The 140949-nt window shown below is 33.5% G+C and overlaps 8 protein-coding genes, 1 long non-coding RNA gene and 1 pseudogene across 14 annotated transcripts; all 10 read right to left on the bottom strand.

Annotated features, from left to right (window-relative positions):
- Positions 1-10565: 10565 nt before the first annotated feature.
- LOC142612517 (uncharacterized) lies at positions 10566-11912 on the bottom strand (annotated as a pseudogene).
- Positions 11913-17133: 5221 nt separating this feature from the next.
- Positions 17134-33009, bottom strand: LOC142613696 (putative protein phosphatase 2C 51). 3 transcript variants are annotated; one of them, XM_075786152.1, is made up of 21 exons: positions 32544-33000; positions 31696-31933; positions 30898-31003; positions 30656-30797; positions 30074-30338; positions 29427-29794; positions 27441-27514; positions 26506-26659; positions 25965-26151; positions 25269-25485; positions 24644-25123; positions 24101-24158; positions 23548-23635; positions 21741-21815; positions 21557-21640; positions 21258-21401; positions 19838-19910; positions 18811-18893; positions 18637-18691; positions 17797-17911; positions 17134-17705 (listed from the first exon to the last, which is right to left on the bottom strand). In XM_075786152.1, the coding sequence occupies exons 1-20, from the start codon at positions 32842-32844 to the stop codon at positions 17846-17848; spliced, it is 3258 nt and encodes a 1085-aa protein (XP_075642267.1). In that variant the 5' UTR covers positions 32845-33000; the 3' UTR covers positions 17134-17705; positions 17797-17845. The 3 variants fall into 3 exon arrangements, 2 of the variants coding, with proteins under 2 accessions (XP_075642267.1, XP_075642268.1); XR_012840306.1 differs by lacking the exon at positions 23548-23635 and having other exon boundaries at positions 32544-33006; XM_075786153.1 differs by lacking the exons at positions 17134-17705; positions 17797-17911; positions 18637-18691; ... (6 more) ...; positions 24101-24158; positions 25269-25485 and having other exon boundaries at positions 24948-25123; positions 32544-33009.
- Positions 33010-39029: 6020 nt separating this feature from the next.
- On the bottom strand, positions 39030-46869 carry LOC142614177 (uncharacterized). 2 transcript variants are annotated; one of them, XM_075786724.1, is made up of 8 exons: positions 46242-46869; positions 44831-44980; positions 44544-44714; positions 43887-43976; positions 43471-43593; positions 42939-43190; positions 40432-40952; positions 39030-39692 (listed from the first exon to the last, which is right to left on the bottom strand). In XM_075786724.1, exons 1-8 carry the CDS (start codon positions 46828-46830, stop codon positions 39081-39083), a joined length of 2508 nt encoding a protein of 835 aa, XP_075642839.1. In that variant the 5' UTR covers positions 46831-46869; the 3' UTR covers positions 39030-39080. The 2 variants fall into 2 exon arrangements, with proteins under 2 accessions (XP_075642839.1, XP_075642838.1); XM_075786723.1 differs by having other exon boundaries at positions 40432-40955.
- A 4804-nt stretch (positions 46870-51673) lies between these two features.
- On the bottom strand, positions 51674-58598 carry LOC142614067 (uncharacterized). 2 transcript variants are annotated; one of them, XM_075786608.1, is made up of 8 exons: positions 57853-58598; positions 55981-56130; positions 55663-55830; positions 54597-54713; positions 54223-54333; positions 53794-54060; positions 53197-53642; positions 51674-52492 (listed from the first exon to the last, which is right to left on the bottom strand). In XM_075786608.1, exons 1-8 carry the CDS (start codon positions 58406-58408, stop codon positions 51881-51883), a joined length of 2427 nt encoding a protein of 808 aa, XP_075642723.1. In that variant the 5' UTR covers positions 58409-58598; the 3' UTR covers positions 51674-51880. The 2 variants fall into 2 exon arrangements, with proteins under 2 accessions (XP_075642723.1, XP_075642722.1); XM_075786607.1 differs by having other exon boundaries at positions 53197-53645.
- A 4839-nt stretch (positions 58599-63437) lies between these two features.
- Positions 63438-64137, bottom strand: LOC142612631 (uncharacterized). The gene is made up of 2 exons (XR_012840155.1): positions 63783-64137; positions 63438-63620 (listed from the first exon to the last, which is right to left on the bottom strand). It is a non-coding gene; the product is annotated as an uncharacterized LOC142612631 (long non-coding RNA).
- Positions 64138-70194: 6057 nt separating this feature from the next.
- Positions 70195-82400, bottom strand: LOC142614092 (uncharacterized). 2 transcript variants are annotated; one of them, XM_075786637.1, is made up of 9 exons: positions 81738-82400; positions 79477-79626; positions 79202-79369; positions 78687-78782; positions 75615-75671; positions 73958-74074; positions 73417-73671; positions 72264-72787; positions 70195-70826 (listed from the first exon to the last, which is right to left on the bottom strand). In XM_075786637.1, the coding sequence occupies exons 1-9, from the start codon at positions 82282-82284 to the stop codon at positions 70215-70217; spliced, it is 2526 nt and encodes an 841-aa protein (XP_075642752.1). In that variant the 5' UTR covers positions 82285-82400; the 3' UTR covers positions 70195-70214. The 2 variants fall into 2 exon arrangements, with proteins under 2 accessions (XP_075642752.1, XP_075642751.1); XM_075786636.1 differs by having other exon boundaries at positions 72264-72790.
- Positions 82401-102871: 20471 nt separating this feature from the next.
- LOC142612518 (uncharacterized) lies at positions 102872-108755 on the bottom strand. The gene is made up of 5 exons (XM_075784601.1): positions 108624-108755; positions 105925-106053; positions 105459-105626; positions 104195-104700; positions 102872-103483 (listed from the first exon to the last, which is right to left on the bottom strand). Exons 3-5 carry the CDS (start codon positions 105577-105579, stop codon positions 102872-102874), a joined length of 1239 nt encoding a protein of 412 aa, XP_075640716.1. The 5' UTR covers positions 105580-105626; positions 105925-106053; positions 108624-108755.
- Positions 108756-109422: 667 nt separating this feature from the next.
- LOC142612519 (uncharacterized) lies at positions 109423-110969 on the bottom strand. Its single transcript, XM_075784602.1, has 4 exons — positions 110370-110969; positions 110120-110269; positions 109814-109972; positions 109423-109436 (listed from the first exon to the last, which is right to left on the bottom strand). The coding sequence occupies exons 1-4, from the start codon at positions 110926-110928 to the stop codon at positions 109423-109425; spliced, it is 882 nt and encodes a 293-aa protein (XP_075640717.1). The 5' UTR covers positions 110929-110969.
- An 8988-nt stretch (positions 110970-119957) lies between these two features.
- On the bottom strand, positions 119958-126107 carry LOC142613055 (uncharacterized). Its single transcript, XM_075785239.1, has 8 exons — positions 125461-126107; positions 125211-125360; positions 124903-125061; positions 123709-123786; positions 122422-122544; positions 122019-122228; positions 121421-121926; positions 119958-120780 (listed from the first exon to the last, which is right to left on the bottom strand). Exons 1-8 carry the CDS (start codon positions 126017-126019, stop codon positions 120169-120171), a joined length of 2397 nt encoding a protein of 798 aa, XP_075641354.1. The 5' UTR covers positions 126020-126107; the 3' UTR covers positions 119958-120168.
- Positions 126108-133451: 7344 nt separating this feature from the next.
- On the bottom strand, positions 133452-134072 carry LOC142612520 (uncharacterized). Its single transcript, XM_075784604.1, has one exon. The coding sequence runs from the start codon at positions 134070-134072 to the stop codon at positions 133452-133454; it is 621 nt and encodes a 206-aa protein (XP_075640719.1).
- Positions 134073-140949: the final 6877 nt, after the last annotated feature.

A 140949-nucleotide genomic window follows, 5' to 3' on the forward strand; every position in this document is an offset into this window, starting at 1 on the left:
GTGGGCTGTAAGGGCTGGTGGAAAGATAGATTACATTTGTGGTGGCTCTTCCCCGAAATCCTTGGGCTTTCTAAGATTTGGGTCCCCAATTTATTTGTATTCTTGAAATATGGGAGACCCGTAGAGTGATTTAAGCTATGATGGATCACATCTTGATTTTGGTTTTTATAGGACTGCCTCGAAGTAGGCCTAGCTGAGAAGGCCTTGCTACAGCCAAGTTCCCTATTTGAGGTTCGAGCAAGACCTCAAAGATCCCCATATTGTATTCTCGCTTTCTCTCATATATCTCTCTCTCTAATTTTGTTCCAACTCCTTATCTTTTCCCCTCCTCCTCAGTTTATACCCTTGTTTTAGAGGGAAATTCATGATTAGGGAATATTCGGTTTGATGGTGGGTCCCTCCACCCATGAGGTCTAGGTGGTTTCTTAATTCTTGTCCACTGTTCCACCATGTCATGTCACATATTAAAGAGGGGATCCACTTTTTGCCGTCGAGGTGGCACTCTAGTAACTTGTGCCCGATGCCGATTCCTGTGTCTGGCTAGCGGATTCCCCCAAGACATTACCTTATGTCTTCAGCTCATATGAGCTTTTGTTGGAAAGTTTTGCCAAGGTGGGGTCCCTTTCCTAGGATGCTTCCTTATACTCCTAGCTAGCATGGACCCTTCTAAGGCCGAGACAGTCCTAAAATGGGCCAAAATTGTTTTGGGAATGGGCTCACTCTTTTCGGTCCACCCACAATATTCATATTTTGCTTGTGGGAAATACTTTGAAGAAGTAGTAAGTAGAAGAGTAGCACCAAATATTTTTCTCCTAATTGTTCATCTTAAAATAACAGTTTTTTTAGCAATTTAAGAGGCTTATGTGCTAGTATTTGGTCAATTTAATCTATTTGTATCTCTCAAATGTCAATAACTTTGGTCAGTATTTCTTTAACTAGTCACTATATCATTTATGTGCAATATGTTTACAACCTCTACTTGCCAAAACTTTGCTCATGTATTAAAATGCCAACTAAACATATCACATGAGTCTTAAGAAATCTATATTTAGAATCACATTTTGCATGACTCTGTAACTGATAGACTGAGAAGCTAGGATGCCATGTTCTCATGATTATAGGGTGCCAAAAAATGAACTTTTAAAGATGGAGTTAGTTTGACTTTTCAAGAGTTTAAAGTGTTTATTAGTATGAATTTTGGTATTTCTTTTTTCTCAGGAGTTAATTTCTATTGTCCACTTCATGATGTAAGGTTTTTCAGTACTCTGGTTAGGAATTTTTGTTGTTGCGATTCCATCTTCATATGGAGTATCTGTGTCCTGTATGATGGCATTTGACAAAGGTGGCATTTCTATTGTGTTGGAGTCTCCTGAATGTTCTGAGTGGGTTCTCTTCTCTAAATCTCTTCAAAATAAGACTGAACTGCCAGGCTGCCACGCTTCAGGGACAAAGAGAATACCAAGAAGAATGTATCTTATGTCATCTTGATATGAAAATACCACATCTTGGTACTTTAATTTTATTTGTATTTTTTGGATTTATAAATTTCAGATGTAACATGTGAAACTGTATTTAGGATCTACTAGTGTTGGATGGAAAAAGGAGACACTTACATTTTAAAGCCTTTAGTTTAGGAGTAGAACAATTTAAACCCTATAGTTTTTGAAAGTTAAAAAAAAAAAAAACAATAAAAAAAATTAAACCTTATAGTTTCAAAGAACCCAGATGTTTCAAAAAGTAGTAAATTAAAGATTCAGCCATTTTAAATTTCAAACACAATGCTAATGTTTAGGGCTCATTTGGTAAATGTGTTTAAAAACTGAAAATTGTTATATGAAAGCATTTGTAAAAATACGTGTGAGTGAAAATACATATAATATTATTTTAAAACTAAAAATGATAATTTGAAAACATAAACCAGACACCTCTTAATTTATTATTTTTAAAATTTTTAGGATTGCCCTTAAAAAATAAAAAAGGAAAAAAAAAGAAAAAAGAAAAAGAAAGAGAGTAAAACGATGTGTATATTGAATGCAATAATGGGCACCCAAATCGATTTCCTTTCTCATTTGACAAACTAAGGTTTCATATGTTGAAGTCTTGAAGAAACACTGCTTTAGGAGCATCGCTTTTCAATTTGACAAAAACTTTTGATATTTTTAGATTTTGATGTGGACAACTTATTATTTGAAGCGAGCCTTGGATGCAGGAAAAAGTGGTCTTGAGGGGGGGGGGGGGGGGCGTAAAGTTAGTGTTATGGCAGTATTTGTTGGTCATGGTGGTAAGGAAGCTAGTGACAAACTACTGACACATGCATGCTTTGTTCAACTCGTACAAGCTATTGACACAGTACAAGTAAAATCACTTCAGATCAGGTTTTAAACCTTTGCTTATTACCGTTCTATTTAAATACAGTTAAAAATTAAAAATTAAAAATATTATAATAAAATAATTTTTAAATGCGTGTTTAAATACAGTTAAAAATTAAAAATATTATAATAAAATAATTTTTAAATATGTAAATAGTATTGTAGAATTTAATTTTAAAGAAAAAAAATCATTAAATGAAAATATTTGTAGATTTCGTGAACAATGTACGAGACTCCCAGAAAAAAAATTTTACTGTGCAAAACGTACTTTTCAAAGGAAGGCTAACTAGTGAAGTTGTAGATTAAGCATTCACTATGGGTGAGTGAGAGGCTTGTTAAACAAATATCAATTGTCAACCTCTCTCTCTCTCTCTCTCTCTCTTATATATATACCAATGGCAGATTCATACTGTAAGGACCAAAAAATCATAAACCAGCCTAGAATACCACTGTTAGTTCCCTGACTAAAGATCCGAATACAATATATTTGGTAGAGAGGGTCCAACAACAAAAAGTCCCCCCTCTGTATCTTCCGGTTCCTATTTATATCCTTGGCTCCTATCATCTCAGCCCTACACCTTGCAATCTATTACGCTTCTTCCCCCGACACATGTCCGTCGGTAATGGAGCAAGGCTCTAACTTTGCGTTCCGTACTGTTCAGGTCACGTCTACATTAATGCAACGGATAAAGTCGGTACTTTCTAATTAATGCGGCCAGAAAGGTTGGTGCCGGACATTTAATGCACCCTTCTAAGTTATCCTGCCACATTCAGCTAGTCGCAATATGTCCCCTATGTCATCAACGCCCGTGCCACTTCATTTTCGGGCATCCTCGGGTAAGTTTCTTTATTCCTTTATTCTCCCTTGCTTACTATGTCCCGAGCTTCCCTTCCTCGGGTCCTCGGGTTCTTGGGTCTTCGGCACCTCACAATAGCCCCTTTAACACTTGAGTTATTAACCATAAATTAATAACCAAGTTTTAACTTCACATACACGCTTCTTACATGTTCCTTTGTTTTCACACGTACAGACGTCTTTTCACTACCCCATGACCCGCGTCTGGCGCCTTGTATCCCACAATGGAGCATTTATGGAGTCTGGCGTCTCTTTTCCTGCGCATGTTCTACGGCTGGATGAACATTATACTGCTCAGATTTCGATCTTACTTATGAGCGGGAAAGTTACTGCCCTTACCTCAATATTTCTACTTTCCCACCCCTATAAAAGCAAACCTTCAGGCTGGATGAAGCTCATTTTGGCGTTTTGAAGGATTAAAAGAAGAGAGAGCTCCCGAGGACAAGTTTTAAGCATTCTCCAGAGGTGTGTTCATTTTCCTTTTGTTTCTTTCTACTTGTTTGTTTTCCTCCTCTTGTCGTGGGGATTAATGGGTAGGTACGCTAAGTTAGTTAACACAGATGAGGCGAAGGCTGCCTTTAAAAACCGATATAGGATCCCCGATGATGTAGACATTCAGTACTGTGAGGAAGAGGAAATTCCACTCATATCACGGCCACCTGAGTCCATTCTGATTCCAATGATTGCGTTTATCGAGGGGGGAATGGAAATTCCTATGGGTAGAGTGATTAGGAATTTTCTGATAAACGATAGGCTTACCCCATCACAATGTTCCCCAAATGTCCTTAGAATTTTAGGATGCGTAGACGCCCTTAACCGAAGGATGGGGACCAATTTGACTTGGCAAGATGTAAACTGGGTGTACAACTGCCAAAAAGGGGACAGGACTAAATATTTTATGAAATGTAGAATCCCCTCCGTTAGGCTGATCTCTTGCTTACCCGATTCAAGTAAAGGGATGGATGAAGATTACCTTGTCATTTCGGGAAATTGGCATGACGGCTTACACTGCCCTACCCGAGAAGGGGTGCCAAGTAGGGTTCCCGAGGACCGACCTAGTATTTAGGACTAACCATTTTTCGTTTATGTGATTTGTATTGCTTAATTTACTCACTCTAACGGTTTTATTCCTTATTGCAGACGATTACCATACTGCTCCAAACTTGTCTGCTGTGAACCGTGAAGATCTAAACAGGATTCTTCGGTCAGAAATATTTTTACATAGGGACGGACAGCTCCGAGCAGCCCACATCATCCTCGGCTACACCCCATCCACCAAACGTTTCCAAAGCCTGAAGAACGTAATCAGAGCAAGGGATCTTCGACTAGCTCTGATTGACGTTGCGGTTCTTGGATTCCTACTACCTACACCTCCGCCCTCAGGAACTCAAGACGCACAACTTCCAGCCCCACTTGCCGCCCGATTACTTTATCCCTCGGAACAAGTTGCCAATCTTGTAACCGAAGAAAGAGCTACCACTCCTGAGCCCATTCAACCCGAGGTGACGGAGAAGGACTTTGAAGTGCTTTACCGCAAAGACGCTCCTTGCAGTTCCAATCCCTCAACCAGCACAATGAGTTTTCAAGAGAAAGAGCCCGACCTGTTGGCCTTGCTTCAAGCGCATGCGGGCAATTCTTCACCGGCAATGCCGGTCCCTCCTCGTCCAGTTACCCCGGCTGTGACACCTGTACCTTCTTCGAAAGTTGTGGACAAAAAACGAAAGAGAGGCTAAAGTAATAAAAATATAATAGAAATCAAAGAAGGGGAGAGTCTCGACCCTTCTTCTAAAGATACCAGGGCTGGAAAAGCCCTTTCCAAAAAGTCTGCTCCTACTGGTTCGTCCAATGACCCCAGCAGTGAGCCTACAAGGAAGGCATCAGCCTGGCGACCCAACTTCACCCTCAGTTCGGGTAATCCCATTCTGGATGACGCCAACCTGAGGGACTCGAAGAAGGGAAGCTTGAGCCTGGTGGCCAAGTGTTTAGAGAAGGCTCTATGCCTTCCCGAAGATATGGCTGAATTGCGGTCATTCCGCAAGAGGGAAGTCTTCCTGTCCTTGAAACAGAATTTAGCTAAGGTATTTCCCAAGTCTTTGCACATTTCATCTACTAGCCTAATTCTTTAGTATTTCTAACTTTGTTAATTCGAAATGCATTATAGGCGGTCCAGGTTTCCTTTATGGCTGAGGAATGGGTAGATCATTCACTTGACCTTGCCCAGAAAGCTGAGCACAATGCTGAGGCTACTGTGAGGGCCAAAAAAGAAGCAGAGCTAAACTTAAAAGAGACCCTCACTCACTTATCCGAAGTAGAAAAAGCTCACAAGAATGCTGAGGCTGCCTTGCAAAGCTACGAGACGCAGGCGAATCTTGCTCTTGAGGCTCAAAAACAAGCTCAAAACAGACTCGCCCTCACAGTCGTTGAGCTTAAGCAAGTGCAAAAAATGCTAGCCACCAAAGAGCAGGAGCAGGCCGCTGCTGAGCAAGCAGCGTATGACGCTGGGATGAAGAAGGCAGCTGATAGCTTGACCGCCTAACTCAAAGGGGTTGCGAGAGCATTTTGTTTGGAGGTATGGGGTCGGGCTTTGGATGCTACCGGAATAGCCAATGACTCTGAACTCCGCGCTCCAGACAGCGTTTACTATCCTCCGGCATTACACTTAGCTCCCGCTCCCCCCATGCCAACAAGTGAATCAGCTATGCCCGTCCCTTCTCTTGACTCATCTGATGCGCCAACAACAAAAAACCCTTCTCCTACAGCCCAGCCTGTGGAAGAAGTAATTGAGAGTGACTTGGCTGAAGGAGAGCCGACAAAAAAGAAGAAAAAAGATAAAGAATCAGAAAAGAGAAAAGACAAGCAGCCTGTTGCTTAGTCGTTTTATGGTTGTTGTTTTGTTTGTTTTTTTTTTTAAATTTTTTATGTAAGGATGTAAGTGGCGACCTAACTGCCACGTTTTTGTACGGAATATTTTACAAGAGACTGATCGGCCTTTCTGTTATGCATTTATTGTATGTATTGCCGTTCAATTATTTCTTTTTACGCATCTAGACAAAGGCTTAAGCAAACCAAAAACCATGATATAACTTAAAGAGTGTTCATTATTATACTTTGAGAATCATAACTCATTTGTTTAACTTTTAACAACGTTCGAGAGACGAGGCATGAAGCAAATTATCTTAGCGCATTTAAAGATTGCTTACGCTCATACTTTTGTTTGAGATACGCTAGCACTTACCCTGTTTCTTTTGAAAAATTACTGCGTTGGACTTATGATTCCATGTTGTATCTGACTTGTTCTTTTAGTTGCTAGGTTTTCCTTGACTTACGGTCCGAGGAACCGGATAAGAACTAAAATCAGTTTAACACTTGTGTTTTTACAAGTGGATAATTTTTCTTAGACTTGTGGCCCGAGGATCCGAACAAGAACTAAGGTCAGTTTAACACTTGTGTTATTACAAGTAGTTAATTTCTCTTAGACTTGTGGCCCGAGGAGCCGAACAAGAGCTAAGGTCAGTTTAACACTTGTGTTTTTACAAGTAGTTAATTTCTCGTAGACTTGTGGCCCGAGGAGCCAAACAAAAGCTAAGGTCAGTTTAACACTTGTGTTTTTACAAGTAATTAATTTCTCTTAGACTTGTGGCCCGAGGAGCCGAACAAGAGCTAAGGTCAGTTTAACACTTGTTCTTTGATAATTGCGAGATTGATACAAATGAAAACAAAGCAAACTTTAGTACAAAAGGAAACTTTTTTCTTAATAATAATAACGTCGTAAGTTATTTACATTCCAAGGGCGAGGAATCACTCTCCCATCTAGATCTTCCAAACGATAAGCCCCTATACCTGCTAACGAGGTAATTTTATACGGCTCCTCCCAATTAGGTCCCAACTTTCCCCAAGTAGGATTTCTTGCTGTCCCTACTACTTTTCTAAGCACCAAATCACCTGGTACTAAGGGCCTGGACCTGACTCCCTTATCGTATGTCTGTTTGAGTTTCTGCTGATAGCTACCCATCTTCACACTGACTACTTCTCTTCTTTCCTCAATGGTATTCAAACAATCATGCATCCTGTCACGGTTACTCATATCGTCATACTGGTCAGATTTCAGGGTAGGAAAACCCGATTCTAAGGGTATTATAGCTTCCATACCATACGTCATTCAAAAGGGTGTCTCGCCTGTTGATCTTCGGGGCGTAGTGCGATAGGTCCATAATACATGAGGCAATTCCTCTACCCAGCATCCTTTAGCTTCGTCCAAATGCTTCTTCAACCCGGCCAAGATGACCTTATTTGTTGCTTCGGCTTGACCATTTCCTTGAGGATAGGCCGGTGTTGAATACCCATTCCTTATTCCCATCCCCTCACAGTACCGTCGGAAAGCCTTGCTATCAAATTGAAGCCCGTTATCAGAAATCAAGGTGTGAGGGATTCCAAAGCGAGTTATGATATTCTTCCAAATGAATTTCTTTGCATCCACGTCCCTGATATTAGCTAATGGTTCGGCTTCCACCCACTTCGTGAAATAGTCCGTGCCGACAATGAGCCATCTCTTATTACCAACTACCCGAGGAAAAGGTCCCACGATATCTAAGCCCCACTTAGCAAAGGGCCATAGGCTGGACAATGGATTTAAAGTACCTCCTGGTTGATGAATGTTTGGCGTATATCTTTGACACTAATCACATTTCTTGGCATACTCTTGAGCGGTTTTCTGCATGTTCGGCCACCAATACCCTTGAGTCATGGCTCTATGAGCTAATGATCTTCCTCCGGTATGGCTCCCACATACCCCTTCATGTAATTCTTCCAACAAGGGTTCCTCAGCCTCAGGATGTACGCAGAGCAGATACGGTCCAGCGTAGGAACGCCTATAGAGCTTCTGCTCCTCTGATAGCCAGTAACGGGGAGCACTTCTTCGTACCTTCTCGGCCGCTGTCCCATCCTCAGGTAGTATTCCTTGCTGCAAGAAAGCTATGATTGGGTCCATCCAGCTTGGGCCCACACAAATGTTGTGAACCCTTACCGCCGAGATGTTGGTCAGGCTAGAGGTCAGTAAATCCTCCACCATGACCATCCGTGGTAATTTCGAGCCCAGTGATGTGGCTAACATTGCTAATGAATCGGCGTGGGCATTCTGTCCTCTTGGGACTTGTTGTACTTGGAAACTTTCAAACAAACTTAACACCCCTTTGACTCGTTCAAGATAACTGTTCATTCTTCCATCTCTTGCCTCAAACTCTCCATTAACTTGTCCTACCACTAGTCTGGAATCACAATACAACTTCGCTATCTTCCCTCCCAAGTGTTTGACCATTTGGGCGCCCACCAAGAGAGCTTCATATTCAGCCTCATTATTAGTGGCTGAGAATCCCAGCCTCAATGATTTTTTGATAACTAATTTTTCGGGTGTAATTAACACAATTCCAACCCCGGCTCCCTTTCGATTTGACGCCCCATCCGTATAGACTTCCCAAGGAGTGTCGTTTCCCATCCCAATGGTCATTATTGTCACCAGGATATCTTCTTGGTTGATCTAACCTTCTGTGAACTCGGCCACGAAATCGACAAGGACTTGCCCTTTGATAGCTGTCCGAGGCATATATTTGACATCATAGGCTCCAAGCTTGGTTCCCCACTTGGCCACACGACCCGTGTAATCTGACTTCCTTATAATAGCCTGTAAGGGCAACTGGGTGAGTACCACTACGGTGTGAGCTTGAAAGTAATGGGGCAATTTCCTAGTTGCATGTACCATGGCCAGAAGAGCTTTTTCTAAAGGTAGGTATCGTTGTTCCGCTTCCTGTAAGGACTTGCTGACATAATATATTGGTTCTGAACCCCCTCATCATTCCGTATCAAGACGAGACTTACAACGTGATTTGTAATGGCTAGATAAGCATATAACACCTCTTCCTTTTCTGGTCTTGATAATACCGGTGGTTTAGTCAAGTATTGCTTTAAGTCCTCAAAAGCCAAGTTACACTCATTAGTCCACCGAAAATCCTTCCACTTGTGCAAAAGACGATAAAATGGGCGACATCTGTCTGCGGATCGGGATATGAACCTATTCAAGGCTGCAACCATGCCAGCTAGCTTCTGCACTTCTTCAGGATTCCGAGGAGGATGCAAGCCTAAGATGGCCTTGATTTGGTCGGGATTAACTTCAATTCCACGATGAGTTATTATGTACCCTAGAAACTTTCCCGAGCCTACCCCAAAAGAGCACTTTGATGCGTTCAAGCGTAACTTGTGCTTCCTTAAAACTGAGAATGTCTCCTGCAAATCCTTCAAATGGTCTCCCGTCTTTTTACTTTTAATTACCATGTCATCGATATAAGCTTCCATATTACGCCCCAACTGCGAATCAAACATTCTGGTCACCATCCGTTGGTAAGTGGACCCTGCGTTCTTAAGGCCAAATGGCATCACTCGGTAATGGTAATTGCCATTAGGGGCACGAAAGGCCGTCTTCTCCTGATCATTCAGTGACAAAGGGATCTGATGATACCCTTGGAATGCATCCAAGAAACTCATTTGGGGATGCCCCACAGTTGCATCCACCAATTGATCGATTCTAGGTATAGGGAAGGGGTCCTTAGGGCATGCCTTATTCAGATTTATAAAGTTAATACAAATATCCACTTACCATTCTTTTTCTTTACCACAACAATGTTGGCCAGCCACTCAGGATAAAAAATCTCCTTGATTGCCCCAGCTTGCTTTAGCTTACTAACCTCCTCTTTAACTGCCTCCGCATGCTCTTGAGACGCACGTTGGGGAGGCTGCTTTCGTGGCGTAGCATGGGGATTAACATTCAAATGGTGGCAAATAACTTCTGGATCAATTCCTGGGACGTCATAGGTCGTCCATGCAAAAACATCAATGTTATCCTGTAAGAATTGAACCAACTCCTCCCTTTCCGGTATCGGTAACTTTGACCCCACTTGAAAATATTTCTCTTTATCTTCCCCTATAAATACTTTGTCTATTTGCTCAGCAGAGCCTCCGTCCTCACCTTCGCCAACTTCCCGAGCAATTTTCTCTAATTGCTATGATGTCTCCAGAACCTCCCCTGCCAATGAACCTTGACTTGATCGGATAGTGGCAAACGTCAGACATTGCCTGGCTACCATCTGGCTACCATGTAGCACTTCCACATTTCCTCGTATAGGATATTTCACCATTACGTGCAAAGTAGATGAAACTGCCTCCATTGCATGGAGCCAAGGTCTGGCTAAAATGGCCGTGTACGGGGAGTATGCCATAACAACTATGAAGTTAACCTATACTTCGGAACCCTCTACCTGCACAGGTAACTTAATCATTCCTTATGGAGTTACCTATTTTCCATCAAAGCCTACCAACGGGGAGTCATATTTTTCCAAATCTTCTTCTCGCAACTGTAAACCATTAAATAGATCAGGGTACATGATCTCTGCTCCACTCCCATCATCCACCAAGACTCGCCTTACATCATACCCCCCGATACGAACCCTTACCACTAAGGCGTCATCGTGGGGTTGATACGTGCCCTCTTTATCTTTATCGAAAAATCCCAATACAGGCGTCGCCGAGAACCTCATTCTCTTAACTACTTGATTGCTTTCCTCCATGACTTCATTTCCAAAACCGTTTTGAACGGTCATAACCCGAGGAGGTTTCCCGAATTCTCTTCTTGGCTGTGCCAGAATGACATTAATAGTGCCTAGAGATGGTTGGGGGGCATGACCCCAATATTTTCGAGTGCCTTGTTGTCCCCCTTTCCCGTCAGGTTTAGCCAATAAATGATTGATCTTCCCAGCTTTAACCAATTGATTCAGACAATCGCGCAGTGTCCGACAATCCTCCGTGGTGTGTCCCTTATCCTAATGATAATGGCAATGAAGGTTTTGATTTCTCATGGATGCATCTCCACTCATTTTATTGGGTGGCCTAAAATATGGTTCATGCCGAATTTTCTCCAGTATGTGATGCACGGGTTCTTTGAATAGCGAATTAATTAGAGGAGTTTCGGCGGTCATCGGGTGGCTTGAAAAGTCTCGTTTAGGCCGACTACCTTGGAACCCCCCTCCCTAAAGGTCTTTCCTCTCCGGATACACTTTCGTTTTTCCTTTGCTTTGCATCTGGTCTTCTTCTACCCGTTTATACTTATCTATCTGGTCCATGAGTTGACGCATATCTACCGCGGCCTCCATTGTCAAGGACTTCCTTAACCCATGCTCCGTGGGAAGTCCCACCTTGAAGGTTCTCACGGCCACATTCTCCACATCTCCATCAATTTCATTATACATTTTCCAATATCGGTCAGAGTAGGTTTTGAGTGTTTCGCCTTCCCTTATAGACATAGACAGTAGGGTATCCAAGGGTTTTGGAATCCTAGTACAAGTTATGAACCTTGCTCCAAATGCCCTAGTTAACTCCTCAAAAGACTTCAGAGAACCCTCTGCCAGAGCATCAAACCACCTCATGGCTACGGGCCCCAAACTGGAGGGAAAAACTCTGCACATCAGCGCCTCATTATTCGAGTAAATGACCATCTTTTGATTAAAATGACTGACGTGTTCTACAGGGTCAGTCCTCCCGTTGTACATAGTAAAAATGGGTTGAGCAAACCTACGAGGTAGCTTTGCCCTATTTATCCTGGTCACAAAAGGGGATTTGGCGATTTGCCTCAGGGCTTTACCCATTGCATCACTTCCATCATCGTGATATATACCATCAGTACCTGGCATCTTCATCTCCTTCTGCTTCTTTGTCCTAACACCCGAAGACGTGCTAACACGGGTCACACTTCGCGTAGGCTCAAATACTGGAGGCTCATTTCCTCCAAGGTTTGCTTCCGAACTGTCACTGGAAGAACAAGCATAACTCTTCCGTCCCCATTTTCTACTATCCAAGCACTTGCGTGAGTAAACTATCTCAGATTGCATTTGCTGCAATACATCATCGCGGGACATCTGCCCCTCAGTTGGTGATCGTCGTTTAGCCCCCTGACCGCTATCATGTACTTGCGCCACCCCTGAGGTATGTCCCTTCCCTATTCCTTGCTGGAGACTTACGGTTACGTCCCTACTTCGTGAACTCACTGATTCCTCTCTTTCTAGATACGCCTCCGCCATATACTTCTAAACGGAATGTACCACGTTGTTGTTCCCACAGACGGCGCCAATTGTAAGGACCAAAAAATCATAAACCAGCCTAGAATACCACTTCTAGTTCCCTGACTAAAGATCCGAATACAATATATTTTGTAGAGAGGGTCCAACAACAAAAAGTCCCCCCTCTGTATCTTCCGGTTCCTACTTATATCCTTGGCTCCTATCATCTTAGCCCTACACCTTGCAATCTATTACGCTTCTTCCCCCGACACCTGTTCGTCGGTAATGGAGCAAGGCCCTAACTTTGCGTTCCGTACTGTTCAGGTCATGTCTACATTAATGCAACGGATAAAGTCGGTACTTTCTAATTAATGCGGCCAGAAAGGTTGGTGCCGGACATTTAATGCACCCTTCTAAGTTATCCTGCCACATTCAGCTAGTCGCAATACGTCCCCTATGTCATCAACGCCCATGCCACTTCATCTTCGGGCATCTTTGGGTAAGTTTCTTTATTCCTTTATTCTCCCTTGCTTACTATGTCCCGAGCTTCCCTTCCTCGGGTCCTCAGGTTCTTGGGTCTTCGGCACCTCACACATACTATGCGTGAAAATAAATAATTTTTTTATTGTAATATAATGTATAATTTTTTTTTCTAAAACTTTTTGAAGATAATTTATTTTTATTAAAAATTATACAATTTCTATTCGGTCCAATTAGGTCTACTTAGGTTCAATTAAACTGATTCTTTTTGTAGGTTTTGTTTTCAAGTTTAGCTCAAAAATTCATATTTTCTTCATTTTTTGGTTAAAAAGTATAAAACTTTATAATATTTGGGCTAAACTCTTTAGTTTTGAGTTAAAAAATACAAAGAAAAATACTAAATTAGACATTAGAAATTAGAAATATGAACTCTAAAAATGCATTAAAAATGATAAATATTCAAAAGTCTTATTCGGAACACGTTGAATGCTGATCATCTCAAGTTATCTAGGAGGAACGTATAAAAACTTATTTATATAAATTGAATGATGATCTACATCTATAATTGAAGAACATCATGACAAATATTGAATGCAACTAAAAATGAATACTACTGGACACCATTATTTTCTACTACATCATGATGGACAATGCTCAAAAGTCGTTGGTCAAAACATCATATGCCATGCCCCAGAGAAAAGCGTAACAAAAGGTTACGATATTGGTCAAGTTTGGCCTTTTCAACACTCAAACATGTCTTCTCTAAGTCGAATTCTCTTTGCTTTTCATCAGCTACAGAGCACAGTTCACGAACCCTCTCGATTTCCTTCTCCAAATAAGATTTTTCGTTCACCAAGTCCTTCAAATACTGATCTCTTTCATTATTTTTGTGCTTGTATTACCGCTTCTCGAGTCTTTCTTTTTCTCTCTTCAATTGTCACATACGGTGCATTCACATTCACACTCTCCATAACGATCGCAACTGACATTACAACAGAAACCTAATATTAGCAAACATACAATAAAAGCAGTGAACTATAAAGAAAGAAAAGAAATAACCAACTATATATGAACAAGAAAATTAATAACTCAATAAGTTAATGAACTCCATAAAATAAATAGAAAGAAAGAAATTGAAAGTTTAACTTAACTGAAAAAAGTTGTGGAATTTAAAAGTTCAATGAATGAAAAAGTTGTGGAATTTAAATGCTCAATGAATAATAAAGAAGCTAGTGAAAAAGTTGTAAAACTTAACGATGATAATAGGTCTTTGTTGTGGTGGTATATATAGAGAGTTGGGATCCATGTTTTTGAATTAAATTAAATATAGCATAAGCAACAGAGAAAATAGAAATCTATGAAAGCAATAAGATATCAACCAAAAAGAACACCAAGAATTATGTAGAGAGCCCTCTAGCATAAAGGGAAAAACCACATGGCTAATCCAATCAATCCACTGTAATAAAATAGAGATTAAAAACCTGAGTTCACAATAAATTAGAAAAATACAATAATACCTCTAGGTAGGGGTGGCAAAATCCGACACACCCCGCGAACTCGACACGATTAATCCGTTTATAAATAGGTCATGGGTTGAGGCTAAACGGGTTCGGGTCAAATTCGGGTTGACACGACTAACCCGTTTATTAAACGGGTTGTATTTGTGTTTAACCTATTGAACCCGTTTAACCCGTTTGACCCGATTAGCTTATAAAGGTAATTTTACAATTTTACCCTTAAAACCCTAGGTATATAAGCTTAGCTATGAACTATGATTTATTCTCCTCCTCAAAACCAGACCCCACGCCTCTCTGCTGAACCTTGTGTCTCTTTGTTTTCATCAAAATTCATTATTGTCTCCTGCGACTCTTCTTCTTCTCCTCAAAACTCCAGCCTCTCCTACAGATACATATTTTACAATCTATACTATAAAATCAAAACCCTAGCTACCTCATGTCTCTCAACACTCTACTCTCTCTTCCCCTCAAATCCCTAGCCAACCCCTCTAATATCTCTTCCCCTAAAAATCGTGGCTGCCCTCTCTGCTCTCTATTCTCCTTCATGACTTCACAGCTTCACCAGTTTTTTTGCTTCAGCTTTCAACCACCAAATCCCTAGGAAGGTATTTATCTTATATATTTTTTCTTTGTTTTGTTTTCTTACTTATGAAATTTTCAATTCAACAATAAAACAGTATCAGCTATTATCTATTGCGTTGGTTGTACAAGACTTCTATTCCTAATTGTATTTGGAGTGTCAGGACTTAGGCCAGCAGAAGCTTTTATATAATGCTTAGTGCAGTTGGTTTCATTGAAAGAGAGAGATTCTGAGAGATTGAAGAGTGAAACACAGTTTTGAAGTCTATTAAAGGAAAAAGAATAGTGCTTGAGAGAGTTGAAGTATTCAAAGTTGAAGATTTTGCTACCGGGTTTTGTGGTGAGGTTGCACTTGTACCTAGAGGCTCTAGGTACAAGTGCAATCTCACCACAAAACTCAATAGGAAGATCAACTCTGAATATTTCAACTCTCTAAAGCACCATTCTTTTTACTTCAATAGGCTTCAAAATTGTGTTTCACTCTTCAATCTCTCAGAATCTCTCTTTCAATGAAACCACATGCACCAAGTATTATATTAAAGCTTCTGCTGCCTGAGTCCTGACACACCAAATACAATTAGGAATAGAAGTCTTGTACAACCAACGCCATAGATAATAGCTTTTTATTGTTGAATGAAATGAAGGTTTCGGTTTCAGTTTCAAAAAAAGAAAAAGAAAAAAAGAAGTCTTGTACACCAAGTTCACCTATTTCATGTTGAAATAGGATTCATTAAAGAGTCCCATGTGGGCTGGACTCCTAAGTGCAGTCGTGCACCCCAACATACATAGAGCATCCTTGTGTTTATCAGTTTATTTAACTCTTGTGTCATTACATTATCATACAAAAACTTCCAAATTAATTAGATTTAGGGATTAGTTGTAAATTCTATCTTAAAATAACCGACACATCACACATCCCAATCATAGTATATATGGGTTTTCCTTTACAAAATCGGATTAGGTTCTCTATAATATAAATAGCAACTGTTTTCTTTTATTGAGAGATCAAAAGCCTCAAATCAAAAGGCTTATTTGTATTAGAATTTCTGTCCGCTCTTCATATTTTTAATGAAGAATACGTCTTTGTTTTCAGTCAATGAAAGCAATTTTAACTTGGCCCCACCAAGTAGTCCTCCGCCAATGATCTTCGTGGAAGAAGATGAAGAAGAGGATGGTTATGATGGTGCTGTTCTTTTTATTGACTATGGTGATGATGATGAAGGTGGTGTTTATTACAACGAATCTCCCGAGGATGTTGTTGATGATGTAAGATTAATTGTAGGCTTGAAAGTGATGAATATTGAAGAAGGGTCATCGTTGCTTTTGGGTGGTGAGTGTGCAGTGTGTTTGGAAGAGTTTCGTGTGGGGTGGCATGCTAAGTTGCCATGCTCACATATCTTTCATCAAAACTGCATTCTTCCATGGCTACGGATGAATGATTTCTGTCCATTCTGTCGCCATAAGATGGCTTAGTTCGATAAATTCTTTGTTTGTTGATCTTAATTTTATCTCAAATTTGTCTTAGAGTTAATTTTTAGCTTGTTCTGATTGAGTGTGTGATTATTTCAAAGCACACTGAACTGAAACTGTGTTAATAAAATTATGTTTTGAAGTTAATTTAATTATTGCAAACTCTTTTTTTTAATCTATTCATACCTTGTAGAAATATCTCCTTCAGTGGTTTCACTTAGCACTTTTGATTAGCACTAAATACTTCTAAAAGGCTGTCAAGAACTATCGAATTTTTTTAAAAAAAAATGTGTAAGCAATACCCTCAAAATTGTGAAAACAAATGTCAAATTTTCTAGTTGCATGAACAAATCCAAGGGTAGGGCTTCATTGTGGACAGAGCACACGACCAATATTTCATGTTCTTAAAGGCTCGATCACCGTGCCTACTTGCTCATATCTCACGTTGTAAAAGACTATTCTCGCTTTCCTTTCCTACTTTTTTCCCTTCAATCTTTTTAAAGGAAGATTTTTTGCCATTAAGTCAAATCTTACATAAGATTGTACATAACATGCTAACATTATTTTTAAATGACCATAACTTCCTTATGTAATTTGAATCGTTCATCTATTAAGCAATATTGTATATTTATATATTATATCAGATTAACTATCAAATGTACATTAAAAAACTGTATACAGTAATCTTCTCCATTTTATAATTTATAAATGATGTGATTTTTTATAGTTACAAGTGACAACACGTGTCAAAGGGAAGGAAAAACTTTACCTCTAAATTGGTTTAGAGAAAAATTCCTTTCAATCTACTAAGTAGCAAATGCTAAAACCATCAACCTGTACTTTTAGTCAAATTACTTAACAAGTCATGGTGAATTGTTTAAATAATACACTTGGAGGGTTTTAAAAATTGTCTTGGGAGAGATTCTTCCAAACCGATTTGAAACTTTGTCCATAGCTTAGGGGTTCGGCTGTTGGGATGTGTAGAGGCAAATTTAGAAAATTGGGCACTGTGAATTGTAATAGCAAGAATATATATATACAACTGTTTCCCTCCGCGTGGATTTGCCGATCTTCTGGAAATACATTAGACGTTGAGGCTTCGGCTTCAATTTCCCTCCCGGACAGTTTTTGATCAAGTGCTTCTATTTGGGGCTCGAACTTACAGTATATATCCTCCAGAAGACCCCAAGCAAGCTAGCAAAACCTCGTGATATTTCTACACTTCTTTATGTATGGAGTATTTTGATCAGTTAATTTTCCGAAAGCTTTTTGCGAGGCTTCCCAATTCTGACTTTCTCAATTCCTGTTCCATGTAATGAGAGGATGGAACCTGGATCTGAATAATAAATTTAAGACCATAAGTGTTGTAAGTGGTAGTAATCCAGTACGTCTCTATATGTCTAATTAGCATAAGTCAAGTATGGTACCTTGTTGGGAAAATTAAGCACCAGAAGAACCCCTGAACTCCCAAAAAAATCATCCTCTGGGAGGAGGTTGGAAATAAGGATGCCTCAAAGCATCATCGACACTCAATCGATCCTCCTAAAATTCGCATGCATTTAAAACCCACATCATATTCAGCTACATATCAAATATACAAGAGTGATACAACGTGTTTAATCACAAAAAATTATCAGACACTATGTTTTTAAGTTCTTGTAAGCAAGTCGTAATACCCTTATTACGTGCCATTGCCCAAGGAGTTGATTTAACAGCCTATAACACCTAACCCTCTTGTCACTGATTATATGGAAAATGTGTCTGCGGTGTGTAATTAGGAGAAGGGAAAGTTTCAATGTGGATATGTTAAAGAGAGAAAAATATTAGTAAACTCCTACTTAAAAAATCATAACAAAAAAATGGTTTGGCCAAGTGTCTATCAATAATATAATAGACATGCAATTTTGAATGAGGGAATAAATGCATTGCATGAATCCAAGGGGTCGCCCACACTTAGGAGCAAAACTTATTTAACTTTAATTAATCATAAATTTCAAAATAAATACTCTTAATCAGAACTGAGGTTCTACATTCACATCTTATAGACTAAACTTGATGTCCAATATAGCAAACAACTTACTACTTATTGCATTTTTATGCATGAATTCATCATTTACAATAAAAATACTCAGGAAAAATCTAGAAATTAAAACCACGTCTCCATTAAGGTATATATGTACTTAAACAATTTAGAAGAATGAAAAAAGAAAGTCTTATTCTATTCTGCCTCAAACCATGCAATGCTTATAATTGCAATGACAACTTACTGGGTCCCAGAGTAATAAATGGCGTACTAGCCGCAGAGCCCAAATATTTGGAAATCTGCAGCCATTATGAAAAAAAACAAAAGATTGATGAGCATAACATTTGTAAAAAGGAGCATACGAGTAACGAAATATGAATACTGATACCAACAAAAGCATAACAAATTATAGACAAACCCTAGCTTAAGAGGATCTCTATTCTTTATCTGATGTGAAAAAAATTCTTCAGAGCATTTCCATGAGGCTGGCGAAACTCCAGCCTGAATCCCAACAGATGAAATTTCATTAATAGGTGACCAGATTATATACTCAGATTGTATGCTTGGAAAAAAGAAGACCATCCTTAATAAAAATACCACATTTCTCAAGGTCCATACCAACTCCTTTCCTAAAGGGACAGCACGTTATATCTGTTTGTAAAATAAATACCTCATGTCCTAAAACATGTCTCATGCACTTTTTCAGGCATGTAAATTCTTATTGTATGAGTCACTCTTATACATAATATCGCAAGGATGTCAATTCTAGTTCTAGAAGGGCACCATAAATAAAATCAGATCTCACACCCTCCCAAAAGATAAAAGAATCAGAAAAGAAGAGAGGGATAACGGATTTCCTAAAAGAAAACTCTGTTGGCAAACAGACACTTAATCAATGAACACAATCCAAGAGAAAGCAATACAGAACAAGCAGCCTCAAGTTTCACACAACTTAAAGAAGCGCCAAATTACATCAGCCAATATATAGCACACATGTAACATCAGGTAAAAAACTTCAAATTTCCGCTAAATTTCCCTTACTCCTAAAAGGAAAATATAACATAGAAAATTAATATATCACTACTTTTGCTCAATTAATATAACACATAGTTGTGCCAGGAGCCATAGATTCCATGAGCATAGATGCCATGACATAGCATATTAGGAATTAAGCATGTCGTTCAACCATGCTGCTCTTAAAATAAAATCCATTTCTGCAATGTCTAATGTCTATGAATCTATCACCAAACTACTTATCCAATAAATAAAAAAGAATCTATCACCAAACTAAAATGTAAAGTCAGGGTAAAAGATGATGGAAAAAGAATGAAAAAGTATACTTAACACACTGACAAACACAGGAGAATATTCAGCACTAAAACACAGTACATTGTAACACTAAAACAATCTAGCCGTCACTTAGCAATAAAAGATGGTACGCTTACTTGGTCCATTGAGTGATGATGTTTTGAAGAACTCCCTGAGATTAAGATACACAATTCCATAAATGATCTAAGCCTGTCATCATAAGAAAAAGTTTCAATCATCAATCTCAGAATTTATCCAAAAAATGGACAGATCCAAAACATTCAATCTCCTTAGACAATGTAGTCTTTCTTTAATGCAAACAAATTTGATGGCTTAAATCTCACCTTATATAATGACAACATTCAACATTTGTATTAAAATTCAGGAACAGAAAGAAAAAAAATCCATTTCTCCACATCATAATGAGAAGCTTTTAACAAATACTTTTCCATTTCATTTATCAAATCTGTCATTCTTAAAGAACACTTAAGATTTAAAATAAGAATTTTAACAAGAATGTTATGTTTGGTGAAGTAGTGGGAATTGATTACAAATCCGTGCTATCTCTTTCTCTTCTAGCCACATGTCACTTACCCGATTTGATTCTAAAATCTCAGAAAGGGGATTGTTTGGTAAGGGGAAGGGAGACATCTGTAAACTGATTCTTAGTCCATTAGCTGGAGTAGGAACATCAAGTATGCAACCCTTTTGTTCTGAAGCCATAGACTTCAAACATGACATTATATAAAATTAGAGATTTGGGCCAGTAAAAATCAAGTTACATATCTAATCCTTTGTCTCACATCTGCTTATCTACAGAGACTGAGAGCTTATTTGAAACAATGTAATTACAGATCAGTTAACTGTATAAGATGAAGCTGTGGGGGGTGGAGATGGTTAATATGAAGGCACTTGGAATGCACAAATAGTCAAAACTTTTGAACAGACGTTAATGTGGAGGAGAGGCAAATGGTTAATTGAAGAAAATTTGGCCATCAAAACCTGCTACACAGGATCCAAATATCATCCTATAGAAGAGATTATATGGCTAAGAATACTTGCTACACAGGATCAAAAAAAATTCCATAAATGTGTGGGAAGATATGTCAGATGATTAAAGTATATGCCTAACACTTTTTTTAAATTGATAAGTTTCACGTGCATCAAGTGGGACCTGAACCTACGATGACCTTACCCTCCAACCCATTGTTGTGCATGAAGAAAGTGCAAGCCAGAGCTCATTGGGTGTCATACCAAACACTTATCATGAAATGAATTAATATTATCATGCCTAAACAATTCTATTTTGTTTTAATATCCTTATTTTTAGCATAGACTATGACACAGGAACAGAGTTATCACATTGATTAGTGCTACATTGCTAGACAGCTTTGCACTTAGATCAGAATGTCATCTTCGGATCAGACACTAGTCCATCAAGACTTATTTTCAAGCGTGTCAATGGTTATTTGTAACAGATGCAATACGATCACTGAGAGCCACTCAAAGTACAAAATAATTAGACAATCTTAAAGTCTCCTTAAAAGCAAAACTCACTTATATGCCAGCTCTTTTAAGTCTTCATTCCAACCCTGAACATGCTGATCTAAAAGAGCACGAGTTAAGGAACTTATTTGAAATATATTTGGTGATCCTAAGATCAACTCTAACATCACAACGCCAACACTCCACATATCATACCTGTCAAGTAAAGGTGATTATTAGTCCTGCAATGCAAATAAAATAAATCCAACATATGAAGATGCATACGCAGCATTGTAAAAAAGTAATATATCCTTAATATATAAACCATGCATGCTAAATTTCATATTGATTTATATCGAAGATTGACATACTTCACAGTTGTGCCTTTTGGCCCATGATACCAACTTGCATTAAGCAAGGCTTCAGGTGGAGTGTACTCATAAGTTTGTTCAGCCCTGAAGCAACCCCAAAAATGAATATGCATCATACCATTAACTGAGACATTAAAACAGAGATATTGCAGAAGTAAAAAGCTTCCAAAGAAAGAAGAGATACCTAGACGGTCCAGTGGAACCATATAAGTGCTTCAGTGTGAACTCATCTATTGCACTACCAAAGTCAATAATGCGCCTAATTTATTGAAGAAAAAGGCATTAAATCCGTAGTGCAACATGCTTAAGCACAAAAAGCATAAAGTTTCGATTATTATACATCAAATAAGCACACAGAACAGTACTAAATTTCAACCATTCATAATTTCTTTGTTTTGTTGATACATATATTCAAGAGTCAACCCAACCATTCATTTCTAGTCAATGACAAAAAGAAGACCAGTACATGTATGTAATGGTGAAAGACCCAACCTCACTATTTGTGTTTAATTGATGTAGGGGGGGACCCTTGCACATACATAATGTCAAATTAGGTGCCAAACAATTATGGATAAATAAAGCACACTACAACTTCAGAGCTTGTAAAGAGTCGCAAAAGAAACATTGCTTTTTAACAGAAATGGGTTAAAAGGTGATCATGGAATGTATCATAAATTGAACAATAAGCATGATATAAAAATTACATTCCCTCTACATATAAATACATACATATAGATAAACACAAATGGGACAATCATTTTGGGCCGGACCAAGAGGAAAAGAAGGGAATGACTTGTGGGGTGGGTTACTAGCAATCAAAAATGTTAACTCATATTAAACAGGCAAAGGAGAACACAAAGATTCCCTTCCCTCCCCTGACCCCTACCACCATATGGGAAAATACACTGTGACACATTCCGCCAGACATTGATCACTACAGCTTACACTTAAATTTGCCTGGAGGAGAATGGAAGCTTCTTCGAACATGAAGTATTTGGATAATCTTTTGACAAATAATGCTGTCTCAATAAATCACGTTTTTGGTGGACAACCAGCCAATTTTGGAAAGTATTCATATGGAAATGACAAACTTTACCCATATATTATTGTCATAATATGTTGCTGGATCAACCCAGACTACTGTTATGAGACAAGGGAGGACCATGAAATTAAATGACAAGTAAACCACTAGCATCTGAAGTTGTTAACTAATTTCATGTAAAAATCACTTGGGACCAAAATCATGGTAACTAAAACATTGCAAAACATGATGGAATAATGCAAACTCAAAGCAGTCCTTTTTTATTTATATTAGAAACCTTTGCACAATCAGACTCCAACCAAAGATTGCAAAGCAATGGGGTTTTTAAAAGGGGAAAGAAAGCCAACCAACAAACTATTGCCCAGTCAATTTGGTTGTGAGAGGTTGTGCAGAAGCTCTAGCATATGTGATAAGCTTCTTTAATGCACTAAATGAAGAGGATAGGTTGTGTGGGGAAGGGGGGATAAAGACTTCTGTTTAATATTTAAGTTTCAAAATTGCCCTTGTAAACTTTCAAGAATTCAAATATGTATTAAATCCATTGATCTGTTGGGAAGTCAGTAAATTAATGACCACTTACTTTTTAAAACAAGACAAGTATTTTGAACAGCCAAAAAAAATGAACACAAGATAGACAAAATAAGGCCAAAAAGCAGGTGAATGCACACACAAGTCCATATATATATATATATATATATATATATATATATATATATATATATATAATTCCTACAGATATGATACAGTCAATCAACTTTTTTTTTTTTTAAAAAAATTTAAAAAGAAAAAGAAAAAAGCTAACCACTAGTCCATCAAATTGTATAGTAGTATGTTTTGACTCTCTCCTAATAGTTGATGAGTAGAAGCTAATGTCATTTAGCAAAAAAATTTTAACAAAGAAGAAAATTTCAGGTGAAATACAATAACAGTTAGATATATTCTACAGTACATTTTGGTGATGAAATTCTTATCTCCACTTGGACTTCCTTTTAGGCATCTCCCTGTCTCCTGATCTTCAAAGCATATGACCATGTTCTCTTCCAAACATAAAAGCATTTACAATTAGCTTTTTCCCAAATAGTACTCCTTCCAATTGAGTCATGCAAAATCACAATATATATGGCAAGAGATCACAAATGAAAACTTTCCAATTGAGCTCTTTATTGCACAAATTGATGATTCTTTTCATAACCAAATAACTGGTTAATGTGGGACAATTATGATATAAATTCGCAGGAGAAAAGAATATGGAGTGATGAGCTTGGATCTACTTTTTAAATAAAAATAAAAAATAGAAAAATGGATTGGTAAGTTACACATGCACCCCAAAGGCTGACCTTATCCTCCATCCCATTATTGTGGGAGGGAGTGCAATTTGAGCCATTGCTCATTGGATCAACAAGTGCAAGAAAATTGATTTCTCACGCGTGTCTGTGTGCATGTGTATGTCGATATCATGTTACTTAATAATCAGCTCTAACATAAGGTACAAATGTCCTCACCAGGTTTTATATCCCTGTGGGTGATATTGCGGTCATGACAGGACTTGATCGCCAACAACTGGGACATGAAAAGGATAGTATGTCAGGTATCTAAATGAATGCAACAGACAAAACCACTGCAAAAAATTTAGACACATGTAGTATACACAATCCAATTTATGATTCTTACTTAAAGACATATGGCAAAAGTCACACAAGTTAGAGATGTAAATAAATTAACTTCAGCCTATTAAAAGTGTGATTCACCAATTTAAGCTGAGTCATATTTATCTCCAAGCCTTGTTTTACATTCATCAATCTTTTGATAGAAACTAGAATATTTAAACAACATGAAATTGTCCTTAATATAAATTTAAGCATGTTTACTTAGCATAGGATTAACATATCTTCCAACGACATATTCACATGCCTAAAGGATGTGCCATCCATCCAAGTCAAGCAACTATTTCTACGAGATATAGCACTATAGAAAATGGGAAATTGACTAGGTTGAAAAAAAAGTTCATGATAGAGAGAAATCTGAAATGTGTTTTGCAGAAATACCAACTGCCATATAAGATTGCGCATTTCCTCTTGTCCTGTTTCTGTGGTCTTCAACCAATGCCACCATTTTGAGGGACGCAAAATCTGAACAAGTTTAACTTGTTCAGCCCCATCTGCATTATCATCTACATCTTCAACAGTATACATAAGCTTTGACAAAGAGATGCCTTCATGACGAAATACAAGCCATATTTCATTAGATCGAGATTCAAATGACTCTACGTATCTTGCAATATGGTTTAGACCTTCTTCAAGGGTAGCTCTTTGCAGTCTATCATTCAGAAATTCATTTTCAAAACTCCAAGTGTTTTCATGAATCATTGGTTCATTTGCTTCTATTAGGTTAGTGAAGCCCACATGTGATTCTTCCACAACAGAATTTGAGAGCAACCCTCCAAGGCTTTTAGAGGCATTTGAAAAAACTTCACCAAAATACTTCTCCCGTAGACCACTCAAGTAAACAGCAGTCCCTCTCTCCACCTATTTATAGGAAGCAAATGGTAATTCATGCTATCATCCTAACAAATGCAACATAGAGGATAAAAGTGTGGTACAAATGAAAAGACATGATATTAGATCCAAATGAAATTCTAAAGATTCAATTTTAAATTGTAAAGATTATTACCATTATACGTTTCAAAATGAAGAAGTTCTCGTCAGCAGGATCAGCATGACAATTATTTGATGAAATATGATTTGAATCAAAATGAAAAGAATTAGATGAGGTATTATTGTTTTTTCCATTATGGTTTGAAGCATTGCTTCCTTCACGGCAATTCCAATGAAAAGCCAACCATACTTCACCATATGATCCACGACCAAATCTCTTCTTTAGTGTGTACCTAACAGAGGAAGTCAATCAAAAAATGCACCATATGTCTTAGGGTCTCTTATCAAAGAACACAGAAGATCACGTGTCACACATGCGATGTTCAAAAAAATTCTGAAACACAAAAGCTTATAAAAAAAAAATAAAAAATAAAAACCTTTTAACACAAAGACACCACTAAGAACAAATTCACAATTTTTTAATACGTATTTGTATGTGATCATCAAATTCCCCTGACGAAGGGCATCTCAGATTGTGAGTACTTCACAAACATTATTATGATGATTACATATTGAGTTAGCACATCATTTCAAAAATTAATCTAACATAATAGAGGTACATTGCATGAAGGTGTGTACATGTATTGAATTTAAGATTTTTTTTCCCCTTTTACAAGTATAGTTGTAAAAGTTGTAATTTTTTTATTTATATTAGCTTCATCAGGCTAACAATCATTAACCAGCAAAATTAAATTAAAGCAAAGCAATGTACCTCAAGTCTGGCATTGCATACTCAAATGATCCATAATTTGGCCCCGTATCATGAAGAGGAATTGATTCAAGCAGACCAAGGAAATTAGCAAAGCCTTCAGGATTTATGCATTGATCTTTAGTTCCATCAACATTCATACCAAGGTACAAGCAAAAATTCTGGTCATTATACAAATATAGAGGTCCACCTAAAATCAAAATTAGAGCTCGTTGTAAATAGATAGTGTATGTTAGTGACAAAAATGAAAGACAAATGTCTATGATTAATAAAATAAAATTCACATTATTCTCCTATGCATTTAGACAATTTGTGAGTGAAACTAAATCTAGCTTATATTTTGATATTGCAGCTAAAAGAGAGGGATTCAAACAGAAGGTTAACACACATTTATTAAAAACTGAATGTAGGGGAACTTAACAGGGTTTCTATCCAAATTACTGAAAGCAATCCCAGAAACACAGGCCTCTTGGCTAGAGGTAATTTATGGCCATAAAAAAAGAAAATACCATGGATTAAAGACCCCAATGACACCTTCACTTACCACACTGTTGATCAAGGGCCTCAGGTAGAGCCTGAGGTGCATAATGCACATGTTCTTCTAGATCATCCGTTTGAGCTTGCAAGGTGTAACCCATGTGTTCGTCAAGGTTCTCAGATAAATGAAAACAGCCAAAATTGCCATGTTTTCTTTCAACCTAGAGCAAGAAATACACCCAATATCATTCATACAAAACCTTTCCCAGTACTAATGGCACAAGTCACTAAATAAATAAATCATGGTCTCATTACATGCACCCAAAATTGTTAGTTTTAACTTTAACAATTACAATGTACCACATAACAAACTTGGATGACCTCGACGAGGTAGACAGTCTTCTTTTTGTAAAATGACTGCTTCAGTCTACCAAAAAAATCTTGGTGGCCCACAAATCATTCTCTCAAAATAACCAAATCTCCACAACCATTCAACCAAAACAATCACTTATCCAAGACATACTTCGTAAATATGTATGAGACTTTTACAACTTACATAGGATAATATAAGTTAATTTGTCAAAACTTGTTATGTTTCGGATGAGCAGAACATCTTCCTTCATGAGAGAATAGAGATGAAATAAAATTTCATTGACAAAAATAAAGTACGGAACAATTGCAAAAGGACCACTGTAAATTGCCAAGATGCATGATAGATGATGTGGACATTAATGAGCATCAATACCAAGGCCATGATTATTAGTTAAAACCACCTTAACCACCTTGCAGTTTGTTATATGAAAGGAACCTGTCCCAGCTCCTTTCCCTTCATTAATCAGCAAAATATATTTATTTGAAAGGTTTAAACGCAATTGCACACAACAGTAGGAAAAAATCATAATTCATTTCCCTATGAGGTAATAAATGACATTAAACTAACTGCCTTGGAAAAGCAAATGGATCAAAACAAGGAAACAAAAAAATCTAAGCTTTCATACTCACCAATAACCTCTCAAACTTGAACATTAATGGATGAGCATGCTTCAAATCCACTAGGCCAGAAGTGACATCATCAGCTGATCAGGGTGAAAAATTAATGATGAGTACAAAAGCAGATAAAAGAATCATCATAATGAGCCTATGTACCAAGATAAAAATGTGATATAGACAACTCAGAAATGATGAAGACAAGGAAGAGCTCAAGGAAAAAGAAGATTAAATATACAAAGATTCAAGAATTGTGGTCTAGTTTTAATGTCGGACCTTCTTAGCACCTTTGATAGGTCATTTTAGTTATTAGTATTAAGTATTTTAGGTTGAGAAGCTGCTGGATCAGTTTTAATTAAGTTTTATTAGAATAAGGGCAATTTGGTAATTTCTAGAAATCTGGAATGGGCTGTTCTTGGCCGTACCAAAGGCCCATGAGTCTTATTTTATGTTTACGCATTATTAAGTCTTTTATTTAATTTTTATTAGTATCCCTATTCATTCTAGGAATAGGTTATTTAGAGTCCAAGTCCTACTAGGAGAAGGGTAACTATAGCCTCTATATAAAAGCTCTTTTGTAGTCATGTTATAGCAGAATATTTTGATTAATAAAATTCAGCAGCTTATTTTAAGCTTTGTTTGTGTGATGCAAACTTCTCCGAGGTGTGATGCCTAGTAATACCTAGGTGTGATTGCCTAGTGTTTTATTTATGTTATTTTCTGTTTATCCCCTGTTTCAGCCCCAAATGGCCGTCAACATCCATTCTTTCTAACCTAAACTCTTAAACATCAATCCTTTCTAACCTAAACTCTTAAACATCAATCCTTATTCAAGGATTCATAAAAAAACCTAGAATAGTGCTGAACTTTCTTAAAGGTCCTGCATCAAGAAATCATTCAATATATTTTTCATCTTAAGTTCTTGACATGGTCTGTGCACTTTTAAACTACCATTAGTGGCCGCCAACACACCACAAGCAGATATTTTGAACAGGCAGGTCCGCATAAATGAACAGTAAAAGAATAACTATGATGGAAAAATCGAAAGGACAGGTGTGCCCAAGTCAAGGGCATGCCAACATGCCTATCACAGACGAGACATCAGCAAACACAAACAAGATGTGATAGAAATGAATTTAAGTTATTAAATAAGGAAAAAGTTGACAAAACAATATATTGGTATTTTTTTTACAAGATAATGTGATTTTTGAAAACCCAAAAGCTACATCACTTGAGGTAAACTACCAGTTTTTGGATAATTTGAAAATTTAGGGTGAGGAGATTTGAACCCTAAATGTCTCTGTTGGAGATACTAAGAGGTGACAACTAATTGAACTACAAGGCTCTTGGCATGACAAACTGCTAGTTTTGACTTCTAATCATTTGGTTTTGGCACAATTGCAATGAAGAAAAAGTTAATACCACTAAAATCATGAGCAAAAGTGATAACTTTTAGACCAACTCTATGTTGGTTATTAATAAATTACCAATTGTCCCAAAAATTTAAATTGTTAGGAAATGGTGAATTTAATCATTTAACCATAGTTCTAACACCCCCAAACATGTGTAGACCCAAACTCCACCTTAATAAGTGAGGCCCAACATGTAAGATTTTTAACATTTAAATGGGAGGTAGAATGGGGATAGAGATAGAGTTTATAATCTACTGCTCTGATGCCACTATAAATTACCAATTGTCCCAAAAAATTAAGCTGTTGGAAACTGGTGAATTTGATCATTTAACCATTATATTAACAGCTATCTCATAAACTATATCGCCGAAATATGTAAACCCAGTTTAATCCACATCTCAAAGTCTACAAAATGATCACAACATTTTTTCTTTTATATAGAGAAAAATTAAACGATAGGATAAATGACCTTTGGAGTTTTCGGTTTTTGATGCCCCAGTGGTTCTAATACAAAGTTACAAACTGAAGTTCTGGTTTCCATACTTATGCAGTCTATAATCTGTTGGAAATTTTAAAAGCAGAGAGTCACCTGAGTTTTCATATCTGAACTTCTGTATTCCACTTGCTGTCAAATCTCTGTCCCCCTCTTCAACACAGCCTTCCTTGAGAAAATCTTCAGAAAAAACCGTAGATCCCAAAGGAACCACAACAGCTGCCATATTATCCAGACTGCCCTTTTCAAAGGCATCGTTCACTATGCAATCAGCTGATGAGTACAAGCATGAAGTAGAAAGTTCTGATTCCAGGGTACCATGACTATTTACTACCCACATCAAATCACAAACATCCTGCAGACTCAACTTCTCAAAAACTCCATCAGATGCAGCCACCAGATAGCTATCATTTGTGGCCAGAGGTTGCCAATCTGTCACCTCTGGTGCAGATATAACACCGTAACTGATAAAAAGATTCAGAGAATACTAAATCAGAATTTCAATTAATATTTCTTTTAGTGACAAGTAAAATAAGGATGTCAGATGATAAAAAGATAAGAAATGTGAGTTTTTAATGCCAAGTCAATTAAGGATTCAAACCTAGGTTCTCCACAAGGAGAGAACTGACTACAAGGCTCTTGGCAGCAGGGAAAGTTAATAGGACTTCCTCACAAGCTCTTTTGGAAGTCACAATTAAGGAAGAATACCAATTCAAATATTTTACACTGTTTGTGAACCTGACCTTTTAAAGGACACATCACCAATTGCTCGAGAAATAGCTAGTTGACCATTTACTCGGGACACACCACCCAATTCAAGAACATAACCACCAGCAGTTTCCACCCGAATCCTTTCATCATCTCTATCTGGATGATGATCTTTGGTCAATTCCTTAACATAAAAATGTGCGAATCCATTGGATGAAGCCACTTTGAAGTTGTCATGATCTCTCACGCGTGAAACAGGGCCATTGCGTCCTTTCTGCCTATATAACCTTATTAAAGTGGCTGCAACGCATAAGCAACATCAATTGAATAGCCTTTACAATGTCTTTGTTAAAATGATAAGTAAACTCAGGCATAATAAATCATACTTTGTGTTTCAATAATCATACAAGAATATCACACCATAGCCAATGAGCTCTAGCTCAATTGGCACCTCCTCCCCTTGTAAGCACTAGGTGGAGGGTGAGGTTGTAGGTTCAAGATCCATTGGGAGCATGTGTAACTTAACAGGTAAAAAACAAATCACACCATAAATAATAACTGCAAAACATCGTCTAACATTCTGAACACATAGCGTATTAGGCCAAGACCATTCTAACCTTTTGCCTCTGCAGGAGGCTGGAATTTTTCAGAGCACAAAAAGGCTTTTGAATCTCCAATGTTGGCAACTAAAATTTGACCATCTGCTATTAGTATGACAGTGGCCGTCGAACCAGAATCAAGATTCCTTCTAGATGCTTCCTTCATTACTTAAGTGAACGAATGTCAACATAAGATCAAAAGGAAGGGAATAACACACAATAATTCTAAAACAAGCCAAGATATATCAAATAGAACTTGCCTTAGAAAATGTTGCATCAATGTCATGGATTGCCCTCAACAACGCTTCCTTTAAAATTTCTAAGTGAAGAGAATCATCGAAATTCACCGGCCAAGAATACTTAAACCTAGGAAAGAATTCACAAATTAGAAGTACATATAAACAATATCCCATCAATTAAAAATCTATGCCTCAACAATGCTTCCTTTAAAATTTCGAAGTGAAGAGAATCATCGAAATAAACCGGCCATGAATACTTTAACCCAGGAATGCATTCCCATTCTTTGGAAGTACATATAAACAATATCATGTCGATTAAAATTACATGGTGAGATAACATTTAGGCAAAACCATTAACAATATAAGAGCACTGTACCAAAAACAGAGGTTTTGTAGACCCAAAAACTAACATCCTGAAAAACAACAACCTTACAAATGCAATTGTATATACATGACCAACACATCCCTCAGTTAATGTTGGAAGCTGTTTTATCATATTAAAATAAATGAAACTTATTTTCTTGGAAACAATCTTACAAATTTTACATACAGAGCAATGGGGAAATTTCTTTATTAAGACACATATAAAACACAACCCCACCACTGTTCATTTGTAAGAACTTCTCATAAATTTTTTTTTTCTTCTTTCGTTTCTTTAGTTTACATATTTGTGTATTTAAAGTGGATGTTATCAACTTTAGCAATACCACAATGGTAGAAGTAGAACACTCCATGGATCAAACGCTACAAATACTGATATCTAACATTAATCATTAATGCGTAGGCAAAAACACCTTCAAAAATCCAAGTAATGCTTACCTGGTTCTTTCATCCAAATTAAGCACTTGAAAAACAAAATCATGTACTCTTCTATCCGGCAATCTTCCGGTGGATTGCTTCGATGATATGACTGAATATGTTGCATCCAGAAGGAAATAAGTATGCAAAATGAAATACTCCAATAAAAGCTTCGAAGCCATGTCACTAGCTTCAGCACCATTATGACCATCAAAAACCGCCACGATTCCAACTGTAACCTCCTTAACCCCCATTTTGCCTGCTCCAACATCAAATTCATTACATTACAAAAGCCAACTTTACAATAAATGAAACAGTAAAACACACCTAAACACAACTTTACAAAATGTGAAAAGTTGTTATTATAAGTAAAAACTTGTCAACTCAACTATTTGTAAAAATTATCGGGTCTGTAGCATTGCTTATCAAGATTACCTACTCTAATACTACGTTTAATTACCAATGGTTCCAAAAAATTAGGATGATAAAAAGAAATAATATATTTAATTACTTTTAACTATTTTCAATATTTCTAATCACAACCCTATATGGTATTTAATTGTTTTAATCAAATAATTCCATTAAACAATTAAAATTTTATAATTTTCTTATATAAATAATGTTTCTTATAAATTCAAAATCTAACTATATCCACAATAAACATAATCTATTTCTTGTAGCTTTAATTAAACTCTCAAAAAATCATTAGCCATTGAAAACTCTCAGCAAGCAACTAAAATTGACCTAAAAGGAAACAAAATGGAAGTACTCAGGGGTGTTTCTGCAATTTATGCTAAATAGAATGGTATTAATGCAATTAACAACAAAAACCCTAAGAGAGAGAGAGAGAGAGAGAGAGAGAGAGAGACCAGGAAAAGGGATGCGAATATCGAGGGCACAGAGAGTGCGATCCTCTTGGGACTTTCGGCGACCTTGAAGTATCGCCGATTGGCAAGGAGCGGTGGTTGTGGTGGTGGTTTTGGTGGTGGAACCGTGATTGGGGAGCGTCCAGCGGGGGCATTTTGGGGATTGAAAGACCGCGGGAGCACCGCCTTCTTTGTAGACCGTCACGCACGTCGATGATTCTCCGTTAGAGCGCGTTGCAAAAAGAATCGCTAATAGGAGGAGGAGGAGGAGGAGAAGGATGTGAAATTTGAATGATTCATTCATTTGTTACCGTTTGGGAAACTGAAAATTCACCATTAGATTGGGTACTGTTATTTATATGAGAAATTTGAAAATTTGCTGGGTAAATAGGTCGGGGGTGAGCTGCAACGGAAACTAAAGGGTTTTTATTTATGTATTTATTTTTTCTTCTAAAAACTCTTTAGCTAAGTTCGTTCATTGGCTGATTAGTTGTTTTTTTTTTTTTTATGTATGGAGTGGAGATACATTAATAGTGAGTTGAAGAATATGCTTATTAGAAGTCAACTTATTATTATTATTATTATTATTATTATTTACCATATATGAGTTTTATGCAAGTCATTTACTCATAAAAACCTATATGAGCGCCAAAAAAGACATGATTTAAGTGGAGAAATATTCTCTCTCTCATAATAAATAGTGGTACAAATTAACCATTCTTATAGAAAACACGGGATACTCTTTAGATCCAAAAAAAATCAAAATGCAAAATTTATTTTCTAAATTTCACTAATTTTCATTTTCGTCCTGTAAGTTTGGATTTTTTTATTTAAGTTCTTTAAGTTTTATTCTTTCTTAATTAAGTCATTTATTAATATGCTATTAATTTATGCAGTTAACTTACTAAAATAGTGTCATTTTATACCTTAATTAATAATTTTTTTATTAATTTTTGAAAAAAAATTATTAAAAAAAAGAAAAGAAATCCAATTAGAGGAACCACGGTTATCCCACCCATTGTTATTGATTCCATTCCGTTTTAGCCAGAACGGACGGAATATTTCGTACCGGCATGAAAACCGGTACCATAATACTCCTCATTCCACCTCGGATCAAATTTCGGCTTATTTCGTGGTGTTCTAGCCATTCCGGCCAATTTCGGCCAAAATACATATTTCGGCCGGTACTAGATTTTGGCTCTAAAAAAAAAAATCTTACCTCCTCCTTCTTCTTCTTTTGGGTTTTAGACCTTTCTTCTTGTTTTCTTTTTTTCTTCTTCTTCTTTTGGTGGGTTTTGAACCCATCTTCTTCCTCTTTTCTTCTGGTGGGTTTCGGTCCTGCCAATCTCCTTTTCATTTTTTATTTGTGTGCTCACTATGCTGTACAAGTAAATGACTAAATGGTAATGTATTTTGACTGTCAATCTCCTTTACTTTTCCTTTAAATGCAATGTCCTTTGCTTGAATTTTTTTGTTTGTTTTGCCAGCCCACGTGATACTGTTGTCACTTGTGACTTGTGTTTTAAAATTGAGCCCCACAAGACTTACAATAAAAATAGAATGTTCAACCTTATTCCACCTACTAATATTAAAATCTGGGTTTTTTTTTCCCCATATTATTACTGTTATTATATTTTATAAATGATTGAACTGATACTTATTATTATTATTATTATTATTATTATTATTATTTAGGCTTAAAGATTACATATTAGTTGAAATATGTATTTATAACTTCTTTAAAACTCTTAATATTTTGTTGTCTTTATTGATGATTAATCTTGCTATAGCTGGATTTTTAATATGAAACATCGTTCTGAATTATTGCAAGTATATTCTAATTTTGCAAAAATGGTTGAAACTCAATTTTCAAAACGTATCAAAATTTTTCAATCTGATAATGCTCTTGAGTACACTCAATATGCTTTCCAAGCTGTTTTGCATTCCTATGGCACTGTTCATCAACTAACTTGTCCAGGTACCTCTCAGCAAAATGGTAGAGCCGAACGAAAACTTCGTCACATTCTTGGCACTGTTCGTGCTCTTCTTCTCTCTGCCAAAGTTCTTGCTTCTTTTTGGGGCGAAGCTGCTCTTAATGCTGTTCATGATATTAATCGCATTCCCAGTCCTGTCATCCAAAATCAAACTCCATATGAGCGCCTTTTTAGGTCACCTCCAAACTATCACCATCTTCGCTCATTCGGCTCTGCGTGTTTCGTTCTTCTTCAGCCACATGAGCATAACAAACTTGAGTCTAGGTCAAGACTTTGTTGTTTTCTTGGCTATGGCGAAACTCAAAAGGGGTATCAGTGTTATGATCCTATTTCTCATCGTCTTCGTATCTCCCGCAATGTTGTCTTTTGGGAACATCGCCTCTTTGTCGAGCTCTCTCACTTTCGTGCTTTTCTATCTTCCTCTTCTGTCTTAGATCTATTTCCAGATGAGACACATATTCCTTCTATAGCTGCTCCTGACTCTCTTATAACTGATCCTGATCCTCCTGTAGCTGCTCCTGATTCTCCTATTGACTTCTCTGTCCAACCACTAGATATCCTTGATCCATTTCCTAGTTCCCCCTTTAATGAACAGGTCGAAGACGAGCTACCCAACCCTAATCTTGGGTCCCCTGCTACTGCTCCGCCTGAAGATCATGCACAAGACATTCCACCTCGTCACTCAACTCAGGTAAGGTCCATTCCTGCACAATTACTTGACTATCATTGTTACACTGCCCTTGCTACACTGCACGAGTCTCACACCTATCATGAGGCTTCCACTGACCCTTTATGTCAAATTGCAATGAAAGAGGAACTTGATGCATTATCTAAAAACCATACTTGGGACTTGGTCACTCTCCCCCCTAGGAAATCTATGGTTGGTTGTAAGTGGATCTACAAGATTAAGACTCGCTTTGATGGGTCTATTGAGTGCTACAAAACTCGTCTTGTTGCAAAAGGTTTTACATAGGAGTATGTGATTGATTATAAAGAAAGTTTTGCTCTAGTTGCTCGTATCTAATCTGTTCGTGCCCTTTTAGCTATTGCTGCTGCCAGTAAATGAGAGATGGATGTCAAAAATGCATTCCTTAATGGGAATTTAAGTGAAGAAGTTTATATGCAACCTCCTCCTGGTCTTTCTATTGAATCAAACAAGGTTTGTCACCTTTGAAGTGCACTTTATAGCCTTAAACAAGCTCCACGAGCTTGGTTTGCCAAATTCAGCTCTATCATCTCTCGCTTGGGTTACATGGCCAGTCATTATGATTCTGCCTTATTTCTTTGTCGTACTGACAAAGGCACTATTTTACTTCTCTTGTATGTGGATGATATGATCATAACTGGTGATGACCTCAGTGGCATTCAAGAACTTAAAGATTTTCTCAGTCAGCAGTTTGAGATGAAAGATCTTGGACATCTCAGCTACTTCTTGGGTCTTGAAATCACTCATTCTACAGATGGACTTTACATTACTCAAGCCAAGTATGCCTCTGAACTCTTGTCTAGAGCTGGACTCACTGATAGCAAGACTGTTGACACTCTAGTTGAGCTTAATGTGCATCTGACTCCCTCAGGGGGGAAACCATTGTCTAATCCCTCTCTTTACAGACGCTTAGTTAACAGCCTAGTTTATCTCACTGTTACTCGTCTAAACATTTCCTATGCTGTTCACCAGGTGAGCCAATATCTGTTTGCTCCACGATCGACTTACTATGCTGCTATTTTGCGCATTCTTCGGTACCTAAAGGGCACTCTCTTCTATGGTCTTTTCTACTCTGCTCAATATCTTCTTGTTCTCCATGCATTTTCTGATGCTGGTTGGGCAAAAGATCCGACTGATCGTAGGTCCACCACTGATTATTGCTTTCTTCTTGATTCTTCTCTGATTTCTTGGCGAAGCAAGAAACAAACTCATGTGGCCTGTTTCAGTATTGAAGCAGAATATCGTGCCCTTGCTGATACCACATTTGAGCTTCTTTGGCTACGATGACTTCTCAAAGACTTAGGTGTGTCTACATCCTTTATTACTCCTCTTTATTGTGACAACAAGAATGCCATTCATATTGCTCACAATGATGTCTTCCATGAATGGACTAAACACATCAAGATCGATTGTCATTTTATCCGTTATCATCTTGTCTATGGTGCTCTCAAGCTAATATCAGTCTCCTCGACAGATCAACTTGCAGATATCTTCACCAAGTCATATCCTACGGGATGCCTTCGTACCTTGGTTGACAACCTTAAGTTGGTCTCACATCCACCTTGAGTTTGAGGGGGGCTGTTAACATGTATAATGTTGTGGGCTTTAGGCCCAACTAGTTTACTTGTATAGCACTCTTACTTGTACTACACTCATATTTACTTGTACTGCACTCATATGCCTCTTATATAAAGGCACTCATGTATATTCTTTCAGTGAGAAATACAATACTATTGAATTTAGTATTTCTAACAATTGGTAGTCCATGAGACTGAGGTCCTTTAACTTTATAATGTCATTTTGGACCAAAGAAAAAAAAATCTAATGGCATTGTTAACATATATATATATATATATATATATATTTCTTTTCCCCTCTTTCTCAGTTTCTTAGATCAATATTGGGTGGGGTGGGGTTTCATCTTTGTTATACAGGTGGGTCATGGGTGGGAAGATGTCGTTCCTCTAATTATATTTCTGTTTTTATTTATTTATGAATTTACGGTTTTTTTTTTCTAAAATTAAGAAATAAATAAGAAAATATTAACTAAGGTCCAAAACAACACTGTTTTGGTAAGTTAACGGCAAAAATTAGCAGTACATTAACGAAGACTTAATTAGGAAGGAATGAAACTTAGAGGACTGAAATGACAAAATCCAAACTTATAAGACTGAAATGACAAATGATGAAACCTAGAGAGTGGATTTTGTATTTTGGCCATTAACAAATTACTAAAAAATCACAAAGGTGAAATATACTCTCTTCTAGGGGTGGCAAAATTTGACACGACCCGCGAACTCGAAACGACTAATCCGTTTATAAACAGGTCATGAGTTGAGGCTAAATGGATTCGGGTTATATTTGGGTTGACACGATTAACTTTTTAATAAACGGGTTGTGTTGGTGTTCAACATGCGAACTCGTCTGACCCATTTGGCTTATAAAATTATTAGTTATTTTGATATTATTGCCTAATTAATAGTTGTTTTTATATGTTTATTATTATATTTATTGTTATAATTGTATTTTAATTTTAGATATATGAAAATTGATAAAAATTATATAAGTTTGGTATGACCTATTAATCAAATAGATTATTAAATGGGTCATTTGTATTGACATTTACATAACTTGTTAACTAAACGAGTTAAACGTGTCAGGTAGGGTTGACCTATTTAATAAACTGGTCATATTCGGGTTGAGGTTTCTTGACACGTTTACTAAACATGTCGAGTTCGGGTCAACCCATATAGCTGAATATTCATGGCTCTACACGACATGAACCCGACCTGCGAACACGAATTGCCACCCCTACTCTCTTGTGGGAACCTATTTCAGTATTTCTATTGTTGATTGCTACGAGGATTTTTTTTAGAGGTTTATTTTAGGTAAAACCAAAACTGTATTGTCAAAATATTAAGTGATTTATTAGTTGTTAAGATAATTTTTGAATGTACAATTCAATTACCTAAGTTTTAAGAAATTTAAATGGGCTTGGGTTATTAAAAGATTAAGTCAAAACCATTGTCTTCAAATAACAATGCTCAAAGGCCTTATAACTCAATTGGTTGACATTTTTTTTAATAAATAGAATAGAATTTCACCTACAATGTTCACTTCACAATGATTGCTCTTATCATTAGATTAAGGTAACGATCAATTTTTGGTGTAGGCAGATTTGATTGGTTGACATCTTTTTTTCTATTTATTATTATATATAAATGGAATATAATTTCACCTATAATATCTACTGCATAATAATTGTTCTTATCATTAGGCTAAAATACCAATCGATTTTTAGTACAAGTAGGGTTCAAATCCTAGATCTCTTATTTAACAACAAGAGACTTTACTAGTTAAGCTAACTAAAATATTTTGGTTGGAATTTCTTGGTATTTTCAACAAATTAAAAATATTCAGAGTTCAAACTTCTCTCCCTTGTTGTAACTATTGAAATTATCAATAACAAAAAATTAGTGAGATTCACTATTATATGAGAGGAATGAGTACCCATCATTAATTCACTATACCTTCAAAATATTGAATAATTGCTTAAGGGGAGAGAGAGAGAGAGAGAGAGAGAGAGAGAGAGAGAGAGAGAGAGATATTCAACATAAAATACTTGAACTATTCAATTAAAAATTTTTTTGAGGAACTAAAACTATTCAATTATTGAACTCATAAGTCATAACCCCAAGAACACAATGCATCCCAAATTATTTTAAAATAGCAAACAATGCATCCCATATTAATTTAAAATAGAAAACAACTTATTTCAATCCTAAAGTACAAATATTCAAAAATAAAAAGTTTCTGTATATAATATTGTAGAAGAAACCCCTAGAGAGAAATAGCCTTACAGCTTGATCGGGGGACCTTCTTGAAAATAGCCCAGACAATATCAACATAGAGCGGTAACTGTTGTATGGCAAAAAAGACTATTGGCAAGCATGTCGCTGCATATACTGGAAAAGCCTTATCTTTCAATTTATGCTTAAGCATAAAGTAATGTCCAGCACAAAAAGAAATCAACATTGATGTAATGGAAACGAGGAGAGAAGTTAAGCCAAGTAGAAGTTTCTTTGGCAAGTCTCTACGAAAATCTTTTTGTTCATATCGAGAAGTGAGGATGGCAAGAAACGAGAACAAAGCAGTGATGGAGAAGCAAAGAGCAATGAGTGATGAGATGGCAAAGATGGTGAGTGTTGATTGGCCTTCAAGATTTGCTGTCCCGTGTTTTATATCAATGTCACCAGGGATAGCGGTTGATGTGGCAAAGGCAACAGTTGCAATGAGTGCAGCCACAACTGAGCATGATTCAGCGGTTTTGTCAAGCCACTCACCTCCTTTTGTGACTAAGTCCTCGTGCGTTTCGTTGAAGATTTCTTTTGGGGTCTTGTTATCCTTATTGACTTGATAGCAGAAGTGTTGCGGCATGTTGTCTTTTACAAACTGCATGCATATTATATATAGTCACTAACTCATGAAATACACAAAAAGATTATTAAAATATTTTTTTCTTAATTTTATTTTTTCTTATATATACAATTTTATATTTATAGTAGTTCTTAATGACCATTAATTTTTTTTATACAAAATTGAAATTCTACTCTATCATAATCTAAGTATATATGTGTGTGAAAAACTTTCTTGGAGACTTGAACCCCAGATCTTGTCCTTCACACCCCACAAGCACTTATACTTGTAGAGTGACCACCGCACCAAGGGCGTGCGATGATATGACCATTAATTTGAATGTGCTTATATATTAAACTATCTATTTTATCATTTAAAGAAAAACATGCATAGCAAAATTCTAATAGAGGGAGTAAATATAAAAAATTTAACACAGAAACCTTATTAAATTTAAATTCAATTAAAATATACACATTAAAATAACTGGTATGGGAAAATGTGGGTTTTCAAAAGTTTATGTGGAAACATCAGAAAGAAATCAACAAACATAAAATGCTTTCGAAATTGAGAGAGAATTAATTGACTATACATTAAAAAATAAAATTTTTGATATATTTTTTCTTTAAAAAAAAAAAATTATGAGAGGAGGGAATTTTTAAAAGGCTTCCCTACCCCTCCTCTGCCACTGCTTTATAGGATGGTGGCATTTGCTACGATCTGCTATATTTATATTGTGTGATAAAAATCGAGGACAAAGCTGGTCTTGAGTTCATACCTCATACCACTTGATTTCCCACTGCATTTGCAATGCTGCACCAGGAATTAGCCAAGGCTTTTGCTTTCCTATTGCAGCTGCCAGATGCAATGCATTGTTTTCATTCATATCCACTTCATGAATTAGTTTACGTTTTACAAACCTTTGCTTGAGTAGTAGCTGTAATACATGTGTTTGCCTGTTCTTTGCGGCCAAAAGAACAATATTTTTACCTTCACTCTTGTCAGCAATGACTACTGGAAACTTTTTGAGTAAGTATTCAACCATTTCCGTGATACCATTTCTAGCTGCAAGCAATATGGGTGTCTCCATCTTTGTCATTTTAGGCATTTCTTTACTCTTGTCATTAATGGCCGTGGGAAACTTTTGAAGTATTTGCTCAACCATCTCTGTGATACCGTTTCTTGCCGCAACCAATATGGGCGTCTCTATCTCTGCCGTTTCAGGCGTTTCCTCTTTACCTGGCAATAAAATAAGTAAGGGCGTCTCTGTCTTTGTAGTTTTAGGCCTTTCCTCCTTTCCTGCTAATTACACAGGGTGCATCTTCAAATGTTAGCCATATATATATATATAACTGATAACAATTTAGTTCATGTGTTTGAATTCAATAAAGATATGGTGTAAAACCATATGTTATACAACCTCCAATAATATGCAGTTATTATATGCTGCTGATTTTCTAAGCTAAGCAATAGACACTTTCACACACAATCCTACTCTCAAAACCAATTTCTTTTTTTCATTTTAAATTTTACAACCCTCTCGATCTCGAATTGCCATGTCCTCTGAGGCTGTAACCACTGCCTACCAACTCCTCAAGTGAAACTGAGTGAAGAAGTCATAGAATAGTCTTAACAAAATTACAGATTTGAGAAATAGATCATTGCTATAAGATGGTCATCAAGACTACTATGAAATGTCATGATACGCATGAGGGCAAGTCTGATTTGTTGGTAGGACGGTAGGGGGAAAATCTTGAGTTCAAGAAGAGCCCAGAACAAATAAAAAGTTTTGAATTTTTTTTTAAATTAGTTTTTTTTTTCTTTATTTTCTTATGTAGTTTTATATATGCTCATAATAACGATGATGTATTTTCTTTTGTAGAATGGAGTCAATGGACCGGTAAAGAAATAGAGATTAGATACTTACCAAAAAAACAAAGCAAAAGTTTATTTATTCGTTTTGACTTTTTTTTTATGGAAATTATTTACTTATTTTTAATTTGGTTTGGAGAATAGGATTTGTGTGTGAGGGTGCCTATTGCTTAACTTAAAAAAATATGATGTGGTGTTTTCTTATCAAATTTGAACCCTTAGAATATACCTAATGTTTCTCTTGAAAAAAGAAAAAAAAAATACATACCTTATTTAACTTCACATTGTTCAAAATCTAAGAGCAATCACACTTAAAAGTCAGCAATGGGCCTAGCCAAGCTGGTCTGCCCTGTTTTTACTCAGCCCATGCCTAGTGGATTGGGCTGAAAGGGAAAATCTCCGCCTATGGGTAATGCCAATTTTTGTATTTAGGCCGAATTGTCTAACCATGAGTTATTTTTAGTAAAATTTCCTTCTTTAAAAAAAGAAAAGAAAAAAGAAAAGAGTCAATTTTTCCTAATAAAATTTTTTATTGAGGTTTTAAATAAATTTTTTTCTTTTTATAAATATCCTTTAATAAATAAAATTTCCAATGCTTATGTTTTTTGATTTTTTTTCTACATATCCTTTAATAAATAAAATTTCCAATGTTTATGTTTTTTGAAAAAAAAAAAAAAATCAAAGATACCAGTTTACTAGAAAATTTTATATTTAGTCAGCATAATTTAATATAATCATTTCAAGTATCCTAATGGTTAGGTGTGCTCTTAAATTATTACTCTTGTGTCTTTAAGTTCAACCCCCACCCCCCCTAAATTATTTTTGTTATATATTAAGGGTTAATGTATTGGGCTAATGAGTTAACCTAGCACATTACTGGGCCAACTTATGGGCCGTAATCTATTTGATGACCCTTATTCTCACGAGCTCATGTAAAATAGTATAAAACCCAAATTATAGCCAATGAAATCTAAAAATCATCCACATTAGATTCCAAACTAGTTATGCAAAACGGAATTTTGTTATAGTGCTTGTGCAAATATACAAGTCACTTTATTATAGCACAAAATCCAAATTATAGCCAATGAAAACCAAAAATCACCCACATCAAGTTATGAGCTAGTTATGCAAACTGAGTTTTTGTTACTAACCTTGTGCAAGTATACAAGTCATTGTCGTTTGTGAAAAATGATTTTTTATTATTTCTTTGAGTTTTCCAAGAATAAAGAAACAAACGATGATTATTATATGTGAAGAAAGAATAATAATTACAAAGATATAAAAAAATGATATTTTAATATGATATAAATATTTTTAAAAATGGTTAACTAAATTAATTTTAACTTTTACTCTAAACTAAATAGTAATATGTAAAATCCATAAAACTACAGTGTATAGAAGAATAGTAATCACCTTTTCCATTATTTTTCTCTGCTTTATCAGTTTCGTTTATCTTGTTTCCATCTTGTTGCTCAGGTTTGGAAGTGGTGGCACTGTCACCGTCTGTTAGTGATGGTTTTCCATCCAAAGTTCCATGCCGGTTGATTGTATGCCCAGGATCCGTCCCACTTGCGAAGTCGCGAGCATCTTTTGTAATTTCCTCAATAAGGATTTCCATGATTTTAGCAGAATGTACGTGCTTCCGTTTTATCTTCCTTATACCCTCTGATTATTTTTTAATAAGTATATATATATATATTACAAAAGGAAAATATATTAATCTTATATTATCAATTATATATAAAAAAAACTAACCAATTGACACGATAATTAATGTGATTGAAATTATATCAATAACATTTAATAAATGATTATGGCTTTTTATTTTTAATTTTAAAATATATATAATAAAAAAAATTTATTTTAAGGTAAAATACTATTTTAGTTTCTAAAGTTTACTAAAAGTTTGTTTCTATCTTTAAACTTTAAAAATAAAGTAGCATACCATATCCAAGGCCAAGAATAATCCGGATGAATATTGTGTATAAAAGATGGAAAAAGTTAAAACAGACTGCATAACGGCTCCGAAAAAAATGATGCTTCTGAACTTTACTCTGGGCTTGGTATCCTATAATAAACAAAATCAATTCATCATGTAATGTGCAAATTAATAACAATGTTTAATTAGTAGAAGTGAAGAACTACTTGATTATAATATATATAAGCAGTACTTTTCATATATTGGGCCTCAACAATAACAATAATAAGCAGTACTTTAAGGCCATTTAAGCACTCCACCCATATATTTTTTAAGAAGATTTCGAGCCAAACTAAGAAACTTTTTTGGATGATCAAATATCAATTGAAGTTTCTTGGCAACTCAAATGCATTTTTTTTTGGTTGATAATATGCATTTCTAACCTTTCTGTGATTGGCCAATAATATCACGTTCGCTGGCACTCTCTTCGTCTGCTTTTCGACCTTTGCAATTCATATATTTGCTTCCAAACGCTAGATAAAAGAAAAGCAACGCGGTTACAGAAATTAAAGGGAAGAAGTGAAATATATAAATAAATCAACACTGTTTTCCGTTGGTTTTAGGGTTGCTGTATATGTTTGAAGTTTTAATCGTTCTGTTTAATGCATTTTCGTTGTAAAGCTAGAAAATCGGAAGTACCCAATTGTCAAAATTAAAAAAAGTTAAAAAGAAAAAAAAATCACATGATTAATAAGACATGCAGTATTAATGAATGGAAAAGCAACTCCATGAATCTGATAAACCGAGAGTCCTAAATGATCCTAAAAAATTTATTCCCTGGAGTAGGTCTAAACATTCTTGAGTTGCCCTAATGGATGTTATGTTAATATGTACTGTCACCAGTTTTGTAATAACTTTAATGATCCATTTGGATTGAAGAGGAGGGAAAATGAGTAGAGGGAGTTAGTTGGAAATTAGCTTAATTTCCGGTTAACTCTAGTCTACTCCCTCTTGTTTCTTCTCTCTCTTCTCTCAATTCAAACCGTCCATAAAAAACGTTATTTTTAATTAAAGTAAAAAAAAAAAAATCTATTCCATACCCGATTGAGCCATATTCTGCAGCATTTGATAGAACTGGATGCATGTTTGGTAGTTCTTTGGGAATTTGTCAGTAATGTTGTCCTTATCGGAAGATTCATGCAATTCTTTAACGACAGAATCAATCAAATCTTTATGAGCAGTTTCGTGCTCCAGCTCTTCAACATGTATACCTTTCATAAACAATAAAAGATAACAAAGGAAAAGTAGGTGTAATATAGGTACAACTTCGATCTACAAAATTATAGTGATTTAGTGATTTGCGGCTAAGCAATTGAGTAATACTTACAATGATAAATGATGCTCTTCCACCATCCGAGGTGGGAACCACTTTTGAAGACCGAAGGCTTACTTGCTAGGAGATGCAAAGGGGTGATTCCTACCTCGTTTACAGAATAAGCAAGATTAGGTTCCTTTGCAAGTATCTCAAATGCCACATCTGCCAACCATAATAAAACTAATCAGTAATGCACAAGAACATTTAATATATATAACTGATTTTTTATTATTATTTTATTTGTATATAAAACTTTATATCTTAGCACTAACTTGTAATCTCATACATATAAATAAGTGCATTTTAAAAAAAGAAAATAAAATTATTGTAAAAAAAAAAAACCATAATTAGATGCATATTAAAATTGCTACCTAAATATTGAATACTATTAGCGGTCATTTTTATATTTTCGTCAACTCTTAAAAAAAATCCTTGTAAAGATAATGTAATAGAATATGTAAATTAATAATTCTTAGTTGACAAAAATACCAATTTTGGTCCTTAGGGTTATTGTCAATTCTGTCTTTACATTAAGTTGAACTCTAAAGTTTTTGATACTCAAATAGTTACAATTTGGATTAATTTTTTTTTTAATTTAATCATTTTATATGCTTAAAAAAAATAAAAAATATTTGTACTTCTCAAAAAAAAAAAAAAACATAAGTTTCACTTGAGGTTCATATAATTACTAAATATAATTGCATGAAAAATATCAAGTCAAATTTGGGATAACAGGGAAAAAAAAAAAATACAACATGACTCATTCATGTAGAAACTCTAACAAATAAATACAATATAATAGAAAAGTTTTTATGGGTTCTATAGCGATAAAATACCACTTTGTATTCACATTAGTGTCATTTTATTATTTAGATTCGTTTTGAGAATTACATTTAATGTGTGCGTTATGCACATGCATAATAATTGTGTATATATGTAGGATTCAGATCCTCTAGAGTTCCTAGGGTACTCTACCAAGTAGAGTTCATTAAATCCTAACCACTCTTTAATGATTTAATGGTCTAGATTTTGCCATGTCGGCATTTCATTAACAATCATCTTAATTGTTTTGTTTACAACATTATTTTATTATTTCAAGAATATTATTAATGAAATGCTGACATGGCAGAATCTAAACCATTTAATCATTAAAGTGGTTATTTAATGCACATCTTAATAGAGGATCTGAATGTATCTATGTATGTTATAACTATACAGAGACATGTACGCTAGTTATAGATTTTATATTTTCTAAAGTCAAATCTTGGTTTCGCTTTTGACCATAGTACTAGAGGGAGATTCTTGCTTTTCCTTGAAAAAGAGAGAAGATAATAATTTTGAACAACAAAGCGGAACTAAGATTTTACTTTAGAAAATATAAAATTTCGGTGTGAAAAAAAGTTAAAAAGCAAAAAATGCTCACCGAAATACTCCCACCTAATGGCACAGTGAAGGGCAGTCTCACCATCATTTCTTCTGTAGGCGGGATTGACTGAATTAAGGTCCTTGTCAGAGGCTTCCAAGAGTAGTGAATGCAGGTAAAGGAAGATCGGTTTGTAACCATGAAAGGCGGCTAAGAAGAGAGGAGTTTCACCGAGCTTGTTACGAAATGGATCTTGATGAACCTCCAAATTTGGAAGGTCCGAAAACACGTCAACTTTAGCAAGAAGGATGCAAATGTTCAATCTTCCAGCTGAGGCTGCCACATGCAGAGGGGTATTCCCTTCGTTGTTTGTTAACCGCAGAGAGGGCTCTGAATGGAGAGTAATTATACGTATGAGTTGTTGGACAATTTCTTCTGGCGCAATGGACACAGCTACATGCAATGCCGTATCACCTGAGGAGTTGATTCTCGCGTAAATGGCTGAGAATTTTTGTTCTTCATACATCTTAACAATATTCCCCCATTCACCTGTCATGGTATTCTTGTACAAATTGAAGGCCAGCACATCATCCTGGCTCATTCCCTCCCTATCTTCTTCCATTTTCTTTGTTTTTGCTATATCTTCCATTTTTTTTCCTTTCTTACAAGATACTAGGAACAATGACGAAAAATATTTATATTAGATATAAGGTTGCCTACATAGCAATACTGGAGATGTGTGTTAGTTTTTAAGCTATTTATATAAGAGGGGAGAGAGAGAGAGAGAGAGAGAGAGAGAGAGAGAGAGAGATTAATCCTAAGCCATGAAGGAGGAATAATTACTATTTATGCTGGGAACTACTTTAAATTTCCAAAGTAGGAGTAATTATTTCATGCGAATAACCAGCAGAAAAAAAAAGACCAATATTTATTGGTACAGAAATGTAATATGCACTACTATAATGTAATAATTATAAGAAATGTCAAGGTAAGACAAGATTTAAGCCTCTTATATTCTCTGTTTGACATTAAGCAGCACAATGAATCTTTGTCACTGCTCTTTCGCAATAGAATTTGACTTTTTTCTTTATCAAACAAGAAGAGTGGGCTGCGGGATTTCAGACGTTTTTGAGCAGGACCAATGAAAATGAAAAGAATATATAATATGCCTTGCCGACATAAGCAAAGTAGAAGTATCTTATCAAAAAAAAAAAATCTTACAGCAGTCTTTTCTTTTTGGTTTGTAATTCTTTTTTTCTCCCTTGTTCCGGAAACTTCACTGTTGTAGAAGTTAGTATTTAGAAAAATAAAAGGTCCAATATCCCAATATAGGATTCATGATTTGATAGAGAGAAAAAAATATAAAAAAGGAAAAGTGTTGTAAAATAAAGGAAGTAGCAGGAAAAGAACAAAAACAAAAAAAACAAAAAATTGAGAATAAATTTATAAATGAAATTCTTCTAGTGATCATCCACCACCACGTAAATAGGTGCACAGCAAGCACAAAACACCCAAAAAAACAATGCATCCCATATTAATTTAAAATAGCAAACTTACTTCAATCCTAAGGATACCATCAATCTTGATTGATAGAAAAAGTACAAACATTCAAAAATAAAAGGTTTAATAATGTAGAAGAAACCCTTAGAGGGAAATGGCCTTATAGCTCGATCGGGGCACATTCTTAAAATTAACCCATACAATATCAACATAGAGCGGCAATTGTTGTATGGCAAAAAAGACTTATGGCAAGCATGTTGCTGCATATACTGGAAAGACCTTGTCTTTCAGTTTATTTTTAAGCATAAAGCAGTGTCCAACACAAAAAAAGAAACCAACATTGATGTAATGGATACAAGGAGAGAATTTAAGCCAAGTTAAAGTTTCTTTGGCAAGTCTCTACGAAATATCGAGAAGTGAGGATGGCAAGAAACGAGAATAAGGTGGTGATGAGAATCACAAGGCAATGAGTGAGGATACAGAAAAGAAGGTGAGCATTGAGTAGCTTTCAAGGTTTGGTTTCCCGTTTTCTTCATTGATGTTGCCTAGAGTAGTGGTCGATGAGGCAAAGGCAACGGTGGCAATGAGTGCAGCCACAACTGAGTAGGATTCAGAGGTTTTGTTTAGCCACTCACCTCCCTATTTGACTAAGTCCTCGTGTGTGTCTCGCTAAAGATTTCTTCTGGGGTCTTGCCCTACTTGTTGACTTGATAGCAGAAGTGTTGCAACATGTTGTCTTTTACAAACTACATGTGTTAATAGTTTAATATATATGTTAACCAATGCAATGCACAAGAAAATTCTATAAAATATAATCTTTTCTGTTATTCAAGGCTTATTCCTACTTCTTCAAGTCAAAGTGGAGATTCTCCTTTGATTTAGTTTGAGATTAAGCCAACGGCCCTCGCATCAAATCAAGATCATTCAACTATTCATTCAACTTAGAGACATCAGAGCACAATTCAAGATCAAGCTTCATACCCCTTTGGATCGTAAAGTTTCTTAGAGATCGAATTAGAGGAGTTCACTATATTCTTTTATTATAAAGATTCATACAGAAGATTGTACTCACATATATACAAATCAATACAAATTGGTTATTTGTTACACTATTTTGTGACCGTGTGATTTATCTTTTACGAAATTGTGTGTACAATAGGGATTAAACCTTAGATTTTTTATTTAACTATCAAAGAGTTTACTAGTTGTGCTAACTGGAACCCACTTCAATGGAGACCTTTAGAGTTTAGGAGAGTAGCTATCATTTGATTGTTCCTCCAAAATATTAAATAATTACAAGAGGAGAACCAAACAATAGCTTTGTTTGGTTTGGCTAAAAATAAGCATGTAATTATAGAATTTGAGAGATTCATTTTTGAAAATTCACTTAGTGCATAAAACACTTGTGAATGTTTAGACTCCCAAATATAAATTTTTCAATACAAGCTTATATTCAAATAATATATGTGCAGAATATGAAATATAAGAAAAACCCAAATTAGCAAACTACACTAAGCTATTAATTAATCACAATCAGTAGAAATTAAAAGTTAAGAGTAAGGGAAGAGAGATGCAAACACAAGATAGTACCGACACATGCTATTAAAGAGAAAATCGAAGAACTCGGTGAAAAACCTCTTCGCCGCTCTCTAAGTGGTAAATGATCTACTAGAAAATCAGTTGAGATACATGAATAGTAGTAGACCCTCTAAGCCTAATCTACCCAATGCACCTAAGCTCTCCAAGCTTCTTGCTCTAACAAGATTACGCCGAACGGTGTCTTCTCTAGCTTTCCAAATCCTGCAAATGGCCCATTGCATCAACCAATATGAATTGGTTTTCCCTTGAACTGCTTCCCAAACTCCAAGAATCTTCTCACACTCTGAATTTGGTGAGGTAAGGATTTGGTTTATGATCCTCTCATGGGTATGACAATGGAGAGGGTGAGAGTAGAGGAATTTAGAGAATTAATTAAGTGTATAAGATTGTAGATGAATCAATCTTGTTTTTCTCTAGGATTTCTTTTTCAAAATTCTTTCTGGAAGCTCTTTACATTTCGTGGGTATAAGTGTATTTATAGTAGAGTATGAGATGGAATGTGAAAAGTCATTTTTCAGCAAAATAGGGTGCATTGACGAGTCACTCATGACTGGGATGAGTCCCAAGTTCCAGTCGCCAGTTGTCAGACTAGGTCAGACTGTATTTTTTGTCTTGTAGTGATTCAGCTGGTTTGACTCTTCATCTTCCTGTATACTTCACATGTGTGCTTCATTTTGGCGAGTCACCACTCGCGAGTCAGCCGCAAGTCTAGTGGCGAGTCACCTTTTTGTTGCACACTTTTGATCAAATCTTTACACTCTCTCATACATAACCCCTACATTATTACCATCTAAATACAAGGTTTTTTAATGTTGAATTACAAGCAAATTTGGCACGGAATAAAACCAACATATAGTTGAATAAATTCAACTTTACAATTTTGTACAAATCATGATTTATGACAATTGAAGGACTATTCCAACATCAATGGTGGATCCTGCCTTAAACTGTTAGGATTAGTGCCCTTAAATCCTATTGTATGATGCTATGTATGTTATTATGTATGACATAATGTATGACTTAATGTTGTGTTTAATAAAGTTGTTTTATTATTATCTAAAAATAATGGTAACATGAATATTGAGACATTATCATATAGTCCATGAGATGTATAGTATGCGATTTATGTGAAAAGTCATAGAAGATATAAATCACAAGTTCTATGTAAATTCATAATTTTAGTTCGTAGACGGTGATGAAATTGAGCATTTCATCTGCGAAGATTATAACATATCAACTAAGATGATTTGTCTTGATCATGGAAATGAAGATTTCTAGTTGGGATGTTGATATGTTTTAAGTATTAAGACATATTGAACTGGACCACAGTGAGATTTATTATTCTCCTAACGACTGTCAAATGAATAATAAACTCACGACTTATATTTGCATGAACTCTTAATCCTGAGAAAATAATGAACTTGATCATAAGATGTAGGTTGCTTTAATATATCACGAGTGAGATTTAAAGTAACGGTCAAAACCTCAGTATGTTGGGCAACCACATTTAGTGTTGATGGAAAATATATTCTCAAGATGGAATTCATAGTCTCTTAACAGAGATACAAAATATTCCATTGAGATAAGTTTAATGGGTTTTTATTCAGAGAGTTAGACCTAACCACTTTGGTAAGAAGTTACTAAAGTATATATTTATGAAATTGAATTTCATAAATATATGATGAATAACTTAAAGGATTAAACCAGGTACTCAATGATAAGATGTAGTAATTTACAAAGTGGCAGTCTACATTCATGACTTTGTGTTACCACGAATATTTTATAAAGGGGTTACATGTACAATAAAGTTTTGGGATATAATTTATGAACAAGGCCTAGAGTGCAACTATATTTATATAGTGGTATTAAATATAGTTAATGGTAACTTTGGATTTGTCAAGAGTTGATAGAAAAGCCTAAGACCCATTGGAGCTAGTGTCTTATTGGTCCCTTTTGGTCCTACTTCAAGCCACACACTTAAGCCCAATTGGAAATGCCTAAAAGGCCAGCCCAATTAGATAATCAGTTAAATACAAATGGAGAAACATACAGAATTTTTTGTAAGATGAATTGTAAGAACACTATTGTGAAGTGTGTGTGTATGTAAGTGTTAGACATTTTGATGTTCTCCATTGGTAAACTGATTAAGAGACCACACATCTTGGGCGTTAGTGGAATTGGAGTGAAGATTAAAAGTGTTCCCAAGTGCTTCTGATCTTCGGTTTTTGAAATTCACTGCTCCAAGGTACACTCTCTTGTTCTCAAATTTTAAAATTTATATAGTATATGTAAACTTTTATGAATGAAGTAAATCTGTTATTTTTCTGCTGCATACATGCATATTTCCATCATAAACTATATTCAATTATTGAACTCATAAGTTAAAAGCCCAATATTTTCAAAAGGTTAAAATCTCTAAGTACAATTGAAGCACAAATAGGCGCACAAAACACACAAAACACTCAAAAAAACAATACATCCCATATTAATTTAAATTAGCAAACAACTTACTTCAATCCTAAAGCATACCATCAATCTCAATTGATAGAAAAAGTACAAATATTCAAAAACAAAAGGTTTCTATAATCTAGAAGAAACCCCTAGAGGGAAACAGCCTTAAAGCTTGATCGGGGAACCTTCTTGTAAATAGCCCATACAATATCAATGTAGAGTGGTAATTGTTGTATGGCAAAGAAGACTATCGGTAGACATGTCGCTGCATATACTGGAAAAGCCTTGTCTTTCAGTTTATTCTTAAGCATAAAGTAATGCCCCGCACAAAAAGAAACCAACATTGATGTAATGGATATAAGGAGAGAAGTTAAGCCAAATAGAAGTTTCTTTGGCATGTCTCTACGAAAATCTTTTTGTTCATATCGAGAAGTGAGGATGGCAAGAAACGAGAATAGGGCAGTGATGGAGAAGCACAAGGCAATGAGTGAGGAGATGGCAAAGATGGTGAGCATTGAGTGGCTTTCAAGGTTTGGTTTCCCATTTTCTTCATTGAGATTACCTGGAATAGTTGTCGACGAGGCAAAGGCAACAGTGGCAATGAGTGCAGCCACAATTGAGAAAGATTCAGAGGTTTTGTTTAGCCACTCGCCTCCTTGTTTAACTAAGTCCTTGTGTGTCTCGGTAAAGATTTCTTCTGGGGTCTTGCCCTCCTTGTTGACTTGATAGCAGAAGTGTTGTGGCATGTTGTCTTTTACAAACTGCATTATTAATAGTTTATATATATATATATATATATATATATATATATATATATATATTAACAAATGCAATGCATAAGAAAATTTTATAAAATATATTTTTTTCTCTTAATTTTAATTTTTTTTATTATAAATATGAAATTTAACAATTATGGTAATTCTTAATAACCATTATTATAAATGTGTTTATATATTAAACTATCAATTCTATCATTTAAATAAAATAAAATATAGCAAGAATCTAATAGAGTTAGAGTGTAAATTAATATAGAAAGTTTAATAAGAAATCCTCATTAAATTAAAATTCAATTAAAAAATATACATATTAGAATAATGGTATTGAAAAATGTGAGCTTTCAAAAGTTTATGTGACAATGTAAAAATAAATTAAAAAATCGAAAGCTCTAGAGAGGGAGAGAGAATTTGTCGATTAACATTAAACGGTGAAAAATAAAATTTAATATACATACTTTCAAAAAAAAAAAAAAAAAAAAATATATATATATTTATATATATATATAATTATATTTATATATATATTTTTATATATATATATATATATATATATATATATATATATATATATATAAAAGATGAGGGAATATTTAAAAGCTGCCCCGTCCCTCCCTCCGCTCTATAATTACATTGTGTGATAAAAATTAAAAAAAAAAAAATCAAGAACAAAGCTGGTTTTGAGTTCATACCTCGTACCACTTGATTTCCCACTGCATTTGCAATGCTGCACCAGGAATTAGCCAAGGCCTTTGCTTTCCTATCTGGGCTGCCAGATGCAATGCATTATTTTCATCCGAATCCACTTCATGAATTAGCTTACGTTTCACAAACTCTTGCTCAAGCAATAGTTGCAATACATGTGTTTGCCTGTTCTTCGCGGCCAAAAGCACAATATTTTTACCTTCACTCTTGTCATCAATGGCCAATGGAAACTTGTTGAGTATGTACTCAACAATTTCTGTGATACCATTTCTTGCTGCAAGCAATATGGTAGTCTCTGTCTTTTCTTTGCTCTTGTCATTAATGGCCATTGGAAGCTTTTGAAGTATTTGCTCGACCATGTTCGTGATACCATTTCTTGTGGCAACCAATATGGGCGCCTCTGTTTTTTTCATTTCAGTCGTTTCCCCTTTTCCTGCTAATAATACAGAGTACATCTTCAAATGTTAATTTGCCATATATATAGTTGATGTACCTTCACAATTCGAGTCCACACACACACACACACACACATATATAAATATATAAATCCATTAAAACTACAATATGGGAGAATAGCTAATCACCTGTTCCATCCTTTTTCTCTTCTAAAGCAGTTCCTTTTTTGATAATCACTTCTAAAGTAAAAGCAGTTTCGTTTATCTTGTTTACATGTTCAGTTGTGTTGTCCAGAAATGGTGGTGGTGGTGGTCCCCAGTCTTGCTGGTTGATTGTTTGGTGAGGGTTCGTCCCACTTGTGAAGTCGGACTTAGCTTCTTTGCTTGTACTTTCCATCAGAATTTTCATGATTTGAACAGAATATACATGCTTCTGTTTTCTGCTCCTTATAGCCTCTTAATGTTATAATAATTATTAAATATAATATACATTACGAAAGGGAAAATATATTAGTAATTAATGTACGTATATAATTACTTAAATAGCTAACAAATTGGCATTATGATAAATGCGAGAAATATATATATATATATATATATATATATATAGTGGCATACCATAGCCAAGGCCCAGAATAACTCGGATGAATATTGTGTACAAAAGATGGAAAATGGTAAAACAGCCCTCGTAATGTCTTCGAAGAAATTGATGAAGTGATTCTGTAGAATCTGTACCAAAACAAAAATACTTGGTTCATTATAATGTACAAATAAGAAGGTTTAATTTTAAAGATTTCATGAATATCATGAGACCTTAGAAACCATTAAATCAACTCCTTGAAATTGTGATAGAAGCAATTGAACTAAAGGCTAGTAAATTTAATAGATGAGCCGGATTAACTACCCATATTGAATCCAAAACCTAATTGATGTGGGATTTTTTTTTTAACAATCTTAACTCAAATGCACTTTTAATATTATGCATTTCTCGCCTTTTTGTACTGATTGGTCAGTAACATTCGATACGTTGGGCTTGGGACTCTCTACATCTGCAGTCTGGACTTTGCATCTTTCTTTTTTTTGAGAAGAAACTTTGCATCTTTCAATCACTAGAAAAGGAAAGCAATTCGGTTAATTAAAATAACAAACCTTAAGGGAAGAAAAGAGGAAAAAAAAAATAAGATTGTTTTCGTGGATTTGTGGATTTTGCTGTATATACTGAAGTGTAAATCATTCTGTTTAATGCATTTTTGAAGTAAAGCCAGAAAATTAAAAGTGTAAATAATTGTTAATTTTTTTTAAATCACATGATTAATCAGATACATCAATATTTGTTGTGATATTCATAGGTATCGTAGGAGATGGTTTGAGGGCAAATGTTCATTAGTGGGTCCCACCAAGTAAAACTAAAAAGACTCCTAAGGTTTTACTAGCAGTGAGTCAAGGTGATTGTGTAATGGTGACTTATGTAGTTGTGTAAAAAAGACTCTCATGTCTGCCCTAAGCATACTTGAGTAAATGACACACTTTAATGCCAGTGATGCATAACAATTAAATTGTCAAGAAAAACACTTTTGTTCAAGAGGAGACTAACCAAAGTGTCACAAGTGATTTGGTAAAAGGCTCGCATGTGAAGAAAGAGATTTGTTGTGATATTTACGTGTAGTTTGGTTGGTTAATTAAGTAGTAATATCTCACATTAGATATTAATGAAAAGAATGAATGGTTATTATAACATAATTATGTTTATGCCAATTTAGCTTAATTAGTCTCTCATAGGTTTTGCAATGATATATAACTTTATGTAACGTTACTTTTAGATGAAGAGTTTGTTTGAAAATAATTTATTTAGTTGAAACTGAATACTTTTTGTTGAAAATACTGGAAATAAAGTTAAAAAGTAGTTGAAATAGTACAGTGAGACTTATGAATAGTATCAAAAAGTACAATGAGACCCATGAATAATAATCAAAATAAGCTAAATAGTAAAAAAGAACTGACTTTTTAAGCCAATGCCAAACGCAACCGAAAGTAAAGAAAAAATATCTATTTCCATACCAGAATGAGCTATACTCCACAGCACTTGATAGAAGTGGATGCATGTTTGGTAGTTCTTTGGGAAATTGTTGTCTGCAGTTTCGGAAGATTTATCTATTTCTTTATTAATGACAGAATCAATCAATTCTTGACGAGTAGTTTCGGGCATCAGGTCTTCAACATATATACCTTTCACATAATAACAAAGGATATAACAAGAGGTGATGTTGGACAATGGACATCAACAAAGGAAAAGTAAAACGTGTAATGTAGGTACAACTCCGATCTCCAATATTAAAGAGAGTGTGATTTGCAGCTAAAAAATTGAGTAATACTTACAGTGATAAATGATGCTCTTCCACCATCCAAGGTGGGAACCACTTTTGAAGACCGAAGGCTTACTTGCTAGGAGATGCAAAGGGGTGATCCCTACCTCGTTCACAGCATATGCAAGACTTGGTTCCTTCAGAAGCATCTCATATGCCACGTCTGCCAACCATAATTATCAAACTGCTAGTTAGTAATACATGGGAAAGTTTGATATAATTGATTTTTTTCTCTTTCATTATTATTATTTTTTGGCTTATATGTGAAACTTGATAATTATGGTAATTATTATTAAGTATTTATTATGATTATGTTTATATATGAAACTATCTAGAGTGTGTTTAACTTTTGCTTATTATTTATAGTAATTTATTTATATAGTATATATCACAAGATATGGTTTTTTGATCATTTTTATATTAAATGTGTTACAAAAAGCTAAAAGCTTGTTTCTCTCATTTTTGTGTGTGTGTCTATTTCTAAAAAAAAAAAAAAAAGTAAAACTAGTTTTTTTTAACTAAAATTTAGATTATTTACAAAAAAAAAAAACAAGACAAAAAAAATTATTATAAGAAAATCCCAAACTCACTCTTAGTATATATTCCCACACTAGTCTGTATCCCATAAATAAACATGAATATATTTAAAAATTAAAAAAAAAATTAGATGCATATTAAAATTGATATCTAAAGTTGAATATTATTGATAATCATTTTTATATTTGTCTCAACTTTTAAAAAATGTCTCCTAAGAATATTATTTGATAGAGATATATGCAAATTGTTCATTCTGATTGTTTTATTTTAGAAAAATATTTTTTTACTTTTAAACTTATTTTTTATTATTATTGTGATGCAATAAATTTATTTCACATTTACATTTGTCAAATAAGATATAAGCAACCAATTTTTTTGAAACAGTCTAAATTTTGTCCCCCCCAACCCCTCCCAAAAATGCCTCCCCCTGCCTATTATTTATTTTTTTCTTCTCTTTTTCATTTTTGATGTTTTCTTTAAAAAAAAAATTATATCAAACTTAATTGAAAAAGATGGGAAATTTTTTTTCCTATTTTATTGGTGTTTTTTAATGTAAAAGATTTACCTAAAAAATATATAAGAAATGTTATGTCCACAACATTTTTATTACAAATTTTAAGTAATAGGTTATTAATTATTAGCCGTTATTGATAGGCAAGAAAATAATTTTAGTGGTGAATTCAAATTAGAACCAGTAAAAATTTAGTACATATGATTTATTGTGATAGTATTGTGAAAATATTAAAAATAAAAAAAGCAATTGCTTTTAATTAAAAAAAAAAAAAACCACAACAACAAACCAAGATCAATTCATCCTGGACAATTGACACACAAGGCTCAAATCAATTCCCAAATCAACACACCAAGATTTAATTCAGCATTTTCACCCAAAGGTGAGTTTAGTTATATTTGATGTAAAAATTTGGTTTCTCAAGTCTGATGCTAGTACTTTACAAGGTTTAGGACCGTAAATTCTTTACATGACAATTTATTATCTTTCATAAAAATGAAAGAATAAGTAATAAAATTCAAACATAACTATATAATAAATTTCATAATCTCTAAAGTTTTAGATGCACAAATGGTTATGATATGACTTAAAATTGTTATAATTTAATCATTTTATATGATTAACAACAATCAACATTAGTTTTACTTCTTTCAAATAAAGAAATAAATAAAAAACATTAGTTGTATATGGAGTATATAAAATAAAAAAAATATTACAGTGAAATTCGATAATGGAAAGAAATTATAACACGACTTATTCATATATAAAAAACTAAAAAAAAAAAAAAAACAATATAATTGATAAGTAATAGCTAGGTGAAGTGAAAAAAATGCTCACCGAAATACTCCCATCTAATTGCACAGTGAAGGGCAGTCTCACCATCATTCCTTCTGTAGGCAGGATCAATTGATTTGATGTCGGTGTCGGAGGCTTTCAAGAGCAGCAAATGCAGGTAAAGGAAGATTGGTTTGTAACCATGAAAAGCGGCTAAGAACAGAGGGCTCTCACCGACATTGTTACGAAATAAATCTTTAATCACCAAATATTCAATATCCGAATCTTGAGGTGCTTTAGCAAGAAGGATGCAGATGTTCAATCTCCCCGTTGAAGCTGCCACATGCAAAGGGGTATTCCCTTTATTGTTTTTTGTCCATAAACCCAACTCCGAAACACCGGTAATTACACGTACAAGTTGTTGAACCTTTTCTTCTGGGGCAATGGAGACAGCTACGTGAAATGCCGTGTCCCCTGACTTGTTGATCCTGGCGTCAATGGCTGATAATTTGTGTTGCTCGTACGTCTCAACAACCTTCTTCCATTCACCAGTCATCGTATTCTTGTACAAATTGAGAGCAAGCTCATCATATTGTATCGGCCAATTTTTTTCTCCCATTTTCTTTCTTACTATACTAGGAACAAAACAACGACCAAAAATATATACTCTTAGGTCTTAAGAATGGGGTTGTGTGCCTCGCAATTGTGTATCAGTTTTTAAGCTATATATAACGAGAGGAGAGAGAGAGAGAGAGAGAGAGACTTAATCCATATAGGAAAATGAAACACTGCCCGTGTTGCACTTTGAACTTTTCTTTATCTAAAACTTGGGGAGAAGGGAAGTTTCTTTAGGGGGAAAAAAAAACGAAATTAATGTGCTATATATACCAACATGAGCAAAGTAAAAGTGTGTTTCCCTTTATCCTAAACTCACAGCAATCATTTATTTTTGGTTATAAGTACTTATCTTTTCCCCTTGTTCCCAAAACTTCACTTTTGTAGGAGTTAGTTCTTAGAAAAATAAAATTCCTATATTCCAATTTCAGATTCGTAATCTGACAGAGAAAAAAAAATGAAAAAGGAAAAATATTGTAAAATAAAGGAAATAGCAGGAATGACAAAAAAGAAAAGAAAAGAGAGAGAGAGAGAGTGAACAATATTATATATGAGCTTCTTCTTGAAGTGATTATCCACCACCAAATAAAAAACAAATTATTATTTTTCATGAAGAGAATTAGACATATGGACACTATATATATATTTTTTTCATTTTAGGAGAAAAAATAGTTGCAAATTTTGTCAAGAGTGTTAGAGATCTTAAGTGTAAAACATTTTTAAGGAGTTTGGTATAATAACATGTAAAATTTTTCAAGCACAATCTATCAAAACCGGTGGCCCATCCACTGGTGACACCAAACTGCCTACACCGACTACTAGACTAGCAGCCCAACCACCAAATTGGGTGGGGGGGGGGGGAGCCACTATATACTTTTGTAAAAAGTTTTACCAAATCTTTAAATGCAAAACGTTTTACAACATTTTTACAAAGAATTTAACAGTCAACAAAAAACATTTTCTAGTTTAACCAAATTACAATAAAACAAGCACGATAAAATGCTATAAATATTTTTAATAAAACATTTAACAATGAAACAAACTAGTTATTGAACTAAACCAACCTAAATGGATTGCGTTGGATAAATTTTATTGTGCCAATGATAGAAGAAAAGGAAGTTAATAAGGTTAATTGAAAGGTTTGGGTATAAAAAATGAAATGGGCTGTGGGGGAGAAGATGGAAATGAGATGTAGATTATGTTTGTTCTTAATTTTTACAAAACCCTAACTTTTAGATAAGTTATTTTATTTTATTTTATTATTATTATTTTTTAAGAGAGACATAAAAAGAGAGCAATAATACATATTAATTTACTCATATTTTTAACTGAGGTTGTTTACGAAGTTCCTAATAGAGGTAATCTTGTAAGTAAAGTGTTAAGTTTTAAATTACATGCAAACAAGGTGAAAATGAGCCCAACCATGGATTGATTTACGGTAATTACTCTATTAAAATTTCTTTGAGAGTTTTTCTACTTTTTGGTTGATTGTATCATCCTCCTTTATAGATTTAAAGATTGAGTCTAGTCATGACGGAATTAATTTAACATTTTCACAATTTTCATTCTACAACTATGGACACTAAAGCTTGTTAATTAGTTACTGATACATTTTGTAGTAGATAACTGGGTATGTAAGTGTGCTTAATTTTCATGTTATCGTTATGTATGATAATACATTTTGATCAAGGCTCCGCACTATACAATGTGAAATTACATGCATCCCATATTACATATGAATTATCCTAGCTAGCAAAATGAAAGATCTTACCCTACCCGGAACGTAATCACAATATAATAGTTATTTTCTTTGGTTAGTGATTTTTTTTTTTTGGTACAATATGGTATAATAACTTCACTTTTATAAATTATGATAACTTAGCATCTGTTTTAGCTCTTTATTCTTTCTACTCTTCAAGTTCAAGTAAAGCACCTCAAAGGAAGTAATTAATTAGGACTGTCATGAATCATCTTGTTAGAATGAAATATAATATTGTCCGCCAAGATTGTGCTCATAAGACTTGAATCTTAACTTGCTGCGTGTTCCACGTTATGTTTCGAAATTCTCATAAAGGTCTCGTCTCAAATTCTTGCAAAAAACAACTAGATATTATTACATGCAATCCATATTATATTATACGAAGATAATGAATCCTTGTCCAATGTATTAAACCTTTCTTTTGACGAACTCAAGGTGAGGTAGAAGTTCTTAGGAAAAAGAAAGTCGGTTATACCCACGTGAACAAAGTGAAAGATCTTATTCTCCCCTTAATCTATAAACTCAAAGAAATTATTTTCTTTGGGTCAGTTTTGTATTTTTTATTCCTAAAAATTCACTTCATATGGAGTAAGCGGCTAACTTAGCATATATATGTTTTACCTCTTTATTCTTCTTGCTCTTCTGGTAAAGAATATCAAAGGAAACAATTCGAATGTCATGAACCTCCTGATGTCTGACTTATAGGACTTGAATTTTAAGTTACTGATGTGTGTTCCATACTTTCGTTTCAAAATTCTCATCAAGGTTTTACACCATAAAGCTTTAGATTTCATGCATAATGTATGGTAAGCAAACCTTGCAACCATGATGGACTTATTAGGAAACAGTACTTGACACTCCATCATTAAAACAATTCAAAAATTGGAGTCTTAGGGTCAATTATTTAGGAAAAAAGAAGAATAATAATGGGATCTCGAGTTTTCCATGAAATAATTTATTCTTCTTCATATATGATATAAATTGGCTTACAACTGCTAATGTGACAAGTTGTTATTTATAATTTAAAAAGCGATATCAATAGTTGGCCAAGATGATAATTAGTAATAAGTTGTCAACTCAACTGTTGTAAAATTTATTGTGTCTGCTGCATTATTTATCAAGATTACAAACTCAAATACTATGTTAAATTACCAATGGTTCCAAAAATTTAAGATGATAAAATATAATATATATAATCACTTAACCGTCACTTCAATAATTTTCAATATTTCTAAACACACCTCTATGTGGTATTTAATTGTTTTAATCAACTACTTTCATTAAACAATTAAAAATTATAATTTTCTTATATAAATAATGTTTCTTAAAATTCAAGATCTAACTATATCCACAATAAACATAATCTATTTCTTGTAGCTTCAATTAACTCTCAAAAAGTCTTTAGGCATTGAAAATTCTGAGCAAGCAACCAAAATTGGCCTAAAAGGAAACAAAATGGAAGTACTTAGTGGTGTTTGCTGCAATTTATGCTAAATACAATGGTATTAATGCAATTAACAACAAAAAATCCAGAGAGAAGCCAGGAAAAGGGATGTGAATATCAAGGGCATAAATAGTGCAATCCTCAATTGGGACTTTCGGCAACCTTGAAGTATCGCCAATTGGCAAGGATTGGTGGTTGTGGTAGTGGTTATGGTGGTGGTGGTGGAAGCGTAATTCGAGAGCTTCTAGTAGGGGCATTTTGGGGATTGAAAGATAGTGGGAGCACCGCCTTCTTTGTAGACCGTCACGAACGTCAATGACTCTCCATTAGAATGAGTTGGCAAAAGAATCGCCAATAGGAGGAGGAGGATGTGAAATTTGAATGATTCATTCATTTGCTATCATTTGGGAAAATGAAAATTCGCCATTAGGTACTGGTATTTATATGAGAAAATTGAATTTTTTTTGAGTAAATAGGTCGGTGGTGAGCTACAATGGAAACTATTATTACTATTTTCTTCTAAAATCTTGTTAGTTTAGTTCGTTCATTAGTTAATTGACTTTTTTTTCCTGTTTTTGTTTACAAAGTAGATTTGGGAAGTACTTATAAGCCAACTTATTATTATTATTTTTTTACTATTCATGAATATCACTTTGGTCATTTACTCATAAAAGCTTATATGGGGGCCTAAAAGGACATGATTTAAGTGGAGAAAAAATCTCTCTCATAATAAATAAATATACAAATTAATCGTTCTTATAGAAATTAAAAAACATTAAATACTTTATAGATCTAATAAATAAATATTGTTAAAAAATCACAAAGGTGAAATATACTCTCTTCATTTTAGGTGACTTGAAATGATGAGGAACCTATTTCAGTATTTCTATTGTTGATTACTATGAGGTTTCTTTTTAATAGGTTCTTTTTAAGATAAAAATAAAACTATATTGTCAAAATAGTAAGTGATTTTTTAGTTGTTAAGATAATTTTTTTAAGTACAATTCAGTTATATAATTTTTAAGACATTTAAATGGGTTTTGATGATTAAAAGATTAAGTCAAACCCATTGTCTTCAAATGACAAGGCTCTATAGCTCAATTGATTGACATCTTTTTTTTTTTTTTTCATATAAATAGAATAGAATTCACCAATCACTACAACAAAATGTACTTTCAGTGACGAAAAAATTCATCACTAAAAGTCCAGTTTTCGGTCACTAAGGACCTTTAGTGAAAAAATCGGACTTTTAGCGATGAAACTCATTTCGTCGTTGAAACCCCGTCACTAAAAGTCCTAGCGACGAAAAATTTCATCACTAAAAGTCCGATTTGTTTTAAAAAGAAAAAACTTTTAGCGATGAAAATGTTTCGTCACTAAATGTTTTCCTCGCTAAAACACTATTCAGTGACGAAAATATTTCATCACTAAAAACACTTTAGTTTATTAAATCATATTTAGTGATGAATAATTTCGTCACTAAAACTATTTTCGGGTACATATAATGACGAAAAAGTTCATCCCTAAAACTATTTTTAAGAAAATCTAGGCACATATAGCGATGCAAATTTTCGTCACTAAAACCATTTCTTACAAAATTGTGCTACATTTAGTGACGAAATATTTCATCACTAAAACAATTTTTTGTTGCTATATTTGTGACGAAAAAATTCATCGCTAAAACTTATTTCTGTTTTTTATTTTTTTCATGACTTTGATATTAACTTGTAACCTGTCATTACATTATTAAAACCTTACATTTGATTAACACATTTATTTCAATAATACATTTATAAAAAAAATGAACCATACATTTCACAAGTAAAAAAATAAAACAAGAATCCAATTCAAACTCCTTCCATACAATAATTGTTTGTAACACATACAATAACTCAAGATGTTTTATAACAATACAAAAAGTGTAGCATAATATAATTAGAACTAACCGAAGATGTCCTCATATATTTTCAACTAATGCCAAAAGTAAATCCCCTAAAGCCACCAATAAGAAATCTGCACCAATATAAAAACAATACTACGTTAAAATCGTAAAGTAAAAACATTAACTATGTTATAAGAAACATTTCTAACAATGCATTAAGAGTAGCCACACCAAGGAATTAAAATCACAACTCCTAATATATAAGTTGTAGAAAACAAATATAAAGTACTAACCAATAAGTGTTTTAACTTAAAGATGAACCACCCCCATAGGTAAGAGCGTCATCATAACCCTTGCTCCTCAAAAAGTTAAGAATATTCTTTTGAATATCTTCTTGCTCCCTAGCTCGCTCCTCTTCGTCCTTAGCTCTTGCCTCTTTGAGCTCAATTATCTCATTTTCTAACCGATGGATATACTCCACCGAGGAACTAGATGAGGCGGTGGTTACTAGAGAAGAGAAAGGTCTCATGCCAAGTCCTTTTACAATACCGGACTTCTTCTTAAAAATCAAGTTTGAGATCTTCTCTTGTGTAAGAGGAATTGCATTAGGATTTTGACAATGATCTTCTTGCACTTTGAGAATAGTTTCTTATCATTTAAAAGAGAAAAAAGCAAGCAATCACAACATTAATACCACATATGTTATAGCTTTACAAACATGAAAGGATGAAATGATTCAACCCACCACAAAACCAATCAAAAACATCATAAGTATAGAATATTTACAAGTATTGAAACCAATTAAAGTACTATTCATCTTATCTAATCAACAAGATCTATTCACATTTGCAAGAAACTAAAAACACTCCCAATATGAATTTAAACCACCTTATAACACCATGCAAGCCACCCGTTTGCTCCAATATAACAACCCACCACAAAACCAATCACAAACATCACAAGTATAGTGTTTACAATTATTGGAATCCATTAAAATACTATTCATCACATCTAATCAACAAGATCCATTCACATTTGCAAGAAACTAAAAACACTTCCAATATGAATTTAAACCATCTTATAACCCCATGCAAGCCACCCGCTTGCTCCAACACAACAACCCACCACAAAACTAATCACAGGCATCACAAGTATAGTGTTTACAAGTATTGGAATCCATTAAAATACTATTCATCACATCTAATCAACAAGATCCATTCACATTTGCAAGAAACTAAAAACACTCCCAATATGAATTTAAACCACCTCATAACACCATGCAAGCTATTCGCTTGCTCCAACACAACAACCCACCATAAAACCAATCACAAACATCACAAGTATAGTGTTTACAAGTATTTGAATCCATTAAAGTACTATTCATCACATCTAATCAACAAGATCCATTCACATTTGCAAGAAATTAAAAACACTCCCAATGTAAATTTAAACCACCTTATAACACCATGCAAGCCACCCGCTTGCTCCAACACAACAAGCCACCCGCTTACTCCAACACAACAACCCACCACAAAACAAATCACAAACATCACAAATATAGAGTTTTATAAGTATTTAAATAGATTTTACTTACTATGATCAAGCTAAGCGTACAAGTCTGATTTGTTGGCTAAGCTTTGGTCTTTGATTTTCACAGATCTAAGCCTCTTTTTATTCCCCCATAGCAACTCAAACAATTACTAACCTTGTAATCACATTCAACCAAAAACCATTAAATTTCTTCTACAGTACATAAATAAAAAAACACAATCTAATTATGGTTTAATTAACACTTGGTTATGAAGCTAGAATTATTAAATATATCATAAAGCTTTCACCCTTTTTGTTCTAGCAAAACATAAATTGGCAACGCAGTACAAATACAGGAAGCAATAAACTAAGTCTTGCAAGCAATTATAATATATACATAAACATTAATTCTAATAAAACATAGAATGTCAGTTTTGAATTATAGAGCATTAATTGAAAAAACACTCTTTAGTGTTCTGAGTGTTTGGCAAATTACAATGAATAGAGCTTGATTTATATATCATGAAAAGTAAAATTAGCCTTAAAGCACCACTTAAGATCTTTTATGTGGGTTTGCAGACACACTATTTATGTTTTGAAAATAGCTTTAGAGCTCTTAAAGCTCTTTTTTTTTTTTTTTTTTTTTTTTGCCTCTAAAACATACAGAGTGAAAAATTTTCTACCAAAACAAATTGACCCTCAGGGAAAAAAAGAAAAAATATTTGACATACTATCACTTAGATAATTACCATCAACAAAATAGACCCATAACTAAAAACCCAGTAGATTTTTTTATTGAAGGAAAATCACAGCCTATTAGTATGAAGTATTAACTATTTTTTTTTTAAAAAAAAAAAAGCAGAATTTCGACCATTACAGCAATAATCCAAAACATAAATAAAACTTAGACCAATTTATCAAAACACAAATTGATAAAACAATAATGATCCTTAAACTTGAATCCTTTGACTTCAGAACCATATGTACAAAGATTACAAAAAAAGAAAAAAGAAAGAAAGAAAGAATCCAAAGAGTTAAAAGAGAAAAATGAACAAATACCCAAACAAGGTGATTAGTAGATCGGCGACGGAATGATGAATAGGCGACGAAATGGGGAAATCGGCGACGAAATGGTGATATTGGCGATGGTTTGGTGCTTATCGACGTATCGGCGACGGTCTGGTGCTTATCAGCGATGGTCCGGTGCTTATCGGCAACGGGTTAGTGCTTATCAGCGATAGATAGGTGAGCTTATTGGCGACGGGTAGGTGAGCTTATTAGCAACGGTTGGTGAGCTTATCGGCGACAGTTGGTCAGCTTAACGGCGACGGTTTGGTGAGTGCCTACGGCGTCGGTTGGGTTTCTTTGTATCGGTCACCTATGGGTTTCTCTGTGTCGGTTGGGTTCTAATATTTGGCAGCTGAAGGTTGAATAAAATAGGGAAAGGAAATATATATATATATATATATATATAGGTAAGGCTTTAGCGACGTATTATTTCTGTCGCTAATGGCAAAATTTTTCGTTGCAAAAGCTATTAGTGTTTAATGTTTTTAGCAACGAACATAACTTTTGTCACTAAAGAACCTAGATGGCATATATATCGGCAGATCTTTAGCGACGAAAGTAAATTTCGTTACTAAAGAACCCAGATTTTTGTTAAGATTTTTTGCGACAAAATTACAATTTCGTCGCTATAGAATACTTTTGATTTTGTTGCTAAAACAATGGAATGAAAAACTATTAATATTTTTAGTTAAGATTATTTTTTGTTGCTAATTCTTCCTTATAGCGACAAAAGAATTTTCGTTGTTAATTCTTCCTTATAGCGATGAAAGAATTTTCGTCACTAATACTATCCACAGAAATACCTACAGTGACGAACTATTTCATCACTAAAAATTTCAACTTTTAGCGACAAAATATTTTGTCGCTATAGATTAATTAAATATGCGCCAAGGTTTCCCCCGCTGCCGCCCATTTTTCATATCACTATAGTGACGAAAATTATTTTTCATTGCTAAATGTTATAACTTTTTTCATTATTAGTGACAAAATTTATATTTCGTCGCTAAACCTGTATTTTTAGCGATGAAAAATATTTCCTCACTAACTTTCGTCGCTAAAGATACATTTTGTTGTAGTGTATAATGTATACCAATCAATTTTTGGTGTAGGCGGAGTTCGATTGGTGGACATTGTTTTAATAAATAGAATATAATTTCATCTATAACGTCTACTACATAATAAATGCTCTTATCAGCAGGCTAAAACACCAATTGGTTTTTGGTATAGATATGGTTCGAATCCAAGATCTCTTATCAATGACAAGAGACTTTACCAGTTGAGCAAACAAGAATATATTGGTTGGCAATTCTTGGCATTTTCAATGAAAACATTTAGAATTCAAACCTCTTTCCCTTGTTGTAACTATTGAAATTATCAATAACAAAAAATTAATAGAATTCACTATTATATGAGAGGAAGGAATACTGATCATTGATTTGTGTGTGTGTGTGTGTGTGTGTAAAGGAATGCATTAAACAAACTAAGAAGAACAAAATAATTCAGGGCAGAGCCTGTTCAAGTACAACCCATTAAAGTTTAAATCTAAAATTTTAACTAAGTCCATAGGCGGACTCACAAAAATAACAAAATCAGTGGCTTGAAGTCCTCCCAGACGAGCAAGGGCATCAGCGCACCTATTGGCTTCGCGATAACAATGCCTAAAGCAAATCTGAGGGATTCGAGACACCCAAAGCCTGCAATCATCCATGAGAGGGGAGACAAATAAATTAGTGTAATTCAAGTTAGAAATGTCGTCTACTATAGCTTTAGCATCTAACTCTACTTCTATTGCAACAAAATTGTGATTAAGACATAGGTTAAGCCCATCACGAAGTTCCCAAAGTTTTGCAAGAAAGCTAGTAGTCTTTCCTATCTTGCGAGCAAAGCCTACAATCCAGTTTCCTTCCTCATCTTGAATAAGACCCCCTCCCTCTTCTAGGCCCAGATTACCAAGTGAGGAGCCATTAGTGTTCAATTTTACCCATCCACTTGCAGGTTTATTCCAACAGACAGGTATACAAATTTACGTGATAGCTCCCTTATGAGGGCCAGCATAGAAGTTATACTCTAAAGCTCTGTGAGAAATATCCTTGGCTAGGCATGGATTTGGCCTTTGCACCTTGAACACTACTTGATTCTTGTGCTTCCAAATAAGCCATATAGCAAATAGAAAAGTTGTACTCCAGGGAATAGCGTAATGGCCAATATTTTGCTGTTTTGTGCCATTCTCCTCCAATCAATCCTGAAGATTGCTGCTGAAGGAGGAACTATTAACCCGATTCTAACCCAGTTGGTCCCAGACATGTTTAACAACTTTACAGTCATGAAGAGCATGAAGAATGGACTCATTGGATGTATGGCAGAGAAGGCATTGAGTGTCAAGAAGCAAGCCCCTTCGATTGAGGCACTCCTTCACCCCAATGCTTTCATGATAACAAAGCCACACAAAAGATTGGATCCTAGGTAGCACCTTAGCATCCAAATCCACTTACCTCGAAAGGAACTAGCATTTCCTTCATAAGTGGCTATCTTATAAGCTGATATGAGATTAAAAATACCATGATCCGACTCCTTCCAAGTCAACTTGTCCTCTCCACGGGATGCCATGGCAAACGGAATGGCTTGAAGTTCCTACTTAACTGAATCAAGAAAATCAAAGGAAGTAATAGACCAATCCCACCCGTTAGTGGACACAACATCTTTTACCTTTAGGTTTGCAAGCTCACTAGAGATGGGGCCTTGAATGATATGCCTTAATGCTCCAAGATTAGACTAGTTATCAAACCAAAAGTTAAGATTACTGTCTCTTCCAGATGTCCACCTTACCCCCTTTTGAAAGATCTCAGTCCCCTTTTTCATTGCTGTCTAAACCCTCGAGCACGGAAGCTTATCCCGATTTCTAGAGCTCAATCTCTGAGTGTTGCAATATTTCCTTTTAGAACTTTTGCCCATAATGACTCCCCTTCTGTTTGGAATCTCCAATTTAACTTTGTTAGAAGGGCCAAATTCCTACCCCTAGCTGATTGGATTCCTAATCCCCCCCTCTTCCTTCGGTTTGGTGACTTTGCCCCATCCAACCCAATGCATTTTCTTCACCCAGTCTGTTGAGCCCCATAGGAAGTTTCTATTGACTCGATCAATGCCTTTTATGATTTTGTTGGGTAGATGAGCACCCTGCATAACATTATTAGGTATGGTGGATGAAACATGCTTAACTAGGACTGATCTACCCGCCAAAGACAAAAGATTCGCCTTTTAACTAGCCAACTTTTGCTTAACTCACTCTAGCACAAAATTGAAGTCTTGCAAAGAGGACCTCGGATGTTTGGTGGGGATACCAAGGTATTTTCCTAGATTAGGCGTGGATTGGAAACCCAATATATCACATAACTCTTCCTTACTATTCCTGTCAACATTCAGGGAGAAATAGACCCTAGACTTGGCGCCACTAACAGATTGTCCCGATATATTACAGAAAAGATCTAACACCTCCCTTATTACAATACAATTCTCATAATCAGCTTTGGCAAAAAGAACCAAGTCATCCGCAAAGAAAAAATGCGAAAAAGCTAGACCACTTCTGGTGCCCTTACCAACTGCCAGCTTTTTGCAGTACATTTTTCTTCAATGAGTTTGCCAAGGAAGTCCATACAGAGGATGAAGATATATAGGGAAAGGGGGTCACATTGTCTAAGGCCCCTCAATGACAAAATCTGATCTAGCGCTCCCCCATTCACCACAATGGAGGTGGATACCGTTGACACACAACTCATCATAGGCTTTATAAGATTATGAGGGAGATTGATTCACTATACCATCAAAATACTAAATAATTGCTTAAGGAGAGAGAGAGAGAGAGAGAGAGAGAGAGAGAGATTCAACATAAAATACTGAAACTATTCAATTAAATTTTTTTTTTTGAGAAACTAAAATTATTCCATTAGTGAACTCATAAGCCCAAAAAAAGAACACACATCGTATCCCAAATTAATTTAAAATAGCAAAACAATGCATTCCATAGTAATTTAAGATACTTATTTCAATCCTTAAGCACACCATCAATCTCGATTGATAGAAGAAGTACAAATATTCAAAAATAACAAGTTTCTATAATGTATAAGAAACCCCTAAAGAGAAACAACCTTATTGCTTGATCGGGGCACCTTCTTGAAAATAGCCCATACAATATCAATGTAGAGCGGTAACTGTTGTATGGCAAAGAAGACTATCGGCAGACATGATGCTGTATATACCGGAAAGGCCTTGTCTTTCAATTTATTCTTAAGCATAAAGTAATGTCCAGCACAAAAAGAAATCAACATTGATGTAATGGATACAAGGAGAGAAGTTAAGCCAAGTAGAAGTTTCTTTGGCAAGTCTCTACGAAAATCCTTCTGTTCATATCGAGAAGTGAGGATGGCAAGAAATGAGAACAAAGCAGTGATGGAGAAGCAAAGAGCAACGAGTGAGGAGATGGCGAAGATGGTGAGCATCAAGTGGCTTTCAAGGTTTGGTGTCCCCTTTTTTTCATCGAAGCTACCTGGGATAGTGGTTGACGAGGCAAAGGCAACGGTTGCAATGAGAGCAGCTACAACTGAGCAGGACTCAGAGGTTTTGTTTAGCCACTCGCCTCCACTTTTTACTAATTCCTTGTGTGTTTCGTTGAAGATTTCTTCTGGGGTTTTGTTCTCTTTATTGACTTGATAGCAGAAGTGTGGAGGCATGTTGTCTTTTACAAACTGCATGCATATATATATATATATATATATATATATTAGTCACCAAGTCATGAAATTAATGCACACAAGAAAATTTTATAAAATATGATGTTCTCTCCTAATTTTATTTTTTCTTAAATATAGAAATTGACAGTTATGGTAGTAAAGGGTGTGCAGCCAACCCATCAACTTGCCAAAACCGACCCAACTCAACCCAACTTGCTGGGTTGGGTCGGCTTTTAGGGGTTGGTAGGTTGGATAGGAATATGAAACTTTTTTTAATAGTGGGTCGGATTAGGTTCAGGTCATAACAATCACAAACCCACCTAACCCGACTCGACCTACCAATATATTTAAAATTTAAATTATATATATTTATAAATATATTATATAATTATTATTTTTTATTTAATTTTTCCCCTATTTAGCTCTTCTTATATAAAACCTAATTATCTCGCAAACCCTAACAATTTTTTTTCTCTCTCTGCCACCACCTCCCACTCCTACTCTCCTACTCCACTCCTATTTGTTTATAATTGACTTAGAATACTAGTTTATGTATGTTTTGTTTATCAACTTAATTGAATATATTTCGTTTATAAGTGAATTGGAATACTAGTTCATGTATATTTTATTTATCAACTCAGGTGGCAGGTGAGATATATATATTTTGGTCAATTTAATAATAATAGTAATAAATAAAAAAAGTCCAACCCATGGGTTCAACCTGATCCATGTGGATTGGGTTGGGTTGAACCCCTATGATGAGTTAGGTTGGGTTGAATATTTTTTAACCCACCTTAGTAGGTTGAGTCAAAAAATCCCCTCAACCCGATCTAATCTGACCTTTGTATACCCCTAATGATTTTTTTTTAGAATACTAAGTATTTTTAACACAAATACGAAGAAAAGAGAAAAGTTATTAATAACTACCCCTAATGGTAGTTATTAAGATCCATTTAATTATATAATTGTGTTTGTATATAAAACTATATGTTCTACCTTTAAAAGAAAATAAGTCATGTCAGGATTCTAATGAATGTGTGTAAAAATAGAAGGTTTAGTAGGGAATTATTATAAATTTAAACTCAATTAAAATTAGATATATGAGAATATTTTTTTGATTTTATATTCAACGGTGAAAGTTTTATATCATAAATGTAGGTAATGGGGGAGTCATAATATATTTTTTAGGGAGACTCAAAGCTAAATATATCATAAATGTGGTACAGTTATTATTTAAGGGAAAAATTTTGAAAAAAAAAATTCTAAGAGGGAGGAGAGAATTTTTAAAAGCCAAGGCCTTCATGTGCCCCTTCCTCTGGCACTGCTGGTAAGATGGTGACATTTGCTACGATGTGCTATAACTACATTGTGTGATTTCGTGCATTTGTGGTCAAAATCTCTTTGCTAATTTGTTCAATAAAATTGGAGGTCAAAATTGGTTTGAGTTCATACCTCATACCACTTGATTTCCCACTGCATTTGCAACGCAGCACCAGGAATTAGCCAAGGCTTTTGCTTTCCCATCTCAGCTGCTAGATGCAACGCATTGTTGTCATTTTTATCCCCTTCATGAATTAATTTACGTTTCACAAAATCTTGCTTGAGCAGTAGCAGTAATACATGTGTTTGCCTGTTCTTCGCGGCCAAAAGTACAATATTTTTACCTTCACTCTGTTCATTAATGGCCACTGGAAACTTTTTGAGTATGTGCTCAACCATTTCTGTGATACCATTTCTTGCTGCAAGCAATATGGTTGACTCTATCTTTGTCATTGTAGACATTTTTTTACTCTTGTCATCAATGGCCATTGGTGGAAACTTTTGAAGTATTTGCTCGACCATTTCTGTGAGACCATTTCTTGCCGCAACCAATATGGGTGTCTCTATCTTTTTTGTTTCAGGCGTTTCCCCTTTTCCAAGCAGTAAAATAAGTAAGGGTGTCTCTGCCTTTGCCATTTTAGTCGTTTCCCCCTCTCCTGCTAATAATAGAGTACATATTCAAATGTTTGCCACATATATATACTTATAAAAAAAGGGATTAATTACAATTGAAATTTCTCATAATCACTTATATAACTCAAATTGGATACATAGCTGATGATGTACCTTCATAATTGAACAAAGTTTCACTCTAAATTAGTTTGAAGAGAAACGCTTCAAACTTCTTATATATCTCTTTTTTAGATATGAATTTTGAAAATCTAACCATTAAATTTCATGTTTCTTATGTTCTTAACATGCATATCAAGTTTCATTCAAATAGGATGTTATTTGCTATTCGATCAATAAACTTATTTTTTATACACAATTGTATATTACAAAAACTTGAAATTTTTATACTTGTTCGAAAGCATAGCAATTGATTTTTGATCTTCTTAAAAATTTACAAGCATGGAGGATGTAATAAGAATATGCAATTTAACGGTTAGATTTTCAAAATTTATACCCAATATAAAAATATATAAAAAGTTTGAGGAATTTCTCTCTAAACTAGTTTGGAGAAAAAATTTGTTCTTCATAATCCAAGTCCATATATATATATATATATATATATATATATATATATAAATCCATAAATCTACCATATGGGAGAATAGTGAATCACCTCTTTCATTCGTTTTCTCTTCTTGAGCAGTTTCGTTTATCTTATTTCCATCTTGTGGTTCAGTTTTGCCACCTGTGGCTGTGGTATTGTCACTGTCTGTTGGTGATGGTGGTACCTCCCTAATATCATGTGTTTTCCCAGGGTTCGCCCCACTTGTTAAGCTAAACTTATTAGCATCGTTGTGTGTATGTTTGATCAGAATTTTCATGATTTGAACCGAATATACATGCTTTCGTTTTATACTTCGTATACCCTCTGGATTGTCATAATCAATATAAGATAATTACAAAAAAGAAAATATATTAATTAATGCACCGATAAGTACTTAAAAAGCTAACAAATTTACATGATAATGAACGAGGTTGAAACCACGTTGATAAGATAAATAAATAATTATGGCTTCTTAAATAAGTATTTAAAAAAAATTCTATTTTATATTAGAAAGTTCAAAATTTGTAAATGTTAACATATTATGCGCGCGTGTTAGCATGAGGGGTGGGGGTGTTAAAAAGTTGGGTGAAAGTCTAATATAGAGGCAAACCATATCCAAAGCCCAGAATAATCCTGATGAATATTGTGTACAAAAGACGGAAAATGTTATAACAGTCTTCATAATGTCTCCGAAGAAATCGATGAACTTCCCTCCCAGCATTAAATTCTGTACCAAACAAAAATAATATATTATAATGTGCAAATAAAAAGGTTTAATTAGGTAAACTACTTTCATTGGGCTTCAACAATGACAATAATCGGTAGTACTGTAAGGCCATTATAGCCTTCGACTATTAGAACCTAGTTTTTTTGTAACGGGGGATGGATGAGAAGTATAGAAAAATTAACTTAATTTGATATACTCATCCTATGTAGAGAAATACACTAAACAATCAATTGGTTTGTAAAATATGATTATAAATAGGTATTTATAGAATTATAAAACTATTCTATTGGCTCACATGACCTTATCTTAATGGTTTTATTACTTCCCATATGCATTAATAATTCCAACATATATTAAATGTGATTAACATACTTAAAATTTTAACTAACTAAATGCAATATTACGACAATTATTATTTATATACATAGGGTTCCTAACATTGACCTAAAGTTTCAGTAGATGTACATGAGCAACTTAGAGCACTCACAATAGTATAGGGGGGTAAATTTTTCACATCCAATTCCAAAAATTACTCACATCAATCTACCTAAGAGCACTCACATTAGTGCTTATATAGTTTCTCAAAAAAAAAAAAAAAAACATTAGTGCTTATATAATATAAAAAAAATGACTATGCTTTAGCCAATCAAACCCAAAATCCGCTTACCTCTGATCATGCAAAGATGTGTAAAAATACATGAATGCTACAATAATTATGTAAATTTATAGACACTATTTATTTTGCATTTAGTTTTTTATTATTTCTTTATGTATCTCAAAATTGAAGGAAAATAGTGAATAATGATTGTTGTATATGAAAAAAGATAATAAATTTTTTTAAAAAAAATCAGAAAAATTAATATTTTAATGAAATGTAGTATAAAATAATAATCTTATATCGGGTTTATTGAAAAGGGAGTATGTAAAATAAAAAAGTAGGTTCTTATATATACTAAAACAGTCAGGATGTATTAGCTGATGTGAATGCTTTAAACTTGTGTAAATTTAGATTGTTGCTACAATTATCAGTAAAAAAAAAAGACAATTAGTATTCACATGCAAATTTATTTTCAATATTTCTTTACTCATTAACTCAAAGAGAGATGATTTGAGAGAGTAATATAAATTGATAAAAAATAATATTTTAACGAAATATAATGTAAAATAGATAATCAGATATGAATAATTATTAGAATTAGTTGTGTAAAAAAAAAAAGGTTCTTATGCTAAAATATACAAATTTTTTTGCAAGAGCTAATACAAATGCTAAATAAAACCATACTAAATCTCAAACCCAACTTATCTGAGATTTTTTTTTATAACAAATTTAACTCATGCATAAAAACCATTGTAGACTTGTAGCTCAAATGTTATCTATTATTTGTTTCCTTTTTTTTTTTTTTTCTTTTTTTTGAGAAAGCATCTATTATTTGTTTCCAATTGAAACATCCAATATTTAAATCACTCATTCTGCATTGTAACTATAGAATTTTTTTATAAAAATAAAATCAACTCACTTTTTACTATATGCATTTCTTACCTTCCTTTGTCGATTGGCCAGTAGTGTCCGTTTCACTGGGATTCTCTTCATTTGCATCTAGAAAAGAAAAGTAACTCCGTTATAGAAGTGGTCCAGCAGGATAATTTGGGGGTGGATACTGGGTACTCAATTTATTTATTTATTTATTTTTTATTTTTTGAGAAACAAACACACACACACACATAAGGGAGAGGGAAATAAGTTCTAACATAAAGGCACACCACAAGTCCACTTAAAAGCCACGGTAACTTTTAAGAGAGGGTGCGGCAAGTTATATTACACACAACACACAACACATTCTCTTAATCAATTTATTGTATTTTTAATTGCTTATTTCTGTTTTTAAAATAAAAAATAATAACAAAAAAATGTTTCCAGTGATTTTATGGTAGAAAAAAAAATCTTAAAGAACAAAATTACGTAATTTTGGATCACTCTAACAGTTCATATTAATGGATACTAATGAGATTGGCATGATTGAATTGAATGAATTTGAAACTTAAAAGGATTAAATTGAATGAAAGTGAAGTTGGAGACTAGAATTGAATTTTTGGCAAAATTAGAGGATGTAATTTCTAATTTAGCATTTTTTATTGTATGAGAATTTTGACAAATTCACTATTATATTACATTTTTTTTCTTATACACTCTATACTTGTAAAATTTCAAAATGATCAGAAACTATTAATCTCATCATTTATCATCTCATTTATAAAAAAATACAATTTCAAGTTTTGTATTTTAAATTATGCATAAAAGATGAGCTCACATATGAAATGGTAAATAACATTATATTAGCACAAAATTTTAATTGAGAGAGAGAGAGAGAGAGAGGCATACCATGTTCCGGAGTATCAGTTGGAGCTTGGGAATTTGTACAAAACAAAATTAATTAATTTTAATGCGCAAATAACAAGGTTTATTTAGTAGAACCACTTTTCATTGACATTTAATAATGACAATAATTTATGTATATATTACAAGTCAAAACTCAAATAAAATTCAATTAAATTGTCAATTTTACGCCACATGTTTTATCTAATTTTTAATTTTTGTGTCAAGTAAATTACTGAGTGTAAAAATCGAATAATCCAAATCCAATTAGATTCTAAATTGGGCTACATGTCCATATAATTGTTTAATATATTGTAATAAGTGAATTATTGATACAAAATCCGAAGAGTCTAAATCTAATTAAATTCTAAATATATAAATATATATATATATATAATGAGAAACTATTACATATTTAAGAAGTGTATGATTTAAAAATATGTAAGTTAATACCATGTTTAATTTAAATCTCTTCTCAAAAAAATGTGTAATTTGAACCATGTAATTATGATTGCTTTTAATTGTACCCATGTATATGTATAAGATTACACACTAATTTGTGTGTGTGTGTGTGTGTGTTTGTGTGTGTATTAATAGGCAAAATTGAAAGAAAATTCAATTAGATTTCAAATTGGAATTCAATTAGAGTCTAATTTTACCCCACATGTTCCATCTAATATAAGTTTTTAAATTTTTGTGTCAAGTGAGTTAATTCAATGTGAAAATTGGATTTCAATAAAAGTCTAATTTTGCATCAAGTGTCCCATCTAATTTAAGTTTTTAAATTTTTGTGCCACATAAATTAATTTAGTGTAGAAAATAAGGAATCCAATATAAATAACCATAAAAAACTTAATCATATATTAAACTCTATATATAAAATTAGAGGAAGAGAGAGTTTGAATGATTTTATATTTAAGAACTTTTTTTTGTATAACTAAAAACAATTCAAATTTATGAGTCATTTAAGTAATATACCATGATTATGTACGGTTTATTATTAATTAGGTAATATATATAAACCAAAGTTTAGAGAAAATTCAATTAGAATCGAAATTGAATTTTTCTTTTCTTAGCTTTCCATACAAATTAAATTGTCTAGATTTTTGCTGCTATTTTTTTTTGAACTAATGAGCATATTTTTTATACTATTTCTAATAAGATATTTTGTATGTGAAGACGTTAAACGTAACAAACTCTAATTGAGCTAAACGATCTCATATATCTATACCTATTTAATTTATGAGATACTATTTAGCCAATTTATTATTTTATTTTATATTATATTTAGTAGAATTTCACAAACAATAATTGTAAATTGATATCGTATATGTAGTATCCAATAGTAATTTTCAAAATTATATACGTAATAATGATGTAATGAGAAATTTAGCGTAACTAATATCATTAAAATTGCAAGGAAAAATTATTTTAGTACCTCCAAATGTCCTGGTCAAACTATGCCCTATATGTTTAATAACTCAAACTAACGTCAATAGCACCATTATAATTTATCATTCCCATGCGTAAGCATGAGTTACATACTAGTTAAGGATAATGACAAATATAAGTTTTAGCAATATTTAATAGATTAGCATTAACAGTATTTGAAGGCTAGTAATGTTAGAGTTATGGTTAAATAATTAAGTTTATTATTTCCTAATAACTTAAGTTTTAGGACAATTGACAATTTATTTCAATATCATAGCAAGAGATTCTGAGTTTAATTATTATTTTTAAGCTACCTCCCATTTAAAAAAAAAAAAAAATCCCACATATGAGATCCACTTATTAAGGAGAAGTTTAGGCCTACACGTGAAGGAGAATGTTGGAATTATAGTTAAATGATAAAATTCATAATTTTCTAACAGTTTAAAATTTTAAGATAATTTTTTTTTTTGGAGAAAGAAAATTTTAAGATAATTGATAATTTATTGAGTAAACCATTCAACTCAAAACTTTAATAGATGGCTGGACCAACTAACCATATTAAATCCAAAACCTAATTGGTGTGGGATTATTCTAATATTTTCAACTCAAATGAACTTTTAATACTAAGCATTTCTGCTAATTCTTCAAAAATATAATACATAAAAAATTATGTATTTTTGCTAAGAATTTTGTAACTTAATTAATATTTTTTAGTATTTCTAAATAAAAACGTTCAAAGTTCAAATTCCTATAACCTATCGTTACTATCGAATTATTAAAAAAAAAAAAAAACTATGCATTTCTCACCTCTTTGTTTTGATTGGCCAGTAACGTGCGGTTGGTTGGGACTCTCCACATCAGCATTTCGGCATTTGCAATGCCTAATATTTGTTCCTCCAATCACTAGAAAAGGAAAGCAAAATTACAGACCTTAAAGGAAAGAAGAGAAATAAATAAATAAATCAACACTGTTTTTCGTTGGTTTTTGGGTTCTGCCGTATATGTTGAAGTTCTAATCATTCTGTTAATGCATTTTTTAGTTATTATTATTATTTTTTTAGAAAGTTAATGCATTTTTTTATTAAAGCTAGAAAATCAAAAGTAATTTTTGAAATAAATTTTTTTTTTACATGATTAATGAGAGACCTCAAAATCAATGAAAGGAAAAAACAACTGCATGAATCTGGAAAACCTTATGATTCCTAAATGATCCTAGAAAAATTCATGTTTCCCCTAGCTTGAGTTGCCCTGATTTTCATGTTCTGTCACAGGTTTTGCAATAACTTTAATTAATGCAAAGAAAAAAGATCCACTTTATATACCGAATTGAGCCAAAGTCTGCAGCACTTGATAAAACTGGATGCATATGTGGTAATTCTTTGGGAATTTGTGAGTAATATCGTCTATGGAAGATTCATCCAATTCTTTAAAGGCAGAATCAATCAATCTTTTATCAACAGTTTCGTGCTCCAGCTCTTCAACAAATATACCTTTCACACAACAACAAAGGATGTTGTAGCTACAACACAACGTACTCTGATCTCCAAAATGTAAGAGAGATGATATGCAGTTAGCTAGAAGGTTGAGTCATACTTACAATGATAAATGATGTTCTTCCACCATCCGATGTGGGAACCACTTTTGAAGACCGAAGGCTTACTTGCTAGGAGATGCAAAGGGGTGATTCCTACCTCGTTCACAGCATATGCAAGATTGGGTTCCTTCAAAAGTATTTCATATGCCACATCTGTCAACCATAATTAATAATTAAACTTAGTGAGTAATGCAGTTTTAATGTAATTGATTTTTTCTTTTTTTGGAAAATTCTTAAGTATTTTCAGATTATATAAATATGATGATTTCTCTTCTTACATTCACAATGAACCATTTTATGAATTTAATGATTGGACCTTACCATGATCGGTCTTACATATTTTATTTTTTCTCTATTTCATTTTTCGAAGTTTTCTATATAAAAAAAAAATTATGTGTCAATTTTAATTGAAAAAATATGGAAAATTTTTGTTTTGTTTTTAATGTAAAAAATTTACAAAAGAAAAATAAGGATTATTTTTTTTGAGGAAGTTCTTTTTATTTAACGATTAATAAATATGTGTATATATATTAAGAGATCGATACACTGTGCTCAAATAATTTCACAAATCAACAATCCAAGCTTCAACTCTTCATTTTCGACCATTTTTATTTCTCTATTTGTAAATGTTCTGCAACATTACTACAATTTAACTAACACACAATCACAACAACTACAAGGTGGGCGAGAGGGGCTTGGACTTGAGAGAGATCAAGAATCACAGAGAGACAGATCGAGGCGATTTGGATGGAGATAGAGTGTTGGTTTGATGGAGCCCTTGGTGCGCTCAAAGCTTGTGGCGAAGAGGTGTGGAGCAAGGCTTCTTTGGCGAGGCCGACGATGACGTTCTCGTTCTCTGTTGCAATGACTAAGATTGGTGGGAGAAGTAGTGGCAGAGACAATGACACACACACAGAGAGAGAGAGAGAGAGAGAGAGAGAGAGAGAGAGAGAGAGAGAGAGAGAGAGAGAGAGAGAGAGAGAGAGAGAGAGAGAGAGAGAGAGAGAGAGAGAGAGAGAGGAATATAAATATAATTAATTTCTTTTGGTCCTACGAAGAACAGTAACTCATTGACTCATTGTTCTTAATTGATAACTTATGTATTATTATCACCGCGCACCCTTAGTGCAGTGGTCACTCTATAAGTATAAATGCTTATGGGACGTGGGGGACAAGAGCCGGGGTTCAAATCTCCAGAAGAGAGCTTTACACACATATACATTTTAGATTAGGTTAGAGTAAAAATTTTATCTTGTATAAAAAAATAAAAATAAAAAACCTTATGTATTATTAATTCAAGTATAAGTTTTTTTAGTATCACATAACCTTGTATGTAGCAAAAAGTATCCTTCCTTAATAGTAGTGGCGGCTCCACATATATTTTAGGGTAGTCACAAGACCACCTTAACTTGCTAAAAATTTATATATACTTGAAATTAAAAAAATTATATACTAAAGTAACCTATTTTAACCACTCTAATAATAATAATATTAAACACATTGACTTGAGAATCATAAGAATTTGGTTTCAACAAAAAAAAAGTAATGTTTGCATCCACAATATTTTCACAATAATTTCATTGCAAATTGGAGCTTCTAACTTGAGAGATGATATTGTGGTAAGATGTTATTAATTCTAATTTGATATTTATACTAACATCAATTTTCTACCCATCAATATATAACAGCTGGTTACTTAAGATTTGTTATGAAAATGTTATGAGCGTAGCATTACTTCATAAATAATTCTGGCCCCCCAAGTATAATCCTTAACCTCTTTAAAAAACCAAAAATTAAAATTAAAATTAAATAACAACAATAAAAATTAAACCAACAAAAATAAGAGTAATGTTACATCAACAACAAAAATGCATTTCACAACAAAAATAAGAATAATGCTATAGCCATAACATTATTTTTCTTAGTAGAAAGAAATGGTAGTGACATATGTCCAAATTATTTTTTTATTAGATTTTGTATAATTTAATTTTTTATAAGTGATTACTCTAAAAAAAATTCCTACAACCTCCACTGTTACCTAATAACAATACAAGCATATAATATGTTAATAATAAAAATAGTTTAGTATAAGTAGTAGTTCTCGTAGCAATTTCTTTTTTAACTTTATGTCATGAAAATTCGATTCCTTCAACTAATTTTACATTATCGGAATACATTATAAATTTCTACTATATAAAGTAGAACATTAATTCATGTTTTATTCAATAGGTGAAGCGAGAAAAAGTTAAGCAGAAAATGCTCACCGAAATACTCCCACTTGATGGCACAGTGAAGGGCAGTCTCACCATCATTTCTTCTATAGCCAGGATCGACTGACTTAAGGTCGGTGTCGGTGGCTTCCAGGAGTGCCATATGCAGGTAAAGGAAGATTGGTTTGTAACCATGAAAAGCAGCTAAGAAGAGAGGAGTCTCACCGACTTTGTTACGAAATAAATCTTTATGCTCCAAATCTCGAATCTCTGAAAACCCACTAGCTAGGGTAGCAAGAAGGATGCATATCTTCAATCTCCCCGTTGATGCGGCCACGTGCAAAGGGGTATTCCCTTCATCGTTTTTTATCAGTAAAACGGGCCCCGAAATGTGGGAAATTACACGTATGAGTTCTATAACAATATTTTCTGGTGCAATTGAGACAGCTACATGCAATGCCGTGTCCCTTGACGAGTTGATCCTGGCCGAAATGGCTGCGAATGTGTGTAGCTTATACATCTCAACAATGCTCTCCCAATTACCCGTCATGGTATTCCTGTACAAATTAAGGGCAAGCTCCTCATCCAGTTCCTCCTGCATATCTTCCTTTTTTTGGTTACCACTAGGAACAGTTTTTTCGGCTTCAATTTCTTTGTTACTACTTAGACCAATCACGAAAAATATTAGATATGAAAATCAAGAAAACAATAGGATTGTGTACCTCGCAATACTGTAAATGTGTATATTTTGTCAAGCTATATATAAAAAGATAAGGGACGAGAGAGAAAGAGAATCCTAATCCATATTTAAGGAGTAGTGGTTATTTAATGTTGAGAATAACCAGGGACTTTAATAAATCTCCAAAGTAAAGGAGGACTATTTACTCTTTCTTTTTTTTTTTTTCTTTTTTTCTTTTTTTAATGTTGAGGACTATTTACTTTTTGTGATTGACCAGAAAAAAAAATGGCCAAGTTCTCTAGAGAACTTGGCAATTTTTTTTTTCCAACAAGAAAAGACAAATAACACACCTAAAATTGATAGAAACACAAAGAAAGAGAAAATATTAGGACCACGACTTTGTTACAACTTGCTTATATGGTAAGTTGTGAGTAGTGGATCCATGTGAGTCCAAAGAAAAGCCAAAAACAAAACAAACAAAAGGTACACCATTGTGATTTTCACATCACATCTGTATACAAAGCGATAAATGGTACACCATTGTTCTTCTCATAAAGGTTTTGCACCATAGAATAGAAGTACTTTAGAGTCACAATTGCTTCACTTTATGTATGACAAGGAATCCTTGAATTATTTGTTATTGATGTTTATTGCAATGAAAATGCTAAGATCATATAATTGTACACAACTTTGGTCATAACTCATCAAGTGGTTAAAACTGGTAAAGAGTATAGAATTTTCCTTAAAGATGTCTACTAGGTCATGGTTGGACTTTTCACTTTCCAGCCTAACATACTTTTATTAAAGCTTCAAGGGTTTTTATTTATTTATTTCACAACCCCCCCCCCCCCCCCTCCCAAAAAAAAAGCATATGCTTTGTAAATCCAGATTAATATAAAAATGAGGGGAAAAAAAAAAATCAACCTCCACTCCAATGCAAGTTGACAAGTCGGTAAATCATAGAGGGCTTGCGAAAGCTAAGTTCATCAAACATTCATTGTCTGAATCTACTCTGCTCTCTTTCCGTTCAAACTTCAAACTGACCATTAATTAAATAACATGTAATCCACTTCACATTTAATGGTGAATCTGTCTCAAATATTTACATTAAATGTTTAGATAGGTACGTGCTTTTCAACTTAATTAAGTATCGATCATTGTTCCTCACCCTACAATTTTAAGCTACATGCATGCATTCCACGTTACATCTGAATTAGAAAAAAGAATTCCTTCCCGTGTTGCACATGGAACTTTTCTTTATCTAAATTAGGGGAGTGGGGAAGTTTCTTTAGAAAAAGAAAGACGAAAGTAATCTGCTATGCCTATACCGACATGAGCAAAGTAGAGGTATATATCCTTCCCTTTATCTTGAACTCACAGCAGTCATTATCTTTTAGTAGTGTTCACTCTTTCTTTGGTTCTTTTCTTCCGTGTTCCGAAAACTTCACTTTTGGAGAAGTTTGTTCTTAGAGAAAAAAATAAAATAAGAAGAAAACTACTGTAAAATAAAGGAAATAGCAAGACAATACAATACAATATATATATATATATATATATATATATATATATATATATATATATATATATATTATATATGAACTTCTTCAAGTGATCATCCACCACCACATAAAACATAATTGCTATTTTTTATTTGGAGAATTTGAGATATGGACACTATGTTTTTATTTTTATATTTTAATTCACTTTAGGAGAAATAACAATTGATTTTGACCAAAATTGATTCTTGAAAGAAACTTTTATATTTCATTCTAGCAAGATGGTTTGCTTTACTAGAAGAGCTAAAATAGATGCTGAGTTACTATATTCATAGGTGGAGCTAGGGGGGTGCCAAGGGGGGCCATGCCCCCCAGCTTTTGAAATTTTCCATTAACATTCTTTTACTTTTTGTAATATATCTAAGAATTACACAAAAATGTATTCACCAACTCCTCCTAAAAAAATTTCCTAACTTTGCCACTGGTCCGTACTTCTAATAAAGTGAAATTCTCATAAAAAAACTGTAAGGTTGAATTTATTCAACTATGTGTTGGCTTTATTTCGTGCCAAATTTGCTTGTAATTCAGCAATTAGATACCCTGTGTTTATGTGGGAATTATGTAAGGGTTGTGTGTGAGAGAGTGTGAAGAAATTCAAGTATGTGTGCATTGGAGGATTCTCACGATTGGATCTCACGAGTGACTCGCGATTGGCAACTCGCCAAAATGCCACACGTGTGAAGCATGTAAGAAGCTGAAGGGTCATGACAGCTAGAGCACTACGAGACAAAAATTGATAGTCTGGCCTGGCAGTTAACTCGCGACTCATCCCACTCACAAGACTGAGTCACCAGAATGCCCTATTTTGCAAAAAAATGACTTTTCAGATTCCTCACGTACCCTACTATAAATACCCTTATACTCACGAAATGTAGAGAACTTTCAGAAAGAATTTTGAGAAGAAACCCTAAAGAAAACCAAAATTGATTCATCTGCAATCTCAGACTTTTGATTCTCCAAATTCCTCTACTCTCACCCTCTCCATTGATATATCCTTGAGAGGTTCATTTGCGAAATCCTTATCTCACCATACTCGTATTAGTGAGGAGGTATTTTGGTACTTAGGAAGTAGTTTGAAGATAACCAATTCATTTGGTTGAAGCAATGGGCTTATTACAAGATCCAGTAAGTCAAAGAAGACACAGTTAGGCTTAACCCTGTTAGAGTAAGAAGCTTGGAGAGCTTAGGTGCATTGGGTAGATTAGGCTTGGAGGGTCTACTACTATTCGTGTATCTCAACTTTATTCTTTAGTGGATCATTTTACAGCTTGGAGGGCGGCGGAGATGTTTTTCGCTGAATTCTTCGGTTTCCTCTTCGATAACACTTCCTAGTGTTATCTTTGTGTTTGCATCTTTCTAACCCTTACTTTTACCTTTTAATTGCTGTTGTATTGTGATTAATTATGGTGTAGAGTTGTTTATCTATTTGGGTTTTTGCTTGTACTTATTATTCCGCACATTTATTGTTTGAGTAAAAGCTTGTATTGGTTATATTTAAAATTGGGAGTCTAAACATTCATTTGTATTTTACACACTAATTGAACTTTCAAGAACAACAAAAGAACTTTATTGACCAAAAGAAAATCACTATTTGGGATGTCGGTTAAGGGGAGAATAAGATCTTTCACTCCTTAAAAACTCCCCCTTTAACATTGAGTTTGTGAAATAAAGGTTTAATGTTTAACATGGGAGAAATATTCATTATGATAATTCATATGTACATAATATGGGATGCATATAATTTAAAATTGAACAATGAGAAATTTTTATAAAAATTTATTATCATATATCATATGAAAAGAACTCGTTTAAATATCTAGTTATTGCCTTCCATGGAAAATGTGGGTGGTAAGTTTATTGGTTTGGGATATGACATAAATCCAAAACTCCAAGTTCAATCTATCACACTATTTGATCATGGGCAAGATTTTCAAGATTAATCATGGATATGAAATGGAATGGTCTGGCCAAGAGCCAGGACACTACTTCTTTACATACATACATACATACATATATATATATATATGAGTTGAGTTCAAGTTACACCTAGTGTAACTTTAAGCAACATTACACTACCTAATAACTTATTATAGAATTCATATTTTGAGAATCTCACCATTAGATTACATATTTTATATGTTCTTAACATGCATGCCAATTTGATGTAATTTACCATTCGATCCATAAATCCATCTTTTATACATTATTTTAAACTACAAAAACTTGAATTTAAATAATTGATTGATGACATGACCATTGACCTTTGATCATGCTTAAATTTTGCAAGCATAAATAATATACAAAGACACTGTAATTTAACGGTGGATTTGTCAAAATTCGCATCCAATTAAAAAATATTGAACAGTGTAACATTGTTTAAAGTTACACCGGGTGTGTATCTAAGAATTAGGCTCTTTTGAATATACAACACTGTCAATTTCTTTAAAACCTTCTCCCATTTTCCCCGTGTGTGTATCTTAAAATATTTAATATTCTAAAAAATGGGCAGCTTAAACTCAACCCTATATATATATATATATATATATATAGCAAATTGAATCAATAACTAAATTGATTTAATATCAAAATGCAGCGTGAAAATGTTAAACTAGCTATTCCGTTATGGCTAGACACAATACTTAAACCTATAAAAGTATAAAAGGACTCTTTAATCTAGAAGGAGAAGTTTAGAATCGACCATAAAGTAGAAAAACTATCAAAGAAATTTAGTTAATGAATATTAAACTCTAACTTTCATTTAGGCTTGGATGCCAGTTTGTGGACTTCATAAAACTAAATACCAAGTAAAAAATATTTGCAAACATATTCCAATTAATATATTAATGTAAAAGTACACTAATTTGACTAAGAAAATCGCAAAATACCATTCAAAATATGTTAATAAACTTAATATTTGGAAATTCAAAAAATTAAATAAAATATCAAATATTAGAAATTTATGAAAGACGATAAAGTTTCCATATGCTCAAGATGAGAAGTTAATGATCTTTTGCCTATACATTTTGCACCAAAATGAATTTCTGAATGAAACTGGTTTTATTGAAAAATAAATGTATGAGACTTTAAGATCATAAAATGGACACAATTATGATCTAATTTGAAATGAGTGAGTTATCGCCGGCTAAAGTTGGCACAACAATGCTGCATATAAGTGCTAAATTTTGAGGAGTAGTTGATTAACGCTTGACCAATCGAGACTTTTTTTTTTTTTTTGGGGGTGGGGGGGGGGGGGGGGGTGTTATTTTACGTTAAACCATATTTTACAAGGTTTCAATGTTTTATTTGAACCCTACTTATAACACGTGTATATATCCTCATTAACACGAGTTTTCTTTTCTAAGGTGAATAGAGGAAGAAACTCATAGCAAACAGAGAAAAAAAATATAGCCTCCATCCTTGTCAACCCACAAATATAGAAAGAGATATTCAGGTGTAGATATGTTTGATGATTAAAAGTTGAAGCCACAGAGCTAACCCCAATGCGTTGCCATGGAGCTTAAGTTGTCATGGTGATCCTTGGAGCCAGACAGTAGGACTAATCATGATCATGGATGCATTTTGTGAGGTTGATAGTGGGGTTACATTAAGAAGTTATCAACTGAGTAAGAGTCTATGGATAAAGGGTTTATCTCAAATTGTAAAACTTCAATTCTATTAGTGAGTTCCTTGTTGGGGTAGGGACACTCTAGCAGTAGTTTTTCCTTTGGATGTTATCCATTGATTTTTCACTAATCAAGAGAGTTAAAAAATATTATCTAATTGTCTTACTCGTTTATCTACATTATGAGAGTTAGAAAATAGATTCAATAAATAAGTTTTGTTATTATATTAAGGTATGGGTATCTTGGTTTTTTAGGGGAAGGAGGGTCTTAGCTTGAAAATTAAGTAATAGGTAATTTTTATTACACGCATTTTATTACACACATTTTACAAACACATTTATTTCAAGTTACAAATCGTGACTTGAAGTCACAATTTTAATACATTTCAAGTGTATGCGTAAGAATATGTATAATATATAGAATTTGTGTACTAGTATTTTCCCCTTGAGTTATATACTTACAATAATACTTTATTTATAATAATAATAATTATTATTATCATCGAATTATTGAAAAAAAAAATCCTTCCAACCACTAAAGCTGGCAAGCACTTCTATAGGCAGAACCACGAAAGGCTCATATTTAAGATAGCTTGACTCCGGTTACTTAATTTAATTTTTCAAGTTGATTAATTAGGTCAAATTATATGAAAATTGTAAAGTCACTAACAAATTACCAAATAAACTAAATGCAGCGAAAAATAAATAGACAGATGATTTATTGACAAATGGGAAAAACCTTTCGCAAGGCAAAAACTCCACCGAGTGAATTTAAGGTCACTACTCCAATAATCCACTATTCAATAATCATGTAATGCCCTAGCCCAAATAAATAAATAAAAAAAGAAAAAAGAGGGAGATTAGATTTTTTTTAGGAGCCACGTGACCCACCTACCCCTTATTTCTTCACCACACACCACACACTTACAAAAATCTATCCTTATTAGGCCGGTCAACCAAGGGTCTTTAACAAGTTTCTTTTCTTTTCATTTTTTTTCCTCATCACTCCCTTACTCTCCAGCCGGTACCACTCCTCACCACTTCCACCACCATTTTTCAGCAAGATCACCAAAAAACTCCATAGGAAAAAGGTAAGGCTTACTCATCTCTACTATTTGAGGTAAAATTTTTTAATATTTTTGGTGGGTTTATATGCTTTTGCTTGAGGTTATGTTTATCTAAGCTTTAATAATAACACTCATGTGATTTATGAGCATTAGAAGTGATATTTATGTGTTTTTATGTATGGATTTTGATCTTGGTGGATGTATTTGATGAGTGGGTTTATGATTTTTGCAATGGTGGTTAGCTAAGTGGTGAAGATTTAGGAGTTTTGGCTTTCTAATATGATGTGGTTGATGAATCTAATTTCTATTGTGTATTTGGAGCTAGTGGAGGATTTACATTTGGGGTTTGTAATGGTGGGTATTGTTATATATGTTGTTATTTTGTGGGTCTTTTGAAAATGACGTGTATTGAGGAAGAAATTCATAAAGTTTTGGGATCTCTTATGGTAAAGAAGAGGCTTTGAATGACTAATTATAAATTGGAGTCTAAGCCTTATAAATGAAATTGTTGATAAACTTTGGAAGTGAAATACATTATTTGTGAGGTTAAGTACTTAGGCTTGCCTAATTAATTTCTCATCTAGCAATTTATAATTCCTAGCTAGATAAAATGGCAAGCCTTATGCTTATCGTGATAGGTTTGTTTGGTATTGTTTAGGTTCTACCTAATCTTCTTTGGAGTTTTGGAACTAAGTTTTTTGCGGGTCGCAAGGTAAGTAGCTTTTAATGGGATTTTTGGAAAATAACCACGTTGCATAAACTTTGTTTTTGGGTTAAACACATTTTGGAAAATTATATATGGATATATGTTTTCTTAAAAGTGTTGTGTTATGACCTTATTATATATGATTATATATGAAAAGCGCATATGTTTAATATTGCATATGGGGAAATGCATGATTTGTTGGTATGGAAGAGATAAGCATCTTTGATATAATTCTTGGGAATGGATTTTATGAATTTATTGCATTATTTTCAAATTCTAAAGATGCTTTATCTTAGCTTGTATTATTTGGGAAATTCTCGCAAAATATTTATGACAAGAAATAGTTTAGAGGACTTTCAGAATATTGTGACTATTTGGTTATTGAAATATTTTATGAAACTACTTGGAAGTGAACTGTGTATTTCAAATACTTTAACTTGTGAGATTTTGATGTGGTTTTGTCATTGTGCCATGATATTGGTGATTACCTCGTCTGTGTGACGACTTGTCTGTGTGACGTCCCGTCTATGTGACGACCTGTCTGTGTGACGACCTGTCTGTGTGACGACCTTGTCTGTGTGACGGCCTCGTTTGTGTGACAACCTTGTCATGTGGCCTTGGGTAAGATTTTTGGATTTGAAATGGTATTGGATATTTTATGGCTCACAATGTATAATATGTAGTTTCATAGTTACTTTGGGAAGCTTGGTGCTAAAATATGCTTATCATTCTTGTCATGATATGAAGGAAATTTATTTTGCAGAATTCAAATGGAAATTCCCACATTTTAGCATGTTTGTAAAATGTTCATTATCATGAAACTTGTATTTTCCCCACCCCCATTAATTATGCTACTTACTAGGCTCTGTCCTATCCCATTATTTTACAAACTTTTTAGAGTAGGCAACTATTGTTTTGAGACAGCTTTTTGGTGGCTAGTCGTAGTTAGACTAACTGCTAATGGAGGCTGACTTATGTGATGGAGATAATTGATGATGTATAACTTAGAGTAGGCTTGACCCAATTCTTTTGTATCTAATAGTGGTTATGCGTTTATTTCCACTAATGGGATAAGTTGATGATATGTAATTATTTATTCAGACCTCCATTCTTTTGTGACCAATTGTCATTGTATTTATTGTATAGAGCTTTGACTTATTTTGGGAGTATATTTAATGGAATTATTATGAAAACTCTTGATGTTGGTACTTGATATGATTTTATTTGGATTGAATTACCAAAAGGAACAAAATCTACAGGTACCTTTGAGATGTTTTTCTCATGCTTTGGACTCTTTTGAGTTTGGGACGTGTCAAATCAAGTAGTTACAAGTATGAAGAATCTTACCACTACCCTGACCTATCCCAAAATACCAACCTACAATTGAACCTTTGCTCCAATACCAAATTGGACTTAATCTTGTAGTAGTCTTCTTTCCTTTGATGCACAAATCTCCAATTTGTAACTAACTCCTTTGCACGAATCCCAGTACGTAACTAACTCCAGGAACTTAAATGATTGTTGTTGGCTACAAAGTTCTTCACTTCATCAACAATGAAGATCATGAAGTACTTAGTTACAAAACTCTATGACGTACAAATGCAATAGCTTCTCACATAGAAAAAGAAACTCTTGGTCTTTGTATCATTGTGTGACGGCTCTTAAAAATAAACCTTATATATGTCTAGGATTGTGAGAAAAGAAACCCTAAACAAATATATCAGCTTAGGCCAATTGCAAATCTGGAATTCTAAAATTGTAATTCTCGATAGATCGAGCTTGTGTCAAGTTTCCCATTTAATCTTGATAGTAGCTATCTGTCAAGTTTTAATAAAACAACTTTTTTTCACTTGTTTCTTGGATCAATCTTTATGTCTTTAATACTAACAATTGATACATTTTAATAACATATTTCTTGATATATTAAACCCAACTTAGATTTACCCAATTACAATTAAAGTGCGTTTTGTCAAAGGATTAGTCAATTACATATAAAATATGACCCTAACAACTCACATGCTCCAGTTGAAGTAGTGGGTGTTTTGTTTCTTCTATATGGTTTGTGCGTTATGTCAATGGTTCACTCTTGCTTTGAAATTAACAGATGCATGGATTATATATACTATACATGTGCCACCACTAACTCTCAAGATATTTATTCTAAACTCTTGCATTCATAAAATACCACACTTAACTTCAAGAAATCCCCCACATATATGTATTTACCACGATTTTTTTTAATCTATAAAACTCACACTCATTAATGAAAGTTTAATTAAAAACAAGTTTAACTACTAACATTGTAATGATTCTTTATCCAGTTCTTAATCTTGGATTGGATAGAAAAGAGTGCACAAAATTTATTCTTTATGTAGGTACATATAATTTGTGACCAAATCGGGTGGCTTAGGAAGAACTTGGTCCATTAAGAACTCAATTCCTCTTGACCAATATCAATCTGGCTATTCAAATAAAAAAGGTCTTCCAGTCTCATTTGGTTGCTTGGGACTGCCTTACTATCTCTCAAAAAGGTGCGGCTTGTGTCTAGTAGAAGTTTACATTAGACACGTTGGATTGCAGAATGTGTTCACTCTTGGACACATGTCCAAATCCTGACGTGTCCAGTGGAAACTACCACTGGACACAAGCCCTTCCCCTCTCCAAAAGATGCAGCTTCTAGGATTCCCAACCAAAAAAAAAGGTACAAAGTTAATTTTGATGCTGCTACTAGATAAGATCACTGCTCTGTTGTTACTGTTTGTAAGGATTTTTGGTAGCTAGCGATCAATGCCAAAGAATCCACTGTTCATCCAGCCTGGACTAAAGCCAAAGCTTGTTTCCTCTTCTCTAACCTCCAACTTAAAGCTTTACTGCATATTATATTTTAGCAACGTAAGAAGCACCGTGTTGCTAGTTAAGAATTTTCTTTTTAGGTCTTACTTTAAAAAAAAAAATTTGTAAAAAATATTACCAAAAGAGATAAAAAAAAAAAAATTGCCAAAAGCTGCCCATAAATCTGAAAAGTTGTCAAAATTTGTGTTGTTAACAGTCACCTTACGGTGGCCATTAACACAACCTTATATTTTAAGTTGATAGGAATGTATCATTGAAGATGTTTATGATTCTGATTTATCCCTTGCTTGTTTTGTACTCCAATTATTTTGGACATTCTTAGGCTTTAGCCTATTTATCCTTTTGGGATTTGTTGTTTTGTTCACAAATTTCACCGAATGAGGGTGAATGAGCTTTTGGACTATGATTTCAATATAGCGTAATGGTTGGTTTCAGGATAAAGAATTCCTTGGTGTCTAACCACGATGCAAAAAATATGGATTTTGGTGTTTAAAAAGGAAAACACTTCTCAATAGAAAATAAAATAAAATAATCATTAGATAATGAAAAGCAACTTAATTAAGACAAGACATACGTTATCACTTTTTTGTAATCAAATTTATCTTCTTTGCCAAAGGTCTTGTAGCTGAATTGATACCTCCCACATAGTTTTAAAAACCGGACTGGACCGGCCGGTCCCACCGATTCAACCGGGAAACAACCTTAAATCTGGTCCGGTTATGCTATAAAACTGGAAATAGTGTAAAAAAGCTAAACAGTACCGACCGGCTGGTTCAACCTTAAGAACCGCAAAACCGGCTAGTCGAACTGGGAACCGGTCATCTGCCTAAGCTACGCCGTTTTGCTTCTCAAAATTAACCCTAAATCCTTTCAAGCTTTCAGCCCTCTCACTTCTCTAGTTCTCTCCTCAGTTCTCTCCTCACGCCTCCAGCCTCCTCAAGCTCTTATACTCCCTGCCTCACACTCTCCCTCACGGCCTCAGCGCTCAGCCCCTCACTCCCTCGTGCCCTCACTCCCTCACGCGGCACGCCTCTCTGCCTCGTGCTCTCGCCCACTCTGCTCACTCTCTCTGCCTCCACGCACGCCACCACGCCCACCATCACGCCTTCAAGCATAACGGCGTCGGCGCCACACCCACGATCTTCTCTTCGCCTGATCGAAACTAAAAATGGTATGGTTCAATTTCATTTTTCATTTTTCCCTTTCTTTTTTCACTTCAATTTCCCTTTCTTTCTTTTCATTTTTCTTTTCATTTTTCACTTAAATTTCTCATTTCCATGCTTCAATTCTCGTTTGCAGGAGAAATTTATGGTTGTGATTGTGGACTCTGAAGTCTGAAGTGCTGGGTTTTTTTTTTTTCCCCCCCTCTAAAGTGCTCCGCTCTCTGTTTCTCGGCTCGGCTTCATCAGGTAACATTCTTTTCTTTTGATTTTGCTTTTGATCATTTTCTTAAATTTCTTTTATCGTTTTTTTTTTTTTTTTTTTTTTTCATTTCTCTCAGCTTCATCTCAGATTCTCTGTTCTTGGCTTCATCTCAGGTTCTTTGGTTCTCTGTTCCGTGACTTCCTGGTAAGTGGTAACTTCTATCTTTCAATTATTTGTTTACACTTACAGAGTATGTTGTGGATTTGATTTACAGAGCATTGTAAAATACATGTTGTGGATTTGATTTACAGAGCATTATTGTTTGTGAAATATTGTTTATAGAGTATTAAATGATTGTTTGTGTATGTCACTATGTTGTGTTGATGAATTTATTTGTTGATAAAATAGTTGCTGCCAGTCTGAAATTGTTGAGTGAAATGGAGTCCGCCTCTGTACCATCTAATGAACATGCTTCTACAACCGGGTCTAATGCTAATTCTTCATCTGTGAGAGCGAAATGTGATCCCGCATGGGGTCATGTCACTGAAGAGTTGAAAGACGGAAAAAGTAGTTATAGATGTATACATTGTGGGAAAAATTATAAAGGAAGGGGTACCAATAGGATGAAAAGACATCTAACTGGAATTAAAGGTGATGTGGCTGCATGTATGGGTGTACCTTATGATGTTAGGTTTCAAATGGTTGAGAATTTGAAGGAAATTGCTAAATCTAAAGAACAAACAAAAAAGGATCAAGAAGCATCTAATTTTTCGCCATTAGAGGACTCACCAGAATTTGAAGATGTCCAAGAAATTACTCCTAGAGGTAGGGGGTTAGGTAGGGGAAATAGAAGTGGTGCTCCTAGTAATTTTCCACCAAGATCAAATCTTGGCAAGAGAAAGGTTGGTGACATTGGTAATTACTTCGCTCTTAGAACAACACTAGGAGCTCAACCTTCTATTAAAAGTGTTCTTGCTGGCAAAGAAAAGAAGTTGAGGGTTGATATGGCAGTAGCAAGATGGATGTATGATGCTTGCATTCCAATTAATGCTGTGAATTCTAGTTATTATCAACCTATGCTCAATGTTGTAGCTTCTTATGGTCCTGGATATAAAGGCCCAAATTATCATGCCCTTTGAGTACTTTTGTTGAGAGAAACAGAAATAGAAGTCCAATTGATTGTTGATTCTCATCGTTCATATTGGGCTGACACTGGTTGTACAATAATGGCTGATGGGTGAACTGATACTAGGCATAGAACATTGATTAATTTCCTTGTCTATTGTCCTAAAGGAATTGTTTTTATACGTTCTGTTGATGCTTCTGACTTGGTTAAGGATGCTATTAATTTGAGTAACTTGTTTGATGAAATTGTTAATTGGGTTGGTCCTGCAAATATAGTACATTTGGTCACTGACAATGCTGCAAATTATGTAGCTGCTGGAAGAATTTTGTGTGGAAAATATAAGAACATTAGTTGGTCACCTTGTGCAGCACATTGCCTAAACCTAATTTTTAAGGAGATTAGGAAGATGGATCATGTAGCTAAACTTGCAAAGCATGCATCCAAGATCACAGTGTTCATCTATAATCATGTGGCTTTGCAAGCTTGGTTGAGGACTAGAAAAAATTGGACGGAAATTGTGCGTCTAGGGACAACTAGGTTTGCTACTACTTTCATTACCTTAGGGAGTCTTAAGGAATATAAGCATGACTTACAAGCATTGGTGACTAGCAAATTTTATGTTGAATCAAGATATGCAAAAGATAAGAAAGCAAAGGCAGTGGTGAAAATCATTCTTGACAATCAATTTTGGAATGATTGTCATGTAATTGTGCATATTATGTCACCATTGATTCATTTATTACGCATTGTTGATTCTGATGAAAAACCAGCTATGGGTTATGTATATGATGGCATGTATAGAGTAATTTATGGAATCAAAAAAAATTTTCAAGGACAAGAAGAGACTATGGGAGCCTTATGTTAATATTATCAAGGATCGTTAGCATAATCAATTCTATAGAGATATTCATGCTGCTGCTTATTGGTTGAATCCTGCATTCCAATATGACTCATCTACTCTTAATAAGAGGCTAGAGACACAATCTGCTGTGACAAATGTTATTGAATCAAAAGTTTCAGTTGGCTGATTGAAGTTGGTGGAGGAATTAAGGCTATTTCGAGAGCGTGAACAAACTTTTGGAATCCAATTTGCTCAAGAATCAGCCAAGACATCTCAGCTGGGTAAGATATTGTTTACTTTAACTAATAATAAAATGAAAATATGTTTAAAGATCATAGCTCTTTTTTATATTTTTGGGATAAGTATGTTTATTGATTCATTGTATCTTTGTTTTGTGTTGTATATGGAACTTAGATGAGTGGTGGAAGTTGTTTGGATCTTGCGCTCCAACCTTACAAAAATTTGCAATTTGGATCCTTAGCCAAACAGCTACCTCTTCGAGATGTGAGTGGAATTGGAGTGTTTTTGAACAAATACATAGCAAAAGAAGAAATAGATTGGAGCATCAACGACTTAATGATCTTGTGTGTGTTCATTATAACTACCGATTGAAAGAAAGGTATATATTATATAATCTCTTTGTTTCAATGTTTTTGTGGGAAAATATGAGTGATTCACTAATTTGGTCAAGTGAGTTCTTTGTGATTGTGAAATATAAGTGATTTGGTTATCAATTATTCATTATGTTCATCTTGTGATATAGAGTCAAAAGGAAGAAGTTCAATTTTGATCCCATTGATTATGCAAGTATCGATAAAACTGAATTTTGGGTAGTGGAAGATGAGGAACCTCCATTTCTGGATCATGAGGAGATAGAGAATGTATTATATGAAAAGGGAGCCCATCCAATCGAAGAAGGGTCTTCTAGCCATGTACAAAGAGGTTAGTTTATAACAATTCTTTGCCTAGTTGCATATTTTAATTAGACTATTTATGATTTATGAGAAATGATTATTAGAATCGATATTTTATTTATTGTTATTTGGTTTTGGAACTTGTATAGATATGGAAAATGAAGTGGTTGAGGAAGATGATGACATCAATTTGAAATCATTTGGTGATGAAGATGATGCTCCTCCCGGATTTAGAGATAAAAATCATCCTATTCCTATTGAAGATGAAGAAGATGAGGATGAGGATGATGATAATGATGCTAGTGGTGGAGCATTTGGTTCACATGCTGATATTGATTTCAATTTTCTTCATAACAAATGAGACTTGGGCCTTAAAAGTTATTAGTTGTTTGTTTGAAACTTTAAAACTTATTTGCTATTTGGATGTAATGAACTTATTTGTTATTTGCCATTTGGATGTAAATATAATGACTAATGAACTTATTTATTTGGTTTTGTTGAAAGTTTATTATGTTAAGCATGATTGTTTTGTAATGTTTTTATGTTAAATTCTTTAAAAAATGTTATATACTTCTTTAAAAAAATTATTAATTATTTATATAATTTAAATAAATAATAATTAAATTATTTATGACATCACCGTCCGACCTTAAAACCAATAATTAGCTCCTTTTTAGGTTCTTTCGACGTACCAGTTTTTAAAACCATACCTCCCCATGTACAAAGTGTTTGGAAGTCTAGGGGGGAAAGAGTTCAAGCTGTGGGGTTAGCAGCATGTCGTAATTATTTCTCAAAAAATTAAAAATTTATCTTCTTACACTTGCAAATTTAGGCCTACAAGTACTAAAAGAATTCTCAGCTTAATTAATCATGTTTTCGCCAAATGAATATCTTAGCGAATTCCCAAATATACTATAAGAGTATGTTTGGTAGATTATAATAAACGCTAAAATGTAAAAATTATTCCTATAGTTTAGTTATTCTTTAGTTTTGTTATGTTTTTATTACAAGGAATAATCATTCCTTATGAATAGCTATTCTTCAAAATGCAGAATAACTATTCCTCTTTAAAAGGTTGTATTAGTTATTCCTTAGTAAATTCAATAATTTTAAAACTTAATATATTTTCAAATAAACAAACTTTCCATATACATTTAACAATTATAAAAATAAAAAATCATAAAAAATAACACATATCTCTCTTAATTTTTTTTTATTAAAAAAATGGAAATCGAGATAAATGCCTATTTAGTGACAACATCTCTCTCCCAACAGAGTCCTCTACCTTAATGCACATAATATAAGAACTCTACCGCAACATATTTTATTGCAAATTTTCCAAACTTTAAGAAGGAACAAATCATCAGGATGATAGTATAATAGCATGCAATCTTGATATATCCATTACTTGTTAATCTCAACATATAATTTTGATGGCCATGTTGTTGATGAAGCTAGTAAAATGGCTCCAAAACGTTTGCTGTATTATTTTACCCGTCAAACTGTATTCAATACATTGAATTCAAGAGCATAATGAAGATGAAGTCATGAAGACCATTCTCAGCGTTGTCTCCTTCTGGTGAAGTCAGAATTTGGAATAATTAAATTTGGTAAAAATACTATATCTTCACCCAATTTAAACTCATAATTAAATTTTGTGTGAAGTAGTGGCTTTCTTGTGGCTATAGTGGTGCATTACACTTCGAAGTTTTTGAGTTTTCAACTTATTAATGTGTTGATGCTTTCACAAATTTGGAGTGTTTACCTGTAATTTCGGACCGATCAACGCAACTGGGAATCTTGAACGAAGTGCTGTCAATCAAGAGCAATCATTGCTATATATTGATTTATAGTTTTCCAAAGCGAGATCCTTTGTCCTTTCTGGTTCATTGCATTTTCAAAAGCAGCAGTACTCTTTTTTTAACTTGTTTTTGGGTCATTCTATAATTACACGAGGGTTCCAACGAAAAGAGGCTTTTGAAGGATCTATTGCCACTGTTATTCTTTTGGTATAGGGTAAAATTCCATTAAGCCATGCTGGTGATTCAAAGGCTCTTCTCTGCTTAGAGAATGTTCTCTCTCTTCCTGATGCTAAAGGTATAGAAATTTCGGTTGATTTAAATTTATTTTCTATACATTTTCAGTTACATTTGCTTATTTGAACCATGAAGAAACCATATAATTAAAAAGCAAATTTATAGATGCATAAAGATTGGGAACAGTTATTCTCTAATTACACACGTGATTAACATGTCATCAACAAAATTCTGATATCTCGAGGGAGAAGATAAGTTCAGATGGCAGTGTTTTAAAACAACACCGTCTTGATAAAATTACAGCTAGTTTTCCTGATCAAAACGGCAAAGTTTATTTTAATGAGAAACGATGCCGTTTTGGTGTGAAACACAATATAGCCGTTTATTTGAAAAAGTAGCCGTTGGACAATTTTTATTACCACCGCACACCTTTGGTGCGATGACCACTCCATAAATATGAGTGCTTGTGGGGTGTGGGGGGGGTAAGGACCGGGATTCAAGTCTTCAGGAGGGAGCTTCACACACATATACACTTAGATTAGGCTAGAGTAGAATTCTATCTTGTAAAAAAAAAAAAAAAAAAAAAAAAAAAAATAGCAAATTGTTTGAATAAAGAAACCATCTAATTACTCACACCTACATCTGCTTCGTGCTATAGAAATTATATATTTAGAAGCAAATGATTGGATAAAGAAGTTCAATCGTAGAGAGCCAGTCAACATAAACACTTAATTATTCAATTATTATGCTCGTAAATCAAACATTTTTGAAGCTTAAAATCCCAAGTCCAGTGAAAACACAGGCATATGGATACACAAAAGTAGATATATAGCTGCTCAACACACAACACCCAAAACAAATAGCTTATTTTAACCATGAAGAAACCATAGTAATCAATCATTAGAAAAAGTGAAATCATCAATCCAACACAAAGTTGTAGGATGTAAATGAAACGCCCTAGATAGAAACCACCTTATTGCTTGGCGGAGGCACCTTCTCGACAGTAACCCTTAAAAGTTGAAAGTAGAGTGGAAGCTCTCCTATGGATAAAAGGATTATAGGTAGGCATATCACCGTATACACAGGAAACGCCTTATCTTGCAGTTCACTTTTTAGCAAGAAGAATTGTCCAGCACAGAAAGAAATTAACATCGCCCCAGTGGATACAAAGAGCAATGTTAGGCCAAGCAGAAGTTTCCTCGACACATAGCAATGAAAATCTTTTGGTTGCTATTGGGAGGCGAGGATGGTGAGAAACAAAAACAAGGAAATAACAAAGGCGCACAAAGCAACAAGTGAGGAAATAGCAAATACGCTGAATGCAGGATGTTTTACAAGGAATGGCATGCCACAAGTATCACTAATTCCTCCAACTGCTTTGAATAGAGAGTTCTACTCGAACCTCTCTGTCCACTTCGATGATTCCAACATTCAGTTTGTGAAGGGTTGGATAAGGGGTGAAGAGTATGTCATTACTCCTCAGGTAATGGCCTCTACTCTTGGTGTACCTTTGGTACAGCAGCCTATGTACCCTTACACTGTGATTCGTCCCCTTGATAATATTATGTCACTCATCAATGGTACTTCCATTAGATAGGATACTAATCCTTCATACTATTCCCATTGAGAGATGTGAATTCTTGTACGCTCTTGTCACTAATGCTCCTATGAGTTTTCCTTCTCTTTTCATTAGCTCACTTGTTGAGGTTCATAGGAGTAGTGCCAAATCCCATGGTATATTCTTTCCAGTTTTCATTCATAGGATTCTTTTGGATTTATGATTAGAGGACTTTCCTGCATTAGAGCCTGTCCATATCATATCTCCTATAAGTGCCACCTTCCTTAGGCAAAGAGCAGCTCAGTTGAAAGCTAGCTCTAAACGCCCTAGAGTCGAGCCTTCTACAGGTGATGCATTTAGGCCTCCTTCTTCCGATGATACTTCTGTTGAGAAATATGTAGACCCCATAGTTGCCGTGGATCCTCCACCGTCTACATCGAGCAACTCCTCTATATGTGTCACTTTGGATACGGTTGTGACTGTTCAGTCGGTGCATAGACAGCTTTTGTTGGATTTGCTCAATGAGGTTGCAGCCTTACGAGTAGATTTGGCGCATGCTAGAGGTTCTACTCCTCAGGCTCCACCTTTTGATGGTGATTCTTGATTGCCCTTTGTCAATTCGTCACAAAAAGGGGGAGTACATACATATGTAAATAGAGGGAGATTTGGAGATTATAGATTGTATATAGGAGCTTCATGATGTATTTTTGGTTTTGGCTTATGATGTATTTACTTTTTGCCTTGATGTATTTATTTTTATGGGTTGTATATGTTAGGGGGAGACATTATGAGACTTTATGTTTTGTGTTTAGTTGTTCTATTGTTTCTTGTTTCAAATATGGTACATTTGATTATGGATTTATATTTATGAGGTTATTAATGATATGTGTCTTTTATTTTATGTTTTATGAAATCAAGAAGTTTAATTTTTTAATTTGAATGGGCTGTTTTTAACTTTGAGCATTTTATTTTTGTGATGTGTTTTGTCACGGATTGCCAAATGGGGAGATTGTTAGGTTCCAAGACCTTAGGGACTAATGTATTAGAACTTCAATATGTATTATGTTGGCAAACCATAATCAAAACATAGAGTCTAAGTTTAGGCTTGCTCAAAGTGTGTTTAATTGTAAAATTGGGATTGAGTGATAGCAGAAATTATTGGACAAAATCTGCAAGGCTTGATCTATTGAAAATTAGACTCGATCGATCGAACCACGTGCAGATTTATTTTTCTGCAGAAATTCTAATTCAGCCCAAGCCCGTTTGACGTATTGGGTTTTATGTTTTACTCCAAATATAAAAGGAAAAATCTTAGCTACGTTTTAGAAGTCTTTAGAGTGTTGTGTGTTGAATCTTTTGTGAGATCTAGAGGTGTTTACCTTCATACACACACATAGGTTATCAAGATCAAGATTCGCGTCAAGAACTTGATGATCGCTTTAGTTGCTACTTAAAGAACTTAAAGAAGATTTGAAACCTTTGAGTTGAGTCTCAAAGTCACAAATAGGAGAACTTGTGGTTACAGTAGATCAAGGAAAGAAGTAGTCCGTGGACTCGGAGCTGTCATGTGGTCGTGGTAGTAAGTTTTCTACATGAGGTATCAATAGGATGTTAGTGGTTTAAGATATATTATAAAAACTTCAATTCTTTCATAGTGGATCTATTTTACCTTGAGGATAGCTAAGTTAAATCCTCCCCAGGTTTTTTACCGGTTAGGTTTTCTTGGGTTATCATATCGTTGTTAGGAACATATGTCAATTTAGAATTGGCTAATCCTTTGACAAAACACACTTTACTTGTAATTGGATAGATCTAGGATGTGTTTAATACTTCAAGGAATAAGGTTTCAAGTTCAAGTGTTAAAACCATGCAAATCTGTCCAAGATTCAAGTGAAGAAGTGTTAGATTTTAAAGCTTGATAGCTAGTATCTATCGAGATTTAAAAAGCTGTTTCAGCCCGATACTCGACAGCTCTCGACAAATAACCTATCTATCGAGATTTTGGAAAATCAGTTTTCTAGATCTGATTTCACTCCAATACGTGAATAATTGTTTGAGCTTTCTTTTCTCACAAATCTAAACATTTATAAGGATTGTTTTAAGGGCTGTCACAGATGATGCACCTTAATGCAAAATTTTTTCACAAGCATATTGTGAACTAGAGACATATGCCCTAGTTCATCTTTCTCTTCAAGAAGCTGCTGCATTTGTACACCGTAGACTTTTGTAACCAAGATGCTTCGTGATCTTCATCATGTGATGAACTGAAGAACTTTGTAGCCAACATCCTTCTTAAGTTGGTGGTTAGTCACGTACTTGGATCCGTGCATCGAATTGGTTAGTCACGTTCTGGGAGCTGTACATTAAAAGAAGAGATTGTCATTATAGAACAAGTCTAATTAGGTATTGGGGTAAGGGTTCAACTATAGGTTGGTATAAGGTATTGGGATTCCTTTACTTGTAACCGCTTATTATGGTAATAGTGGATTCTCGGGAGTGGTGACCTTAAAATCACTCAGTAGGGTTTTTGCCTTAGAGGTGTTCCCCATTCGAAGACAAATCACCATGTTAACTTTATTTTCCGTTGCATATTAACTTAGTTGGTGATTTGTTTGTGCTACCACGCTATTGCATGTTAATTGGATTAATTAATTAACTTGACTAAGTTAATTGGTTAATTCATCACAAGGTGTCAATACATTCTTGGTCTATTAGAACTCATAAAGCCCAAAAACACATCTTATCCCAAATTAATTTAAAATAGAAAACAATTTATTACAATCCTTAAGCACACCATCAATCTCGATTGATAGAAGAAGTACAAATATTAAAAAATAAAAAGTATCTATAATGTAGAAGAAACCCCTAGAGAGAAACCGCCTTATAGCTTGATTGGGGCACCTTCTTGAAAATAGCCCTTACAATATCAACGTAGAGTGGTAACTGTTGTATGGCAAAGAAGACTATCGGTAAGCATGTTGCTGCATATACTGGAAAGGCCTTGTCTTTCAATTTATTCTTAAGCATAAAGTAATGTCCAGCACAAAAAGAAATCAACATTGATGTAATGGATACAAGGAGAGAAGTCAAGCCAAGTAGAAGTTTCTTTGGCAAGTCTCTACGAAAATCTTTCTGTTCATACCGAGAAGTGAGGATAGCAAGAAATGAGAACAAGGCGGTGATGGAGAAGCAAAGAGCAACGAGTGAGGAGACAGCAAAGATGGTGAGCATTGAGTGGCTTTCAAGGTTTGGTGTGCCGTTTGTTTCATTGATGCTGCCTGGGATAGTGGTTGACGAGGCAAAGGCAACGGTTGCAATGAGAGCAGCCACAACTGAGCAGGATTCAGAGGTTTTGTTTAGCCACTCGCCTCCACTTTTTACTAATTCCTCATGTGTTTCATTGAAAATTTCTTTTGGGGTCATGCCCTCCTTGTTGACTTGATAACAGAAGTGTTGCGGCATGTTGTCTCTTACAAACTGCATGCATTAATATATACAAATAAGAATCACTAACTCATGCACAAGAAATTTTTTTAAAATATTACTATTTTTAAATATTTTTTTTCTTAAATATAGAATTTAATAATTATGGTGGTTATTAATAACCATTATTATGAATGTGTTTATATATTAAATTATCTAGTCTACCATTTAAAGAAAATAAAACATAGTAAAATTTTAATTGAGGGTGTAAATATAGGAAATTAAATAAAGAATCCTTATAAAATTTAAATTCAATTACATACATACATATATATATATATATATATATATATATATATATATATATATATATATATATATATATAACAGAACAATGGAATAGAAAAATATGGGTTTTCAAAAGTTTATGTGTGGCAACATAAGAAGAAATTAAATATTAAAAAAAAAAAAACAAAACAAAAGCTTTAGAGAAGGAGAGAGAGTTTATTGATAAACGTTCAACTGGGAAAAATAAAAATTTATTGCATATTTTCAATTTTTTTATAAAAAGTATGTAAGAGATGAGAAATTTTTTAAAAGATAGAGGATTTGGTGCACACCCGTACGCAACAATTGCTACATACAGGGTTAGGTGATAGCTAAAAAGATGTGAAAAGTGCTTGTAGGTTGGTGGCATTAGTTACGATGTGCTATAATTACATTGTGTGATAAAAATCGAGGACAAAGCTGATTTTGAGTTCATACCTCGTACCACTTGATTTCCCACTGCATTTGCAATGCAGCTCCAGGAATTAGCCAAGGCTTTTGCTTTCCTATCTGGGCTGCCAGATGCAATGCGTTGTTTTCATTTGCATCCACTTCATGAATTAGTTTACATTTCACAACCTCTTGCTTGAGCAGATATTGTAATACATGTGTTTGCCTGTTTTCTGCGGCTAAAAGCACAATATTTTTATCTTTGGTCATGTAATTAATGGCCACTGGAAACTCTTTGAGTATGCACTCAACCATTTCCGTAATACCATTTCTTGCTGCAAGCAATATGATTGTCTCTGTCTTTTCTTTGCTCATGTCATTAGTGTCAATTGGAAACTTTTGAAGTATTTGATCGACCATTTTCGTGATACCATCTTTTGCCACAGCCAACATGGGTATCTGTATCTTTGCGGTTTCAGGCATTTTCCTTTTCTCTGGCAGTAAAATAAGTAAGGGTGTCTCCGTCTTTTCCATTTTTGGCATTTCCTCCTTTTCTGCTTATAACAAAAGCATTGATTATAATCGAGATCAAATTGATTGATTTAATAGCTGATATACTTTAACAATTAACAATCTGAGTCAATATATAAATTGAGGTTATTTGCAGTCTAGCATGCATTTGGGAGACAATAGTGTTAGTTAGCAAGCGTTAGAAACAATTCAGTAAAGTAGCATCTTGAGTTTTATTGGCTCGAGTTCAATATGAAACTCGAGTCTCAAAAGACTCAAGTTCCACTTGCTGATCTGGAGGTTTTTTGCCACATAGATCTCAAGTCTTATAGACTCGAGTTTGTAAAAAATAAACCCAAATCTACATGACTTGATTTCTATAGATGAAGATTTAGAAGACAAAAGAAGAAGAATAGAGGAACAGAGGACCATATCAGATCCAAAACAAAAGACCAAATCAAAAAGGAAAAAGAAGAAGAAGAATAGGAAAAAGAACAGAGGACCAAATTGGGCAAGAAGAAGAAGAATTAGACTGGAAGGAAGAAGAAAAGAACTGAGGAGGAAGAAGAAGAAGAGGCATGTTCGTGGAATGTGGAGAATGGGAAACTCGAGTTTTAAATTTCTTGATTTTCACGTGGTTTTTTTTCCACATCAGACTACCATCACATGCAACTCGAGTCTTAGAAACTCGAGTTCAAAACATGATAACTAATTAAAATATTTCAAAAATAATGTTAAATACAAAAAAAAAAAAAAAATCTATATAAATTCATAAAACTATAGTATAGGAGAATTAAATCACCTCTTCCAATATTTTTCACTTCAATAGCACTGTAACCGTCTGTTGTTTGCCCAGGATTCGACCCACTATTGCAGTCCAACTTAGGTTCTTCAGCTTTTGTACTCTTGACAAGAATTTTCATGATTTGAACAGAATATACATGCTTCTGTTTTATCCTCCTTATACCTTCTGATTGTTATGATCGTTAAATGTAATATATATATATATATATATATATATATATATATATATATATATATATATATATATATTACAAAAAGGCAAATATGTTAATTAGGTATATATTTACTTAAAAAGCTAACAAATTGACATGATGGTGATGAATGTAATTGAAATCACATTAATAAAATTATTATAAATAATTATAAGTTCTTTTATATAGAAAATAATAATACTTTTTTGTTTTATGTGTTGTGTTGGGGTGGGGGGTGTTAAAAGTAGGTTGAAGCCTAATACGGTGACATACCATATCCAAAGCCCAGAATAATCCGGATGAATATTGTGTACAAAAGACGGAAAATGTTAAAACAGTCCGCATAACGTCTCCGTATAAATTCATGCTTCGTAACTAATCTCGGAGCTTGGGATTCTGCTTCTGTGACAAACAAAAATAATTCATCATAATGTGCAAATAAAAAGTTTTTTTTTTAGTAATAAGCAAATAATATGCATTCACATCAGTCTTTGTAAAATAGAAAATGCTCCCTATTTTGCCCGACCAACCCCCAAAGCCATCTTCTGAACGCAAAAAAAGAAAAAAAAAATCCTAAAACTTCCCATATCAATGACGCTATATGTATAATTCCATCAACAATTACAGTAACAATGTAAATTTACATTGACATTATTCATTTTACATTTAGTTTTTTACTCTTTCTTTACGTATTTTGATGATGAATGAAGAGAGTAGATTGTAGTTCCTAACTCTATGATATCCACAAGATTCTAGGTTCAAAACTTCTTGTTAGCATCTTGAAGTTAACCTCAAGGGATTCCTCATTATAATAACTTGGTGTATGTGAGAGAGGAGGATTGCATGCTATCAAGATGTAAGAGTCAAAATGATAAATGCTCTTATCATCAAGATAAATACTAATCAGATTTTCATTTTTTATGTAGGAGGGGTTCAAACTTTAAATCTCTTATTTGATGATAAAAGTTTTTATCACTTGAATTAATTGGAACTCGTTGCATTAACATTGAAGGTTAGTAAAGCATGCAACTCAATATTTTAATAGATGGACCGGACCAACTACCCATATTAAATCTAAAACCATATTGATTTTGAAATTTTTTTAACAATTTAAAAAATGAGATAGAGGATTTGTATTAAGAAATACTAGTGTGTAACCATGTGCAAATACACAGGTAGATTCAAAAATAATCACAATTACACACACACACACACACATATATATATATATGAGTTCAAATTAAACTTAGTATAAGAATTACAACTTACACATTTTTTAAGCCATAAATTTCTAAAACATGTAATGGTTTCTCATTGGATTTAGTTGGATCTAGACTCTTTGATTTTTGCACCCAATAATTTACTTGCCACAAAGATTAAAAAATTAGATGGGATACATGGTGCAAAATTGAACTCCAATTAAAATTCAATTCAAAATTTAATTGAATTTAGACTCTTTAATTTTTGCAACTCATAATTCACTTGACACAAAAATTTAAAAATTAGATAAGACACGCGGCGCAAAATTAGACTCTAATTTAGAATTTAATTGAATTTTCAATCTGTTTTGGTTATAAATATATACTAGCTTGTAACCCCATACATATGCATGGATGCACTTAAAGATATACAATAAGATGCATAATATAATTTATATATATATAATTGAAATACTATTGATAGTCATTTTTGTATTTTGTTAACTCTTTAAAAAAAATTTTGAGGATATTATTAGATATAAAATGTAAATTATCCATTTTTTATTATTATTGTGAAACAATTTTTTTTTTTAAGATTCATTTATTCTAAACTCTTTGGTTTTTGTACTTAATAACTCACTTGAATGAATATTTATGATGTGGTTCCACATTTGATTATAAAATTAAGAAATAAAACTCTTTGAAATTAAATACTTTAGGACACATGGCGCAAAATTAAAATTCTAATTTGAAATTCTAATTTGAGTTTCTCTCAGTTTCACCTACTATTATTATTATTATTATTATTATTATTATTATTATTATTATTATTATTATTATTATTATTATTATTATTATTATTATTATTATATAGACTAGTATGTAACCCGTGCGTATGCACGGGATTAATGAATTGTAGTAGTGCTATTGATATTAGCTTGAGTTATTAAACATATATGACATAGTTTGATTAGAACATTTGAATGTACTAAAATAGTCTTTCCCTGCAATTTTGTTAATATTAGTTGCACCAAATTTCTCATTACATTGCTATTACATATATAATTTTGAAAATCACTATTGGATACTATATATACAATATCAATTCACAATTATTATCTGTGAAATTCTACTAAATACAACACAAAATAAAATAATAAATTAGTCAAATAATATCTCTTAAATTGAATGGAGATAGGTGCATGGGATTGTTCAGCTCAATTACAGTGTATTACATTTAATATCTTCGCATACAAAATATCTAAATAGAAATATTATAAGAAATATGCTCATTAGTTCAAAAACAAAAATCTATATTAACTCATTTGGCATATGTGTGTGTGTGTGTTTCTCAAATAAATAAATAAATAAACTCATTTGGCATAAAAATTTAAAAACTTATATTAGATGGGACACATGGCGCAACATTAAATTCTAATTGAAATCCAATTTTTACGTTGAATTAACTCGGCACAATAAGTTAAAATTTAGATTAGATGGGACATGTGGCACAAAGTTAGACTCTAATTGAATGCAAATTTAAAATTTAATTGAATTTTCTCTCAGTTTTATTTATTAATATATATGAGATAGAGGATTTGTATTAAGAAATGCATAATATCAAAAGGAATACAAATCTCTATTCCAATTTTTATGTTTTACTTTATACTCGATCCATCACAACTTGTATACTATCATTTGTAAAATAACCATAATTTCAAATGAAATTAAAAAACTAATACACGACATACATGCATTAATTTAATTTCTTACGTTTTTGTTCTGATTGGCCAGTAACATTCTGTGCGTTGGGATTCTCTACATCTTCATTCCGGCCTTTTTGTTCTGATTGGCCAGTAACATTCTGTGCGTTGGGATTCTTTACATCTTCATTCTTACATTTGCATCTTTCAATCGCTAGAAAAAGGAAAACACGTCGGTTACAAACCTAAAGAAGAGAAAAATAAATCAACAATATTTTCATGCGTGGTTTTTGGGTTCTGTTGTATAAGTTGAAGTTTCAATTATTCCGTTTAATTCATTTATGTAGTAAAGCTAGAAAAAAAATTTGTTGAAATTAATTATTATTATTATTATTATTTGCACATGATTAATTAGAGACATCAATATCAATGAATGGAAGGTATTGTGTCGGACAAAGGCAAATGGAAGGTAATCGTGAGTTTCAATCATCCAAAGACTGCATGTTTGTTAGCAAAACAATGTTGGAGGCAATCCACAACCAAACCTCTCTACCGCCCGGGTCTTAAAAGCAAAGAGTTACTATCCCCGTAGCACATTCTTGGAATCAAATTATAAAAGGGAGACTCTTATGGATGGCAAAGTATTATAGGCTAGAATGCACAGACACAAACACGAGTATGGATACGATATAGTGACACAAACAATTTTTGAAATATTATAACATGATATGACAAAGTATGCTAGTGTGTTACAATTCCTAGTCTTGCTGTTTTGTATTCTAAGTTGTAGGGTATGCCCTGCTTCTTATATATTTAGTTTGTGTGCTCAATATTATTGTCTTACTTCTATAATTTTTTTTTTTATAAAATCACTGACATGATTCTTAAAAAAGAAAAAAAAAATCAAATAATGGAAAAAGCAACTCCATGAATCTTATAAACCTAGAGTTAAATGATACTAGAAAAGTTTATTCCCTTAGCGTTGGTCAGAACATTCTTGCATTTCCCTGATCTCATGTCTTGTCACTGGTTTTGCAATAACTTACTTTTGATTAAAAGTAGATGTTACTGATTATCTCAAAAGCTTGGTAGGATATTTATCGATTATCCTAAAATCTTAAATGAGAGGTAGAGTGGAAGAGAGACAAAAATCATACTCAGGATCTTATACTCTTATACCATATTAGTATTGAGATATGATAAATTTAATCATTTAATCACACGGTTCTAACAGTAAAAAAAACAAGACCCATTCCATACCGGATTGAGCCATCTTCAACAGTACTTGATAGAACGCAATACATGTTTGGTAATTCTCTGGGAATTTGTGAGTAATGTCTTCTACGGAAGACCCCTTAGTGACTAAATCAACCGATTCTTTACGAACAGTTTCGTGCTCCAGCTCTTCAACATATATACCTTTCACACATCAACAAAGGATAATGATAGGTGATGTTGGACAATGGACAACAACAAAAGAAAAGTTTGTGTAATGTAGGTAAAACTTCGATCTCCAAAATTGAAGAGAGTTTGTGATTTAAATCTAGACAACTGAGTAATACTTACAATAATATATGATGCTCTTCCACCATCCAAGGTGAGAACCACTTTTGAAGACTGAAGGCTTACTTGCTAGGAGATGCAAAGGGGTGATTCCTAGCTCGTTCACAGCATATGCAAGACTAGGTTCCACTTGAAGTATCTCAAATGCCAAATCTCTCAACCATAATAATTAAAACCAGTCAGTAATAGATAAGAAAATACTCAGCATATATCGGTAATAGGAGTATGAAAAGAAGTTAAGCAAAATGCTTACCGAAATACTCCCACCTAATGGCACAGTGAAGGGCAGTCTCACCATCATTTCTTCTGTAGGCAGGATCGATTGATTTAAGGTCTTTGTCGGAGGCTTTCAAGAGTAACAAGTGCAGGTAAAGGAAGATTTGTCTGTTACCATGAAAAGCGGCTAAGAAGAGAGGGCTCTCACCGGCTTTGTTACGAAATAATTCTTTAACCACTAAATCTTTAACCTCCAAACACTCATCAAGTTTTGCAGCAAGGAGGATGCATGTGTTCAATCTCCCCGTTGATGCTGCCACATGCAAAGGGGTATTCCCTTTATTGTTTTTTGTCCATAAACCCAACTCCGAAACACCGGTAATTACACGTACAAGTTGTTGAACCTTTTCTTCTGGTGCAATGGAGACAGCTACGTGAAATGCCGTGTCCCCTGACTTGTTGATCCTGGCGTCAATGGCTGATAATTGGTGTTGCTCATACGTCTCAACAACCTTCTTCCATTCACCAGTCATCGTATTCTTGTACAAATTGAGAGCAAGCTCATCGTGATCCACTTCCGGCCTATCTTCTTCCATTTCTTTGTTACTACTAGGAACAAATCATGAATAATATTAGATATAAGAATTAAGAAAGGATCACAGGATTTTGTACCTCGCAATAATGGGAAATGTGTTATCAGCTTATGAGCTATATATATAATGACAAGGAGAGAAGAGACTAAGTGAGAGAACTTGCCCCTTTTTTTCAACAAGAAAAGACAAATAACACACCAAAATTAATAGGAATATAAAGCACGGAAACTGTTGTTGCACACAACCACGTACACAAGGCAAAATCGCATTTTGAAAACATAATTTTAGTTATAATTGTTAAATTATACAATCATGTTTTCAAAATATGATTTCAACTCTGGTGTGTATCGTATACCTATGGTTTGATATATAAAAAATTGTCCATCCGTTTTTACAGACAGACGGACTGGTTCGATAATCAATATTCCCGTTCTATGATTCAGAGTATCATTTCCTATTTGATCCCTTTGAATTCTATATTCGAAGTTGCGATCGGATCTATTCATTAAAAAGAATCGATTCAATATAAATTGTGTGTAACTACATTGTTTTATATAAAAAAAAAAAAATAAAATAAAAAAAGGCCAAGAAGAAAACAACAAATTAAAATAGAGAAACAAAAAAAAAGTATAAAAGTGAAAAGCTTAAGAGTGTCATGGATATTGTCGCACCTGCATTGAGATTGAAAGATTGTCACATTTGTATACAAATCGATACTTGATGAGTAAGTCTGGTGCCACAATTATTTTTACGATTTTGTCATAACTTGTTCACGTACGTAGGTAACTTGTGAATAGTGGAATTATATATCCACATAAACCTCTCTTTTTTCACTATTTACAACTCGCCACAAAAGCAAGTTGAGATCAAAGTTGTGGAAATTATTGTGGTAGTACGAATTAGGATAATCATGCAAAATGTTTTGCTTATATGGCCAAGGCCAACTTGCAAATAATAGGTTGGACCCTTGACTTGAAGATTTCTTTGCTTAAGCATGCAAAGATCCTTGAAATTTTAAGATGCTACTAGTATTCCGCTTGAGCATCAGTGAGTGGTATTGCCCTTTTTCTTCATAGATTAGTTACTCCTTTTTTTTTTCTTTTTTCTTTTTTTTTATTAAAAATAATTATATATATCCTGTTGTCTCAAATAAGCTTGAAAATGATACAACAAAATACTAGAAAGATTCAAAATTAATGTAAAGGGGATAATGCTTAGAATGTGAACCCAAACTTTTTAATTGAGTAACGATGATGTTGAACAAAAATGAAGTCTTGCCACAAGTTGAGCTTGAGATGAAGGCAATATTTCACAAGTTTTTCAAAAGGTTAAAGAGAATTTTGAGTTGATTGAATGGATAAGAAAAAATAATGTTAACTTGAAAATTGTTAGGAATATTATGGAAGATCTAATCAAATTCAAATGTGGTGAAGATAGGACTGATAAGTCCAAGGATTTCATTTACATATCAAAGTCCATTAATTTTTTTGGATGTAAACTGTAAAAGAAAAAAATGAGTTGGTTATTAGTTATCGCTTCAAATCAAATAAAACGCAAAGATAAGAATTTGGATTGTGCCGAATTATTGAGATTTTCTTTATTTATCTATCTCTCTCTCTCTCTCTCTCTCTCTCTCTCTCTCTATATATATATATATATATATATATATATATATATATGAGGATCAATTTTTATTGTCTACTTACTTAATTATTTTATTATATAATTTTTGTATTTTAAAATTTAGGTTTTTATGTCCTCATTTTAATTTTTTTTTAGGGTTTTCTGAACTAAATTAAAGCTTTTCTAGAGTAGTATACTAGTTAGGATCAATCTAAGAAGACTGTTACATTGTAATTAGGTTTTATGGAGCCTATATATTGATACCCTAATTATTATTATTATTTTTTTTTTTTTTTGAGAATCTATTGGCACCCTAATTAAATTGTAAACGAAGACAAAAATCCAATATATATTGACATTTTTCTATTTTCCTGATTCATTATAGATTAAATGTTTATGTCAAGCTAGGGCAAGATCTTACCCTCTTATATCTTCTGTTTCTCATTAAACAGCACAATGAATCTTTGTCACGGCTCTTTAGCAATAGAATTTAACCTTGTCTTTTTTAAAGAAGAAGAGTAGGGTAGGGGAATGCAGACTTTTTCGAGAAGGACATATGCTTTAAGACCAATGAAAATAAATTTGATCTAGAGATAGGACGTGTGTGGAATGTATAAAAAAAAATGGCAATATGTACTGGTTCTATACTCTTAAGCCTATTTCCATTTTTTTCTCCAAAAAAAAGCCTATTTCCATTTTTTTCTCCAAAAAAAAAACCCTATTTCTATTTATGAACACAGTAAAAAGCAGAGAGAGAGAGAGAGAGAGAGAGAGAGGGGGGGGGGGGGAGAGCCGGAGAGGGAGTGCATAAAAAAAAAAGTAAAGGACTAAAGAATAAAAGAAAAGAGGAAAGATTACTTATGCTCAAAACTGGTAGTGGTAAGAATGAATTTTCCTAAAAAAGATGTCTTGTAGCTCTCATAGTCGGACTTTTCACTTTCCAGCCTAACATACTTGTGTTGACTAAGAAAAAAGAAAAAAACTCGTTAATATGCTTTGCAATTAATCTAGATTCATATTAAAAAATAGAAGAAAAAAATCAGTGTCCGCTGCAACAGGCATAAAATGAGTAAGGATATATAGATTTATTGAAAATCTAAACCAGCCATTAGAAAAAATTGTAAAGCATTTAATCAAAACCATCAAGCAACTATCTAGTTAACTGGTTAAGATGAAATAGAAGATTAAGTTTCCTCCAAGATGGTTCTCATATCAGATCCCTAACTAAATAACATGCAATCCACTTGATTTTGATAATGAATCTGTCTCAAATATTTACATTTAATGTTTAGATACGTGCTTTTCAAGTTATCTACGAACAAAATTCCTCCTCCTTAATTACAATTTTAAGTTACATGTATTACAAGTTACACGTGAATTAGGAAAATGAATCTTTGCATGCCCGTGTTTCCCAATTCACATTGAACTTTTCTTTATCTTAACTGGGGAAGAGAGGGAGATTTCTTTCAAAGAGAGAAAGACGAAACTAATTTGCTACATATATATATATCTATTACCGACATGAGCAAAGTAAAGCATCTTTCCCTTTACCATAAGCTCACATCTTTCTTTTTCTTTAAATCTTTTTCCCCCTTATTCTGAAAACTTCACGTTTGTAGAAGTTAAACTATTATAAGTCCTGTATCCTAATTTTGGATTCGTGATTCGATAGGAAAAAGAAAAACTGTTGTAAGATAAAGGAAATAACAAGATAAGACCAAAAAAAAAAAAAGTGAAAAATGAAATTATATATAAGCTTCTTCTTCAAGTGGTCATCTAATAATTGGTTGATACAAAATATAATTAAAAATACACACATTTTTATTGAACTAACACATACATAAAGATACATCAGTCGGTTTAGGGAATTACTCACTAGGATATTTTATGTCTCATGCATCTTATGATTGCCTCATTATAATCTTGCAAAAGAAAAAACCTTAGAGAAAGAAAAATAATGCAATCAGTATATGTCCTTCGGAGAATATACTCCATCATGTGAATACCAGCAAGATTTGGACTGATATGGTGTGTGGCACCAGCGTTGGGAAGAAATTAGAATCTGATAAGGAGTGTCTATGAAGCAAGGTGAGTAGCAATGATAACAGGTAACAAGTGTATGATTGAAGCCATTAAAGAATTGAAAAGTTGAAAACGAAAGCCATTGTCGTTAGGGCATGATTGTCCAATTAATTACATGTCCTGGTGGTTTGAAATCAATTTATGGGCCAACTTCATGGGCTTTCTACTATTGATAGGTTCCTTGGGCTGAATTTTTAGTTTTTCGGCTGACAATTTTAGCTGCTTCTCAAAGGATCACTCTGGATGGTTGGTGATGGAACTGAGCTGGACATTAATTAGAGAAACAATCTGGATACCCTCTTTATTCTTTAGAAGGCCCTTAACAACATATTTTGTTCCAATGATTTCAACAAGTGTCGGCCCTTATACAAATCAACCCAGCACAATGGGATAGGGGAAAACAAATCTTAATCAGAAAGGTGGTTTGACAAGGAGGCAGCCCAAAGACAAGCTCAACTGGATAAACCGTAATTCTACTCATCAAAGCCAGCCTATTGGCTGGACCAAAAAGAACGATTCAATGAAACAGGCCCACTTGACATGGTGCAATTGGAAAGCTCTATGGAAACTAAAAATTCATGAAGGATTGAAGCTTCTGATGTGAAAGATAGCATGGAGATTGGAGAATCCTCCCCACCAGGTCAGTTTTAAGTGAAAAGTTCACAATAGGATGCACAACTCGTCCTCTAGGCAATGAAAAAATAGAAACCTTAAGAGTACCTATTTATAGGGTATCCCATCACTAGAATCGCATGGTCTCTCTCCATGACCAATTTGATTCTATGAACTTCGAATTCAAACTATTGTGGATTGGATCCAAGTAATACTACCCTTCAAAGGCTCTCAATATACAACAAAATGAGGAAAATAACTTCATATTGTTTGGTGCGTTTGCAGGTGATGAAATTTGGATTAACAGGAACAATTAATGTGATCAAGTCAGAGGAATTAAATGCCTGACCCTATAACAATTATGGAGCAAATTATATGTGTTTATAGGAACCACCAACAAACATGGGAATACAAATTAAGCCCAAGAAAGTAAAAATATTTGCATCTGAACTCCCCTTCCTAGTATGTATAGTAGAATTTTGATGCAAGCAACAATTGGAAAATACAAGGCCAGCCTAGTTTTGATGGGTAGAGACCACAAGGCAGAGGTAGAGTTTATCTGGATTGAATTAAGAGAATGCACTGATCTATTGATAGCAGAAGCAAGGAAAGCGAAAGAGAAATGACTCAAGACCTTATTATTAGAAGGTGATGCACTGCAGTTATCCAAGCAATCCAAGACTCCTCATTAAATCCTCACTCGTCAATTGAACATGTGGGGCCCCTAACCCCCAAAAATATAAAAATAAAAAGGCTAATACTTATTTAAATATGCACTTATTCTAAGACAACAAGGAAAGCGCGGTATAGCGGACCCATGCCAGCATGATAGCGGCGTTTTTGAAGCAAAGGCATAGCCCTTTTTTTTTTTTTTTTTTTTTTTTGTGGTCAAATTTGAAGTACAATATAAATTGTACTAAAAAACTATAGTAACTTTTAAAGAGAGTGGTAAATTATATTACACACATGACACAACATATTCTTTTAAGCAATTTGAAATATACAAGTGTTTTAATTATCTTTGTTAATAAACATATATTATCAATACCTATTATGGTTTAAAACCTATAGAAGAAAACAAAGTTAAGGAAAAGAAAATAAAATAAAATAGCAAGAGTTTTAATTGAAGAGAGAGAGAGAGAGAGAGAGAGAGAGAGAGAAATACACTATTGTTATAAATTGGAAAACAAATGATAATAGGATCTCAATTTTTTTTTTTGTAATAAACAATAAAGTGTAATATCGTAGATAATTAAATATTGAATTTCAAATTAAGTGTAATATTGTAGCTAAACTCAAAAGTTTCAAATACAAAAATGTTCATAGTATAGTTTTAATTATTACAATTTAAATATTTATGAGTCCATATTAAACAAAATAACAGAAGATTATGTAAGAAACATTTGGTATTTATGTAACTACTAAAAATCATCACATTTGTAAGTTGACAATATACTTTTGTAGGGGTATTGGGCCCAGTAATTTATGAAGGATGGTCCAACGAAGTCTTTTGGGCTGGAAACCCAAATCTGAAGACATCAAAATGATCGTGGAGTATCTAAATGCCCAAATACGTCCGAGGAGTAGATTTGTCCTCGGATTATTAGGCCGAGAACATAGGAAGAGAAGTTTAGTGTCCCCGGGTTATATTATAAAGAATCCTACGATTATGGGAATACACAGTACACGTGGAAGACAATAGAAAGAGCGGTGGAATGTCTAAAGTAAAGCTGCTACCACCGCCCATACATTAAAAGCTCTGTAATTGATACGCTGACTGTATAGATGGAAGGATGGGACCTGAGCATGGAGCTTGGAACTTGGTCCCTAATCCCAACGGGCTTTAGGGAAGAATGGATGGAACAAGTATCCGGAATGAGGATTGCAACCAAAAAGTGGAAGATGATGAAGAGAAGGAAAGGAGTATAAATAGAAGGGAAGACATATGAGAAAATGGGAGGACTTTTTGAAGAGAAGAGAGAGAGCCAATAGTAGATGATAATCAACATTTGTATCCAAACTCAAAGAAATACTATTATAAACTATCCTCGGATTTCGTCCGAGGAGGAATTCGCTGTCTTACTTTTGCAAACAACTCTTTAATTTGTCCCATTGGGCCCAAAGCCCATCATTTCCCTGATTGTCTAAATCATCCTTGAAATTTAGATTACAAACCCATCCTCTACAAATTTATTGTAAAGAAAGGCCTTTCAAGCCCATCTCCCACCAGTCAGAGTTTGGGAATTTGAATTGTGTCCTTACAACTTTAATTGAAATGTTGCAAAAGACACTTTATATTGACATGCACGCGAGTGATTGCAAATGTCGTATATGAATTTTTCCCTCCTTTTAAGTCAAATCCTGGCACATTACTTAGTTTTTTTTTTTTTTTTTGATGACCCGGCACATCACTTAATTAATTAGGATTTGTGATGATATACAATTTTATAATTTTAAGGTTATCCTTCTCAATAATAATAATAATAATAATAATAATTTTAAGGTTACATCACATAAAGGAGCATATTCTTTTTTTTTTTAATGATAATAATAATAACTACATTAAGAGAGTTAGAAAAAATATTTTCAATAAACAAGTTATTATATTTTAATAACTTATTATGTTAAGGTAATGGGCAATAGCATCTTTGTTGTTTAGGGGAAGGAGGGTTTCGGCTCCGCCAGGAACATAGGTACATATTCTCGGATCTCCGTAATTAATAAGAGTTTGTGATTTGTAATTTGACAATTGAGTAATAATAATTACTCTTTTTTTTTTTTTTGAGGAAAGAGTAATAATAATTACAATAATAAATACTAATTTTTTAACATTATTATAACTATATAATTATAAAATAAAAATTCCTCCAACTACATGCTCGAGTTGGAAGCAGCTGGTGTTTTTGTTTCTTCCATATGGGTTGTGCCTTATGTCAATGGTCTGCTCCCTATGACTCGAACTATTGGCGATGTAAGCTTGGAGAACAAATTCAGAACTTATATAGTTCGTTAGATTTTTTCTACCTTTTCAGTTAAAAAAGAACTTATATAGTTCATTGTCTTTATTAATGGGGGTGAGAGAATCAGAAAACACTTGGCAAGATTGCCTCATTACATTCTTGCCACTTCGGAGAATTTACTCCATCATGTGAATACTAGCAAGATTTGGACTGATATGGTGTGTGGCACCAGTGTTGGGAACCAATTAGAAATCTGATAAGGAGTATCTATGAAGCAAGGTGAGTTGATTAAGGCATCGCTAGGTAAGAGTAGCAATGATAATAGGTAGCAAAAGTATGATTGAAGCCATTACAAAATTGAAAAGTTGAAAATGAAAGCCATTGTTGTAAGGGTACGATTGTCCCCGTGTAACCACTGGCCAAACCTACTTGTTCACCCAATTAATTACATGTCTTGGTGGTTTGAAATCAATTTATGGGCCAACTTCATGGGCTTTCTGCTATTGATAGGTTCCTTGGGCTGAATTTATAGTTTTTCGGCCTATTGATTTGTTGTCCAAACTAATAATTTTAGCTACTGCTCAAAGGATCATTCTGGAAGCTTGGTGATGGAACTGGGCTGGACATTAATTAGAGAAACAATCTAAAAGATGTTGGATATATTTCAACAATTTATTTTTGTGATAAAGTAAAAAGAACCACATACAGATCTAAATATAAACAATAACATAAATAAATGTGGTAGACAAAAGTAATAAATAGATATTGTATATATAAGAAGAAATCTGCAAATAATTAAAAATTTACAGACTAAATGCATGAATAATGAATGATTCAAATCAAGTCTTGCATTTGACATAATCTTCTTAAAGCGGATTTTGCCCCTCAGACAATCTGTGGTGCTTTGAGACTCACAGACGTCTGTCTTCCAAGATAAAATGATTTACAGCACGAAGAAGAAGCATACTAGGTTCGTGCTCTATGAATTACTCTATGTTTCTTTCTCTCTCTTTGAGTCAAATGAATGCAGAAATTTTTTTTTTTTCTCTCTGAGAGAGTTTTTCCCAAAAAGTCAATTTTCATGAATGAGGGACTATGAATTTATATACGTTAGTGAACAGACATACTGTTCAAAATAAAAACTACTATGCACAAACAGACTTATTCAAAAAATAAAATAATAAAAATATCTTATGATTGCCTTTTGCGATCTATATACTTGTGAGAGCCCCAAGTACACACCTCATCCCAGCTCAAGCTATTTAAAGGGACCTTGATAACGTTGCCACCTTGTCTTGCACCATTTTTTAGGGAGATAACATATAGGGGAGACACTTTAAGTATTTAATATAATATATAAAGACGCACTTAACCCAAAAGGTCTATGTTTAAAGGATTGAACCTCAGATCTCTTATTCAACCATCAGAAACTTTACTAATTGAGCTAATTAGAACCCACTTCAATAGAGACATTTAGAGTTTAAAATAGTACCTATCACTTGATTGTTCTTGCAAAATATTAAATAATTACAAGAGGAGAACCAAACAATAGCTTTGTTTGGTTTGGCTAAAAATAAGCATGTAATTATAGAATTTGAGAGATTCATTTTGTAGAAATCATGATTCATGACAATTGAAGGACTATTTCAACATCAGTGGTGGATCCTGCCTTCTGGAAAGAGAGATATATATTCAACGTAAAATACTTAAACTATATATATTCAATTATTGAACTCATAAGTTAAAAGCCCAATATTTTCAAAAGGTTAAAATCTCTAAGTACAATTGATACACAAATAGGTGCACAAAATACACAAAACACTAAAAAAAAAACAATACATCCCATATTAATTTAAAATAGAAAAAAAAACTTATTTCAATCCTTAAGCACACCATCAATCTCAATTTATAGAAGAAGTATAAATATTCAAAAATTACAAGATTCTATAATGTAGAGAAGAAACCCCTAGAGAGAAATAGCCTTATTGCTTGATCGGGGCACCTTCTTGAAAATAGCCCATACAATATCAACGTAAAGCGGTAACTGTTGTATGGCAAAGAAGACTATCGGCAAGCATGTCGCTGCATATACCGGAAAGGCCTTGTCTTTCAATTTATTCTTAAGCATAAAGTAATGTCCAGCACAAAAAGAAATCAACATTGATGTAATGGATACAAGGAGAGAAGTTAAGCCAAGTAGAAGCTTCTTTGGCAAGTCTCTACGAAAATCTTTTTGTTCATACCGAGAAGTGAGGATGGCAAGAAACGAGAACAAAGCAGTGATGGAGAAGCAAAGAGCAACAAGTGAGGAGATGGCAAAGATGGTGAGCATCGAGTGGCTTTCAAGGTTTGGTATCCCATTTTCTTCATTGATGCTGCCCGGGATAGTGGTAGATGAGGCAAAGGCAACAGTTGCAATTAGAGCAGCCACAACTGAGCAAGATTCAGAGGTTTTGTTTAGCCACTCGCCTCCACTTTTTACTAATTCCTCGTGTGTTTCATTGAAGATTACCTCTGGGGTCATGCCTTCCTTGTTGACTTGATAGCAAAAGTGTTGCGGCATGTTGTCTTTTACAAACTGCATGCATTAATATATACAAATAAGAATCACTAACTCATGCACAAGAAAATTTTATAAAATATTCCTATTCTTTTAATATTTTTTTCGTAAATGTAGAATTTAGTAATTAGGGTAGTTATTAATAACCATTATTATGAATGTGTTTATATATTAAATTATCTACTCTATCATTTAAAGAAAATAAAACATAGTAAAATTTTAATGGAGGGTGTAAATATAGGAAATTAAATAAAGAATCCTTATAAATTTTAAATTCAATTAAAAAATATATAACAGAATGATGGAATAGAAAAATATGGGTTTTCAAAAGTTTATGTGTGGCAACATAAGAAGAAATTGACCCAAAAAAAAAAAAGCTTTAGAGAGGGAGAAAGAGTTTATTGATTAACGTTCAACCGTGAAAAATAAAATTTTATACACATATTTTGAATTTTTTAATGAAAAGTATATAAGAGATGAGGGAATTTTTAAAAGAGAGGATTTTGTGCACACCCTTAAGCAGTAATTACTATATACAAGGTTAGGTGATAGCTAAAAAGATATGAACAGTTCTTGTAGGTTGGTGGCATTTGTTACGATGTGCTGTAATAACACTGTGTGATAAAAAACGAGGACAAGGCTGATTTTGAGTTCATACCTCGTACCACTTGATTTCCCACTGCATTTGCAATGCAGCTCCAGGAATTAACCAAGGCTTTTGCTTTCCTATCTGGGCTGCCAGATGCAATGCGTTGTTTTCATTCGCATCCACTTCATGAATTAGTTTACATTTCACAAACTCTTGCTCGAGCAGAAGTTTTAATACATGTGTTTGCCTGTTTTCTGCGGCCAAAAGCACAATATTTTTATCTTTGTTCCTGTAATTAATGGCCACTGGAAACCCTTTGAGTATGTACTCAATCATTTCCGTAATACCATTTTTTGCTGCAAGCAATATGACTGTCTCTGTCTTTTCTTTGCTCATGTCGTTAGTGTCAATTGGAAAGTTTTGAAAAATTTGATCGACCATTTTTGTGATACCATCTTTTGCCGCAACCAATACGGGTATCTCTATCTTTGCGGTTTCAGGCATTTTCCTTTTCTCTGGCAATAAAATAAGTAAGGGTGTCTCTGTCTTTTCCATTTTTGGCGTTTCCTCCTTTCCTGCTTATAACAAAAGGATTAATTATAATTCATATTTCTCTATATATAACTCAAATCAATTGATTTCATATATAGCTGATGTACTTTCACACCTCTAACATTCTTTTTCTCTTCTAATTCAGTTTCGGAAGGAAGAGCACTGGAACTGTTTGCCCAAGTTTCCGGCCGGTCGATTGTTTGCCCAGGATTCAACCCACTTGTGAATTCATCCAAGTTAGCTTCTTGACCTTTTGTACTTTTGACAAGAATTTTCATGATTTGAACAGAATATACATGCTTCTGTTTTATCCTCCTTATACTCTCTGATTGTTATGCTCATTGAAGATAATATATATTACAAAAAGGCAAATATGTTAATTAGGTATATATTTACTTAAAAAGCTAACAAATTGACATGATCATGATGATGAATGTAAACAAAATCACATTAATAAAATTATTATAAATAATTATAAGTTATTTTAAAGTAGGTTGAAGTCTAATACAGTGACATACCATATCCAAAGCCTAGAATAACCCGGATGAATATTGTGTACAAAAGATGGAAAATGTTAAAACAGTCCGCATATTGTATCCGTAGAAATCCATGCTTCGTAACTATTCTCGGAGCTTGGGATTCTGTTTCCGTGCCAAACAAAAATAATTCATCAAAATGTGCAAATAAAAAGATTTTAAAAAAAATTATTTTTAGTAATAAGAAAATAACATACGTTCACATCCGTCTTTGTAAAATAAAAAATGCTTCATATTTTGCCCAACCAACCCCGAAAGCCATCTTCTCAAAAAAAAAAAATAAAATCCTAAGACCTCCCACATCAATGACATTGTATAATTCCATTAACAACTACTATAACCATGTAAATTTATATTGATATTATTCATTTTTCATTTAGTTTTTTATTCTTATTTTTATTTTTTTGCTTATCTCAAGAATGAATGAAGAGAGTAGATAGTAGTTCCTAACTCTTTATGACATCCATAAAATATTAGGTTCAAAACTTCTTATTAGCATCTTGAAACTAATCTCAAGGGATATCTCATTGTAATAACTTGGTGTATGCACACTAGCAAGATGTAGGAGCCAAAATAAGTATGCAAGATGTAGGAGCCAAAATGATATTTTGGCCTATCTTTTTTTAGGTTAAAATTTCAATTTATGGTATTCAGCTGTCCATTTTATGATAATTACTCTTATCATTAAGATAAGACATCAATCAAATTTTCATTTTTTATGTAGGAGGAGTTCAAACCTTAGATCTCTTATTTGAAGACAAAATTTTTTATCACTTGAATTAATTGGAACTTGTTGCATTAACAACATTTGAAGGTTAGTAAAACATTCAACTCAAAATTTTAATAGATGGACCGGACCAACTACCCATATTAAATCCAAAACCCAATTGATTTTGAAATTTTTCTAACAATTTCAACACAAAAAATGAGATAGATGATTTTTATTAAGAAATGCATAATATCAAAAGGAATACAAATCTCTATCCCAATTTTTGTGTTTCACTTTATACTCGACCAACTATAACTTGTCATGTATTCTTTTTTAACTATCTTTGTAAAAGGCGGTGGTTTGGGTCTAGTGCTTCTAATGCACTAGACCCGGTCGGATGATAACACATGTCCAAAAATAGACACATGTCACAATCTCAATGGGTCCAGTGTTACTGGACACTGGACCTAATCCGGACCCTTTGTAATATAACCATTGTTTCAAATGAAATTAAAAAATTTAATACACAACATACCACAATTGGTACATTAATTTCTTACCATTTCGTTCGAATTGGCCAGTATTCTGTGTGTTGGGATTCTCTACATCTTCATTCCGGCCTTTGCATCTTTCAATCACTAGAAAAAGGAAAACATTTCAGTTACAAACCTAAAGAAGAGAAAAATGAATCAACAATATTTTCATGCAAGGTTTTTGGCTTCTGTTGTATATGTTGAAGTTTTAATTATTCTGTTTAACTCATTTATGTAATAAAGCTAGAAATTTTTTTAAAAATTTGTTGAAATTAAATCTTTTTTATTTTTGCACATGATTAATTAGAGACATCAATATCAGTGAATGGAAGGTATTCGTGAGCTTCATTCGTTCAATGACTACTTGTTAGCAAAACAGTGTTGGAGGCAATTCACAACCAAACCTCTCTACTACCCAGGTCTTAAAAGCGAAGAGTACTATCCCCGCAGCACATTCTTGGAATCAAACTATAAAAAGAGGGGCTCTTATGCGTGGCAAAGTATTATGAACTAGGATGCATGGATATGGATAAGGACATAGGTAAAGGTACGGGTATGAATACGATATGGCAACACAAGCAATTTTAAAAAAATTATAAGATGTTACAGCTGGGTATGCTAGTGTGTTATAAGTCCTAGTCTTGCTGTTTCTGTTTTCTAAGTTGTAGGGTATGCTTTGCTTCTTTTGTATTTAGATTTGTTTGTTCAATATTAGTCTTACTTCTATAAAAAATAAATAAAATAAATAAATAAAAAATCTTTAAAATCACTGACATTATTCTTAAAAAAGAAAAAAAAAATCAAATAATGGAAAAGCAACTCCATGAATCTTATAAACCTAGAGTTAAATGATACTAGAAAAATTTATTCCCTCAGCACTGGTATAAACATTCTTGTGTTTCCCTAATCTCATGTTTGTCACCAATTTTGCAATAACTTACTTTTGATTAAAGTAAATGTTATTAATTGTCTCAAAAGTTTAAACTATTGAGATATGGTGGGATTTACTGATTATCTCAAAAGCTTGGTGGGATTTACCAATTTTTCCAAAAACTTAAAGGGGAGGTAGAATGGAGGAGATAAGGACCGAACTCAGGATTTCATGCTCTAATACCTTGTTAAATTACCAATAATCTCAAAAGCTTACAATATTGAAATATGGTAAATTTAATCATTTAACCACATATTTTTAACAATAAAGAAACAAAATCCATTCCATACCGGATTTAGCCATTTTCAATAGCACTTGATAGAACGCAATACATGTCTGGTAATTCTCTGGGAATCTGTGGGTAATGTCTTCTCCGGAAGACCCCTGAGTGACTAAATCAACCGATTCTTTACGAACAGTTTCGTGCTCCAGCTCTTCAACATATATACCTTTCACACATCAACAAAGGATAACAATAGGTGATGTTGGACAATAAAAAAAACAACAAAGGAAAAGTACGTGTGATGTAGGCACAACTTCGATCTCCAAAATTGAAGAGAGTTTGTGATTTGAATCTAGACAATTGAGTAATACTTACAATAATATATGATGCTCTTCCACCATCCAAGGTGAGAACCACTTTTGAAGACCGAAGGCTTTCTTGCTAGGAGATGCAAAGGGGTGATTCCTAGCTCGTTCACAGCATAAGCAAGACTAGGTTCCACTTGAATTATCTCAAATGCCAAATCTGTCAACCATAATAATTAAAACCAGTCAGTAATAGATAAGAAAATACTCAGCATATATCGGTAATAGGAGTATGAAAAGAAGTTAAGCAAAATGCTTACCAAAATACTCCCACCTAATGGCACAGTGAAGGGCAGTCTCACCATCATTTCTTCTGTAAGCAGGATCGATTGATTTAAGGTCCTTGTCGGAGGCTTCCATGAGTAACAAGTGCAGGTAAAGGAAGATTTGTCTGTTACCATGAAAAGCGGCTAAGAAGAGAGGGCTCTCACCGGCTTTGTTACGAAATAATTCTTGAACCACCAAATTTTTAACCTCCGAAAACCTGTCATGCTTTGCAGCAAGGAGGATGCATATGTTCAATCTCCCCGTTGATGCCGCCACATGCAAAGGAGTATTCCCTTCCTTGTTTTCTACCCGTAGAAAGGGCTCCCAAATGTTGGTAATTAGTTGTATAAGTTCTTTAACAATATGTTCTGGCGCAATGGAGACAGCTACGTGCAATGCTGTGTCCTCTGATGTGTTGATCCTGGCCTCAATGGCTGATAATGTGTGTTGCTTATACATCTCGACAACCCTCCCCCAATCACCTGTCATGGTATTCCTGTACAAATTGAGGGCGAGCTCAACGGGGTCCACTTCCGGCCTATCTTCTTCCATTTCTTTGTTCCTACTACGAACAAATCATGAAAAATATTAGATATAAGAATTAAGAAAAGATCACAGGATTTTGTAACTCGCAATAATGGAAATGTGTTATCAGCTTATGAGCTATATATATAATGACAAGGGAGAGGAGAGAGTGAGTGAGAGAACTTCCCCCTTTTTTTTTAACAAGAAAAGACAAATAACACACCAAAATTAATAGGAATATAAAGCACGGAAACTGTTGTTGCACACATGGAAGTGCGCACAACCACGTACAAAAGGCATAATCGCATTTTAAAAACACAATTTTAGTTATAATTGTTAAATTATACAATCATGTTTTCAAAATATGATTTCACCTCCAATGTGTATGTATAAACCGTGTGTTACTAACATTGTTTTATAAAAAAAGGCCAAGAACAAAACAACAAATTGAAAAAAAAAAAAAAAAAAAAAAAAAAAAACAAACAAACAAAACAAACAAAACAAAAAGAAAGAACAAAAGTGAAAAGCTTAGTAGTGTCATGGATATTGTCGTACCTGCATTGAGATTGAAAGATTGTCACATCTGTATACAAATCAATACATGATGATTAAGTCGGTGCTACAATTATTTTTACAATTTTATCATAACTTATCCACGTATGTAGGTAACTTGTGAATAGTGGAATTATGGACCTACATAAATCTACTCTTTTTTTTTTCACTACTTACAACTCTCCACAAAAGCAAGTTGATATCAAAGTTGTGGAAATTATTGTGGTAGTAGGAATTAGGATAATCATGCAAGATGTTTTGCTTATATGGCCAAGGCCTACTTGCAAATAATAGGTTGGACCCGTGACTTGAAGATTTCTTTTCTTAAGCATGCAAAGATCCTTGAAATTTTAAGATGCTACTAGTATTCCGCATGAGCGTCAGTGATTATCTCAAATAAGCTTGAAAATGATACAACAATAGGCTTGAAAGATTCAAAATTAATGTAAAGAGGATAATGCTTAGAATGTGAACCCAACTTTTTTAATTGAGTAACGATGATGTTGAACAAAAATGAAGTCTTGCCACAAGTTGAGCTTGAGATGAAGGCAATATTTCACAAGTTTTTCAAAATGTTAAAGAGAATTTTGAGTTGATTGAATGGATAAGAAAAAATAATGTTAACTTGAAAATCGTTAGGAATATTATGGAAGATCTAATCAAATTCAAAAATGTGGTGAAGATAGGACTGATAAGTCCAAGGATTTCATTTACATATTAAAGTCCATTAATTTTTTGAATGTAAACTGTAAAAGAAAAAAAAATGAGTTGGTTATTAGTTATCGCTTCAAATCAAATAAAACGCAAAGATATGAATTTGGATTGTGCCGAATTATTGAGATTTTCTTTATCTATCTATCTATCTATATATATATGAGGATCAATTTTTATTGTCTACTTACTTAATTATTTTATTATATGATTTTTGAATTTTAAAATTTAGGTTTTTATGTCCTTATTTTAATTTTCTTTCAGGGTTTTCTGAACTAAATTAAAGCTTTTCTAGAGTAGTATACTAGTTAGGATCAATCTAAGAATACTGTTACATTGTAATTAGGTTTTATGGAGCCTATATATTGACACCCTAATTATTATTATTATTGAGAATCTATTGACACCCTAATTAAATTGTAAACGAAAACAAAAATCCAATATATTTTGACATTTTTCTATTTTCCTGATTCATTATAGATTAAATGTTTATGTCAAGCTAGGGCAAGATCTAACCCTCTTATATCTTCTGTTTCTCATTAAACAGCACAATGAATCTTTGTCACAGCTCTTTAGCAATAGAATTTAACCTTTTTTAAAGAAGAAGAGTAGGGTAGGGAAATGCAGACTTTTTCGAGAAGGACACATGCTTTAAGACCAATGAAAATAAATTTGATCTAGAGATAGGACGTGTGTGGAATTTACAAAAAAAAAAATGGCAATATGTACTGGTTCTATACTCTTAAGCCTATTTCCATTTTTTCTCCAAAAAAAAAAAAGTCTATTTCCATTTATGAACACAGTAAAAAGCAGAGAGAGAGAGAGAGAGTGCATAAAAAAAAATAAAGGACTAAAGAAAAAAAGAAAAGAGGAAAGATTACTTATGCTCAAAACTGGAAGTGGTAAGAATATTGAATTTTCCTAAAAAAGATGTCTTGTAGCTCTCATTGTCGGACTTTTCACTTTCCAGCCTAACATACTTGTGTTGACTAAGAAAAAAGAAAAAACTCGTTAATATGCTTTGCAATTAAATCTAGATTCATATTAAAAAATAGAAGAAAAAAAATCAGTGTCCACTGCAACGGGCATAAAATGAGTAAGGATATATAGATTTATTGAAAATCTAAACCAGCCATTAGAAAAAATTGTAAAGCATTTAGTCAAAACCATCATGCAACTATCTGGTTAACTGGTTAAGATGAAATAGAAGATTAAATTTCCTCCAAGATGGTTCCCATATCAGAACCCTAATTAAGTAACATGTAATCCACTTGCTTCTGATAATGAATTTCTCTCAGATATTTACATTTAATGTTTAGATACGTGCTTTTCAAGTTATCTGCGAACAAAATTCCTCCTCCTTAATTACAATTTTAAGTTATATGTATTACAATTTACACGTGAATTTGGAAAATGAATCCCTGAATGCCCGTGTTTCCCAAATCACATTGAACTTTTCTTTATCTTAACTAGGGAAGAGAGGGAGATTTCTTTAAAACAGAGAAAGGCGAAAGTAATGTGCTATATATATATATATATATTACCGACATGAGCAAAGTAGAAGCATCTTTCCCTTTACCATAAGCTCACAGCTTTCTTTTTCTTTAAATCTCTTTCTCCCTTGTTCTGAAAACTTCACTTTTGTAGAAGTTAGGGGCCGTTTGGTAGAGTTGCTTAAACAATATTTTTTAATTTTTAAATAACATTACACGTATTTCTATACACTTTTTCACTCACACTTATTTTCAAAAAATAAACAATGTTACTAGAACAATGTTACCAAACGGCTCCTTAAAATTACTAAAAGTCCTATATTCCAATTTTGAATTTGTGATTTGATAGGAAAAAGAAAAATTGTTGTAATTAAGATAAAGGAAATAACAAGATAAGACAAAAAAAATGTGAAAAATGAAATTATATATAAGCTTCTTCTTCAAGTGGTCATCTAATATCATCACTTGATACCAAAAAAAAAAAAAAAAAACATTTTTATCTGAACTAACACATACATACATAAACATACTTCAGTCGGTTTAGGAAATTACTCACTAGGATATTTTATGTCTCATGTAGCTTATGATTGTCTCATTATAATCTTGCAAAAAAAAAAACCTATATGGTAAAAAACCTTAGAGAAATAAAAATAATGCTATCAGTATATGTCCTTCGGAGAATTTACTCCATCATGTGAACACTAGCAAGATTTGGACTGATATGGTGTGTGGCACCAATGTTGGGAACAAATTAGAATCTGATAAGGAGTGTCTATGAAGCAAGGTGAGTAGCAATGATAACAGGTAGCAAGTGTATGATTGAAGCCATTAAAGAATTGAAAAGTTGAAAACGAAAGCCATTGTCGTTAGGGTACGATTGTCCAATTAATTACATGTCCTGGTGGTTTGAAATCAATTTATGGGCCAACTTCATGGGCTTCTGCTATTGATAGGTTCCTTGGGCTGAATTTTAAGTTTTTCGGCCTATTGATTTGTTGTCGAAACTAACAATGTTTGCTACTTCTCAAAGAATCACTCTGGATGGTTGGTGATGGAACTGAGCTGGACATTAATTAGAGAAACAATCTGGATACCCTCTTTGTTCTTTAGAAGGCCCTTAACAACACATTTTGTTCCAATGATTTCAACAAGTGTCGGTCCTTATACAAATCAACCCAGCACAATGGGATAGGGGAAAAAAATCTTAATCAGAAAGGTGGTTTGACAAGGAGGCAGCCCAAAGACAAGCTCAACTGGATAAACCGTAATTCTACTCATCAAAGCCAGCCTATTGGCTGGACCAAAAAGAACGATTCAATGAAACAGGCCCACTTGACATGGTGCAATTGGAAAGCTCTATGGAAACTAAAAATTCATGAAGGATTGAAGCTTCTGATGTGAAAGATAGCATGGAGATTGGAGAATCCTCCCCACCAGGTCAGTTTTAAGTGAAAAGTTCACAATAGGATGCACAACTCGTCCTCTAGGCAATGAAAAAATAGAAACCTTAAGAGTACCTATTTATAGAGTGCCCCATCACTAGAATCGCATGGTCTCTCTCCATGGCCAATTTGATTCTATGAACTTTGAATTCAAACTATTGTGGATTGGATCCAAGTAATACTACCCTTCAAAGGCTCTCAATATACAACAAAATGAGGAAAATAACTTCATATTGCTTGGTGCGTTTGCATGTGATGAAATTTGGATTAACAGGAACAATTAATGTGATCAAATCAGAGGAATTAAATGCCTGACCCTATAAAAATTATGGAGAAAATTATATGTGTTTATAGGAACCACCAAGAAACATGGGAATACAAAGCCCAAGAAAGTAAAATATTTGCGTTTGAATTCTGAACTCCTCCTCCTCCCTAGTAATGTATAGTTGAATTTCGATGCAACAATTGGAAAATACAAGGCCAGCCTAGTTTTGATGGGTAGAGACCACAAGGCAGAGGTAGAGTTTATCTGGATTGAATTAAGAGAATGCAGTGATCTATTGATAGCAGAAGCAAGGAAAGCGAAAGAGAAATGACTCAAGACCTTATTATTAGAAGGTGATGCACTGACAGTTATCCAAGCAATCCAAGACTCCTCATTAAATCCTCACCCGTCAATTGAACATGTGGGGCCCCTAACCCCCCCAAAAAAAAAAAAAAGGCTAATACTTATTTAAATATGTACTTATTCTAAGACAACAAGAAAAGCGCGGTATAGCGGACCTATGCCAGCATGATAGCAGCGTTTTTGAAGCAAAGGTATTGCCTTTTTTTTTTTTTTTTTCTTTGTGGTCAAATTTGAAGTACACTATAAATTGTACTCAAAAACTATAGTAATTTTTAAGGAAGAGTGTGACAAATTATACTACACACATGAAAAAAATACTCTTCTAAGCAATGTGGAACAATTAACTTTTTATTTTTTTAAGAAACAAACACACTCACATGTTTTAATTATCTTTATCAATAAACATATATTATCAATACCTATTATGGTTTAAAACCCATAGAAGAAAACAAAGTTAAGGAAAAGAAAAGAAAATAAAATAAAATAGCAAGAGTTTTAATTGAAGAGGAGAGAGAGAGAGAGAGAAATACACTATTGTTATAAATTGGAAAACAAATGATAATAGGATCTCAATTTTTTTTTTCTAATCATTTATTTTCCTACATAAAATTTATGTATAAAAACTAAATTATGAATATAATTAAATATTAAATTTCAAAGTGTAATATTGTAGCTAAATCAAAAGTTTCAAATACAAAAATATTCATATTATAGTTTAATTATTACAATGTCGATATTTTATGAGTCCATATTAAACAAAATAACAGAAGATTATGTAAGCAACATTTGGTATTTATGTAACTACTAAAGATCATCACATTTGTAAGTTGACAATATAGTTTAATTGAAATGTTGCAAAAGACACTTCATATTGACATGCACGCGAGTGATTGCAAATGTCGTATATGAATTTTTCCCTCCTTTTAAGTCAAATCCTGGCACATTACTTAGTTTTTTTTTTTTTTTTTTTTTTGATGACCCGGCACATCACTTAATTAATTAGGATTTGTGATAATATACAATTTTATAATTTTAAGGTTATCCTTCTCAAAAAAAAAAATAATAATAATAATTTTAAGGTTACATTACATATAGGAGCATATTCTTTTTTTTTAATGATAATAATAATAACTACATTAAGAGAGTTAGAAAAAATATTTTCAATAAATAAGTTATTATATTTTAATAACTTATTATGTTAAGGTAATGGGCAATAGCATCTTTGTTGTTTAGGGCAATGAGGGTTTTGGATCCGCTCGGAACATAGGTACTAAGGTCCATATTCTCGGATCTCCGTAATTAATAAGAGTTTGTGATTTTTAGTTTGACAATTGAGTAATTCTTACGATAATAAATAGTATTTTTTAAAAAATTATTATAACTATGGAATTATTAAATAAAAATTCCACCAACCACATGCTCGAGTTGGTGTCTTTGTTTCTTCCTTATGGGTTGTGCCTTGTGTCAATGGTTTGCTCCCTATGACTGGAACTATTGGCGATATACGCTTAAAATAAGGTGCAGAGAACAAATTCAGAACTTATATAGTTTGTTCGATTTTTTTTACCTTTTCAGTTAAAAAAGAACTTATATAGTTCATTGTCTTTATTAATGGGGGTGAGAGAATCAGAAAAAACTTAATTATTAAATTATTGAACTCATAAGCAAAACATTTTCAAAAGGTTAAAATATCAGTAAAAACGCACTCGTAGACATAATTACATGACGAACAAAATTTAGCTATAAAATTGGTTGTAGCCTAAGTTTACAACCTTACTTAATAAAATAAATATTACTACCTGTTTTGAAAATTTAACCGTTGAATTAAGCTCTTAATACATATATCGAATTTTATGTCAATCGAATATTATTTAAGATATGATCTGTAAGCTTATATTTTATACATAATTTTAAATTATAAAAACTTACAAATTAAACAATTTATTGATAACATAACTATTGATCTTTAATTTTTTAGAAAATTTCAGAATTTGAATTTTTACTTTATGAAACAATATTCTCCAAACTCAAACATCATATTACAACCTATCATTGTATATACCTATATATACAACATCATTTATGCAAGAGTTTTATGATTTCCATTCTTTTTTCTCTCTATCTCTCATACACTGTTCTAATTTTCTCTCACTTTCATTCTTCATGATTTACCTTTCCCTGTTCATAGTTTTGCATCGCTAAAACTGAGCTAAGAATTCAGATTTTCAATAATACCACAGCTTGGTTTTGCATTAATAAACATTTTGTTATAGAAATTGAGAAATTCATTCAATACAAATTATGACAATTGAAGAACTTCGATCCATTACAAATGTTGAAATTAGACTTACTTATTAGAGAGAGATTCAACATAAAATACTTAATTGTTCAATTATTGCACTAATAAGCCAAACATTTCCAAAAGATTAAAATGATAAAATCTCAATTCCAACGAAAACACACACAAGTGCACGACACTCACAAATCGCTTGAAAACACGAAGCATCCCAAATTTAAAAATCACACAACTTATTTGAATCCTAAAGCATACCACCAAACTTGATCGATCCAAAGCACTACAGCATTAAAACAGAAACCAAGTTGTGAATTGCATGCAGCAGAAGCCCTTAGAGTTAGAGAGAAATCTTCTTATTTCTCGAACGTGGCACTTTGCTCCAAATAGCCCATAAGTAATCAAAGTAGAGAGGAAGCTGTTGTATGGCAAAACCGATTATTGGTATGCATGTCAATAGTGCATATACTGTAAAGGTGTCGTGTTTCAGTCTCTTCCCAAGCATAAAGGAATGTCCAGCACAAAAAGAAACCAACATCGATACGATGGATACGAAGAGCATTGTTAAGGCGAACATAAGACTTAATGGTAACTTGAAGCTGAAATCTTTCTGTTGGTATTGAGCAGTAAGGATGGAGAGAAACGAGAACAAGGAAGTGATGGAGAAGAACAGGGCAAATAGCGAGGAATAGGCAAAGATGGTGAGCCCCAAGTGTTTTTCAAGCTCTGGTGTCCCGCTTGTTTGGTTTAATTCACCGGGGATAGTGGTTGGCGCAGCAAAGGCAACAGTGGCAATTAGTGCAGCCACAACTGAGCAGGATTCAGAGGTTTTGTTTAACCAGTTACCTCCCTCTTCGACTAATTTCTCATGGTTTTCGTAGAAGATTTCTTCTGGTGTCTTGCCACTGTGGTTGAGTTGATAATGGAAGTGTTGCGGCACGTTGCTTTTTAGAAACTGCATTATACGTTCAATATTAATGGTGAAAATTTTTCTATCAAATACTTGTAGTAGGATATCAGTGGCATGTGCTATGTATAATTACATCGTGCGCTTTTGTGCATAGTTGGTCAAGTTTCTTCGGTAAGTTGTTTAATTAAATAAAATTTGAGGCTCCAATAAAAAATAAAGAAAAATTTGAGGCTGTTTTCGGTTGAGTGGCCCGTGTGTGGCTTGTATTTTTCACAAGCCCACTTCGGTAACTTTGATGACCAAGGCCAGCCACTTATTTTACCGAATAGGAGTAAAAGGAATTCTCCTTTGCCGACTTGGTTAATAACATATCTATGTTGTTATGTGCGGCAATGTTAAGCGTGTCAATGTATGAATTCCTATTACTAGCTAGCTGCAAAAGAGCACTAGCATATGAGGATGTAAAAAAAAGACTTATTTTGCATTCTCAAATACTACTTTATTTATTTTATCAATTTATTTTACAACTCACCTTACATTTCAGTTTTTATTTTTACATATAACCCAATAAAATAATATAATCTGTTTAATATAATAATAAAAAGTATTATTCTCTCTCTTTTCTTCCACTGTTTTTTTTCTTCACACACAGCTACAAGATTACATTTTTTTATTTTTACAACCTATAAATAGTAAGGTTGCTTATTTTTTAAGTATACAAATCCAGATGGAGTGGAGTTTTGATGTCTTGAGTTGTGAAATAGCAATTGGAGGGTGTTTACACCCCCCATTGCTAGTGCTCTAAGAGAATAGAAAAAAGATAATAGAGAAAAAGAGAGGCTGTTAGCTTCTAGTCTTATGTCTTTTGTGTGTGAGAGAGTTATAGTGTAATTGGAATTTAGATTTCTTGAGAGTATTTATATGAACTATTTTATCTCCCTATTATTATAGTGAAAATTTTCTGTCACCACCTGTGGGGTAGGTAGTTTGCCGAACCATGTAAACTATTGTGAGCTTTGTGTGTGCTTGTTATTTAATTTCTGCTTATTTAGGTAGTGTTTGGATTTAGTGGAAATAAGCTGCGTTTGTGTTTCCTGCGGGTTTTTTTTTTTTTTTTTTTTTTAGCTGAGCATGCTTGACACTATTCATTGTCCATGAATAGTGATTTTTGGCTTATGAACAGTGCCAAGCGCGTGAACAGTAATATTTTATTATTATTTTTATTGTTTTTAGTTTTTAGCAAAATAAGTGGTATCCAAACGGACCCTTAGTGTTATTAGTTTCATACCTTATACCACAACAGAGGCCAAAGCTAGTTTTGAGTTCATACCTTATACCACTTGATTTCTCACTGCATTAGCAAGGCGGCCCCAGTAATTAGCCAAGGTTTCTGCTTTCCTAACTCCGCAGCTAGATGCAATGCATTATTGTTTTCCTTCATATCCACTTCATGAATTAGCTTGCGTCTCACAAAATCCTGGTTCAACAATAGCTTTAATACTTGCGGTTGCCTGTTCTTTGCTGCCGAAAGCACAATATTGGTACCTTCACTCTTGTCACTAATGGCCGTTGGAAAATCTTTGAATATTTCTGTGACCATTTCTGTGATACCATATCTTGTCGCAAGCAATATAGGTGTCTCTGTTTTTTCCATATATTCTATTTTTGACGTTTCCTTCTTTCCTACTAATAAGTAATGACACAAGGGGTAGGTTCAGCCAAAAGTTAAAAAAAAAAAAAAAACCGAGGGATAGAATTAAAGTGAAAATATCATTTCGGTCTCTACATTTTGGTAGAGGTCAATTTGGTCTCAGTTATTTTTAATTTGCAGTCAATTTGATTTCTATTGTTAACCACTAAAAGAAAATGTTTATGTGACAAATAGTATGCATAATTGGACACTTGAAGCTTATGTGGCAAATAAAATAATACTAATAAATTTTAATAAATATTTAAAAGATGTCACGTCAACTTTTAAATAAATAAATCCAAATAACAGAAATAAAAAATAAATTAAAATTTTACAATAACCACTTAGACCACTAAAATTCTATTGCTACCTCGAGTAGAAAACTTACTACCACGACCATGTGACAGTTCCGAGTCCACGGACTACTTCTTTCTTGAATTTCCAGCAAATACAAGCACTCCCACTTGTATATTTTTAAGCACTTGAATTTGCAACTAAATTGATCACCAAGTTCTTGACATCAATCTATAACTTGATAGCCCTAAGTGTATGTGAAAACAAACACCTCTAGATCTCATACAAGATTCACACAACCATATGGAAGAACAACTAGAGCAAGTATTAATAATATCGTGGAGAATACAAGGTTTTCCCTTTTATACTTAAGACAAAACATAAAACTCTACACGTCAAATCGGGCTTGGGCTGAGTTGCAAAATTCTGCAGAAAAGAATCTGCACAAGTTTTGATCTATCGAGTCTAATTTTCAATCGATCGAGCCAAGAAGATTTACACAGTAAATTCTGCAGTGCACTCAATTCCAACTTTACACTTAAACATACTTTGAGCAAGTTTAAAACAAGACCTAACGTTTTGATCATGGTTTGCCAACATTACAAATTGAAGTTCTAATACATTTAAACCTAAAGTCTTAGAACCCAACAAACTCCCCTTTTGGCAATCCATGACAAAACACAAATTAAACAAAGTGCTTAAAGTTACAAAAATAGCCCGTTACAAAATCATTGCCCAACACAACAAATTCAACCTAACTACTATCCATCAGTTGCAAGTGTAGACGGCAACACGACTGAATCAACCTATATATTCCTGTAATACTTAACAAATGCATAAACGCATGTATGGAAAGAAAGACATAAAAACAGTAAATCAACAAATATGCAAACTAACTCTCCTCCTAAGTTAGATACATCAAAAAAATTTATTTTCTCCCCCTTTCAAAAACAATTTCAACTCCCTTTAAACAAAACATACTTGTATTTTCCACACATATTTGTATTTTCCACACATATTCCCACATTTCATCTAAAAACTCCCCATTTTTGTCACGTATTGACAAAGACAACCCAATCAAAGAGTAAACAGAAAACATACACAACAAATAATAGAGAATAAAGGGAACACAAAACAATTCAACTCTATAGAAAATAGATACAACTCCCCCTATGAACAACAATGGTTAAAAACAAGCTTCTCCCCCTATAAAAAAAGGAAAAACAAAACAAGTTTTGGGAAAAAAAATTTTGGGGAAAATTTAGGAGGGAAAAATGAAGACACACAAACCTAACTTTAAAAAAAATAAGTTGAGGATACACATGAAAAATAAGATTCTCTCTTTCAATAAATGAAAACTTGACACTATGTGACTCATAAACAGTTGCATGAGTAAAGAAAATATTTGTATATTGATTATCCATCATAACTCTTAAAAAAAATATTTTCTGCAGTTCACACATAAAAAATACCATATACTAAAATTACATAACTCAAAAATTAATCAATCAATTTTTAAATCAAGTTGAGTACCCAATTTAGTAAAGTGTATGCATGTTATGTGTGAAAACAATGAGAGATATGACTGCAAAACTGCAAGATGGATACAAAAAAAAATGAATGCATGTGAATCCTAAACACAAATGATGCATGAAAAAAAAATTGGTCAAAAACTTAAAAATTGAAAAATTTTCCAGTTTCGATCGATCGAGAATCAATCGAATACCAATCAAGTAAGGCAAAAGGCAATGATTAAAAATCGAAGGATTTTCAATTGGTCAAAAAACACATTCGATCAATCAAAATTCTGGAAATTTGAATTTTTTGAAAAACAATAGAAGATTATGTAGAAACTACTCAAACTAAGGAATTTCATGAATAAAATGCATGAGAATGAGTTTAAATATTTTTCAAAAACATGAATTTTCAACCCAGAACTTCAAAGCAAAGATTTTTAATCATCAAAAACACAATTTTTGCCAACCCTTAAACATATTTTGCATCAAATACCATAGAAAAAATAATCTTGGATGGTCAAGCCAAATTCACACACAATAACATGTACTAAGCTTAGCAAAGAATAATTTGTTATTGACACCCATTTTGCAACCCGCATTTAACCTCACAGGGAGGGTAAAAGGGTAATTTTACCTTGGAAATGTGCATCTTAATTTTGGTTTCTAGATCCTTAATCTCACTTCACTAAAATGATCTTAATGTTATAACGATCAAATCAACTGGTCATAAACCCTAATCGGACCATCAAATTGAAAGTTATCATCAAATCAAGTTTTAATGGCCGAGATGCACTATCAAAAATTGAGTTCGATTATATGTGATTATGAACAATTAATTCCAATTGGTTATAATTATAATCAATTTGAGATTAATGATGTGTCATAATTTGATTGGTTAGGACTACATTTTATGATAAGGTTGCATACACCTAATTAACTAAATAATTAAACATTAATTATTCAATGAGTAATTTGTGTAATTATCTTTTAATTAGAGTGAAATTTGGGATCAATTAAGTCTGAAATGAGAGTGATTAGAGTCATTTAATGTTAATTGGGAGCTAATTTGGGACCTATTAATGTTAATTGTGCTGAAACCATTTTTTTAACAAATGACATCTGCTCACCGTTTCATTAATATCTCTCAGAATATTTTGAATCTGTGAATGAGGTTAATGTTTTCAGAAACTAGACATCTGGGGCTTCAATTTGAGCATAAGAACGAGACAATTCTGATCAGAATTGAGTCAAATATGATTTTTTGAAGTTGGCTCTACAGGCTGTTACAACAGCTACTAGAAAACTGAATTTTGACTTGCTCCTCACTCCCACCAATCTCTACATTTAATGCTCCAGATTTCCCCCAAAGCTAAAATAAGGTCTAGGTTCATGATTATTTGTCAACCTTCATTAATGGCCTTCCATTCATATTTTCTCCACTACTACTATATAAACTCCCCCCCCCCCTCTCCTCCATTCCAAAACACAAAAACTCTATCTCTTCTCCTCTCTTGAGTTCTAGTGAAGTTGAGTAGTCTTGTCATATCTTGGTCTTCATGAGACTCAAGATATTGAGTGAAACTCACCCTTCCTCTCCTAACTCTTCTTTTCCTCCACCCTTAGGACCTCTACCAAGAGTCTCCTCCTCCACCATATGGATTTTGCATGAAGCTATAATTCCTTTCTCTAACTTGCTTTTTGCATTGCCATGATGAGAATTTAGGATTAAAACATGATAGTAATTATTTTAAATTCTCTTGGATATGTTTGAATGTTCTTAAATGTTCTTATGTGGTCTTCACATGTTCTTGGTTGTTCATCACATGTTCATGCATAACACTAGTTTTAATCTTAAATCCACATCAAAAATATGAAAAATATGTTTGTTTCATAATTATTTCAATCCACACACATTCACTAGAATTTATTTTTCAATCCAAGTGTAATGCTTAATAAATTGAATTAGGGTTCATCACATACCCACACATAAATTCAACATGCAAATTGATTGACATATTGGATGATATGATATGAATGTTAGCCACCATAGTCTAGAAGACCAGTTTCACCGGGCAAGGTGGGTGCCTAACACTTTCCCACCTTGTAATATAGCCTCCGAACTTAGATCAAGGGTTAGTAGATCAAATGCTTATCCATGTAATTTTTAATTTTTAGATTGTAACTAGGAAACAAAGTCATGTACTTTATCTTAGATTATATCTGGAACCAAAACCATGTAATTTTCCTATAATCAATGTAAATTCAATTGAAAATTAATAAAATGAGGAATTTTTCAATTTTGGTTTTCTTATTTTTCCAATAATTAAATAAGTAGCGACTCCATTGTAAAAATCCTTAATCTAACACGACTCCATAAAACGGGTTTGGCCCAACACTCTATAAAACGGGTCCGGGGCGCGGTCTTTCACACTTGTGAAGTGTGTGCAATTAGTAAAAGTATGAGATACATGTGAGGTGATAAGTAAATAGAAATCAATCACATTTTCTACAAAATTCATCACATAAATTTGAAACAGACTATCACTTCAAGAGTTACATCATATAACTCCCACATCTCCTAAAATAAAAGCTTGCAATCATGTACGTTTCTTGAATTTGCCTCACAATGTACATACCAATTTTATTTGTTTTGAAACTTATTAAAATAGCCAAGATAATGTACACACCAATTTTATTTGATTGTGAAGTTATTATAACCCAATAATGTACACACCAATTTTAGCATTTAAACCGAGGCTACACCTTATGTTCTTTTTGTGCATGTGCTACACTTTCTCAAGCACAAAATCTTACGATATGCACTAAGATGCTCATGATTAGCTAGTAAACAGTGGTGAGATGGTTATTTATGCATTTCTCATTATATCAAGTCCGACAATCAAAGGTATGTGACTTTAAGATCAAGACAAAAAGATCAAAAACTATAAACATCTTCCCACACAACATACACTACAAAGCTCAAACTAGTAAAGTGCAATGAAATAAGCTCATCCAAGCTAAACAAGGTACATAAACATGTTATATAAAAATAAATTGGCCAACCTTGATTTCAAATCCAAGAAAACTAATGCAAAACACATTTTGCTTCCTTTTTCCTTTTTTTTTTTTTTTGAAAAGAAATAACAAAATAACCTAGAATGAAATGCATGAATATTATACAATGCAAATCCTAGATAAACAAAGAAAACAAAAACAACAAAGAATAATGGTCACAAAGCGAAGAGCGATGAAGCACAAGGACCATGTCAGAAAAACTCAATTAGATCGAGCCTTTTGCATCCAAAGCCTTTTAGATGCAACTCTAGTATTAAAGTTATTATTCACATTAGAATTCTGAGCAACTTCAGGACTGATATAAAGGTTTAAAGCCTTTACCAACTCACCAATAAGTACCAACATTTAAAAG

Source organism: Castanea sativa, chromosome 10, assembly GCF_040712315.1.
Source record: "Castanea sativa cultivar Marrone di Chiusa Pesio chromosome 10, ASM4071231v1".
NCBI classification, from domain to species: domain Eukaryota; kingdom Viridiplantae; phylum Streptophyta; class Magnoliopsida; order Fagales; family Fagaceae; genus Castanea; species Castanea sativa.

Excerpts from the sequence above, each read along its gene's own strand:
- LOC142613696 (XM_075786152.1), bottom strand. The coding sequence starts at position 32,844 with ATGAATGAATCATTCAAATTTCACATCCTTCTCCTCCTCCTCCTCCTC. Across the intron at positions 27,515-29,426 it reads GTTCAGATATGAAAACTCAG|CTGATGATGTCACTTCTGGC; the intron begins GTGACTCTCTGC and ends CACCCTGATCAG. Across the intron at positions 18,692-18,810 it reads AGAGATCCTCTTAAGCTAGG|ATTTCCAAATATTTGGGCTC; the intron begins GTTTGTCTATAA and ends TAATGGCTGCAG.
- LOC142614177 (XM_075786723.1), bottom strand. The coding sequence starts at position 46,830 with ATGGAAGATATAGCAAAAACAAAGAAAATGGAAGAAGATAGGGAGGGA. Across the intron at positions 43,191-43,470 it reads TATTCTTGGCCTTGGATATG|AGGGTATAAGGAAGATAAAA; the intron begins GTATGCTACTTT and ends AAAAATAATCAG. Across the intron at positions 39,693-40,431 it reads GGGAAATCAAGTGGTATGAG|TTTGTAAAAGACAACATGCC; the intron begins GTATGAACTCAA and ends ATATGCATGCAG.
- LOC142614067 (XM_075786607.1), bottom strand. The coding sequence starts at position 58,408 with ATGGGAGAAAAAAATTGGCCGATACAATATGATGAGCTTGCTCTCAAT. Across the intron at positions 55,831-55,980 it reads GAAGAGCATCATTTATCACT|GTATATATGTTGAAGACCTG; the intron begins GTAAGTATTACT and ends ATTATGTGAAAG. Across the intron at positions 53,646-53,793 it reads AGAGAAAAAGGATGGAACAG|CAGGAAAAGGGGAAACGACT; the intron begins GTGATTAGCTAT and ends CTGTATTATTAG.
- LOC142614092 (XM_075786636.1), bottom strand. The coding sequence starts at position 82,284 with ATGCAGGAGGAACTGGATGAGGAGCTTGCCCTTAATTTGTACAGGAAT. Across the intron at positions 79,370-79,476 it reads GAAGAACATCATTTATCATT|GTATATTTGTTGAAGAGCTG; the intron begins GTAAGTATGACT and ends GTTGTGTGAAAG. Across the intron at positions 72,791-73,416 it reads AGAGAAAACGAATGAAAGAG|CAGGAGAGGGGGAAACGACT; the intron begins GTGATTCACTAT and ends CTCTATTATTAG.
- LOC142612518 (XM_075784601.1), bottom strand. The coding sequence starts at position 105,579 with ATGAAAATTCTTGTCAAGAGTACAAAAGCTGAAGAACCTAAGTTGGAC. Across the intron at positions 104,701-105,458 it reads AGTGAAAAATATTGGAAGAG|AAAAGGAGGAAATGCCAAAA; the intron begins GTGATTTAATTC and ends TGTTATAAGCAG. Across the intron at positions 103,484-104,194 it reads GGGAAATCAAGTGGTACGAG|TTTGTAAGAGACAACATGCC; the intron begins GTATGAACTCAA and ends TAATGCATGCAG.
- LOC142612519 (XM_075784602.1), bottom strand. The coding sequence starts at position 110,928 with ATGGAAGAAGATAGGCCGGAAGTGGATCACGATGAGCTTGCTCTCAAT. Across the intron at positions 110,270-110,369 it reads CATTAGGTGGGAGTATTTCG|ATTTGGCATTTGAGATACTT; the intron begins GTAAGCATTTTG and ends TATGGTTGAGAG. Across the intron at positions 109,973-110,119 it reads GAAGAGCATCATATATTATT|GTATATATGTTGAAGAGCTG; the intron begins GTAAGTATTACT and ends GATGTGTGAAAG.
- LOC142613055 (XM_075785239.1), bottom strand. The coding sequence starts at position 126,019 with ATGGAAGAAGATAGGCCGGAAGTGGACCCCGTTGAGCTCGCCCTCAAT. Across the intron at positions 125,062-125,210 it reads GAAGAGCATCATATATTATT|GTATATATGTTGAAGAGCTG; the intron begins GTAAGTATTACT and ends GATGTGTGAAAG. Across the intron at positions 120,781-121,420 it reads GGGAAATCAAGTGGTACGAG|TTTGTAAAAGACAACATGCC; the intron begins GTATGAACTCAA and ends TAATGCATGCAG.
- LOC142612520 (XM_075784604.1), bottom strand. The coding sequence starts at position 134,072 with ATGCAGTTTCTAAAAAGCAACGTGCCGCAACACTTCCATTATCAACTC.